Consider the following 144,179-nt stretch of genomic DNA (forward strand, 5'->3'; position numbering starts at 1 on the left):
GTCAGGACACTTGGAGCCAAAGTGGCGTGTGAGGTGAAGTCTTGAGCTCGGATAGAAGTGTGGCCCGAACTGCCTCTGGGTGGGCAGTTTGGGTCTTTGCCTTTTGTGCTTTTTGCAAGACTCAGGACCTCGAAGGGAGAGCTCGGGTTCCTCCTTGGGGAGCTCGGGAATCCTCAACTTGGAGTTCGGGTTGTAGGTTCCCCCTTTGGGGGAGCTCGAGACTCTTCAACTCGGAGCTCGGGATGTGGGCCCGCTGTCGTACCAAACTGGCGCTTCTGCCAAGTCACTCTTGGTTGCTTCCACATGTCGTATGGCCAAGGGGTCGGGTCAAATCTTCCTCCATCAATTGCCTCCCACTCCCTATGCTCGGGGTCTTGACCCGACGTGGGGAGTTCATAGGATGACAGGTGGATTTGCCTCGAGACACTTTGGCCTCGGTCTGGGACTTCTCTGGTCTGACCTGCTTGTGTTCTTGGCTCAACCGGGGTCGGCTTGGTTCAACCGGGGTCGACTTGGTTCGACCAAGGGTCAGTCCCGGGCTGTGTGTAGTTCACGCGCGTAAACGATTTCAAATTTTTAAACGTAAACAACGCGCGCCAAAATGTCTTTTCCTCGGGAAGTGCACAGCTGATTTCGTGGGGAGCCGTTGGATGGTTTCGATCTTGGCCGTTGATGTGCGGGTACAGTGGCTATAAATAATGGGGGGCCCCTTGTCACTTTCCTCCGTCATCCTTCAGCATTTGTTCCTTGAGCTCGCGTCCAAGCCTGTCAGCTCGCATCACTTGTTCGTAGTCCGATAGCTTTTCCTGGTGAGTCCTCAAGCCCTCTTTTGTTTCGATGTCTAGCTCGGGTAGTTTAGGTAGTCTCTTGGGGGATCCGATGCTGGTTCTACGAACCGAGCTGCTGCTCCCGACAGCCTTAGTGAGTCCGAGGCGGGGCCCGAGGTAGAGCTCGAGGAAGAGCTCGAGTTCGAGCCCGTATGCCGAGTCACCTCGGGTAGTTTGGCATCCACCTCCCGCCGAGGTCGGGTGCCAGATAAGTTCGGACCTTCCACTATGACGTCCGAAAGGCTTTGGTCCCTTATCGTCCAGAACAACCTGCCCGGGAAGTATACTTACTTTGTACCCCCGAGCGACTTTCCTTGGGAGCACGGTCCGAATGAGATCGTGATATTCCGGGAGTAGCTCGTTGCCGGGCTGCGCCTTCCCTTTCATCCTCTTATTGTCGAAGTCATGAACCACTTCGGCGTTACTATAGGTCAGTTTCACCCGAACTCTGTTCGTAACCTTGTTGGGACTATCTCCCTGCAATATCTTACTAACATAGTAGATGGGTCGTTGGACCCGATTTGCTTCCTTTATCAGTACCGAACTGACCACTTCGTCGGTTGTCAAGAGGTACAGTTCTAAAACATCGCCCTCTTCAGGCCTTGCCAACACCGGGATGCTGGCGAGGTATTTCTTGAGCTCGTCAAATGCGAGCTGGCAATTCGGGTTCCACTCGAACCCTTTGCCTTTTATTGCCTTGAAGAAGGGCAGGCAACAGTCTGCTGACTTAGACACGAAACGACTCAAGGCGGCTATCCTGCCGTTTAGCCTCTGAACCTCCTTAACTTTTCGGGGTGGTCTCATATCTAGGATGGCCTTTATTTTGTCCGGGTTGGCCTCAATACCGCGCCGGTTGACGATGTATCCTAGGAACTTGCCCGAGGTGACACCAAAGACACACTTGTTTGGGTTTAGTTTCATGCTAAATTGACGCAGAATTTGAAAGACGGAATGCAAGTCTTGTATTAATTTATGCGAAAATTGTCTTGACGACCATGTCGTCTACATAACATTCTATCTTCGTGCCAATTAAGGGCTGAAACAGCTTATTCACGAGCCTTTGAAAGGTCGCCCTAGCATTTTTTCAGTTCGAATGGCATAACCTTGTAGCAGTACAGGCCAAACTCGGTTATGAAGGTGGTTTTTTGCTCGTCGGACGGGTCCATCCTGATTTGGTTGTAGCCCGAGTAGGCATCCAGGAAGCTTAGCAACTCGTGTCCTGAGGTCGCGTCCACTAGGCGGTCGATCCTGGGGAGGGGGAAGCAATCTCTCTAGCAAGCTCAGTTCAGGTCGGTGTAATCGACGCACATGCGCCACTTGCAACTAGCCTGACTCTATAGTATTTAGCAGTTTACATTGAACACCAATCATACTCATTTCCAATGTTGCAATTACCAATTCCACGAAGACAAATAAGAGGCAAATGAAAATTGGTTGAGGCACTTGGTAGCAACACTGCTTGGTAACATAAAGAAACCTTTTATATAAACTAATGGATGAATCTATTGAAGGGACACTGATTCAACCATATGGTGGGTATTGATGATTGACGCATATCAGTCTTGGATGCATTCATAAACTAAATAGGATCAATCAATTCCAGATTCAATTCTAAATCTGTTCTCCAATGACAAAGTTGAGCCAGGAAGAAGTGAAATTGTTCATAAACATGCATGATCCAAAACACAAACACAAAAAATACAATTTGAGTCACCTATGGCTATATGTACGAACCAAAAGAACAACTATAGATTTAAATCAAAAGCAGGGAAGGTACTTACCTTCTTTATATCACCTCGGGATTTGATGTTGTGGCAAGAAGACCAAGCCAATGGGGGCAAGCAACAGCAATTGAAGACTTTGGTGAGCTTATTGCGTTCAGAAAAAAAAATATCTACAAGAAATAAGGAGACAAAATCAAACTACTGGCGGTAATTGGCCGATTGGGAGGTAACAAGATGAGAAGGGAGATGGAATCAACAACCAGGGGTAGAAAGTATGAGAAGGGAGAGGAAATAATTGCCAGTTGAAGAAGAAGAAGAAGAAGAAGAATATACATGTGGAGAGTGAGAAATGATTAATCAACTGAATACTGATCGAATGCATTGTACATTGACTCTGTTGATTTAAACTGGACTCTGAGACGGAGAAGTTTGGCTAGAAGAGGAGACCAGAAGAAGATGAGTGCGAGTAACGGATGAATCGGCTTAATGAATAGGTTAAAACATCTATTTAGTTTTTTGGATATTTTAAAATTTATTTATAATATAAAATAAATAGTTACCAGTTACTAAAGCAAATCCGACAATTATTGTAAACATTGCATTACCAAGGATTTTGAAAAGGATATGATTTTCGATATCATAGTCGGACCTAAAACATTTTAGTTTGAAAAATTTTACTTTCCTTTTAGGCCAAAAAATGCAACCCATGGACCAATTGGCCCTAGAGCTCGATGATCACAACAGTTGCAGAGGCAACTTGTTCACTGAACCAATTGGCCCTCGCCCAACTATCAGCCTATTCTTGCCCCTGAGCCCGACCCTAATATAAAGCCCAAAGTATCATGTATGTTATGAAATATTTTAGTTTTATATTTTAAGTTCATACTTTCTTTCTCCCATTTCAACACACATTTTGCACATAAAAAATATTGTCACATTGAGATCACAATTATACACCCAAGTTCAAAGAAAAAAAAAGACAAAAATACAAAACACACAATATCCAAATCCAACACAAAAAATGGAAAATGAGAAGGGAATAAATTGAAAAGATTAGGGTTGGACGATATAAGTCGTTACCTAATGCCCAATTATCGGGTTCAGGCTTTGCTAGACTTATTTAAAAAGTAGCCCAACTCAAAAAAATAATCGGGTCTAATACTTATAGCCCATTCCGTGGGTTTTAAAATATGCTTGTATTTGAACCCTCGGACAAACTCGGTGGTGGGGTGAGTATTCTGTTATTCGATTAAAAACTAAATCGAATAAATCAAAATTTTAAAAACTGAAATAAAAAATAAAATCGAATTGGAATTGAATTATAAGAAAATCAAAATTTTTGATTCAGTTTTTGGTTAAAATCGAATTTTATTAAGATACATAAAATATTATATATTATAATGTATAATATATTATGAAACTAAATTTCATTATAATATATTAATATATAAATACATAGTATATTATATATTATATATTACATATTATATAATGAATTTTGACTAATTCCATTCTTTCAATTAACGAAAATTTTAATTCTGAAACCGAAATTTATAAAAACTAAATTAATTAAACTAAAATTTTCAAAAATTAAATTAACCAAATAAAACAGAAACTAAAATTTTCAGTTCGATTTTAACCGAATAATGCTTACCCCCTATCCGCATTCCACACGGGCCTAAAGCCTCAGCGCCCCGAGGCCCATATCGTGATATCAACCTTGATTTAATGCAGTGGCCCCATCAAAGGGTCACTTCATCTAATTCAAGTGATAGCATATCAAAAGGCTCTTGTTTACTAGTTTCAGCGCAGGGCTAGGATACTATCGTAGCAAATGTGGGTTGATCAACTTTTCGTGTATTTCAATTTACACGTGTGAGATGATTGTGTGGACACACGCCAGCTTCAAACATGTGTATCTTACCGTCAAGCTTGCGTGGCGTATCCTAATAGATCCAACAGCATCTGAAAACCGTCGAGTATTCGAATTCCCGTGAGTGAAAGGATACAACAGAAATGCCACGGGTGACACCTGAAACCCGTGCCCTCCATCACCAAAAGCGGATAGAAAGCCGTTGATTTCAACCGCCATGCTCGCCTCGCTTTACCCAAAACCGAAAGGCCCAAGCTCGGGATAAAATGACCATCTTATCCACACAATCACTTGAATCGTGATCATTTTTATCAAAGTTAATGTACTATTATTAATTGCCTAATCTTCAATTTTTTAATTCATACAACCGAATATACGGTCTCCAGTCTCGAGACTCTCCACTGGCTTACTCGACTGTTGCTGCAGCCTGCAGAGACTGCCTTCGTCTCCTTCGAACATCGAAATCGGTCAGCTGTGGAAAATCCATTAATCCATCTTCTCTGCAACTCTGTTTTCTCTTCAATGTCTTTGATCTCATCTTCTCTTCTCACCTTCTATCCGCACCATACAGAGCTCTCCTCTTCGGCTTCCCTTCTTCTGGTCTCCTCATTTTCTGGCTCATCAAAGCCATGCTCGTCTTTTCCTCTTCTCCGTAACTCTTCTCGTCAAATCAAGCCTCTTCGAGCTTCCAGTGAGACGATAACCGAGACTTCGAGCATAAGCGTCGATAACAATGAGTCCGACGACTCGACGGCCTTCCAGATCAAAGCTCGCAATAGGATCGGTCTTCTTCAGGTCATTACTAGAGTTTTCAAGGTACTCGGGTTGAAAATCGAGAAGGCCATTGTTGAATTTGAGGGCGAATTCTTCGTTAAGAAGTTCTTCGTGACTGATTCACATGGGAGGAAGATTGTCGACCATGGCAGCTTGGATAAGATCAAGAATGCTTTGATGGAGGCTATTGATGACGGTGATGGAGTTTTTTCGGTGTCCTCGTCAGTGCCTTCGAGAGGGATTGTTGTGCGAAGAGCTGGGTTGTTAATGGAGTCCGGGGAGCGGAGGGCCAAGGCAGAGAGGATGTTTGGATTGATGGATGGCTTTCTTAAAAATGATCCGCTTAGCCTTCAGAAGGACATCTTACATCACGTCGAGTATACGGTGGCAAGATCGCGATTTAGTTTCGATGATTTTGAGGCTTACCAGGTAATGCAGTTTGTTTCTACTTGAAATTTATTAGAGAGAATGAACTTTATACCGGTATTGATTTGAACTATCATTTGTAGCGGTCTTCTAGCATTAGTAAATGACGGTGATAACTGAAATCTAACCTGATTTTTGGCGTTCAAATAAAAAGGGAAGAGGATTCATAAAACTAATTACATGGACAACTTTGACACTTCCGTTGAGAAGATTCTAATATCTGATTCCAGAAAGGTGGTCATTTTTAGTGAAGATAACGAGGTAAAATCAGTAAAGTTAGTTTTGAAACAAAAAGTGGCTATTTTCTTGAGGAAGTAAAGCCTTCCAAGAGAGTGAGGACCTCTGCTTTGAAAGGGTTGCTTGTTTTGCTATCTGGAAACCCGTTAAAAGAACAAGGATCTTAGCTTTAACATAGTCCACTCCTCCATTAGGGGCATTACTAGTCGAGAACAGCCCATCGTTAGGTTTGTAGAACTTCTAATCACCAAATATTTATCATGCAGAGAGAATTATTAGTGCATCCAAGGCTATATTATTAGTGTGATGTAGAAACAGTTATTGAGGTGGAAAGGTGAGACAAGGCAATAGGGTACTTCTTGTCACCTAAGCGCTTGAGTGTGATTGCCTTAGTTCTAGTTGGGTGGTGGTTTTTTGACAAATAAAACCTTTATTTAAGTAGTATGATCCATGTTGACATGTTCCCTATTTTCAATTTCTTATTATTTTGTATTGGAAAAAATACTAAAAGAAAGTCAATAATAAAGAAATTTTGCATATATAAACACATTAAACCATCTAATTTTTTAAGGCAATTTTACCCTTTAATCATAAATTGAAATAGTCCATACAGTATAAGTTCAGTTGATAAAGCAGTAAGGAATATTTGAAATCATTAATTTTATTACAGGAACAATAACTTAGTGGATTCAAGAAAATGACATAAAAAGCACGATGGACATATAGTAAGGAATGCACTATACGTTCATGCAATAGTAAGGCGTATTTGAAATCAAGTCAGTAGAACGATGAGAAAAAAGGCATGAGTCAATGGATTCAAGAAAATGAGCATTACAGAACAAAGGATCCAACAAAAGGAACATTGAATCAAGAATCCAAGCAAATGAAATAATTAATCATATTTATTTTATAGCATAAATAAAATGCAATATAGTGTACAACATATGATAAGGGTGTTTGGCTTGCCCTTTTCCTTGGCTAAGAGGCCACCTGACATGCGTGTAAATATGGCATGAGATAAAGGTGCCCCCCAATAGATGTCCTGTTTCCTATACATTACCTTGATAGGTATGGATGCAAATGGATCAATCCCCAGCATTCAAGTATGCTATCCAGTAAATTTGGGTTGATTCACCAACTCCTTGGTGTTTCCCATGATGGTATCTTATTTACCTTCATAGAGGAGATCAGGAGATTTGGAGGAATTTCGTTAAGATATCAAAATTGGAAGGTCTGTTTATCTGTATGCAGAAAATAAATCATGAAAATTTTCGAGTAAAATGCCTCTGAAAAGGAACATATCCTGTCATTCACTTGGTTGAATACCAATTATTTTAGTGGTTTCTGAAGTTAATTTACAGATTATTGTTAAAAAAAGTGTTAATTGAACCAATTTGGGATAACATTTTCCAACTTTCAAATTATATGCTCTTGGCGCAATGATTAATTTTAACATCAAATAATCTACTTCTCCATGCAATTGGATTCTACTGTAAAAAAAGTGTTTCACACCTATCTTTTATTTTTATTTTATTTTTTGATCAAAACACCTATCTTTTATTTGTTTCAGAGAAACATTTATTGTTCTATTCATGCATACTGTGTTTTGGATTTACCTTGAAAACAAGTTTCAACAATGATTAATAATTCAAGATACAGTTACGTTTTACTTTAGTATTTTCTGTTGTCATATTTTTGAGATTTCATTCCATAAGTTGGTTTTGATATTATGGTATCTGTAGGCATTATCACATAGTGTAAGAGACCGGTTGATTGAACGTTGGCATGATACCCATCAATACTTCAAGAGGAAAGATCCAAAGCGCTTATATTTCCTCTCTCTTGAGTATCTTATGGGTATTTTTACTACTCTTTGAGTGTCTTACCTTTTCTTCACTATTATTTAGGAGCACTACTAATTGATAAAGATGTTAAATATCAATAATCTCTCTCCCTCTCTCTCTCTCTGCTTATCTATATCAATTTCAGTAAATTTTGGGATAAATTACATGTCTGTAGAAATTCTTGGTTACCTCATGTTATCATCTTTTCAATAGTAAGATCTTCAAAGTAGAGTGTATTGTCAGCGTTTTCTGTCTTTGTTTTCTTTTTTTTTTTTTTTTGGGGGGGGGGGTGGGGTTAGATGAATTCTATAATCTCCTATCAACCTATTACTGCATTTCTCCAAAATAAATAATTTATTGTGTCTTTGTTTTTGTAGTTTGAATATATTATCTGGTTTACTGCACAAATACACTTGCTTATTTCAGTATTATGTTCTTATATTTATAGCATGAAAAGTTACCTGGTTTATTTTCCTCAAATAAGTTTGTCTTTAGGTTAGATATAGTTATAATTTGCAAGTCTAATTAAAATGTTGTGGAAGTCATAATTATTATTATTGTAGATCGTAGACATTAATCATGTAGTAATAAATGATTTAAGCACTAATAATTTAACAGTGGATATGGCTTAAATAGAATGGATTGGCGAAATAGGATTCATGTAGCCAACCCCATATAGTTGGGATAAGGCATGGATGATTATGGTGAGGCATGAATCATGTATATCCTGCAAGTAATGCTATTCTCCTCACAATTGCACTATGTTTTGAAACACTCAATATGAAAGAAGGAAGGTCATACTGCCATGTAAGGATTTTGTTGGATTTCTCATATAAAGATAATTGGTAGGAACATGAAGATAAGTGAAAGACTAGGAGAAATGTTGATGGGTCCTTCCTAAAGTTGGAGGAAAGGAACCATTAGCAGTACAAACTTTCTCATGGTTGGAAAAATCACTGTAAGACAAAAGTAGGGCTGATTTAACTATCGTATAATGGACTATGTTACCTTGATATGGCCAGAAATATGGCTGGATATGGTATCAGATAAGAAATTTGCACTGAAAATTGAATTATCTGACACAATACAGACCCTTGTACAGGTATCTGGGTATCATTTATTATGGGTCTAACCTCTGGCATTTTTTGTGCGATGTGTTCCAATCTCACACTTGAAAACACGTTCTTATCATGTCAGCCCAAAGTTTTATCATTGCACCAAGCAATTGCTTCTTACTTCATTGATATTTATAATTCATGTCATTCTATTTTATTAGCTTTGCTCTATATACTTTAATGACATTAACATGAAGTTTTGTTATGTCACTAGAAGCCTTTCTTTTATTGGTAATTCATGTTTTTGGCTTGATTTAGCTTGCTAAATGATGTAATGAGTATAATTTTTCCTTGTTTGCTTAACAAATTCTTCCATTTCATTATCACTTGTTCTTTCAGGTCGCTCTTTATCAAATAGCGTCATAAATTTAGGTATCAAGGACCAATGTGCAGATGCTTTGCGCCAGCTTGGTTTTGAGTTTGAGGTCTTAGCTGAGCAGGTTAGAAGTTTTTTATTAAATTTTTAGTATCTTTCTAACATGCTAATTTTTTAAAATTGTGTAAATAATTTCCTTATTTGTTTCTTCTCATCTCTGGATGTCCAACCATATTTATCTTTTATGCCTTAAGTTTTTTATTATGATCTTCAAGGAAGGGGATGCTGCACTTGGTAATGGTGGCCTAGCTCGTCTATCAGCATGCCAAATGGATTCTTTAGCCACACTGGATTTTCCTGCTTGGGGGTATGTTCTACACAAAATCTTTTCCACTATACAGTTATATTCAAGGCAACTTCAAAATATTCATTACTATTTAAATTATATCTCCATGTCTGAGTGTTTTTCTTTTTCTTTTGGTTTGAAACAAACTTCTTTGGTATTAAACAATAAAAATTTAATGAAACCCTTTTCTTCATCTTTTCTTAGAAGTTGATGCAAGAAGTGGCATTAGAAATTGCTATATTAAGATGTTCAAGCAAATCTCCATTGCACAGTAAAAAGAAATGAAGTGGGCATGGTGAGTGTCTAACATATCTGACAGTGAGGGGATTGTAGCCCTTCTGGAAGCTAACTATAACCCTGAATAGTATGCTGGAGACCTTGTTTTTATTAGGAAGTTTCAAATTTTCTTTGAGCGGTCTTATATACTTCCCAATATAAAATTTTCTACCTTATATTGAGTTGGGATTATTAGCCAAACTGGAATCTGCAGTAACTATGTGTGTCTATGCACATCCTAAGAGGTATAAGCTCAGATTTATATATTTTTGTAGTGGGATTTCCGAGGAAAACATTATGATTCATGTTAGAAGAAAGAGAATGGGATAGGAACCCCTAGTTATGACAAAAGATGTGATTCTAAATAATACGCTTTTTTGTAGCAACTCTACAAATAGATAATGGATTGCCTCCTTGATGAGTGGAAAATACTTTTTCAATTCAAATTTCTCAAATATTTCATGTTTGGCTTTAACTTGAATTTGACTGCCAATTGTTTCTGTTCTTCACCATATTTCCTCACTTTTTAAAATGGAAACAGCTTATTGTTAAGAAGATACTGACTCTGGTAGGATTGCATATTCATTTTTGCAGTTATGGTTTAAGGTATCAGTATGGATTGTTCCGTCAGGTAATATTGGATGGGCTTCAACATGAGCAACCTGATTATTGGTTGAACTTCGGAAACCCTTGGGAAATAGAGCGTGTTCATGTCTCATATGCAGTGAAGGTGTGCAAGTTAATACCTTGAACCGATTTTTCTCAGTGAACCGTTTTCTTAAGTTGTCTTGCTTTCACATTAATACTTTCATAACTTTGTTCGGTCCTTTTTTTTGGTAGAAAAAACCTTCTTCTATGATACTTATTCTAAGTCTTTTTGTGTGAGCTAGTTCTATGGAACTGTTGAGGAGGAGACTTTGAATGGAGAAAAATATAAAGTTTGGGTCCCTGGTGAAATGGTAAGATTGTCTAATATTTTGTGCAGGAATGGTTGTTCTGGAAGTAAATATTTTCCATATATTCAAGTGATCAAATAAAATAGCCCAATTATGCCAAATGGCTTGCACTTGTTACAGCATACTGATTACTCCCATTTTAGGTTGAGGCAGTTGCTTATGACAACCCAATACCTGGTTATGGAACGAGGAATACAATCAATCTTCGTCTGTGGGCGGCTAAGCCAAGTGGCCAGTATGATATGGTAATGTTGAAGTTGGTTTCGTTTTATTCATGTCTTGCATTTTCTTTTTCTTATACATAACTCATAGTGTTAATTTGTGAAATAAAGTGTCAAGGCCTTATTTATAGCTACAAAGCAAATCTTGCCAGAAAAAATTCTTTGAAATCAGATTTGCACATGTGAAATAAGAAAGTAAAATGAAAAGGGGAAGGAGCAATCTGGAGATTAAAAAATGAATTCGAGCGCTTTAAGCAGGTTTCTAAAGATATGGAAATTCACATAAGATGGGTTAGGAGATCAGTTAACAACTTAGCTGGTAGTCTAGCTAAGCAAGGTGTCCAAAGGCAAGCTATTTTCTGGGCTATATTATAGATGGTGGATCCTTTGGGTCCTTTGGGGCTTGTCTGTAACTAAAGAATTTCTTTGTTGGGTTGAGCTTGGGTCTGTATTGTAATTTGTGGGATTTATGTGTACTCTCTGTCTACCCACAACTTCTTATTGTACACATTTTGTTAATTTAATTTAATGAATCTTTTTAGTGTTGCCGATTGTTAAGTTGTTGGGCTGGGACGCCCCTATCATCTTATGAAACATTCAGACAAGGGTTCATAGGCAGGGTCAGTCCCAACAAGAAGGCAAACACACGTTGCTGAGAAACCAGCTTCCTATAGGCCTTAGCATCGTCATCATGTTTTCACTCTATAGCCTGATAACAATCCAATTCTTTCCACACGGAAGTAAGGGCTGAATATTAGGAAGACAAACTACGATTTCCCTGTTTACAGGTTGAGGATTCAGCTTGCAACTGGTAAACCTTGGCATAATGCCTTTGCTCAGAATAAGTAGTTTTGGCTTGTTCCCAAATCTCACTAGCGGTGTCTGCCCACATAAAGTTCTTCTTCACATCAGGTTCCCTGGCTGCAAGGAGCCAAGACATCACCATACTGTTTTCTTGGTCCCAACTATCATGTTCAGCTGTCTCACTCTTGGGTTCTTTCACCCTTCCATTTATGTAACCAGCTTTTCCCCTTGCCATTACATAAAGTTTTACACTTTTAACCCACTCCAGGTAGTTTAGACCATTTAAAGGGGTAATGGGCATGGGAAACATCATGTTTTCACTTCCCATACCAGCTGTGCTGCGGGTCGGTGTAACCCCCGATGAAGTTGAATCATAGTTTGCCATAGAGTACTGCTGAATCAGACCAAATCCCACACAACTACACAACAGTCACAATCAGAATACCAACCCTCAAGGAATTTACTTCTGGAATGTGGAAAAAAAAACTACTGAAATCAACTCAGTGATGGTTCGGTCATTAAAACAGCCCAGTAATCAGTCCAACACCAGCCGTTAGAATAGTATACTAGCAGTCCGACTACAACCCATGCAATCTAACAATCCAACATCCAAACGAAGGTATAACCAAGAAACAAGGCCTTCACACCATCGGCCATAAAAAAAAACAAGAACACATACCCTGTCCAGCACCTGTACGAAGGCGCCAACCAAAAACTAACTTCACAGCATCGAACAGATAAGAAAGGGAGTCTTTTTCTGCATCGCCCTTCTTCTACGAGGGTCTCCTTGATATTACGACCAAGGAAGAACCCAAAGGAAGAGCCGCAAGTAGTCTGTTAGGGTTTCTCTGTCTTCCACGTCCAAGAAATCAAAGAAGAAAAGAGAACGAAGCAGGTTCAAATGGGAGAAACCGATTTTTTTATAGCCCAGAACCTTGCTCTGATACCATGTAATCATTCATGGAGAGAGAGAGACGAGAGAGAGAAAGGGAAGAAGAGGACTGAGAGACAAAAAAACCAACTACTTCTGGTTGCCGCCAGTTTAGTTATTTATATTAACTTAATATAAAAGGAATGGGAGATTACAAGTATGCCCCTGGTGGCACTCCCTAGAAACAAACTAATAAGAAAGAAAGAAACTAACCGACTGGCTGCATCTTAATCTGACAACCCACTAACAGCAACTATAAAATAACAATTAAATAATCCTCACAGCAGTCAATATATATTTAAATTTATACAAAACTGAATTAAATATTGTACAATTGTATTGTATTTGTATTGGTTTTACGTTTTTAGTTTTTATCATAAATAATCATTTTTTTTTTCAAAGTTCAAACATAACACAAATAAAATATATCAACATTTAACATATAATTTTGAAAAACCCACCAACTCGGGTTGGGTCGGGCCATTTTGACATTTAATGTGAACACCCCTAAACAAAAAGCTCTAAAAGAATAAATCTATATTAATTAATTTATTGGGACACATTCTCCCTCCTTTAACCACTTGGAGTGGGGGGACACATCACCCTAGGGGAGAGAGTTACTTTCTCTCCTCTAACCACTTTAAGTGGGGGGAGGGGGGGGGACACATGTCACCCTAGGAAGAAGGATTTATTTTCTCTCCTTTAACCACTTGAAGTGGGGGGTCACATGTAATCCTAGGAAGAAGGATTTATTTTCCCTCCTTTAATCACTTGAAGTGGGAGGACACATGTCACCCTAGGGGAGAGAGTTATTTTCCCTCCTTTAACCACTTTAAGTGGGGGGACACATGTCATCCTAGGGAAGAGAGTTTTCTTCTCCCTCCTTAACCCACTTTAAGTGGGGGGACACTTGCCACCTTAGGAAGGAAGAGTTTTCTTTTCCCTCCTTAACCCATTTTAAGTGGGGAAGTGGGGTGACACTTGGGCACTCTAAGAAGAGAGGAGTGAGGAGTTACTTAACCACCTTCCTCCTCTATGTAAACCCCTCTCCTACAAGGAGAAGGGGCTAATGCCTTTTTGTTGGCTAATACTAATTTATCTGCAGGATTTCTAGCACTAAGAAACAAGTGGGAAGAGAAAAGAGAAGAAGATTGGTGTGGAGAGCATAAAAAAAAGGAAGAAGAAGGTAGGGAATCTTGTTTTCTTCCTACACCCCTTCAATATGATACTCCTTGTGCTTCCACATGAGATGGAAGACCATATTCTATCTATTCCTCTCACTCCTTTCTTTCTTCCTTGTTTCATATTGAAATGCATGTAAGGAGATAACCATCTATAACCTTGTCTATGAAACTTGGATAATAATGGTTCCTTACTTCATTTTGACCCTGGAAATCATTACTTTATGTGAGGGAGACAACCATCTACAACCATCTTCATGTAACTTGGCTGATTATGGTTCCTCACAGCATGATAATGCACATAACCATCTACTTCATTTTGACCCTGAAAATCATTACTTTATGTGAGGGTGACAACCATCTACAACCATGTTCATGTAACTTGGCTGATTATGGTTCCTCACAGCATGATAATGCACATAACCACAATTTAAAGGCCATTTGTAGCCTTATTGATGAAACATGACTTTTTATGATACCTATTTACTTGTTATGTATAAAAAGTTTGTTTATTTATTTGTTGGTTTTCTCTCAAACAAAGAGGGAATATATACCAGAATTTTCAAAGGAAAATTCTGTAGAAAAACGATACTTAGTTTTGTCTATTCATTTGTACTTCTGAATCAGAATCAAAAGGTTTTCTTTGCTCCTAGCAGAGATGTAATTAAGGGAATATCTACGTGATTTCTTGAATGGGGCTTACCCAAATAACAAAAAAACCCAGTTATTAGTCTAATTGGGTTAATTATGTTATGTGAGAAATTATACTAAAAAAAATTTTCACTAACACCGATAAAAAAAAAAAGAAATTAAAATGGAAAGATCGGTTGAAGGTCTTAGCTTTCTGATGAAATGGGTTAATTATCTAATGCTAATCAATTTATTAGCTTCAAGAAAATTCCCCAGAAGAATTTGCCTTAAGTAGAAGAGTGATTTGATTAGAGTTTGCCTCCAGTCGCTCACTTCACAATATTTCTGTTTTGGGTAGTAATCAGGTTGGTTCCAACTACATCTGAGTCCTATTTGATTATTAAAAAATCACATCCAAATCTGACCCTAAACCAAATGGATTTAGGGACCACAGATTTGGATTTGGATCTTATTGGGCTTTTTTATTGGACTGGGCTGTAGTATGCTGGACACTTTGGGAAGAAAGAAATTCCAGGATATTCTCAGAAGCTGAGAGAGGGGCAGCAGATTTGAGGGCTATCATACATATTAGGGCTGTACAGTGGCTGAAATCTTTGGAGTTATTCACAGATTACATTGTGGATGACATGTTGAGGAAGTGGGGTGAAATTGCAACTTGCACATAGGCCAAGTCAGTAATGAGTGTGTCTTGGACCCCTTCACCTATTGGATTCTTGAAATTAAACTTTGATGGGTGTAGTAGGGGAAATTTGGGACAATCGGGGATTGGGGGTGTTTTTAGGGATGAGAATGGGGTCATTTCTGCCATGTTCTCAGGCCCAATTGGAGTGGGTGACTCCCTTAGAGCTGAGATCTTTGCAGTTATGGAAGGAGTCCAGAAAGCTAAGGAGTTGAACATCAGGAAACTCATAATTGAAGGGGACTCAGAGGTGGTGATAGGGTGGCTGAATAAAGATAACAATGGCTTATGGAAGTACAGTAATGAGAGGAGGAAATTTAAGTGGCTGGTGTGGGAGATGAAAGTTAAGATATGCTGGGTTAAAAGATCGGCTAATTCCCTAGCTGATGGTTTAGCTCAACAAGGGGCAAAAGGGATTCACTGTTTTGGGTTAAGCTGTAACTTTAGTGTTTTTTCCTTTTCTTTTTCCTTTTCTCGAGGTCCTTTGTTGCTCTTGGAAGATAAGTGTGTTTGTCTTCCTCTTGTAAATCTTCTATTGATGATTTAATGAAAGTGTTATTGATAAAAAAAAATAAAAAATAAAAAATAAAAACAATGTAAATAAAGTAATCACTCTTTAACTTATTCATATAAAATAATTTTATAAATATATGAAATAATTAAATCATAAATTTACATAAGCATATACGTTTAATTAGATTTGAACCTTAATCAGTTCAAATGGGGTTAGGTCTGCAGCCAATTCAATTAATAAATGGATGCAATGTTCAAAATCTGAATCTGTTCCATTTATAGGTTGGATTTTGGAACGGGTCTCAGACTTTATACAGCCCTATTTCTGTAATAAAGTCGGAGAATTCAACTTGCTGTTGCATGCTATAGGTAGTTATTAGATGGTTTAACTTTTTTTTTCTTTAATTTTAAGCCTTTTCTTTGCATAATGTGTCATCATTAAATTCATTGACAGGAATCCTATAATACTGGAGACTATATCAACGCTGTTGTTAACAGACAGAGGGCTGAGACGATAAGTAGTGTCTTATACCCTGATGATCGTTCTTATCAGGTATGATGGTACTTTGTTTAATATGGCATAAGAAACTTTAAGATAGATGTCCCTGGGTTAATGACACAAGCGATTTTTCTAAATTAAATAAAATAGATAGTTCTGTGTGAAGGCTCTATGAAGGTCAGAAAAAAGATTATTGAAGTTTTGCATATGTGCTTGTGTATAAATTTCATTGTTCTTTAAAGAATTTGAGATTTTTTAAACCTTCTGTCTTCAAGAATCCCCATTTTTGTAAGTTTGGTAGCTTAACAAACATAGATTCTGTCTTCAAGAATCCCCATTTTCATAAACTAGGCATGTCCCAAATAAAATACAAAAGATACTACTATTATAATGATATAAGTTTATATACTGGGAAACTTTTGTATGTGTTTGGTATAGCTTCTGTTTATTCATTAAACTTTTGTACTTGATTTGTTTGCAAAACTGAAAAAAGTAATAATGAAACCGTTTATTGACAATTAGGCACCACATCAGCATAACAGTGAATAAACGCCCACCGTTGGGGGAAGCATTAAAATGAAGCTTCCCCCAATGGTAGGCATGCACATAAATCAAGGCCACCTTTTGCGAGTATTGAAAAAACGCCCGCGGTTCCAAACACACGGTTTATCTTTCTAAATAATTCTGATTAGGGGTTCTCCTGATTGTTTATAAAAAATAGGCTGTTCCCCAATAGGGCAATAAAAATTTAGTGGCTGGATCACATTTGTCCAGGAAAAAAATTTAAAAAAAGAGCATTCGCTCGCTTTTCTTTACAGATGTGCTTTACAGCCTTCATTCCTGCAAATTATTGTATAATTCTTTAGCAGCTATCAATTACAAGATCATGTTTTAGTTTCCTGCTGCCCTCTTTATATTTATCTGTTTATTCTTTATGGAAATTTTGTTTGATCAACTTAGAGATTCCTCTTATTCTACTTGATGCAGTCACTTCTCTTTCCTAAATTAAAGTAGTAGAAATTTATAAGGTAGGATATCTCTAAGACTTTGAAGCAAATACTTAGAGCAGAAAAGTAGAAAAGTTGAAAAAGTTTCCTGCATAATTTTATTTCTTATACAACTATTGTTTTTCTTTTCTTTCGTGATCATTATTGTGGTATTTATTTTCCATTTTAAACTGTTGATCTTTAGTTTTTGTTTTATTTATCAGGGGAAGGAGCTGCGGTTGAAACAACAGTATTTCTTTGTCTCAGCATCATTGCAAGACATCATCCGTAGATTCAAAGAAACACACAATGACTTTGACAATTTTCCTGATAAGGTTATGCCAATGCTTACAATTTGTATGTTGCAAGATAAGCATACCAAATATTATACACCTCAAGTTCTAAAAGATATTCTTGACACTGCAGCACTACTTTTACAAATGGAAGGCTTTGGGCCTCAATCTATTGGTTAGACGTCTTGTTATTGATTGAAAAGATGGGGAAAAAGAAGAGATTGGGTGGTAATGGATGTGATGGGATTCTTCTCACCTCGGGTTTCTTTGAGGGAACCCTTACCTCCTACTGAGAACATGGTGGGAAGGGGGGGGGGGTCCTGACTGCCCAAATCTTATTCAAACTGCTTTTTATATGGTTATATGGTTCTTACATCAGTAGACACGTGTTACATGCATGTTAACTTAACTAACTTGGCCTGTGTGTCTTACCTTGTATATACAAACCTGATAGGTGGCTGTGGCTGCTTAGTAAGCAACTGCACCTATCCTCTCCTTGATGCAGAAAGCCCAAAAGTATTTAGGAGAGAACTTTTGCCAAGCTCTCTTTGTTAAGGAAGACTTCCTATAAGGTTGCAACTTCAAGTAAACCCCATCTCCCTCCTGATATTCAGTATCAACTCCCTGGAATTTCAAAGGGTCAAGATCACATGGAATCCATTACCATGAACCTTTAGTTCTATGTCCCTATATAGGTTGTTGCATACTTGCATATAATTTGGTTTCAATTAGCTACTTGCACTGGAAAAGTCTCCATTTGTTGTACCTTAAGCCCAAGTTGGCAAGCCAATAGCTCAGTGATGAAATTAAGTGTGCTCCTGCCATCCATTGGACAGCTCTTGGTTTCACTTTCAAATCTCATTGTCTAAGGGGAGTTTAAACTAGTGGGTGCCTGTAATGATATCTATGATAATTCTTCTCTTTCCTTATCACTATAATCAAGGTTCAAAATTTTGACACTATACGCCTTGTGTCGAGTGTATCATATCATACTGGCAGGTCTCTGAATCCCCAAATAGGGGTTGTTTCAGATTTTGAGTGGTTTCATGGGGTAGACATGCCTAAAAATCGACCCCTGAAGCAATTTTGAAAAAGAAAAACTGAAAAAAAGTTACTAAGCATCGAACCTTGACTATACTACACCCCCCTGTAGAAAACTCTTGGAGATATTCTTTAAACTCTTCAGTTTGTAGTGTAAATGGTGAAGTCTAGCTGCAGGGGTATTTCTATCTTTTCCTTTATTTCTAATCTATTTGGTGTATGTAACTTATGGAGGGCATTTCTGTAACTTTTGTTTTTATTAGAAGTCTAATAGATTTGGTCAACAAGAGTGAAAAAAATTCTGTTCAAATCTTCTCTCTTGGAATTTCTCTTAGGCTATGTTTGGTTTGAAGGAAAAGGCAGGGAAAGCTATACAAGGTTTGTAAAGGTTTCCCTACCTTTCCTACTTTTTCCTTCAAACCAAACATAGCATTACTAATCTTCTCCCCTCTTTTAGGTTCGCATATGGTATCAGAGATGTAGAGTTCGCGGTTACTGTTCACGCCCTTTTCTGTGCCCTAAGAATAGAGGGCACTCTTGATTCACTACAGAAAGGACAAAGGCACTAAAAGGACTGGTCGTCCTTTAGACAAGTAGGCTTTAACACCTCTAGTGGTGACTGTTATGCCGTTTTGGGTGGTTTCCTAAGTTCCCTCTTTGCCATAGCCCTAAGAAGAGATGATAATGGTGTGGCAGGTTTGTGACAATGTTTAGCATGGTGACAGCCCTACTACAACTGTGCGAAGTAGTTGGTGCTCCAAATAAGTGATTTTGTGGTTCCTGTTTTGTTCCAGTGTTTAAATCTAGAGCAGTAGGTTGGTGCTCTTTTTGTGGGTGATTGCAATTTTATTTACCTAGTTGGTCGTGTTCTTTCTCCATGGCTTCTTTCACTAGTAGCTCTAAATTGGCTGTGGTAGTGCAAATAGATTTAATGAATACCTAGTTGATCATTGTAAAGCTCAATGACATGAACTATGTACCATGGGCCGAATCTGTGGAAGTTTCCTTAATTGGATGGGGCAAAATGAAATATATCAGGGAAGAACAACCAAAGAGTGGGTCTGAAATGTATAATGAATAGGTGCAAGAAAATGCCCAAATTATGACTTTGTTGTGGAATAGCATGGAAAACTATATAAGTGTTAATCTTATGTTTCTAGATGTTGCAAAGGAAATCTTGGAACATGCTAGGCAACTGTATTTAGGACAATACAATGTAAAAAAAATTCATCAATACCAGGATTACTTTACTCTTCAACAGGGAGATAAGAGTGTGGAGGAATACTATGCTGTCTTGAAAAGTTGGAGAAATGAACTTAATGTTTATCATCCCCTTTCTACAGATCTGAAGGTGCAACAAGAACAAAGGGAATGATTGAATGTTGCTAGATTTCTATTAGGATTGGGATCTTAATTTGAGCCAATAAGAGCTCAAATTTTGGGGAATAGTAACCCTTCACTTTCTGATATATTCTGTGGTCGTGAAGTGGGCAGAGAAGAAAGAGATGGTGGTAAACACAGTAGCGGACATGGCCACATTTGATAGTGTTCCCATTGTGGTCGTGAACCATACAATTAACTTCTTCTATGACTTGCATGGCCCTCCCTCCTCTTGAGCCAATCATGTCTTGGTAGAGGATGACACTTAAAACAATGTTCCTACTAATAAATCACCTACTACAGGAGTTAGTAAGGATAACGAGTTGGTTTCCATCACCCATGAGGAGTATGAAAGACTTCACCAATCCTCCTCTTCCAGTACTACTATTACTCTTGCTCATTCGGGTATCACTTTTCTTGCTTCTAGTTCAAAAACCACATCCTAGATAATTGATTCTAGAGTTTTAGATCATATGACTAGAAATTCAGACTTTCTTATGTCTTTATCCCCTCCTTCCACTTCTTAAATTGTGACCTTAGTTGATGGAACTTCCTCCTCTATTACGGGTACTGGTAAATGTGTCTCTTAGTTCAGACTTCAGTGCTCCATTTAATTTGGTGTTTTATGTAGTTTTTTATCTGTAGGTAAGTTGACTCAATCTCTTAATTGTTTTGTAGCCTTCTTGTTAGACAATGTATGCTCTTAGCTCCAATCAAATTGATGTGTATTGAGATTTATGAATTAATAAAATCAGTTCATTATTGTTTCATGTTTTGTGATTGGTGTATTTATATGAATTACCCCTTAAATTGGATATTTATGAGACTTATGTTAGTTTAGAAAGTTCTCAACCATTGGACTTGGGGAATTTATCTTGACAAGGTTGATACTGATGTATTGCTGAAATGGTGGAGCAACTTGTCTCAGTTACTAGGTTTAGACCCTAAGTACATTCGGTGGGTGTTTGTAAGAAATACTGAACACAGACCAATTTCTAGTTATGCCTTGGACCTTGGAGATAGATGGGCAAGACTGGAGAGTTGCACTTAATCCTAGACTTGATAATGATACTGCACTAGGTTTTGGACTAGGCTACTTTTGATATGCCAACCAATGAGATCTTGTTAGGATCAAATACATGGATCAAATACTACATGAGTGGGTGATCATTATGATAGGGTCAACCCTTTTGTCAAATGTAGAGAACACTAATGTGGTCCCCACTGTGTTCGTATGACTGTAGTTAGTAGTTAGTTATGTTAGTTGGTAGTTTATTTCAGCTTATTGTTATTAGTTTTCTTTTATTATTTTGCCATGTAAGCAGTAAGGGTAATTCAGCCCTTTTACTTCCATTCGAATATTAATATAAATTGTAAGAGTGGGGCGGCTGTTGCATGTCACTCTCTCTTTTCTGAATTCTCACCTTTGAATTCTTCTTCTCCTCTTCTCTTCTTCTCTTCTCTTATCCTCTTTTTTCAATCTTTGTTAATTTCTCATTAAATCTAGGACAGATTGTAGTCTTATTCAACTACTTGGTATTAGAGCCAACCTAGAAGTTCTTATGCTAGTCTAATCAGGCCAACTACATGAGAGCTTCCTAGGTTTGGAAGTTTTTAGTAGAAAAAAGGGAATCGGCTGATTCTTGGAGGTTGCTGGCAGTGTGTGGCTGCTACTAAAGAGATTGTAGAGCCTTGGAGAGATCCAGTGATCGGAAGAATCAGAAGAAGGTTCAAATCCTCAAGATTAGGGTTCAGACATCAGTTAGAAGGTGGCAGCCAGAGTTTTTTCATGAAGTAAGTTGTTTTCTTTGAGAGCGATCTAAAAAAAGATTAGCTTTGTTTATTTTGAGAGGTGCAGCTGGGAAATCTCCTCTCTTTTGAGTTTTTTAGGGTTTTAAGAGAAAATCCTAAAATTCAATACTGTTATTAATTCTGGGGCAGTAGTTGGACCTGTTTTCGTTCAGCCTGAGTTTTTTTTGTTCTCTGGAGATCTAGTAGAGCTGTTCAGTATTTTTGGGTAGTTGCCGAACCTAATTAATCCTCCTATGTTGGCTGTTATCAATTTTTGGATGCGGTTTCTCTTAACACAGTGATAAAAAGGTGTTTTTTTATTAACATCTTAACCAAAGGTGGAGTTTAATAACCAAGGGGAAGGTGTTTTTGAAGGAATGAGAGATCCATCGTATGAACGCCCAAAACTTGCGGAATAAAGGGGCGAATTTCAAAAATTTTTCTCTCCCTTTCAAGAGCTCACCACTGTAATCCCCGAGTTTATGATTGAGTTCCATAGGTGTGTCAGCAGGTTTATCTCCTAGCTTTCATGTATCCTTTAGGAGATCTAAGGTGTGCTTCCTTTGGGAGAGCGAGCAACTTCAATTCCAAGGAAGTAGTGCAAAGGCCCTAGATCCTTTACTTCAAATTGTGTAGCCAAAAATTTCTTTAATCTCTGAATCTCTGAGATCCAATCTCCAGTGATAACAATATCATCTACATAGACAACCAAGGCTATTGTTTTTTTCTCATTCCCTCTTTACAAAGAGTGTGCGATCAGTTTAACACTGCTTAAAACCCATCTGTTGTACTGTTTGGTGAAACTTGCTAAACTAAGTTCTTGGAGATTGCTTCAGACCATACAAAGATTTCTTCAATTTGTATATTTTCAATTCATTGCCCTTAGCACAAAAACCAAGAGATTGAATTATGTAAACTTCCTCTTCCAAATCACCATTTAGGAAGGAATTTTTTATGTCAAGTTATGAAGTTCCCAGTCAAGATTTGCAGCTAAAGATAGAAGAACCCGAATAGAGTTAATTTTTGCAACAAGAGCAAAGGTCTTAGCATAATCAACCCCATACACATGTTTGAAGGCTTTTGCAATTAGCTGAGCCTTGTACCTTTCCACAGTACCGTTTGCCTTATATTTTACAAAGAACACCCATTTTCAGCCCACAAGCTCCTTTCCCTTAGGAAGATCTACCAACTCCCATGTGCCATTCTTGTGAAGAGCATTGATCTCTTCCTTCATTGTATATGTCCACTTTGGAACAAGTAAGGCCTCTATAACACTCTTGGGAAGTGGAGCACTATCGATGGCAGATAAAAAGGCACGAAAAGAAGATGAGATATTCTCATAGGACAAGAAATTAGACATGGGGTGGTGTGGTGCATGATCTAACACTCTTCCTTTTTGCAATAGGGAGATTTAGATCACAACTTGAAGTGCAATATCAATAAGTTTAGGAACATCAGCTAGAACAATTGTACCTAGGTGAGATGGAGGAAGATTCTGATGGCATTGGTAGGCATAGTTTCTGGTGGCTCTATGGCAATTGAACTCTGTTGGCCTTGATTTTTGCAGCATTGTCTCCGAAAGACACGGAATGGAGGAGGATCAGGAAGAGAAGGCAATAAAACTTGTGTCTGACTTTGTTTCTCCTCAATTGTATTCTCCCCATGAGGAGAAACAGGAAAATAGGGAACATATTCAAAGAAAGAAACATCCATAGAGACAAAATATTTTTTGGACACAAGGTCAAAGTAATGATAGCCTTTCTGAGAAAGAGGATAACTAAGAAAAATGCACACAATAGCTTTTGGATCAAGTTTACCATGAGTAAGTGAGAGATTATGAACAAAAAGCTTACATCCAAAGACACACATAGGTATAGGAAACATTGGTGCTTTGGGGAAGAGGAGATGATGAGGAGACCTATATTCCAATACCTGAGATGGTGTCCTATTGATGACATAGGCATCGGTCAGAACAACATCCACCCATAATCTTTTTTTGACATTCATCAGTAACATCAATCCCTGAGCAACTTCTAGGAGATGCCGATTTTTCCTCTCTGCAACCGCATTTTATTGAAGGGTTCTGGCACATGAGCTCCTATGATGGGAGCCGTAGGATGCAAAGAAATCTGTGAGGTCCCCATAGAAGTACTCCTTGGCATTATCTGATTAAAAAATTTGGATTTCTAATTGGAATTAGGTGTAGACCATACGCTAAAAATCTTTTACAGGTTTAGGAACTTCCTTTTGTGAATGCATAGGATAAACCCAAGTGTGTCGGGAGAAGTCATCAATAACAGAGATGAAATATTTGTAACCATTCTCAGTTGGAATATTAACAGGTCTCAAACATCTAAATACACAATATGAAAAGGAAATTCTAATCTTTTATTACATAAAGGAAATGAGGTTCTATAATGTTTACTCAGTTGACACACTTGACATTGAAATTCACTAATAGATAGACTAAAACAAATCTGGAAACAAATATTTCAAAGACTCAGAAGACATATGGCCCAAACGGTAGTGCAACAAAAATAACTTGACTCTTACTCAACGGACTCAAAGACTCTGAAAATGTAAGACCAACTTTGTTATCCAACACATAGGGACCATTCACCATGTTCCCTCTACCAATCATCCTCCCAGAGCCCAAATCCTGAAAAAACACAAGAATGTGGAAGACAGATTACCGAGCAATTAAAGGCATGAGTAATACTATTAATGGACAACAAGTTAATGGGTAACTTTGGAACATGTAGAACATTAGATTAGGAAAGGCCAAAAGGCAAAGATATAGATCCTCGACCAGCAATGAAGGAGAAGTATCCATCAACTAACCTCACTTTATCTTTGCAAGAGAGAAGACATTATATGTTTGGAACAAGGTTGACTTATGAATCATATGGTTGGATGCACCAGAATCAATAATCCATGGGGATTCTGAGTTATCAATAGACACATGGAAAGTAAAGGCTGAATTACCTAAAGAGAAAGCAAATGAAGTAGAAGGTGTGGGTCTAGAATCAACATTGCGGAGGGCCCTACCGTATTGAAATGGTCACTGAAGGAATTGATAATATCTTCCTTAGGGTCAAAACAAGGGGGCAATCCTGAGAAGAACTCTAATGCTCATGAGATGCTAAGTTTGTTGAGGTGAACTTCTTCTGATATGGCTTCTTGCTCAGTTCCTGTGTCCACTTTGGTTTCCCATTCATTTCCCAACAGGCCTCATGGGTACGCCTAGATTTTTGATAGTGAGTACACAATTTGTCTTTATCATCTATCTTTTTCTGATTTCCCCCCTTTCTTGTTGCCCTAGTGTTGCCCCTTACAGCCAGAGCAATAGTCTCCCCCTCGGGAGGATTCATAGCAGACTTCCTATTCTCTTCAGACTGGACAAGTGCATATACCTATTGGACAGACAGAAGATCTTTGTTGCCAAAATCTGAACACGAATAGGTTCATACATGGGATTCAAACCTAGAAGGAAAGCAAACACCCTTTGATGTGAGACTAGTTGTTTATAGGCCTTGGCATCTTTTTCACTTTCCCATTCAATACTTTGATAGTAGTCTAATTCTTTCCAAATTGAAGTGAGGGCAGAATAATAGGCTGATAAGCTCCTTTCTCCTTTCTTACATGTTGAAGATTCTGCTTGTAGCTGATAAATTCTAGCATAGTGCCTTTGCTTTGAGTATGTTGCCTTCGCTTATTCCTATGTTTCTTTTGCTTTATCAGCCCACATAAAATTCTGCTTGACAGATGGTAACATAAATGTCAAGAGTCAGGACATAATCATGCAGTTCTCATGGCCCCACTTATCATATTCAGCAGTACCAGCTCTAGGTTCCTTTATTTTCCCGTTAATATATCCTGCCTTGCCCCTGGCTGTGATATACAGCCACATCTCCTTAGACCATGCCATGTAATTCCTACCATCCAAAGGGGTAATTAATAGTCATTGGGAAATTCATGGAGTCATGACCACTGCTAATTCCACCCTGATTTGTGGTGGTTCCTGAGGTTGCAGAATCTTTAGTATTCATGAGTGACCCTTCTAAGAAAACAACAGTCCTCCACTTCAGTCCACACACACAAAAGGACTACACAGCCCTCACTCTTGGGGTTCTGACAGAACACTATTACAGCACTGTTGTAACACACTTTCACAAGTCAAATAGACCTCCAAGGTTAATATTAAGCCACAAACATTAGTATTCTGCTGATGTACCAGCCACCTGAACACTCTCACAGGTGTAACAGACTCTCCAAGGCTAATAATATAAGCCACAAACATCAGTACACTGCTGCTGTACCAGTCAGCCAAACCAGGTCACTCATGACCTACAAATAATTTCACAAGTGGACAGGTTTCTGGATCATCCGACCCACAAAAAAGGGGATTAAACTTCCCTTATATCATTTGGTCAAGGGCAAACCTTAATCTGTTCTTGGTATCAGCACCAAGAACCAGAAAAAAAGGGTTTAAAAAATTGTTCCTGTTCAGTCCCAGAGGATCCTGGTTTTCCAGTCCAAGACAGAAGAAAACAAGAGAAAGGAATAGATGACCTCTTTAGAAAGATTCAACCAATCATCAACAAATTTCTAAAATCACTTCAGTTGAGTTTCAGACCAGAACAGATGAGAGAGATGCAGCCGAACAGTTCTCAGGTCCAGACTAGTTGAGACACCTATGGATCCTAATGTGAAGATGATTGATAGTCAGGGGGAGCTATTAAGTGACCTGACCCTTAAAGGTACAGGAGGCTAGTTGGCAAGCTGATTTACCTCACTATTACCTTTCTTGATATCTCCTTCAATGAAGGTGTGCTCAGCTAGGCAACTTCCTTTGTAACAGATTTTTGTTTGGAGGGTGCACCTGTCTCTGTCATAGTGGCACCTTTTTTTGAGTTTTGTTCTTCTTTACTTTTGATCCTTGCCTATGTGTCTTCCTTGTGCATACAAACTTGATAGATGGGCTTGGGCCTTGGGCAAAGTTTGATATTCTCTGACTGAGTGTGAGTATCAGAGTATGCTGTGGGTTCTGGGTCTGTGGCTGTGGCTGCTTAGTGGGGCAGGTTCTATTAGGATGGATCTAGCTGTCAGAGTTTGCAGGTGTTATTGATAGAGTGTGAGAGCTTGGCTACACATTGTATCACAGTAGAATTGTGAATTGGATAGTGTAGGATTATGAGACGAAAGAATTGTGCTTTTCTGATGTAGGAAATGCCAAAGGAATTGTGAAATCATGCAAAATTAGGGAATAACTCAGGGAGGCTAATAATAATAAGAAGAAGAATAGTTAGGTAGAGAAAATAATGGGAAAGCAAAGGAAGGTTTTTGGGGTTTGAAAGAATTGCAGCATATTTTTAGGGCTACAAACATATTATCTCATGAACTCTTGAGGCTCAAGTTTAAAATATATATGGCATATATTCCAAATTAACAAAATTCATTGTTAAAATAATCCAGGTGCCCAAATTCAATATTTTGAAGATCCATACGATCAAGAAACTGTTTATTTTATTTGAACAATTAGTTTGTTAAAATCCATAAGGATTTCCAAAAACATAGCATATATCCAAAACTTACAAAATTAATTTATCATATGGGTTTTCAAAAAGAGCATGTATCTCTCTCATGTTGGCCTAGTGTTGGGTCAAAGAGTGTATGGAGTTATTTCCTACCATTTTTTTTCTTGTTGAAGGTTTTCAATTCCATTTATTTGCTAAAATCTGTTTATGTATTGTCTCATCTAGGTGGCTCTACAGCTTAATGATACTCTTCCATCACTTGCGATAGCTGAGGTCATGAGGGTTCTTGTTGACGAAGAACGTTTGAGTTGGGAAAAAGCATGGGGCATTGTATGCAAACTTTTTTCTTTTACAACTCACACAGCACAACCTGAAGGGCTAGAGAAAATCCCAGTTGACCTAATAGGCAGTCTTCTTCCACGACATTTACAAGTGCGTTTTAGATGATTTCTATAACTTCATTGATTTCCTGTGCATGTCTATTTTTGGCAATAATGTTTCAACGATAAGCAGACAATTGGTAGGCAATTGAAACTAATAAATTTACTCCTTTCCTTGTACCCTTATAAAATGTTGTTCTTGCCATAAGCATGTTAAAAGACATTGATCTTCCCAAATATTCTGTTCTTAGTTTCATCTGTTTATCTCACTATCTAATACTTATTTTTTCAGTGACATTTTACAATGTCTATTTTTCAGGTCATATATGACATAAACTTTATGTTCATGGAAGAGTTGAAAAGGCTGATAGGTCTTGATTACAGTCGACTCTCTCGGATGTCAATTGTTGAGGAAGGTGCTGTTAAGGTATTTGAATTTTGAAAAATTCTCTCTGCTCTTTGATATTGTACTATAATGCTTTATGATAACATAACTAGATTTAACAGGGATAACAAAAATAACAGGTTCCATCTCTCTTGGGGTTCTAGCTTTTATAGGGGCTTTTGGGAGTTCAAGATCTGGGATGCAACATCTTTTATTAAATTCCAAATTTTAGGTAAATTTATCATGGGGATCAGAACTGGTGTGTGGTTCTTAGAACCCTCCTTCCCCTCTTTCAGTTAAATTGTCTTTTGAGGTTCTTTGTTAAACAAATCAAAGTCATGGGTCCTTCCCACTAAGTTCATTCCAAACTCTTTGTATCCTTTTCTCAAAAAATAAAGGCCTGTGGTTAATAGTTTAATACTGATTAAATGATTCAAAGCTGGCATAAAGAAATGCAGGGTTCTAACAATCAAATAAGAAAGGCAGGATTCTCTTTACATGTAATAACGATGGACTTTCGATGATGCTTTGGGAATTATTTAGGAGATTATGTATCATATGATTCTCTTTAAAGTTTACACCTGTAAGAAATGGGAAAATGTTCATTATATTTGCAATGTTCCACTGGTATTTTGAAACAGGGAGACCTTTAAACTGGCATGGAGTAATATAGGGAGAATATCATAGATACGAAGGCAAACTTGCATTTTTCTAATCCGCCTAGATTTCATCTTTGCCCTTTGAACTTGGGAAATATTGATTGAATATTACAATATTTGGATAGTTTGTACTATGCTGCTTACCTTCTCATCCTTTTCAGAGAAACTTTCCTGTGTATATGATCATGTGCAAATAGCGAACTTCTGGTTGTTATCAACCACATATAAACATGTGCAAACTGTCCTTGTATCCATTCTTGACAGTATTTTATTCAATTATCTTTTATGCTCGTTTACAGGTTAGCAAGCATACTTGAATGATGAATTTGCTTACACAAACTAGTCTCTAAAACTTGTTCAAGCATTTTGATGTTATGTTATTAAGGATTTGGCTTTTTTTTTTTCTTTTTTCTTCTATGCTTTGTTTGAAATTAATTACATAAATGTTTGAAAATAGTCTGATATATATTTTTTATTTACTTTTGCAGCATATCCGAATGGCAAACTTATCAATTGTCTGTTGCCATACTGTAAATGGTGTATCACGGGTTCACTTGGAAATATTGAAAACGAGAGTATTCAAGGTTTTCCTTCTATTCTCATGCAATTAACTATTAATGTTCAACATTGTTTTCTTTTTCTCTTTTGTCATGCATCCATGTTGAATGGAAATTTCCATTTTTTTCTTTACTGAGTTGTGTTTATATCATATCTTTATTCATGAGCTCTATTTATTCTTTATCGGGGAGTGTAGGAACTAAGATCTTATTCACACTCCTTGAATGTTTTTTCCCTAGATGTTTCTTCAAATGGTGGAATTTCAGTACATTGATTGAATAAATAAGCAACTTACTTTAGTGAAACAGAAAATTCTGATACATATTGCAATTATTTATAACCTAAATTGTCATCATTGATACACTTTTGTTACTGATAAAAAAATGATGATATCTAAAATAACACTAATGTCCCTGTTTCGTTGTAAACAATTCAAACTTCTCCTTGGATAAGTTTATCCTCTTGTCATTTTTGAAAACTCTAATAACTGAACATTTTCCATATTTAAGCAAATCTGTGGGTAGGACAAGAATGGGTTATTATTTTGTTCTTCCTGTCTAGAAACTACATTGCGGAATCTCTTTTTTTATTTCCTCCTTTTTTTCCTTTTCATATAGACTGGTGGAATCCATTGATGAATCACAGGAGGCTAACATTTATCTTGTTCACCAATGCATCGATTGTTAAAGGCACTATAGACTTCTTTCACTGGTGATATAAATTGTATTAGAAGTCAAAATTGTACATATAGAGCTAGTTAAGAAAGCCTTGGAACTATAAATTGAGTGTCTGATGCAGCTCAAGCCCTTAAGTATGACTCCCCTGCACAAGGTACACTTTTACTCAGAAAGAATACGTCTTTTGAATTTTATTTTTGACATGTGGTGATTCCAAAAGTTTCCTTCCTCAACATACTCAGGTGTCTTGTTCTTCAAAAGAGTCTAATAACAGATTTGCTTTTACAGAACCTTAAAGTTATAATCTTCAAACCTGATTGTATTGATTTTACAATGGTAGTCTCATATACAAATAACAATTTTGGTAATGGTGAAAGTTCCTGAGACATTGTATGAACACAAATTTGGTCAGATGCAGAGCTTGCCATTATTGCTTTATTATGTAAGCATGTGATTTGATCTAATATGTGAAAGGATTCAGAGACAATATATTTTAGTTTATTTCTTGCTTATTGCATGTGGAAGGATATTTTTATACTCGTTAATATAAAAGAAAATATATTAGGGTGTGAGAGAAGACTTGAATCTCACCTCCATTCATTCGAAACACTCTTCTTCCTTCTCTTTCATCTTCTTCTCTCTTGAACTGCATTTTTTCCCTTGCAACTTGGTATTAGAGCAACTTCGGGATCAAGAAAAGCTTCCGTATGGTTGGTGGAAACCCTATGTGAACTCTGTACAGGTTGGTGCACCCTTTTTTTAGAAGGATTTTGGTATACAGGACTTAACTGTTGGAGATTTGGGTATTTTTCGGGATTTTCTACATCAAAATTGTTGGAAATTCCAGATTTGAAATCCATGGCTTGTCCAATTGGTTGAGGTTTCTAGTCAATGTGACAAACTAGTTTTAATTTATTTTATATTTTTGGAACTATGGGAAGTGGTCTTGTAATTTTTTGAGCCCTGGAGAATTTTGAAGATTGCTTTCTCTACCTATTTTACTGCCAATCCTTGCTTTCTCCTCTTTTTGCTGCTAATCTGAGTGTGAACCCAAGTGATTGTGGGTTGTCAGTTGGTGTTTGTGTGTTGTTGGGCTAGTGAGAAGGTTTCTGGAAGTTTTTTTTTTTTTGTGACCTATGGGTTCTCCTAAAGAGTGTCTTCCCTAGGAGGCAATGATGGTTCCAATGGTCAGGTAACTATTGTCAAACTGGGCAGGACCAAGTTTCTGGAGTGGTCTCAATCTACCAAGGTTTCCATTGGAGGAAGAGTCAATCTTGGGTTTCTCACTGGTAGAGAAGCAAGCCAAAGCTTGAAGACCCTAACAGCCTAACTATGGAAAATGGGAGAATGGTGATGTCTTAGCTTGTGTGCTCTATGCAGCCACATATAGCTCATAATTATATGTTTCTTTCTATTGCCAACGACGTTTTGGATAGAGTGACAACTACTTATTTGTAGGCTAAGAACACAACTAGAATCTATCAACTGAAAAGAGAGGCTCGTAATATGCATCAGGGGGAGAAGATGATAGCCATGTACATCTTTGGAGGCCTTGAAATGGAAGGGTGTTGAGCAATACTTAAAATACATTGAAAAGAATAGGGTCTTTGACTTTCTTGTTGGGTTAAATGCACAATTTGATTTCTAGGCAGAATATTCTTAGTGCTGATGTTCCATTCTTCCCAATGTCATATTCTCTAATGCAAGGTGAGGAGAGTAGAAGGGCTAGCATGATGCAGTTCTCTATAAGATAACACTTCTGTCTTAGTGTCTGCTAATCCTAAGATAGGTATGGGTAAACATGTGGTGAATGAGAAGGCTGAAGAGATAGTTTATGAATATTGCAAGAAGCCAAAACATAGTAAAGATTGGTGCTGGAAGTTGAATCCCCATTTGAAGCTTGAGAAATTTAAAACTGGAAAGAAGTGTAGTGTAGTGCACATGTGTCTACTGCTAGTTGCGATTTCCGACTTCTGCTCCTTAGACATCTATCTACTCGTATCTGATGTGATGGATAAGCTGAGAAATATTTTGATTCATCTAAAAAAGAATGGGTTGTCAACATCTGTTGGTTCTGGTACTCCTTCCAGTGCTTTTGCAAAATCAAGTATTGTACTTGCCTATAACACTTTATCCCTTAGCTCTTGGAATGTTGATTTTGGAGCCAGTGATCACATGACTGCTATGCCTTCCTATTTTACTTCTTAGGGAAAGGTAAAATTTCAGTTGTTAATGGATCTCAAACTCCAATCTTGCGATTGGGTGAAGTTGAACTCACTAATAACCTTTCTCTTAGTTCTGTCCTTCATGTTCAACAATTGCATAAGAACCTCTTATCTGTTAATTCCTTTACTAATAATTAGCCATTTGAATCACCTCAATCCGAGTTGTAGGCAGAAAGTTATGGCCAAAATACGGGAACTATATCAAAACAGGAAATTTCCCGATTTTTGTGCATACATATCAAAATCCGATTTCAATGGATTCTCTCCTTCATGGCTACATCATGGAGCATCATTGCTGCATGGTCCTTCCTCTATGATTATCTTGATCAATTAAATCGAACTCCTCCTTAAAATTGCACAATTAAGCTCCAAATCATCTTGCAAGACAATTTCATCATAATTAGTGCAATACCATGCTAATTCCAAAAACATTATTACCAAAATCATCAAGTTAGAGGTATGAAAATATGTACAAATATAGGCTTATCAAATACCCCCAAACTTAGCTTTTGATCGTCCTCGATCAAAATATGAATAAAATCATGCTTAAGCTCATGAATTGATCATGCTTTGCTTATCTTGATTTTCCAAAGTATATGCCTCAAAGATTGTATAAGGTATATAACTTAGAAAGCATTCAAAATACCATCCAAGAATTATCATGAATATTATGCTAACAAAATCTCATCATGAAAATTGAAGTGTGTGTGTGTGTGTGTGTGTTTTGCCAATTTTCGAGTGTCCTGCATGCTTCTTAGCTCAAATTATGCAAACCAATGAATCTTTGAAATTTTTGGATATTTCATAGGCTTGCTCTTTATAGTCCTTCTCCACTAATGTAGACAATCATAAAACTTTAGATCAATAGGTCTTTATTAAGCTTGTAGTGTGAGGCCTAGGTAGGGGCTAACAAAGAAAGGATAAGGAATTACAAAGCAAGAGAGCATAGAAGGGTATGCACATGTAAATGTACTCTCCAGATATCCCCATATTCTTTATTTTTCACATGTATTACAACCCCCAAACTTATTTCTTTTGATCTTCTTGGGTAGTGAATAAACTTTTCAGCACATAATTTTAGGCTCATGATATATTTTTGAAGCCTCTTTTCTTTCTTTCTCAACACTTTTTTTTTTCATCTTCCTTCATCTCCCTTTCTTTCATTCATCAACATCATTGTGCAAAGTTAAACTCTCTTGAAGGGTAAGTCATGGTTTTTCGGGTTTGACAGGTCAAGTACAATGAGTGTTAAAGAAAAGAATTCGAATGGTGGCTAATCATATGCTTTGCATATGCCATTCTTTTGAAAAAGGCTCAAAAGGGTAACTAAGGATTGAAATATATCAAGGTTGGCTTGAAAATGCTCAAATGATCCAAAGATGGCCTAAATCATCTCCAAAGTAATATGTTGTCTAGGATTTCGCCTCAAAGGCTAATCAAACAAGTTCTAGAATATCACATAATGATCATATTGTTCCATATAGCTCACATAATCATTCACCAAGTTACACACAATTCACAAGATCATGACATAATGTGTTCAAGAATTTCAACTTTCATGATACAATAGAGTTAACACGAGAATCAATCAATCCTCAGGATTAGCATTTATCTTCCATTTCTAAGTCATATTCGATTTCACTCAAGAATTTATCATAGGCTTTTAGTCATCAAGAAAAATTCAGCAATCACAAACTTAAGCTAAAGCATATTTTGAAAATAAAACTTTGGTGCAATCATACCATGCTCTTGGGTTCACAAAAATTTTCAAAAAAATTGCAATCTTCTCTCCCCCCCAAACTTAAATTTAACATTGTCCTCAATATTAAGTAAATTAAAGAGCGAAAAGAAGGAAAAGAAACTTCCTTTCGAGTTGGTCTTAGTTTCAGCTATACATGCTGAAATTTCCTATCCATAGACTCCAAAATTGCAACCTACCTTTCATCAATCAAAAGAGAAGAAATAAACAACAATAACAAGAGAAAGCAAAAATTAAAAAAAAAACTTAAAAGGTGTTGGATTGAAGTCTTTGTATGTATGAGTATTCGGCTGATAAGAGTTCTTATTAGCCTATACTTAAGTTTAAGTTGTCCTGTACTGGGCCTTTGTTAATGGGCCTAATCCTGTTTAATGTTTTAAGTTGTCTGGGTGTCCCATCACTAATCAGGGGCATTCTAGTAACTTCCTGTATCATTGTACTACACCATAATATAAATAATAGTACTGTCGACTGAGTAGGAGAGTTCAACATTCCTGCATCTCTTCTTCTTCTTCTTCTCTTTTCTGCTATTTCGGCTATAGTAATTTAGCTTTCATGGTATCAGAGCATTAGCTTCTTCCTGGTTTCAGCCGGCACACACTCTCGTCTCTTGTTGTCTTTTCATCTTCTCTCTCCCTTTTCTGGGTTGCTGTAGTGAAGACCTAGGGGTGTAAGAGTAAAGCAAGTTCGAACCTAGGGTTTCTCTTGGTTGTAGGACTCAAGGGAAGTAAGACCCAGAAGTAGATGTCCTACTAGGTTATTTCCAGCAAATAGTAGCTATTTGGCTACTAAGAGAGGTCTGTGTAGGACAGACCTAGTTGAGGACTGATTTCAGCAGTCCTAGCACTAGCCGAAAGGGGCTTAGCTACTTCTACAGTTACAGCTTCGGTGCTCCAGCAAGACTCGCACAGACTTAGCTTCTTCTACAGAGCCCACTGTTCACTTGCTACTGTTGCAGCCTCGAACTGTTCACTCACTACTGTACCCGAACTGTTGCAGTTTTTGGTTCAGCCCAAGTGAAGTCTATCTAGTGTTCTACCAGCACTGTGAACACTTCTACCATCATAGCAATGTGGCAAACAACTCCAAGTTCAGGGTGGTTATCAGTCCGAAACCCCTCACCACTGCTGTGAGATTACCTAGGGAGCTGCTAGCTCCAGATTGTTCAGCACTGTGAACCCTAGTTGAGGACTGATGTCAGCAGTCCTAGTATTGGCCGCAAGGAAGGGCACTCTCTTTACAGTTGCAGTACTCAAAGTTCAAGTGGAATCTGCATAGCACAATAGTTGAGAACCCTTAGCTTCAGGTCGGTTACCAGCCCAGAACTCCTTGCTTGCTGTTGTAACTGAACTGTTTCAGAACTGTGACAGTCTCGGCAAGTCTGAAACTGTGTCGAGTGCTGTCAGAACCTGCTGTGATCATTTCAGCTAATCAGATCTGCTCCAGAACTGGTTCAGAACCTTCAGAACTGCTTCGGCTAGTCTCAATCAGTGTCACCTACACAGTGGCTGCAGTCAAGATGTCTTCAATACCCAGAGATGTTTCTTCTAGAGATAACAGGCCTGCGGCAAGTGGGAATTTCGTCGCCAGCAACAATGATGACAACTCACAAAATACACCAACAGTGTCTTCTTCTCCTATGGGACAGGTTGTTGATTCCTTTGGAACTGGTACATTGGGCTTCTCTGCTAGTGAGGTTGAGATCCTTAGTAGGGCATTAGCCCGTCTAAGAAATAATTCTTTTGCTTCTACATCTCTTGCTAGATCAGATACAGCCTCTGCCTTCAGTGCCACTGGCTCTATTGACTCTACTTCTTGGGTTATTGATTCCGGTGCTACTGACCATATGACACATATGTCTTCCCTATTCTCTTCATATCATTTGTTGTCTGGTCAGGATAAGATGAGAGTTGCTGACGGGTCTTTCTCCACTATCTCTGGAAAGGGAATTGTTGACCTAAGCAAGGACCTCTCTCTTAAATCAGTTTTACATGTTCCCAGTCTTACCTCAAATCTCTTGTCTGTTTCAAAACTTACCAAAAATTTGAACTGTAGTATAACCTTTTTTCCTACTCATTGTGTCTTCCAGGACAGATTGACAAGGAGAACGATTGGGTGCGGTCATGAGTATGGAGGCCTCTACTACCTTGATGCAGACATCGGCTTAGCCTTACAAGCATCTGCTGCTAGTAATCCGGAAAGTGTGGAGTCAATAGCTAAGCTGCATCTTTGGCATGCTAGGCTAGGTCATGTGTCTTTCTCCTCATTAGAAATGTTGTTTCCCGAATTGTTTAAGGGCATTCCAAGTCAGAGTCTAACCTGTGAAGTATGTCAAATGTCAAAACAATGTAGAACTGTGTATCCAATTTCCAGCAATGAAATTTGTGCTCCTTTTGATTTGGTTCATTCTGATGTCTGGGGCCCTTCACCCATTGTTTCCTTTGATGGTTTCCGGTACTTTATCAGTTTTATTGACTACTACTCTCGTTGTACATGGATCTACCTGTTAAAAGGACGGGATGAAGTACCACGGATAACCATGGCATTTTGCAAGATGATTGAAACACAGTTTAATAAGAAGATTAAGCAATTCAGGTCAGACAATGCTGCTGAATACTTTGAAAAATCCTTGAACTTATTCCTGGAAGATGCTGGCATACTACATCAGTCATCCTGTGCTTATACTCCTCAGCAGAATGGAGTTGCTGAGCGCAAGAATAGACATCTATTGGAGACAGCTCGAGCCTTACTATTCCAACACAAAGTCCCCAAGCAATATTGGTCTCAAGCTGTACTTTCTGCATCATATCTGATAAACCGGATGCCGTCTAAGGTGTTGGGTATGAAAACCCCTTTCTCTGTTTTGTGCCCCACTCTTCCAGACTTTCCCCTTCCTCCTCGGGTCTTTGGCTGTATATGTTTCATACATGTGAAGGATCCAAAGAAGACTAAGCTAGATCCTAAGGCTACAAAGGGAATATTCTTGGGGTACTCTCCTACACAAAAGGGTTACAAGTGTTATGACCCTGTCTCCAAGAGAAAGTATGTCACCAGAGATGTGGTGTTCTTTGAGTCTCAACCCTATTTTCAGTCTTCTCAGAATCCTCTTCAGGGGGAGACTAGTGGGATGGAAGAGGATTCTCATTCTCCCTCCTTTTTTGTTCCCCTATCTACCTCGGGTCTTCCATCCTCTCCTCTTACTCCTTGTTGTGACATTCCGGGTCAACCCAGTGAGGCTCCCACTGTGCCGGTTACCTCTCCTGATGCTGCAGATGTTCTTGAAGGCTCCAGTAGGCAACAAAAAGAGATACTTACATACAACAGAAGGAAAAGGGGTCCTCAACCTCATGACAGCAACCAGTTGAACTCGGATCAATCTGTCTCTACAATCCAAGGTAATTTCAACTCTCATACTTCTGATTTGGATCTTCCTATTGCTCTCCGTAAGCCTATCCGCTCTTGCACCACCCGGCACCCCATTGCTGATTTTGTTTCTTACTTACATTTATCTCCTGCCTATCACTCCTTTGTGTCGGCTCTTTCCTTTGTGCGTGTTCCTTCTAGGTACTCAGAGGCTGTGTCTGATCCAAGGTGGAAAGAAGCTATGAATGAAGAGATGAAAGCCCTAATGAAAGCAAGAACTTGGGAATTAGTGGATCTGCCAGAGGGGAAGACCACTGTTGGGTGCAAGTGGGTGTTTACTGTAAAGCACAGGGAGGACGGGTTCATTGAAAGGTACAAGGCCAGACTTGTGGCAAAGGGGTTTACTCAGAAAGAAGGGATTGACTACAAAGAAACCTTTGCCCCGGTAGCAAAGCTCAACACAATTCGGGTTCTATTGTCACTAGCAGCAAATTTTTCATGGGAACTTCATCAGCTGGATGTGAAGAATGCCTTCTTAAATGGTGACCTTCATGAAGAGGTATTTATGGAACCTCCACCAGGCTATGACTTTAGTAGAAAGGTGTGCAAACTGAGGAAAGCATTATATGGGTTGAAGCAATCTCCCCGTGCATGGTTTGAGAGGCTCTGTGGGGCCATGAAGAAAGCGGGGTACACTCAGAGTGGTGCAGACCATACCTTGTTCATAAGGAGACAGGATAGCAAACTTACTGCACTCATTGTTTATGTGGATGATATGGTAATTACTGGGAGTGACTTGGAAGAGATAAAAAGACTGAAGGAGTTTCTAGCTTCTGAATTTGAGATCAAAGACTTGGGTCATTTGAGATATTTTCTTGGGATTGAAGTTGCCAGGTCAAGAGAGGGAATCTACATATGTCAGCGGAAGTATGTTCTTGACCTCCTAGAGGAAACAGGCATGATGGGGTGTAGGCCAACAGATACTCCAATGGAACAGAACCATGGCCTGCAGGAATCAGTAGGGGAGGACTACTATGATAAAGAGAGATACCAAAAATTGGTAGGGAAGCTGATATACTTATCCCTCACTCGGCCAGATATTGCTTATGTTGTGCATGTTGTCAGTCAATTTATGCACTCTCCAAAGATTCCTCATATGAAAGCAGTTGAAAGGATTCTCAGGTACTTGAAGACTTGCCCAGGGAAGGGAATTCTCTTCAGGAAAAACAATAGAATTGAAATTGAAGCCTACACTGATGCAGATTGGGCTGGGTCTGTTGGAGACAGGAAGTCAACCTCGGGTTACTGTACATTTGTGGGAGGAAACTTGGTCACATGGCGCAGTAAGAAGCAGAATGTAGTGGCTAGATCAAGTGCAGAAGCAGAGTATCGAGCTATGGCCCACGGGGTTGCTGAACTCTTATGGTTCAAAACTCTTCTTAATGAACTTGGCATTAAAGCTGAAGGTCCTCTCAGGCTGTATTGTGACAATAAAGCTGCCATCAACATTGCCAACAATCCCGTGCAGCATGACAGGACAAAACATATTGAGATTGATCGGCACTTTGTTAGAGAAAGAATTGTCTCGGGTGAACTCTGTGTGCCTTATACTCCATCTGAGATGCAAATTGCGGATGTACTGACTAAAGGGCTGGCAGCAGCAAAGTTTAGGGACATGCTTGGCAAGCTAAACATGATTGATATCCATGCTTAGCTTGAGGGGGAGTGTTGGATTGAAGTCTTTGTATGTATGAGTATTCGGCTGATAAGAGTTCTTATTAGCCTATACTTAAGTTTAAGTTGTCCTGTACTGGGCCTTTGTTAATGGGCCTAATCCTGTTTAATGTTTTAAGTTGTCTGGGTGTCCCATCACTAATCAGGGGCATTCTAGTAACTTCCTGTATCATTGTACTACACCATAATATAAATAATAGTACTGTTGACTGAGTAGGAGAGTTCGACATTCCTGCATCTCTTCTTCTTCTTCTTCTTCTTCTCTTTTCTGCTATTTCGGCTACAATAATTTAGCTTTCAAAAGGAAATAAAGAAACATGAAACAACTAGAAATCCTGAAGTGCATAAATGAAAAATATAGTTCTAAGTTATAATCGTTAGCTTGACTTTGTTTACATTTTCATGGATCCTTCAAGTGAATGGTGGACTTGAAGAAAGGATTATGTCCACCATCAATGTAAGGCTTCAATCTTTGCCCATTGACTTTGAAAGTCCCCTTAGTTTCATTAGATACTTCAATTGCATTATGAGGAAAAGCTCTAGTTACTATGTACGGACCACTCCATCTTGACTTTAGTTTGCTAGGAAAAAGCTTCAATCTAGAATTATAAATAAGAACCTTGTCTCCAACTGTGAACTCTTTCTTTTTAATGTGTGCATCATGCCATGCCTTGGTTCTTTCTTTATAAATTCTAGAATTCTCATAAGCTTGGTGCCGCCATTCTTCAACTTCATTCAATTGCATCTTTCTTTGTTCACTTGCAACTTGCAAATCAAAGTTGAACAGTTTCATTGCCCAATATGCTTTATGCTCTAATTCAACAGGGAGGTGACAAGCCTTACCAAACACCAACCTATAAGGAGACATTCCAATGGGTGTTTTGAAAGCTGTCCTATAGGCCCAAAGTGCATCATCCAATTTCATTGACCAATCCTTCCTAGATAAGCCCACAGTCTTTTCCAAAATACCTTTCAATTCCCTATTTGGAATTTCTACTTGTCCACTAGTTTGGGGATGATAGGGGTAGCAATCTTATGGGTAACTGAAAGAATGGTAGGATCCATCTAATGGACGCCACAAAGGTTGCGGAATGGGTGGGCGAATTTCAAAAATTTTCCTACCTTCTCCCAATTGGGAATCACATTCCCTAAATTTAGAATACAATATTCAAGGATCCTACTTGAACCATAATCGAACCAGATTTGAACCAAAAAGAAAAAGGGAGGATTATACCTGATCCGGAGAAGCAGTGTCTCCCAAAGTTGGTGTTCACGCCCAAAGAATACACCAAGATCCGTTCCTGTTGAAGATGACACAGCTGTGGGTGGAACGGAACCAGTAGGGTGCGTCCTACACACTGGATCCTTCGCAAGAACCCTCTGGAAACTCTAAACACTGAATCTTTTTCAGTCTTTCTTGCAAGACTGATGTCAAGAACTGATTTCTTGACTTCCTGTTGCTGCAAAGATCAAATCTTGCAAGAGGGAATGGCGGCGGCTGGAGGAGAACTCCAGGGATTAATATGGCTGAACTGCTTCTCTTCTCTCTGGAGTCTGTATGAGATATGATCTCTATTCGCAGATGTATCCTTGCACACCTAAACCCTTGTTCGTAATCTGATGTATTTTTCTTAGGGTTTCTCCTCTTTTCTTCTTGATTAAGAAACCTCCTAATCAGGAATTATCCCAATCCAAATCAGTATTTGGATAGGGGATTATCTTAATCCTATCTACAGATTAAGTTAGCTTACTCTTGATCTTATCAGGAGGTTACCAGATTCAAATCTAATTTGAATTTGGTCTCCTAGAGTGGATAAGGTTAAAGGCCCAATCCTTTTACTAACATTAATCTCAGATTCGCCCCATAGGTGGGTGATCATATCAGCCCAGCTCGAAATGGGCTTTTGGCCCATTAAGTGTTCAGTGTTTAATTAGTTTCCAATCTGCTGCCCAGTTGGGCTTCTTTGTATGGCGTGGGACCCAAGCATTGATCTACACCAGCCACATGGGTTCGGCCTAGCCTTTATTACAAGGCCCAGCCGAATTCACTGAAAAACTCAGTAAACCCTTGAGCCCATCATATGGACCCTATGGGCTCAACAGTTACATTAAGTGGTCCCTGGGCCAAGCCATCTTATAAAAACGCAGGGACTGTGGGCAGGTGCAAGATTAGCCCATCAGGTACTATCCTAAATGGTCTTACACTTAACCTCTCAGCCCTTAATGATCAAGCACTGCCTGATAAGAGAGGACCTCTCCCTCGGCTGCAAGGAACAGTGCCGCACTCTCTACTCACATGGATCCCGGGAATTAAAACCATTTGCAAACATTTCGAAACCGTACATATACATATATATATATATTAATTTTGCAAAAACAAAATTCCAACGATTGAAATCAACTGCCGGCAGTTTAGTTTCCATCAGAGAGAGTGCCTTTCCCGATCATTACCTTTGTCTGACAAAGGGGCTGATCTTGTCACTATGATCACCCACTCAGATGAATTCTCAAACTGTCCCAACATACCCAAGTTTTGATCCCCGCGAAGGATCCCACTGATTGGCATATCAAAGACGGCCCGATCCGACACCTAGTGAAGTGTCACAATCGAGTCTAGGGGTCAGGTGTAACTTTCCAGTTTTGCCCATCTGTCTCCAAGGTCCAGGGCAATACTGGAAATCTGGTCCGGTTCAAGGATTCAAGTAATCCCATACTGCATGTGCCTTGGGTCTTACCCTGGTGGCCGAGACAAGCCATCCCAACACTTGGTGGCACACCAGTATCAGCCTTGGCAGGATAAATCTCCCCAGACTTATCCAATGGCTGTGAACATTTAAAACTAACACGAGTCTCTTTAAGTGTCTAGTTTTAGGGTCTTACATAGAATCATACCAAACAACATGAATCAAACTTGCACTTTAATTATTTCCACTAAATAACAAAAGTACATCAAATCGGATTGAAGCTAAGGGCATAAAGAACTGTCTAACAGCTCCCACTTGCACTTAGGTCCAATCTGGTACAAGCCGGAGTCCCATACTTTCCATGTGTTTTTCAAACACCTTCTGTGTCAGTGGCTTAGTCAATGGGTCTGCCACATTATCCGCTGATGCTACCTTCTGAATTAGGATGTCCCCTCTACCAACGATCTCCCGTAGTACATGGTACTTCCTCTCGATGTACTTTGACTTCGAGTGAGCCCGAGGCTCTTTAGCCTGGGCGATCGCTCCATTGTTGTCACACAACAACGGGATGGGTGATGTGCTGGACGGAATCACTCCCAATTCGTGTATGAATTTCTTCATCCACACGACTTCCTTGACAGCTTCACTTGCGGCAATGTACTCGGCCTCGGTTGTGGAGTCTGCAATGGACCCCTGTTTGCTGCTTTTTCAGCAAACAACACACGATCCTATCGTGAAAACATACCCAAATGTAGACTTTCTATCATCTGGATCTGACTGGAAATCGGCATTGGTATACCCTAGAACTTGTAGTGAACTACCGTCGAATACCAGACAAAACTCTTTTGTCCTTCGAAGGTATTTAAGTATGTTCTTCACAGCAGTCCAATGCTCCTGCCCTGGGTTGGCCTGGAATCTACTTACCACACTCACCGCCTGAGCTATGTCCGAGCGAGTGCACAGCATGGCATACATGACGCTCCCTACGGCTGAGGCATAGGGAACGTCTCTCATGCCCTCAATCTCCTCAGAAGTCTTAGGAGACATCTTCTTGGAGAGAGTGACTCCATGTCTGAATGGAACGTTTCCATTCTTGGAGTTATCCATGCTGTATCTTTTGACAATTTTGTCAATGTAAGCAGCATGGGATAATCCAATTATCTGCTTCGATCTATCTCTATAGAGTCAAAGACTTAGTATGTATGAAGCTTCTCCAAGATCTTTCATGGAGAACTGCTGTGATAGCCATACCTTGACCGAAGTCAACATTCCTACATCATTCCCAATGAGTAGGATATCGTCCACGTACAACACCAAAAAGGTGATCTTATCCGCACTGGATTTCCTGTAAACACCGGGCTCATCCGGATTCTGCTCAAAGTCAAACGTTTTGGCTGCAGAATCAAAACGGATGTTCCAACTCCTAGAAGCCTACTTAAGTCCATATATGGATCTATTAAGTTTACATACCATGTGTTCCTGACCAGCAGCAATGAAACCTTGCGGCTGCTGCATATAGATATCTTCATTAAGATCTCCATTCAGGAACGCAGTTTTGACATCCATTTGCCAAATCTCGTAATCATGGTATGCTGCTACAGCTAGCAGGATCCTAATGGATTTGAGCATGGCCACGGGCGAAAAGGTTTCCTCATAATCGATGCCTTCTTTCTGAGTATACCCTTTCGCCACCAAGCGAGCTTTGTAGGTCTCAATCCTGCCATCGGGGCCCTTCTTCCTCTTGTAGATCCATTTGCAACCAATTGCCTTTACCCCGGAGGGCGGATCTACTAGAGTCTAGACTCCATTGGTCTCCATCGAGTCCATCTCAGCTCTCATGGCCTCCACCCACTTCTGGGAATCTATGTCTAACATAGCTTCCGCATAAGTTCTGGGATCCTCTTCACTAGTCAAGGCTTCCACCAGGTAACTATCCTGGTCATAACCATATCGGACTGGTGGTCTGGATACCCGGGTGGACCTTCTAGGTTGGTCACTACTTGGAACTTGTGGGACATCTCCCACTACTCCTGAGCTCTTCTCATCAAGACTTATTTCCTGACGATGGGTGTCCAGGATGTATTCGGATTCTAAGAATTGGGCGTTTCGACTGCAGAACACTTTCTGCTCACTTGGGTCATAGAATAGATAACCCACCAAATCTTTTGGGTAGCCTATAAATAGGCAACGACTGGTTTTGGACTCCAACTTGTCCGCACTTGTTCTTTTAACGTGTGCAGGACAACCCCAAATCTTCAAGTGTCTTACACTTGGCTTCCTTCCGGTCCATAGTTCATATGGAGTTTTCGGAACTGATTTGGTCGGAACCCGGTTCAGCATGTAGATAGCAGTCTCTAATGCGTATCCCCAAAAGGATGTGGGTAATTCTGAGCGTACGAGAAGTGATCGGACCATGTCTAGCAAGGTCCTATTCCTCCTCTCTGAAACACCATTGAGTTGAGGTCTAGCAGGAGGAGTTAATTGTGACACTATCCCGTTGACCTTTAAGTAGTCCCTGAATTTGTCAGAGAGATACTCGCCACCTCGATCTGATCGAAGGGCCTTAATTTCTCTCCCTAACTGTTTCTCGACTTCTTATCTGAACTCTTTGAACTTTTCAAAGGATTCAGACTTGTCTCATTAGGTACACGTAACCATATCGTGAAAAATCATTTGTAAAGGTGATGAAATACATGTGTTGATTCCGGGTCCTAACACTCAGGGGACCACATACATCAGTATAAATTAGGTCAAGTGTGCCTCCAGATCTTTCAGGCTTACCGTAAAATGGCCGCTTAGTCATCTTACCTTGAAGGCAAGGCTCACAAGTCGGTAATGCCAGCCTTGTGATTCGGTCAATACCGATATGGCCAAGTCGGTAATGCCAGAGGCACATGGGATTTACTGTATCACGATTCCTTTTCTTGGGATTTTCGACCGACGTAGTTTCGGTCAGGTTAGTTTCTAGAGAAGGATGTAGAACATAGAGACCGTTCTCCAGTTCCCCGCATGCGATGAATTTGTTATTCTGTTTAACAGTAATCATATTACTAAAATAAACAGTATATCCATCAACACACAGTTTAGAAACAAAAATTAAATTTCTTCTCAAGTTCTGTACATAAAGACAATCTTTAAGTACAAGGACTCCTCTAAAAACTAATTCTACGGTTCCTATTGCCGCAGCTGCAACACTTGTAGTCGTTCCCAAAAAATAGTGTCACTTCGCCTTCACTCAATCTTCTGCTAACTTTGAACCCCTGCAGTGAGTTACACACGCATGAGTTGAAGCCCCGAAGTCAACACACCAGGATACAGAAGCAACTAACATATTAGTTTCTATGACACAAGTTTCGATGTTACCTTTCTTAGATTCCAGGTAGGTAGGACAGTTCTTCTAGTGGTCGGTTTGCTTGCAGAAGTGACAGACATCAGATGACTTGTTCTTCTTCTACTTCTTGGGTTTGGCAGCTTTCTTCTGGGGCTTCTTTGCCTTTTTCTTTTTCTTGCACGATTTGTTAGCTTCAACAAGCATAACCATAGGCTCATCCTTCTTGAGTAGATCCTCGACCCTCTACAACATATTGCTGAGTTCCTGGACGCTGACATTCAGCTTATTCATGTTATAGTTCATTGTGAACGCATTGAAGGAAGAGGGCAAAGAATTCAGGATGGCATCCACTTGCGTGCCCAAATCTAACCTGGATCCAAGAGCTTCGAGTTCGTTAATGTAACCCATCATCCGAAGACAATGGTCATGAACTTTCTGCCCTTTGGACATCTGCGCGGTCATGAACAATTTCAGGACCTTCTGTCGAGTAGAACGGTTATGCTCTTCATAAATTGTTCTTAGACTGTCCAATATGTCCTTGGCTAGTTCGATCTGATCGAACTGCCTCTGTATTGAGTTGTCTAATGAGGCAATGACAAAGCAGCGGGCTAGGGAGTTCTTATCCTCCCAATCTTGGTAGTCCCTTCTACGGGCCTCAGAAGCTCTATCACCCGGACGCTCCGGGGCAGGATTTTTTACCACCTTGTCTAACTTTTCGGAAGTTAGGACCAGCATAAGATTTCTATACCAGTCGGCATAGTTTGGGCCCTTAAGCTTGTTATCGTCTAGAAACTTTGCGAATTGACCGTTTGCCATTTTCTGATAAAACTGCAAAGACGTTAGTCCACAACCTTAGTTTGATTCATGTTACCTACATAGATATGGTTTTTAACCTATGTTCCATTCCCATTTGTTCATCTCTGAGTTTTCCCTCATTTCTCAGTGATGGAGACGACGAAATGTCTCTAGAAATGTGGGAAATCACATGGGGTGCGTGAAGCCAACTGTTTCAGCTGCATAACCCCACCACCTTCTTGTGACGGATCATATCCACTCATCAAGTGAGTTTCCCTTTGGCCTCTGTCAGACAAGGTTCAAAGCCGTTTTCAGGTAAACCTTTTTGTCCAGTGAGTGCTCACCCATCATATTTAGGTTACACCAAGGTACCGTGAGAGAGTTCCCATTTTCTGGTGAAGCCCCTCCCACATCGGTCTATAACGCCCCTATCATCTTATGAAACACTCTGACAGATCCAACAGCAAATGGATAGCCCAATTTTATGGTGCGTCTCCTCATTACTGAAGGACCCATCATTGTGGTAATGACGGAAGGCCTTTAGAGAGTCCATCATATGGATCTCCCTATCACATGCACTCATATTTGCTGGAGGGAACGAAATTACGCCCTAGTTCTAATTTAGGTCAAACCAAAGTGGCTCCCACTGACTTTCATAAAGTCAGATTTCTGGTGGGCCTTAATCGGCTAGGGGTTCCGTACGCATCTCTTTTCAGGGTTGTGGGGCCCACCAAGCAACGAGGGGTCATCCAATGACCTTAAGGGACACCATGGCAATGATGTGCATTCAGCCATGGTGTGCGCAAGAGCCACTAACGAGTCATCATGGGCCAAGTGCTTATGGCCCATGGTCGCAGACATCAAACATTCAAACATCACATGTAAAGGAGGAATTGATCCAATCAATTAACTACTGTAAAGCCCATCGAATAGCCCATTTAAAATCCAAATCATTAACAATTAATGTCTACTAGGTGTATGGGTTGAATCACAGTTAGCAGTTCGGCCCATACAGCTTTTCTCACAATAGTGGGCTTTTGCAGTTTTAACCATTTAAAACTGGGTTTTACAGGTGGGCCGAATTAATCCCTGTAATTGAACATCAGATTTGGAACAGCAAGTGTGAGAAATATGGACTGAAAAACAGCCCCCTTCGAACCCCAGATTCGGTCCAAACAGTTTTGATCCAATCTAGTCCGAAATGGTCCGAAACTGATTTTCAATTCAAGAATTAATTCATGAAAGATCTGAAATTAATAATCTTGATTTTAAACAAATACAAATCAACTATGGACTGTTCGCACCACCTGCAAAACAGAGGTTAATCACTATTGTTGCAGTTTCATAAACTGCAAATCGCAGGAAGCGATTTCTCCATCTGCAAATCTCCAGCGCCGCCATCATCTTCCTTCTTCTTTAATCAAGAAAATAAATAACAGAAATCCTATTTCTTTTAATTTATTACATTCTTGATCAAATCCTATACATTCAGTCTAGAAAATAAAAAATAAAAAAAATTATTTACAGACCGAATTGAATGAAATAAATGAAAAAAGGGTGCGCAAACCATCTGCGCCAAATCTGCACTGCGATCTCCAGGTTCGAACAGTCCATTAAATCAAAATAAATAAAGAACAATTCTAAATAAATTTTGGATTTAACAAAAATTAATTTCGGATCAATCACCCTTAACAAGAAACCATTTCTTGGAAAAAAAGAAAGCAATCTGCGCAAATCTTGGCAGAACATCTTCTGTCCATCTGTGCAGGGTCAAATCTGATTTTCTTTAGGTTCAACATTTGAACCTGTGGCTCTGATACCACTGAAAGAATGGTAGGATCCATCGAATGGACGCCATAAAGGTTGCGGAATGGATGGGCGAATTTCAAAAATTTTTCTACCTTCTCCCAACTGGGAATCACATTCCCTAAATTTAAAATACAATATTCAAGGATCCTACTTGAATCATAATCGAACCGGATCTGAACCAAAAAGAAAAAGGGAGGATTATACCTGATCCGGAGAAGTAGTATCTCCCAAAGTTGGTGTTCACGCCCAAAGAATACACCAAGATCCGTTCCTGCTGAAGATGACACAGCTGTGGGTGGAACGGAACCAGCAGGGTGCGTCCTACACACTGGATGTCAAGAACTGATTTCTTGACTTCCTGTTGCTGCAAAGATCAAATCTTGCAAGAGGGAATGGCGGCGGCTGGAGGAGAACTCCAGGGACGAAGATGGTTGAACTGCTTCTCTTCTCTCTGGAGTCTGTATGAGATCTGATCTCTATTCGCAGGATGTATCCTTGAACACCTAAACCCTTGTTCGTAATCTAATGTATTTTTCTTAGGGTTTCTCCTCTTTTCTTCTTGATTAAGAAACCTCCTAATCAGGAGTTATCCCAATCCAAATCAGTATTTGGATAGGGGATTATCTTAATCCTATCTACAGATTAAGTTAGCTTACTCCTGATCTTATCAGGAGGTTACCAGATTCAAATCTAATTTGAATTTGGTCTCCTAGAGTGGATAAGGTTAAAGGCCCAATCCTTTTACTAACATTAATCTCAGATTCGCCCCATAGGTGGGTGATCATATCAGCCCAGCTCGAAATGGGTTTTTTGCCCATTAAGTGTTCAGTGTTTAATTAGTTTCCAATCTGCTGCCCAGTTGGGCTTCTTTGTATGGCGTGGGACCCAAGCATTGATCTACACCAGCCACATGGGTTCGGCCTAGCCTTTATTACAAGGCCCAGCCGAATTCACTGAAAAACTCAGTAAACCCCTTAGCCCATCATATGGACTCTATGGGCTCAACACTTACATTAAGTGGTCCCTGGGCCAAGCCATCTTATAAAAACCCAGGGACTTTGGGAAGGTGCAAGATTAGCCCATCAGGTACTATCCTAAATGGTCTTACACTTAACCTCTCAGCCCTTAATGATCAAGCACTGCTCGACAAGAGAGGACCTCTCCCTCGGCTTTAAGGAACAATGTCGCACTCTCTGCTCACATGGATCCCAGGAATTAAAACCATTTGCAAATATTTCGAAACCGTACATATACATATATATATATTAATTTTGCAAAAACAAAATTCCAACGATTGAAATCATCTGCCGGCAGTTTGGTTTCCATTAGAGAGAGTGCCTTTCCCGATCATTACCTTTGTCCGACAAAGGGGTTGATCCTGTCACTATGATCACCCACTTAGATGAATTCTCAGACTGTCCCAACATACCCCGGTTTTGATCCCCGCTAAGGATCTCACTGATTGGCATATCAAAGACAGCCCGATCCGACACCTAGTGAAGTGTCACAATCGAGTCTAGGGGTCAGGTGTAACTTTCCAGTTTTGCCCATCTGTCTCCAAGGTCCAGGGCAATACTGGAAATCTGGTCCGGTTCAAGGATTCAAGTAATCCCATACTGCATGTGCCTTGGGTCTTACCCTGGTGGCTGAAACAAGCCATCCCAACACTTGGTGGCACACTAGTATCAGCCTTGGTAGGATAAATCTCCCTAGACTTATCCAATGGCTGTGAACATTTAAAACTAACACGAGTCTCTATAAGTGTCCAGTTTTAGGGTCTTACACAGAATCATACCAAACAACATGAATCAGACATGCACTTTAATTATTTCCACTAAATAACAAAAGTACATCAAATCGGATTGAAGCTAAGGGCATACAGAACTGTCTAACAGTAACACCATATTTAATTAATAAATTATCAAACTGTTTATTGCAAAAGTGTTTACCTCCATCACTAATGATATCCCTTGGTGTACCAAATCTAGTAAAAATATTTCTTTTCAAGAATTTGATTATAACCTTAGCATCATTAATGGGACATGCAATTGCTTCCTCCCATTTACTCACATAATCAACAGCAACAAGTATATACTAATTATTGAAGGATTTTGGAAAAGGACCCATGAAATCAATGCCCCAAACATAAAAAATATCACAAATAAGAATATTGTTTAGGGCCATCTCATTTTTCCTTGATATATTACCTGTCCGTTGGCATCGGTCACATGAACTTACATAGGCATAAGCATCTTTGAATAATGTAGGCCAATAAAATCCACTTTGTAAAACTAAGTATACTCTGCACTTCTTCCTTTGTTATGCATCTTCTCACCATACCATCTACACAAATCTTTTATAGATATGGTTCTTCCCAAAGATAGTGCCTTACATCAGATAAAAATTTTTTCTTTTGATGAAAAGAAATGTTAGGGGGCAACTTGTCACCTACAAGAAAATTAGTAAAATCAGCATACCACGGTTCATCATTATCATGCACAAAACATAATTTCTCATAAGGAAATTCATCATGCAAAGGGTGTTCATCCATGCTTTCCACATACTCCCCGTCCAATCTAGACAAGTGATCAGCTACCATGTTTTCGATGCCTTTCTTGTCTTTGATTTGTAGGTCAAATTCTTGCAACAATAAAATCCATTTTATCAACCTAGGTTTTGCATCTTTTTTAGCAAGTAAATACTTCAATGCAGAATGATCAGTATAGACAATCACTTTAGACAAGATCAAATAGGGTCTAAATTTTTCAATAGCAAATATTACAGCAAATAGTTCATTTTCAGTTGTTGTATAATTTCTTTGTGCCTCATTCATGGTTCTACTTGCATAATAAATGGTATGAAATTTCCTATCTATTCTTTGTCCTAAAACTGCACCTAAAGTATCATCACTTGCATCACTCATGATCTCAAAAGGAAAATTCCAAATGGGGGCCGAAACTGTGGGAGTTTGGATCAATTTTTCTTTTAAACAATTAAATGCATGCAAACAAGCACTATCAATCACAAATAGTGTGTCATTCACTAAAAGATTAGTTAGAGGCCTAGCAATTTTAGAAAAGTCCTTAATGAACCTTCTATAAAAACCTGCATGTCCCAAAAAACCTTTAACTTCTTTTAACGATTTTGGAGGGGGAAGTTTTTCAATTAATTCAATTTTAGCTCTATCCACTTCAATGCCTTAAGAAGATACTTTGTGGCCTAAAACAATTCCTTCCTTATCCATAAAATGACATTTTTCCAATTAAGAACAAGGTTAGATTCCTCACATTTTTTAAGCACCAAAGACAAACTATGCAAGCATGCATCGAATGAAGATCCAAAAACAGAGAACTCATCCATAAATATCTCCATAAAATCATCAATGAAATCCGAAAATAGAGACATCATGCATCTTTGAAAAGTAGCAGGGGTATTGCACAAACCAAAAGGCATTCTCTTAAATGCAAATGATCCATAAGGGCATGTAAAGGTAGTTTTCTCTTGATCTTCAGGATCAATAGGAATTTGGTGATAACCAGAATAACTATCAAGAAAACAATAAAATTCCTGACCATCAAGTTTTTCAATCGTTTGATCAATAAAGGGAAGGGGGAAATGATCTTTTCTTGTAGCATCATTCGATTTCCTATAATCGATACATACTCTCCAACCTGTTACTGTCCTTGTAGGGATTAATTCATTATTTTCATTTTTGACTACAGTGGTCCCACCCTTTTTTGGCACAACTTGCATAGGACTTACCCAAGAAGAATCAGAGATAGGAAAAGTGATACTTGAATCAAGCCATTTTATCACCTCTTTCATATTAGGATTTAACCTCCTTTGGGGCTGCACCATAGGCTTGAATCATTTTTCCATCATGATTTTGTCTATGCAAATTGATGGACTTATTCCTTGAATGTCGCCAATGCTTCATCCAATCGCCCTTTTGTGTTCCCTAAGCACCCTTATCAACTTTTCTCCTTCAAGACCTGCCAAGTAAGAAGAAATAATCACAGGTAAGGTAGATGAATTCCCCAAATAAACATATTTTAAATGTGAAGGGAGAGGTTTAAGTTCAAGAGTAAGAGGCTTCTCGATTGATGGCTTGGCTTTTGAAGAAGATGAAGAAATATCCAAAGGAAAATTTTTTTCTCTTTTTGTCACGAATCCTCTTTGCTTTTCTCCCAAATAGCCTACGGCCTCCTTATGTCTTTCATCTAAAATTTGTTCCTTCACATTAAAAGAGTTAGCAATGCAATTTTCTATAGGATCATCTAACCTAAATGCATAAAATTTTCTTTCTACCAAATCATCAATGCAATCCATCATTAAGACTTTTTTTTCATCATTGGAATGCTTCATAGCCTTAAAACATTAAAAATAGCTTCCTCATCATTAATCCTAAGGCTAAGTTTTCCTTGTTGGACATCAATTAAAGCTCTTCTTGTGGCAAGAAAAGGTCTCCCTAATCCTCCCTACCAATTGAAGGCGTGTGACCACCACCTCCTCCCTACCAATCCTCCAACCTCTTATCAAATTGTTAGCATCAGCCCTCGAAATCATGGCACTCAACACATCAACTACTAGGGTAAAGAGGAATTGGGATAATGGATCTCCTTGCCTAATACCCCTCTTTGCAGGAAAGAAACCCCTAGCTACACCATTCACCAATATTGAGAAATGACATGAAGAAATGCATCCCTTTACCACAAAAAGATGACATGAAACAAGATTACTTTCTGTCCTAAGCAAGACAGAGTGTGTTATGAGTAATAGGAAAATAATTATGTTTGTAATAGAGGAGATCCTATTGCAAGACAGAGTGTCCTAAGCAAGACAGAGTGTGTTATGAGTACTAGGCTTGTGATGAAGAAATTGCTGCCTAAGAGATCCATGGAGTTCGTGCAGGCAGGTCAGTGGAGGAGATCCTTGAAGATAGAAGCAAAAAATCTCATGTTCGAAGAGATGAGAATCAAGGGGAAGGTAAGCCTGAAGGTAAGGGAAGCGAAAAAGGGTACAATGTTGCTGGAAGGATTAGAAGTGATCGAGTGGCTAAGAGAGTTCATAGCTGGAGCCTGTTCAAAAGGTAAGCAGATAAACTGGCAGGGTTTTAGTACATTAGAAGGGAGAAGATATGTTGTTGAATGTAAGAGGAATAGAAAAGGTTTCTTCATAGCTTTGGCTGAGTTTTTTGGTAAGGGACAAAGGCAACTGGTGTGTCTATCAGCAGGAAAACATAACCAAGGTTGGGGGGAAGTTGACTGGTTGCTCAAAGAGTTCTTAGTCCAAAGAGTAGTAAATGATAAAAAAGCCTCCATAAGGGAGGAGAAGGCATATCTCAGCAACAGAAGGGTAGAACAAGGGCTAGTGGTCATGGCAAAAACAAAAGGCCAATGCAGAATGGTGGGAGGTCTAGAGAGAGAGGAGTGGAATAGTTAGTTTGTGATACAAGCCAAGGAAAAGGTTAATGATTGGAGGAGGGTAGCTGATTTACTGGCAACCAGGTTGAAGCTGAAGAGTGTCTTCATAGTAACCCCCTTCGATAGCTGTAAAGCCATCCTAGATCCAATAGAGAATGATTTGGAAATTTCAGCTATCAATGTTCAGGCTGATTTCGGATCATTCACAGTCTTTAAATGGAATCCAACATCCAACTCCAAGGATTTTTTTGTCGAAGATGGTGTGGTGGTGCGTGTAATAGGCTTGCCATTTCATTCATGGAAACAAGAAATAGCAAAGTCTATAGCTGTATTGTGTGGAGGAATCTTGAAAGGAGCTTTCTGGGGTGATCTTTACTCAGTAGCAATCCTGCTAAGTGGTGTGAAGCCAGAAGACATTCCATGAAAGATAGAGGTACGAACAGAGGGGAGCTTTGTCTCTGTGTGGTTAGCTTCCTCCATTGAAGCAGGGCTGTGGAAGGAGGCTTGTATGGTAGGAGAGGAGGAGGAAGAAGAAGCACTACATGGACCTGTGAGATTGGTTAATTCAAATGGGAAGGAATGTTTCACTAAAAAGGGCCAACAAGTTCTGGGAAGCCAAAAAGTTTTGGGGCAGTTGGAAGGTCAAACATGGAGAAAGCAAGATAAGGATATGACAAATGACAAATCCTTTGTGTAGGTGGTTGAAGGGATGAGAGATCCATCGTATAGACGCCCAGATCTTGCGGAATAAGGGGGGCGAATTTCAAAAATTTTTCTCTCCCTTCAACTAGGAATTGCATTCCCTATTTAGAAAACATATTTTTCAAGGATCAATCTTGAACCATGAACCAAGCCAGATCTGAACCAAAAGGAGTAGGAGAGGATTATACTTGATATGGAGAAACAGTATCTCCCAATGGAGGTGTTCACGCCCAAGGAAGGATCCAAAATCTGCTCCCACTAAAAATGGCGCAGTGCAAGATGGAGCAGAATCAGCAATGTTCTTCCAAAAGAACTTGACCCTTCGCAAGAATCAACTGGATGGCTTGTGAGTACAGCTCCAATCTATCTTTTCCCAAAAGATTGGTATCAAGATCAGATCTTGATTTCTCCCAAGAACTAGAGATCGAACTGAAGGTAATGGCGGCGGCAGTAAGGAGGCGGCAAGAGAGTATTCGCAGGGTGCAGAATTCTCTCTTCTTTTGATTTCAGCACTCAAGAGGATCTGAATGTGTGTCTTCTTTAGGCTGCCGCCCCCTTCTTTTGTTAATCCTAAAGGATCAGCTCCTAATCCCATTAGAAGCTGCTTATCCAAATCATATTTGGATCAGCCTTCTCTTCAGGTGATAAGGATAAACCCTTATCTTATCTGTAGATTAGATTAGCTTTCTCCGAATCTCATTAGGAGGTTTCTAGATCTGAATCACATTCAGATCTGGACTCTCTGAGTGGATAGGATGAAGACCCTATCCTATCTGCTAATCTATCTCAGAATTCGTCCCATAATTAACTAATTAAATAGCCCAGTTCGAAATGGGCTTTAGGCCCATTAAGCTTATGTACTCACTTAACCTTCCTAACTGCTGCCCAGTTGGGCTTCCTTGTATGGCGTGGGACCCAAGCATTGATCTACACTGTTATGGACAGTGCACCCCCTAAAACCCATCTTATGGGCTCTATGGGCCCAATACTTACCCTAAGTGGTCCCTGGGCCAAGCCACCTTGTAACACCCAGGGACTGTGGGCAGATGCAAGATTAGCCCATCAGGTATTATCCTCAACGGTCTTACACTTAACCTCTCAGCCCATAATGATCATACACTGCCCGACAAGAGAGGACCTCTCCCTTGACTGCAAGGAACAGTGTTGCACTCTCTACTTATATGGATCCCGGGAATTAAAACCTTCTTGCAAACATTTTAGAAACCATAATATATATACTTTTATATCTCATATAAAATATACTTTGCAAAACAAATCTCAACGATTGAAATCGGCTGCCGGCAGTCTTGGTTTCCATCAGTGAGAGTGCATCCCCGATCATTACCTTTGTCCGACAAAGGGGCTGATCCTGTCACAATGATCAACCACTCAGATGAATTCTCAAACTGTCCCAACATACCCAGGTTTTGACCCCCGCTAAGGATCTCACTGATTGGCACATCAAAGACAACCCAATCCGACACCTAGTGCAGTATCATAATCGAGTCTAGGGGTCGGGTGTAACTTTCCAGTTTTGCCCATCAATCTCCAAGGTCCAGGGCAATACTGGAAATCTGGTCCAGTTCATAGATTCAATTAATCCTACACTGTATGTGCCTAGGATCTCACCCTGGCAGCTGAGACAGGCCAACCCAACCGACTTGGTGGCACCACAGTGTCAGCCTTGTCAGGATAGGTCTCCCCAGACTGACCCACTGGTTGTGAACATTCTAAACTAACATGAGTCTCATTAAGTGTCCAGTTTAAGGGTATTACACAGAAACATACCAAGGGAACATGAATCAAATATGCCCTTTTATTCATTTACAATAAACTCATAAAGTACATCAGTCTGATTGAAGCTAAGGGCATATAAAATTGTCTAACAGTGGTGTCAGGGGAAACAGACAAAAACTTACCATTGGCGAAAGGGAGAGGACTGAACAAGCAACCTCAAACAGGTAAGGTTGCTGGCTCGACCATTAAGAGGTCACGTGGGACGAAAAGAATTAGAAAATGGGCCCAATTGAGTGGATCCCTTTTGTGGTGGGCCGGAGAAGGCAACTCAAGTAAAGGTCTTAGAGTTGGGTTCCTATAGTCTTGAGCCCAAGGCCCATTACAAGAAAGTTGGGCCGAGGGACACTTTAAGTAAGCACGTGACTGGGAGGAGGGATGAGCTGATAGACAAGACTAAGCGTCTATCTTCTTCTACCCCGAATCCCTCCTTTCGATCGAACAGATCAGGCGCAAAATCTCAAGACTCTCAATCTCGTGGCTCTCTACAGTGGGTTCCATCCAATTTGGCGAACCGTCTTTCACCAGATAGGCGCAACCCGAGATACCTGAAGCCTAGTAATTTGAACAGAACAGGGTCTGAAGATTGGTTGTGTGAACAAAACAGCAGTGACGATTCTGATAGAGACGAAACGTTAAGTTTGGGAAGTCTGTCTCCGAAAAGCAACAATGAGTTACTTGAAATAGAAAGTCTGCATACAGAGCTGTTGTTTTTAGAGGAAGAGACTGAAGAGGTAGGTGCCAGGAAGATTAGAAATGGTGAAGAAAATGGTTTTAAAGTTGTGAAAACTCCTCCTACCTCTTGGTGGAGAGGGACAAGAATCGGCCGTGAGGATGGATGTGGGTATTCCAGTGTCGGAAACACAGAGAAATGTTTTCCAAGTGGGTAGGTCGTCCGGAAGTGATTCTTTCACTATGTTTACTTCACAACCTTGTCCAAAAAAGGGAAAGGCCTTAAAACCATTTGCCGCCTGTCAGCACTTCAATTCCAGTGTTTCTAGTCCTACCCCCGTCCTACCAGGTATGGGTGTCAATTCTTTTATAGGTACTGACTTGTTTGCTATGCCTGTAACAGATATCCCAGCTTCCCATCCAGGAGGTACTGATGCAAGAGAGAGGGTGATAGTGGAAGAAGGAGAGAGGGTGTTGGAAGGAAGTAGTAAGGGGGAGGCAGACAAAATTTGGGAGCTGATTTGTACAATGGAGGAAAAAAAACAGGAAGGACTCTTAGAAAGATGTTGTAGCCAAAGGATGATTGTTGTATTAGGAAGGGGGGGGGAACGGAACAAATAAGAAAAAAAGATCTGAAGTGGAAAGGCTAATTTCAGACATTTAGGGGGATTTAGAATTTAGTGGTAGAGGGGATAGGAGGAAGGGCCTAATATGAGGAGACTATGGCCTTTTCATGGGTTTTTTGCTATTTTGTCTCGATGAAAATTATTAGTTGGAATGTAAGAGGGTTAGGGAGTGCAAGAAAGAGAAGGGTGATCAAAGACCTACTTCGAAGGGAAAATCCCGATATTGTGCTGTTACAAGAATCCAAAATGATGGAATTAGATGGGAGATGGGTGAGGAGTTTTTGGAGATCTAGAGGTTTAGGTTGGAGCTTGTCTCCTTCTTGGGGAGCCTCGGGGGGGGGGGGGGATCGTAACACTGTGGAGGGAGGATGTTGTGGAAGTAGTGGAAGAATTGATAGGCAGATTCTTAGTTTCCATTAAGTGTAAGAATGTAGAGAGTGGGTGTGTATGGGTCTTAACCAATGTTTATGGCCCTAATTCCTATAGAGAGGAATGAGATGTGGGAGGAACTATATGCAATCAAGGGGCTATAGGATGGTCCTTGGTGCCTAGGCGGGGATTTTAATGTCATTAGATTCTCTGATGAAACCAGTAATCCCCAACAGGTAATTTCAACAAGCATGAGGAAATTTAATGGTATTATTGAAGAATGTGAACTGAAGGAAATACCTCTGCTGCAAGCCAGTTACACTTGGTTCAACCTTTAGGAAACCCCTTTGTGTTCGAACCTGGACAGATTCTTATTTAACCTTGCCTGGGAGAATAGTTTAGAAAACTTGGTTCCTAGAGCGTTACCCAAGGTCACCTCCGATCACTGTCCTATCCAAATAGGTACTGAGTCATTTTCTATAGGACCCAAACCTTTTAGATTCGAAAATATGTGGCTCACCCATCCATATTTTGTGAAAAAAGTGAAGGAATGGTGGGGTGAGGAGGAGAGGGGGGTAAGATGGAAGGGGATCAAGTTCCATAAGAAATTAAAAAGGCTGAGAGCCAAAATAAAAGAGTGGAATAGAGATCAGTTTGGCAGAATTGAGGAGCAAAAACTGTGCCTAATTTCTCGCATAGAGAACTTGGATGTAAAGGAATCTCAAAATGGGCTGACCGAGGAGGACAGAGTGTTAAGGGGACAACTGAAAAAGGATTTGGAAGAGGTGTTATTGAGGGAAGAAATCAGGTGGAGACAAAAAATCTAGACACAAGTGGATTAAGGAAGGCGATGGGAACACTAGATTCTTCCATGATTTGGCAAATGGGAGACGAAGAAAGAATCTTGTGACCAAGCTAGAGATAGGAGAGGAGGTAATTACCAACCAGGATGACATAGCCAGAAAATTTGTGGACCACTTCAAATAGATTTATAGAAGACCTTTGAGTAGAGAGCAGTCATGGAAAGGGTGGATTGGCCAAGAATTGATGATGGAGTGGCAAGGTGGCTGGAAAGGGATTTCAAGGAAGAAGAGATTAAGAAAGTTGTCTTTCTAATGGATTGATCCAAGGCTCCGGGTCCAGCTGGCTTTACAATGGGCTTTTATCAAGACTGTTGGGAGGTGGTGAAAGAGGATTTAGTTGAATTCTTTAAGGAATTTGCAGACAATCACACTATAAGCCCTGGAATTAATGCCACTTTTTTGGCCCTGATACCTAAGAAAATTGATGCCAACCACCCAAAAGATTTTAGGCCTATTAGTCTGGTGACAAACATCTATAAAATTCTGGCTAAAGTGCTCTCATTGAGGATCAAAATAGTCCTCCCTTCTATCATTAGTGAAACACAGGGGGCTTTCATTCAAGGGCGACAAATAACATATCAGATCTTAATTGCAAATGAGTGTGTGGAGGAAATGAAAATGTCTAGTAAGAGAGGATTCATTTGTAAATTGGATCTTGACAAGGCCTATGATCTGGTGGACTGGAAGTTTCTATTAGAGGTTATGCAAAACTGTGGGTTTGGGGACAAGTGGTGTAATTGGATCTTTGGGTGTATCAGTACTTGTCACTACTCTATTCTGGTAAATGGTATGGTGAGGGACTTTTTTCCAGCTTGCAGGGGTGTCAGGCAAGGGGATCCACTCTCACCATTCCTTTTTACCTTAGTAGCTGATGTGATTAGTAGGATCATTACTAAGACTGACAGAGAAGATGCCATTAGGGATTGGAGAATAGGGAGACACCAAGTTCCTGTCACCCACCTTCAGTTTGCAGATGACCTAATGATCTTTTGTGAAGGTCTTAGCGAAAAGGTAGCAAACCTAAAGGAGCTAATAAAAGGTTTTGAAAGTATCTCTAATTTGAGAATAAATCTAGAAAAGAGCTGCATAGCGGGTATAAATTTGGAGGTAGGGGAGGTCGAGGCTATTGCGGAGTGTCTTGAGTGTTCCACTTCTGCTTGGCCTATGCCATATTTAGGGCTTCCTTTAGGGGCAAATCCTAGGGAGAGTATATTTTGGACCCCAGTGATAGAAAAGTTTGAGAAGAGATTAGCCTCATGGAAAAGGAATTATATCTCTTTAGGAGGGAGAATTACCCTAATAAGAGCTACCTTGGCTAACTTACCTACCTATTATTTGTCTGTTTTTAGGATACCAATTAGGGAAGCTAGGAAACTAGAGAAGTTGATGAGAGATTTCTTATGGGAACCGGGACAAGAAAAAAAGGATCACTTAGTTAATTGGGAAATTGTGTGCAAAACTAAAGAAGAGGGGGGTTTGGGACTTGGGAGGGTAACTAGAAAAAATCAAACTCTGTTAGGGAAATGGTTATGGCGATGGCCTTTGGAAAGAGAGAGATTGTGGCATGAGGTGGTGGGAAGCATTCATGGGAGGTTAGAGAATGGATGGGATGCTGGTGTATCGAGGCAAGCTAACCTAGCAACACCTTGGAAGGCTATTCACAACACCCTTCCTCAATTCCTTAATTTTATTAGGTATGAAGTTTGTTCTGGCAACTCTGTCCATTTTTGGGAGGATATTTGGGTAGGAGACACACCGTAAAAGGATTTGTTCCCTTCGCTATTTTTTATTTCTTTGTACAAAAAAGTGGTGGTCTCAAAATTTGTCTCACCTTTGGGAACACCCTTAGATCCTACTTGGGATTTCGGGTTTCGTAGAGGTCTTAGGGATGATGAAATTGATTCTCTTTCTGCTTTGCTTGGTTGTCTTAATCAGGTTTGTTTGGATCTCTCCAAGCCAGATAAGAGGGTTTGGACTCCTAGACCCAATGGAACCTTCACTTGTGCTTCTTTCTTCAAGTCCATCTCTCAACTTTCTACTCACCAACCCTTTCCGTCAAAAGAAATTTGGTGTAGGCCAGTTAAAAATTATGGCATTTTATTGGGAAGTATTCCATGGAAAAGTACACACTTTAGATAACCTACAAAAGAGAAGACCTTTCCTCTGTATTTCTCCTAATTGGTGTATCCTCTGTAGAGCTCACGGTGAGGATTGTTACCATCTATTAATATCTTATCCCTTTTCTGCAGACCTTTGGGCTTGGCTACTTTTGTTGTTTGGGGATAGTTGGAGTCTACTTGCAGAAGTTCACATGCTCTTCAACCATTCTACCTTTTATTGGCCTACAAAAATAGGGAGAATTGTATGGAGATGTGCTCGTGCTGCTTTGATTTGGACTCTTTGGGAAGAAAGAAACCTTAGAATCTTTCAAGAAATGGAAAGGAGCAGCTAGGATTTGAAAGACTGTGTTGAATAGGGCAATACATTGGCTGAAGACCTTGGAAATCTTTCATCAACCACTCTACCATTCTACCTTTTATTGGCCTACAAAAATAGGGAGAATTATGTGGAGTTGTGCTCGTGCTGCTTTGATTTGGACTCTTTGGGAAGAAAGAAATCTTAGAATCTTTCAAGAAAAGGAAAGGAGCAGCCAGGATTTGAAAGACTGTGTGTTGAATAGGGCAATACATTGGCTGAAGACCTTGGAAATCTTTCATCAATTCTCCTTTAATGACCTTTGGAGAAATTGGTCAGCAGTAGCGAGGTGTTCATCTCTTAAGGACAAATCAATTACAAGCTGGTCTTCTCCATCCGAATGCTCACTAAAGTTGAACTTTGATGGAAGTAGCATGGGTAATCCAGGTTTATCCGGAATGGGGGGTGCTTTGAGAAATGCGAAGGGAGAGATTTTGTTGCTTTACTCAGGTCCCTTGGGATTTGGGAACTTCATTAGGGCAGAACTTTTAACTGTTGTACAAGGGGTGCAATTTGCAAACCAGCTGGGGGTACAACAACTAATAATTGAGGGGGACTCCAAAGTGGTGGTGGGTTGGTTGAAAAATTCTGAAGAGGCTATGTGGCGATACAAGAATGAAATGAAGAAATTCAGTTGGTTGATAAGGAATATGTTGGTCACTGTACAGTGGGTGGGGAGATCAGCAAATACTTTGTCAGATATGTTAGCTAAGCAAGGGGTAAATAGGGAAGAATTATTTTGGGCTTAGTTGTGATTCTTGTTTTTCTTTCCTAGTTTACTTGTAAGATTCAAGGAGGGACTGCAGCTCGCGCCTCTCGCTGGGATGATGTATGAATTCACTCTAAATTTGCTTCTGAATCAATAAATTTATTATTATTCATCAAAAAAGAAAAAAAAATTAGGGGCATATCATAATCTTCTTCCATGTCCAAAACGATGAAGTCAACAGGAAAAATAAATTTATCTACTTTTACTAAAACATCTTCCACTACTCCCCTTGGATATTTGATACTTCTGTCAGCCAATCGTAGAGAAACAGTGGTTGGTGTTGGCTCCTTCAACCCAAGTTTCCTAAAGACAGAAAAAGGTATCAAATTAATGCTTGCACCAAGATCACATAAATCCTTATCAAAATTAATTTCGCCAATGGTGCACGAAATAGAGAAGCTCCCTAGATCCTTGAGTTTTGGAGGTAATTTATTTTGTAGGATTGTTGAGCATTCCTCATTAAGTTTTACCATCTCAAACTCCTCCAACATTCTTTTGTTTGAAATTATTTCCTTAAAAAGTTTGGCATAACTTGGCATCTGAGAAATAGCATCAAGAAGAAGAATATTAATATGCAACTTTTGAAACACCTCTAGAAATGTAGCAAATTGCTTATCCAAGTTAGCCTTAAGAAATCTTTTAGGAAAAGGAAGAGGGGGTTTGTAGGATTTTAAATTAAGAGTAGAAGAACTTCCCTTTTTCTCCGTTGATGACTTGTAGTTTCCTTCTTTGGCTTCAAGGTTTCGGCTTTCTTCCTCTTTTACCTGCTCATTATCTTTTTCTTCTTTTCTAAGTTCTTTTCCACTTCGCAGAGTGACGACCTTTACTTATTCCCTGGGATTTTTCTCGGTATTGCTAGGTAATCCTCCTTGTAGTTTTGCTGAAATTGCTTGAGCAAGTTGTCCAATTTGAGTTTCCAACCCTTGAATTCTTGCCTCCATACTGTTGATAAATTTTGCCATCATATCCTCTAAATTTGGCTTCTTCTCTTGTGGATTTTGTTATTGTTGCTGCTGAAAACCGGGAGGTGCTCTTTGTTGGTTATTACTCCAAGAAAAATTTGGATGGCTTCTCCATCCTGGATTGTAAGTGTTGGAGTAGGGATTGAAATTGGACATGTTGTCACCTTAAGAAACAAAATTAGCTTGTTCAGAAGAAGAAGAAAATGGATTTCCTACTTGACAGTCTACACTAGTGTGTCCCCCTTGCCCACAAAGCTCACAAGAAGGGAATGGAACAGAAGAAATACTCATAGCTGAAACCCCCAAATTTTCCAATTTCTTATTTAATGTAGCAAGTTGAATTGATAATGTAGTGATAGAATCGACATTATAAATTCCAACTCCCTTTTTATTTGCTCTCTCATTGCCCCATTGATAGCTATTGGCCGCCATCTCCTCCAAAAGTTCATACGCTTCTTCGAGAGTTTTTCTCATAAGGGTACCACCTGCAGCTGCATCTAACATTGAACGATTAGATTGATTAATGCCACTATGAAAAGTTTGCACTTGCATCCAAACAGGTAGACCATGGTGAGGACAGTTCCTAAGCAGTTCCTTAAATCTCTCCCACGACTCATATAAGGTTTCATTATCAAATTGAGAAAAAATTGTTGTCATTCCTTAATTTAGCCGTTTTAGCAGGTGGAAAATACTTCGATAAAAACTTTTGTGCCAAGTCATCCAATGTAGTAAGCGAATCTGCAGGAAGAGAGTTAAGCCAATCTTTTGCTTTGTCCCTTAAGGAGAAAGGAAATAACCTAAGTCTAATGGCATCATCACTAACTCCATTATGCTTAAAAGTATCACATATTTCAAGAAAATTAGCAATATGAGAGTTAGGGTCATCATTGAGGCCAGAAAATTGCACACTCATCTGGATCATCTGAATAATTGCAGGCTTAATCTCAAAACTGTTTGCTTGCACATTCGACCTCCTAGTGCTTGATGTAGTACCATCCAGAGTAGGTATAGCATAGGAGATCAATGTCCTTGGATTATTTTGGTCTTGAGCCATCTTGTTCTTTCTCCCTTGTTCGCTTTGTCAAAGTCCTTTCGATTTCTTGATCAAGGGGTATTAATTCTCCACCCCTTGTGCATGTCATGCACCACGAACCTTCAAAGAAAAGAGAAAAAAAATTTTAAATTTCCTAAAAAATTTTATAAAGCTGAACCCAATAGAAAAGAAAATTTTAAATCCGAAAATAAAACAAATAGATGTTCAATCTAAGGCTAATTCAGGTAGTTTTGATATGCAATAAACTAGTCCCCGACAATGGCGCCAAAAACTTGTTGTGTAATTTATGCACAGTTAATTCAGGCAAGTGTACCTTAGTCAAATGTGTGTATAATGATGAGAAAAGTGTCGATCCCATAGAGACTAGATCACAGTACTAAATCAATTTTAAACTAACCTAAGTTGAACTCGTAAATCAATTGAAGGAAAAAACTAAAAGAATTAATGCAAATCCAAGAACTTAATTAAAAACTGAATTGATGGATGAGTGCAGTTAGGGTTTAGATTTCATTAAATCAAGGTTATATAATTACCTATTTAATCCAACCCAAGACCGAAATTACCCTAAGGTATATTAAAGTTATTTGCATGTGATGGTGGATTTCCCTAAATTAATTAATAAGCTTTCTCAAGTCATATTAATCCTTTATTAATCAAATTCTACCATCAAATTTCTAAGTGGTTGTCAAAAGGAAAAATAAGCATTGATTTCTTTGGAAACCTCTAATCGTAGAAGGGGATTTGACTCACTAAGATTCATTGATTCCCACACATGAGCTAATCATTTTTTGATATCATAGTCTATCATGCGATTTTTATTCCTATTGATCTAATTCATAACAATCCTTTGGTCAGTGATGCATAAATCATCAAATCATTAAAAGATTGGCCAATTCTTTTAAAGCATTAAGCATAACAATAAAAATTCCTCATGCAAATAATAAAGGTCTTGAATTGAATTAAACAAATAACTATATAATCTTAATTAGCTGTTTGAATCACCTCAATCCAAGTTGTAGGCAGAAAGTTATGCCCAAAATACGGGAACAATATCAAAACAGGAAATTTCCTGATTTTTGTGCATACGTATCAAATCCGATTTCAATGGATTCTCTCCTTCATGGCTACATCATGGAGCATCATTGGTGCATGGTCCTTCCTCTATGATTATCTTGATCAATTAAATCGAAGTCCTCCTTAAAATTGCACAATTAAGCTCCAAATCATCTTGCAAGACAATTTCATCATAATTAGTGCAATACCATGCTAATTCTAAAAACATTATTACCAAAATCATCAAGTTAGAGGTATGAAAATATGTACAAATATAGGCTTATCAACTAAGACCCATAATTCCTCTGTAATCTTCTTTTGTATAAAACTTTCATTTGGTATTGTCATCTTGGCCATGTGTCTTCATTTGTATAAAACTTTTGTTTCCTAGTTTGTTTTAGTTTGGTTCTAGTCCGCAATGTGATGTTTGTCATCTTTCAAAACATTGTAAAACATTATATTTTGCAAGTAATAAAAGGAGTAATGTTGCTTTTCATTTGATACATACTGATATTTGGGGTCCATACTCTATTTCTTGCATGGGTGGATGTATGTATATTCTCTTCCTTGATGATTATTTATTTATTTATTTTGAAGAATCGAGAAAAAGATTTCATTAAAAGAAATAAGAGTTACATCCTAACATCCTCGGTTGTCTAGTTGACACACCACATACATTCTGAAAACTTCAAATTGAAAATGATTCTACATTACAAGGCTATAATTCTAGGGTATTCCGAAAATTTTCCATCAAATCGTCCTTGGAGACTTGGTTGAAAGCTGGATGTCTGAGAACCCATTCTGAAATCAGATTGGTCACTGCAGCTACCATATATTCAATGTTGTTTGACCTATTCTAAAAAACTCTTCTGTTTCTCTCCCTCCAGATAGACCAACTTACTGCAAAAGGGACAGAACTGAAGTTGATGGATCGAATCCACTCACCCCAAATAGAAAGGAAAAGAACTTCCATATGAAGCTTGCTATACTGCATTAAGTATACTTTGGCTATACTTGATGAAGAGTATAGATGAAGTACCTTCAATTGTTAAGAATTTCTTCAACATGATGGAAACACAATTTGAGAAAAAATAATAAAATAAGATTTGACAATTCAAAGTATTTTGAGAAACATCTACAAATATTCCTTGAATGAAAGGGTGTAATTCATTAAATATCACATTCAAATACACCCTAATAGAATGAGGTATTAGAAAGGAAAAATAGGCATGTGGTTAAAGTTGCTAGAAAAGCTTGTTATTGCAGATGCATGTTCCAACTCGCTTTTTGAGGAGATGCAGTCCAAACAACTATGTACCCATAAATAGACTTGTGGACCCTTCATCTTCATTCTCCTCCTCATCTCTTATTTCTTGATGAGCCAGCCTTCAATCTTCCTCTCAAGGTTTTTGGTTGTGTTTTCTTTGTTCGTTATATAAATCCTGCTCTTCTAAAGTTTGATCCAAAGTTTATCAAGTGTGTTTTCCTTGGGTACTCTCTTGTCTAGAAAGGTTATAGATGTCTTAATCATCAGTCTAGTAAGAGAAGTATGTATCCAAGGATGCCACCTTCTTGAGTCAATTCCTTTGTATCAATCATCTCATCATTCTCTTTAGGGGAGAGTTAGTGATGATCAGACTCCATTTGGTCTTCGTGTTCCTACTCTAGTTAGTACTTCTGATCCTTTTTTTCTCCTTCTTCTATTTGCATTGATAACCCTATTTTGTCTTCTCATGCTCCTGTGCGGCCATCATCATCGTTGTAGTAGTTTTGCATTAGGTGAAAGAAGAAGGTTTCTCTTGAGACTGAACATCCACCACAATCTAACCCCTTGGATTCAAGTAATCCAGGTAACCAACTTATTGAACTTGAGCCTCTCATTGATTTTGATCCTCTTGTTGATTTTGATCCCAAGTCTTCTTCCTCTACCTCCATTTGTGTCATTATGTCTTTTTTGTCCACTATTCCAGTCTTTGTATTAGACGAATATGAAGAATGTGTTTCTTAATGGTGATCTTTAGGAAGAAGTGTATATGGAATTGCCCCTAGGAGTGAATATCCTAGGTGGTGAAGGGAAGGTATGCTGCTTGAAGAAATCTCTCTATGGCCCCAAGCTATCACTCGAAGCTTGGTTTGATAGATTTAGAAAGCTGTCTTGAATATTCAATTCAAGAAATCTCAATCTAATCACACCTTATTCATAAGGAGAGTTTGTGGGTATGTAACTATGTTGATAGTGTATGTTGATGACATTGCCACCATATGGGATGATATGCCTGACATTGTTGAATTGAAGGTTTTCCTTTCTTCTGAATTTAAGATCAAGGATCTTGGAAACCTGGATACTTCCTTTGGATTATGGTGTCAAGGTTGAAGAGAGGAATTTGTATTTCACAAGCAATATATGTTCTTGATATGCTTCAACAAGTGGGGAATTGGGATACAAGCCAAATGGAACTCCTATGAATTCCAATCATAAGTTAGGGGCTGATGATGGATATATTCTTCTAGATAAGGATGCCTACCATAGATTAGTTGGCCCCCTTCTTTATCTTTGTTTGACCAGGCTTGATATATCATATGATGCGAGTATTGTAAGTCAATATATGCGCAGGCCTACAACATCTCATGTGTAGGAAGTGAACTGGATCCTTTAATATTTAAAGGGATGTCCAAGTAAAGGGATACTATATTCTAACCATAGACATCTTAAAGTTGAAGCATATGCAGATGCAATTGGTAGGTTCTGTTGATGATAGACATTCTACTTTTGGGTATTGTACTGTGGTTAGTGGTAATGTTGTATCATGGAGAAGTAAAAAGTAGTCTGTTGTGGTCCAATCTAGTGCAGAGGCAAAATACAGAGTGATGGCTCAAGGAATTTCAGAACTGTTGTGGATAAAGAATTTGTCGACAAAGATGGAGATACAGGCTAATATCCCAATGAGAGTGTATTGTGACAACTAAGCAGCCATAAATATAGTTCATAGACTTGTCCAACATGGTCATGCAAAACACATTGAAGTGGACTAGAACTTCATTAGGGAGAGGATTTCTAGCGGAGGGATTTGCTTGCCCTTTGTGAAATTTGGAGATTAGTTGGCTGATTGCCTCACAAGGGTGTTACCAAGCTGAAGCTTGACGACAACTTATGCAAGCTGAGCATGATAGTATTTTTTGTGTTTGTATTTACATTTGCAATGAGGTGTGTAATGGAGGTTATTTTTATAATTATTCTCATTAATATTTATACTATATATAAAAGTGTGAATGCAATGTGAAACTTATTTTGGACTAAAATTACCCTCTACTTCTTTGTTTAATGCTAGCTTTAATGGATACTAAAATGCCTATGTTTGTGTATTTAATCCATCTCTAATTGTAAGGGTTGAAAATGTAACTTCAATTATTACTTTCCACCACATTTAATCCCCTCTCATTAAGTCTTATACTTAAGGTATTAAATCCTATATTTTTAAGTTATTTTCACTAAAATGCTTCTAATTAGATCTCTGTCCATATTTTTGATAATATAAAACCATATATTTTAAAACTGACTCAAACGCAAAACCAATTTTTATCAAAGTGGTGGCTAAGTAATTCAACCATCTGAATCAAATTGATCAACCTACGAAGTCCTAGTTAGGTATTAAAATTTTAAAAATAGAAAATTACAAAAATGCAGAAAAAAAATTAGTCACATTTGTAATATTTTTTTAATCAAATTAAAAAAATAAGTGTAATAAAAAGAATTATTTTTATTATATAATAATGAAAATGAAATGCATAATTTAAAACTAACCAAAAATGAAATATAAAAAGTAATAATAAATAGTCCAACTTTTGGTTAAATGTGTTAACCTTTAATGTCATAAATAATTAATAAAAACTAATAAAATATAAAAATACAAAAATGAAAAAATACGTAAATTTTGCATAAAAAAAGCATTTAGGTATAGGAATGGCAACGGGTTGAGGAAGTTAGGTCCCCGTCAGGGATGGGGAAATTTGCCATCCCTATTTAGGCACATGTATAATATCACATATTGATCATATTAAATAAAAAGTAAGTGTGATATATTAGAATTATTTTTACACACAAAAATACAAAAAATTGTAGAGAAAATTGAACACATCTATAATTCTATATTTACACTACTATTAAAAATATGAATAAGATTGTGGAACTTTTTTTATTAAAATACTCATTTTTCAATTTAGTCCCTATTTAATTGTAAGGTTTAAATTTCATTTTTTTTAATACTTAAGACAACACACACTATTCAATAGTGGTAACAACAGGATTTAAATCCACATCTCTATTGGTCTACTACTTTTCATCTCATTCAATTCCCTCTATTTAAATCTTACATTTTTTTGATAAATGAACAAAAAAAAGAAGATACACCCAAAAGAGAAAACACTACGAAAAGAAGAGTTTAGCCAACCTGTCAATGATACTTGAACCCAATCTTTTTTTTTTTTTGATGAATACTTGAACCCTCGAAAAGACTTGAACCCAATCTTTTCGAACCACCGTTGACCCGGATGGTTAGCCTATCGGCCCAGGAACTGTCCAGGCAACCAGTTCCATTTTTCCCCAAACCTGGTCCCTGGCAAAAGGCTATTGAATTGGTCAACGACCCATTGACCCAAGCGGTCGAACCGTTGACCCGTTCATGTTTTTTGGTCATTTTTTATTTTAATTATTTTTAATTTTGTTGTCAGAACAGGGCGTCCATTCGAATCGAATGGTTAAACTGTTGACCCAAAAACCAGTTTCCTGAATGGTTCCAGTTTTGGGTTGTTTTTTAAAACATTGCTTGAAACTTCACAACTCTAACCGAGTATCACATATTTGGATGAGGTTCTTATATAATCAGATTTGGATTTTGCAATCTGCATCTGATTAATAAAAATAAAGCAAACAAATATAAAAATGAAAAAAAGAAAATACATAAAATTTACAGAAAATTTTGGATATAATAATATTATCATTATCATCGTCTAGAATTGCCATGTGCAAAGCACGTGCATGCTTACTAGTAAAAGAAAATAGATTAGGGTATGCGAGGTGATTTTGAATCTCACCCCCATTCATTTGAAAGTCTCTTCTTCTTCTCTTAATTGCACCTACTCTCTTGCAACTGTTGTGATAAAGACCATGCTCTATTTGTCTTTTGTGGCATGCCTAAAGTTATCCTTGTCTCTTAGTTGCTTTACATCCTTTGAATTCATGTCTTTCTAGTATGCAATTTAGTGAAGTTGTTTAACATTATGGTGGTATTGTTTTTACAGGATTTTTATGACTTGTGGCCTCAGAAATTTCAGTACAAGACAAATGGTGTTACACAGGTACATAACAACGTATTTTTAACGGTGTTGTAAGTCAATATTTGAACTTCTTGTCCTTAAACAAAATATCAATGCGCCAATGTGGTTGTTCCTTCTTTTCTTTTTTTCTTTTTTTTTTTGGGGGGGGGGGTCTCTTGGAGCTTCAAAAAGTGACATGATTACAAGCAGGATAGTTATGACAAAATAACATCCATATATGATTGTACCTTAGCAATATGAGAACCCCTTTGCAAGTTCTTCCATCTAAATCTCAATAATTCTTCCTTAGGTAATTCAGGGCCTTCAGGAATTAGAAGGTTATTCATAAACAGTAAAATGAGGTTAATCATTCTAAATGGCCTTCTGTGGCAGCTAGATGCATGTATTTTTCTCTCACCTTTTACCATCAAGTATGCTCTTTAGTTATTTTGGAATGAGGGGGGTAAAATTGTGGCATTATCTTCGGGTCCAATCAATTTTGGAGGCTCCCAAAGGGCTGAACTCTATACTGTATTGGAAGGGGTGAAATAGCCAAAAGATATGAATGTGGATAAATTGATTATAGAGGGAGACTCGGTAGTGGTGATTAGGTGGCTGAAGAATGTTGGCATGGTTTGGGCTTATAAGGAAGAAATAAAAGATTTAAATGGATAACAAGGAATACGTCTATTAAAGTTCAATGGGTGCAAAGATCGGCAAATGGCTATGATAAACTAGCCAAACAGGGGGTCATTACAGAACAATTTTGTTGGGCTTAAGTATAATTTGTAATTTATGTGAGTGGAGAGGTTAGCAAGTAGTTATTTTGAAAAATGAGTGCTCCTTTTAGCATGCTCAGGACCAGTTAACAGATTCGAAAGTGCTATATTTCTATAATTAATAAAGGACTCAGCTAAGTAAAGCATTTCTGGGTAAGTGGATATTGAGGAGGCTAATTAGAATCAAATATGAAAGCTCCAATCCGAATAGTGAGACAAACCCAACCACAGGATCCTTTGGGTCAAGTGTGTGGAAAATGGAAAGGCATTATGAAGTCAAGAAACTTAGTTGCAGATCTGTCAACCTTTAAATTGGGTGACTGGAAGAAGATCTGATTGTGGAAGGACACTGGTGTGTTTCATCCCTTCTCTGCACATCCTATCCACACATCTTTGAGATAGTGCATGATCGGGATGCCACCATAAATGAATGCTATGAAATTGTGAGAGACCAAATCATTTGGCTCCCTCCTTCAAGTAGACATCTTTTATTGGAATACTGATCAGCTGGATGCTCTCCTCGAGTAGCTTAGTCATTATCATCCATGTCCAAGCAATAAAGACTGAAGGTAGTGGAATGCTATAAAAAGATGTAATCTTATCTGTTAAGTGATTCTACAATAAGCTGGAGGAGGGGTGATCTGATGTTCCATGGAAACTTAGCTCAAATTTCAAATTGTATTCAAAAAGTGGGCCACCCTTCTAACAGGCCCCACAAGCTGAAGGACTTAAAATCTTCACAAGACTTGGGCCGAAGCCGTCCAAAAGCCCATTCGATGGATCTGAAAGTAGACCCCCACAGCCCAAGCCCACCTGAGACTCCAAATTTCCTAACTGAACCAATTCCAGAAACACCTCCCAGCTCAGGAAGACAAAGCAGGAAAATCTACAGGCCTCCCTCTTCACCAGAAAATTCAAGTTCTTCCTCTCCCTTCGAGACAGATGGAACTGACACAGATGAAGAACCGAGCTCTTACACGACGGAGACCGAACCAGACCCCAAAGAGGTGGCTCTCTTGAGGGCCAAGGATCTGTTCACTTGGAAGGAAGCTTGGGGAAGTGTAGAAATTCTCGAGCACACTCATCTTGTAAACCCTGAGTACGGGATTGACTGTGAGCCTTCAAGCTTAGAAAGAGATCGAGGACGAGAACCACACACCTACCCTAGAGTTTCCCTTTCCCTTTCCTCTTATTTGCCTGAGTTATTTTCTGCTTCATCTTCCACTCTTGAATCTCACCAAAATTCTCCTCACTGTCTTTCAGGTTTGGACGGAAAGCACTCCCAACCGAGTTTTAACCCACACTATCAAGAAGAGATGATCAATGGGCAAAACAATGCGGACAAACACAAAAGGGATGCTAACCTGAGAAAAGATGTTATTGAGACAGCTGAAAAGTTGGGATTAACTGAAGAAAAGGGAACCTTATACATACAGGATCCGAAAAAGGGGAAAATCGGACCTCAGAAAGTAGAGTTCGTGAAGTGTGGCAAGCAGATTCCTAAACGGGAGCTAAATAGACTTCAATGGGGGATTCGTGGAAAGAAATGGGTTGTTCTTCCTGCTGTAGGCACTTCAGGGGGAATTATCATTGCTTGGAATGAAGAGGAGGTCTCGGGCACTGAAATTGACAAAGGAGAGTTCTCAATCTGAGTTCTTTTCACCAATAACAATGATGGCTTTAACTGGATTTTGACTGGAGTATATGAACCAAACGCTCCCGCAGATAGGCAAAGACTCTGGGAAGAGTTGGATGCTCTACATGAATTTGAGGATATCCCTTGGGTAGTAGGAGGAGACTTTAATGTCACAAGATTCTCTAAAGAAAACTCCAACAGAAGAAAAGTAACTAGAAGCATGAGGGACTTATCCAGTTTTATCTCAAGATATAACCTTTGTGATCTTTCCCTCCACAATGGCCAGTTCACTTGGTCAAATCTGCAAGAAAACCCAACAAGCTGCAGACTAGACAGGTTTCTGGTAACTTCAGATTGGATGGAAAAATTCCCAAATCTCCTCCAAGAAATCAGACCTCGCTGCATCTCAGATCATTGACCTCTAGTCCTGAGAACAGATACGGTCAAGAAAGGTAAACCCCCTTTAGATTGGAGAAAATGTGGACGTTACATAAAGACTTTCACAAAATGTAGAGCTGAAGGCTGGGCTGGGCATAGATTGCTGCAAAAATTGAAATTCCTGAAAAGAAAACTGAAAGCTTGGGGGAAAAAAGAATTTAAATCATTTGCAGAGGAAAAAAGTGCCATCCTTTTGGAGTTGGAAGATCTGGATAACAGGGAACAATCAGGAGTTCTGGACGAAGATAGAAGGAGGAGACATTATTTAAGGAATCTTTGGGAAAAGGTAATCAGAAAAGAAGAAATCTTCTGGAGGCAAAGGTCAAGAGTCAAATGGTTAAAGGAAGGTGATAATAACACAAAATTCTTCCACAGCTATGCGATGGGAAGGCATAGAAAGAACCTTATCTCAAAAATCAAGGTGGACCAGAGGGAAGTGGAAGATGCTGAAGAAATCACAGAAGCATTTCTTAATCACTTAAAAAATCTCTACTCCAAGGGAAGTAGTAGGAAGTTATATTTAAGAGATTGGGAAGGACCAACTCGAAAGGGATTTTGAGGAGCAAGAAATAAGAGAAGCAGTTTTCGAGATGGATGGAGATAGAGCCCCCGGGCCCGATGACTTCCCCATCTTCTTTTTTCAGATATGCTGGGAAATCGTAAGAGTGGATCTTTTGGAGGTCTTTAAGGAAATTCCACTCCACGGAAGTTATAAACAAAGGAAATAACTCTACATTTATCTGCCTAATCCCAAAGAAAAATGGTGTCATGGAAGTGAAAGACTTCAGACCAATAAGTCTAGTAGGGAGTGTGTACAAAATCCTGGCAAAGGTCCTAGCAAAAAGATTTAGAGAGGTCCTAAAAGAGCTGGTCTCTCCAAATCAGTTTGCATTCGTGAAAGGAAGACAAATTGTAGACAGCATCCTAATTGCAAATGAAGTTGTTGAAGATAGAAGAAGGAGTGGAAGGAAGGGCCTTCTTGTGAAGCTAGATTTGGAAAAAGCTTACGAAAAAGTAGATTGGGACTGCCTCCTCCAAATTCTGAAACTGAGGGATTTTGGAACAAAGTGGCTGCAGTGGATGAAAGGCTGTATAAGTTCAACCTGATTCTTGATCTTGATCAATGGAGAGCGCAAAGGTTACTTTAAAGCAAGTAGGGGTCGAGATGCCACAAATATCTCCCACCTCCTATTTGCAGATGATGTCATTCTGTTCCTAGAAGCAGATTTGAAGAACATCAGAAGTATGAAAAGAGTGCTTCAATGCTTTGAATTAGTCTCTGGGTTGACGATTAATTACTCAAAGAGCAGCCTAGCAACTATAAACCAAATTGAAGATTCTCTTCTGGGAAGTTTCAAGGAAACACTGAATTGGCGAGTGGAAAACTTTCCCCTTTCTTATTTGGGATTGCCCCTTGGTGGGAATCCAAAAAGTCCAAACTTTTGGGAGCCAGTGGTGGAAAAATGTGAAAAGAAATTAGCTACTTGGAAACGTTGCTATCTCTCAAAAGGAGGCAGACTTACCCTTGTAAAGGCTTCTCTTGCAAACATGCCTGTCTATTTCCTTTCAGTATTTCAGATCCCAACCAAAATCAGATCACACGAGAAGCTCCAAAGAGACTTCCTATGGGAAGATGGAAATGATAAAAAAAGGCATCTAGTAAATTGGAGTCAGGTTTGCAAGCCAAAAGAGGCTGGAGGGTTGGGAATCGGACACCTAAAAGAGAAGAGCAATGCCCTACTCGGAAAATGACTGTGGAGATTCCCCATTGAATCGAACTCCCTATGGGTAGTTATCATCACTAGAAAGTATGGGTTAAATGCCAATGTTTGGGACTGCAATCTCCGCTCAAACCGGTTAATCTCCTCAGCCCCTTGGAAAGGTATCACCTCCATTCATAACCTCTTCTTTTCTTTCACAAGATTTAGGGTGGGTAATGGAAATAGAATAAAATTCTGGACTGATCTGTGGTGGAGTGATTCCACCTTGGCAGATTCCTATCCTAGGATTTATAGTCTTACCCTAAACAAAGATGCAACCATTTCTCAGTGCCTCCCTTATTCCTCCAATGAAAACAACATTAACTTGTGCCTCAGAAGACCTTTAAGGGAACCGGAGATAAGCGAGTTAGCTGACCTTCTCCTCTCCCTCAAAGAAGTTTACATTTCCCCAAACTCCCAAGATTCCCGAATCTGGAAACCACACCCAGGAGGTGAGTTCTCGTCTAAGACTTTTTTCGAAGCTCAGGTATCAGAAAACCGAGACTGTGGTTTCCCCTTTAAGAAAATATGGTGCAAGCTTGTCCCCTAAAGAGTGAGTTTCTTCGTATGGGAGGCGTGTCTGAATCGAGTTAATACTTGCGAGTTACTTCAGAAGAAGAACCTTGGAAGGCTTTATGTCTCCCCCCATGTTTGTATCCTCTGTCTTTGTGAGGGTGAGACAGCTGATCACCTCTTCATACACTGCCAGGTAACCAGAAACATCTGGAACTACTTCCTTCACCTAGCTGGGCATAGTTGGGTGGCTCCCAATCACCTTCAGGATTGTATTTCTCAATGGCATGGAAGAGGCATGAGCAAGAGAGGGAAGGCTTACTGGTTGATAGTGCTTCAAGCAGTACTCTGGGGAATCTGGGAGGAAAGGAACAATCGTCTGTTTGAAAATAAGGCAAAATCTAAAGGTGAGCTGCTCAATCACATTGTTTATCACTGTAATCAGTGGGCTTCCAGCTCAAAAGAGTTCAAGGAGTCGATATCAACGACCTCAACAGGAATGTGGTCCACTTTCTGCACTCCTCCCCATACACTCCTCACACCCCTAGAGTCCCCTCAACAAGAAGGGCAAGAACTTGGACTCTAAATTTTGATGGCAGTGCCCTGGGTAACCCTGGAGTTGCCGGTATAGGAGGAATCTTAAGAGATGAAAATGGGCTCGTTTGCTGGGTTTACAATGGACCAATTGGATTAGCTGACTCTACAAAGGCCGAAGCATTAGCAGCCCTTACAAGGATTCGCGTAGTCAGCAAACTGGGTATTCAGAACTTATCCATCGAAGGCGACTCAGAAAACACCGTAAAATGGTTAGGACAACAGGAAGCTGGACCGTGGAGACTTAGCCACTTCTTCAGAGGCAAGAGATCTATTGGCTCTTATGAATTCTTCTCTGTACTGGATTCCAAGGGTGCTAAATGCTACTGCAGATGGTTTAGCAAAACTAGGTGCCAATCTGGAGTCCTTGTATTGTGACAAATTTCCTCCTGTATAACTCTCAGGGGTCTGTCCCCTGTTATGTATCTGTACACCTCCTTGTGTACCTCTTTCTCTTTTTTATGAAACCAGTTAATTTTTCTCAAAAAAAAAATGGATTTGGATTGCAAGGGGGCATTGAAGGTGATCTTCTTGATTTCTCTGATTTCTGTTCTCTGCGCACTCAATCTAGGGTTTTCTCTTGATTTCTCTGCCATCGATTGGAGATAAGGGAAAGGGTTGGAAAGGAGTGGTCGCCCTCTTCCCTTGGAGGTTTCTATGCCTCTAGTTGTGTTTTGTGTGGTCGGTTGTTGTGGTTTCTAAGAAGCCCTCCCCTAATCGATGAAGAGAAGAGGGTTGATTCGTGTGGTGCAGTAGGTGTCTTGTGTGGACTGATTTTCTTCTCGTGGGGTTTGTCTTTCAAGTGATGAGGTAAGAGATTTCTATGCATATTTTCTGTTATGAATCAAATAGGAATTATGTTTCAGATCATATGATGGATTTCAGACTGTAGTGTGCTAGAGTTTATGCTGTTTTTTTTGTGTGATTCGAAGGAGTGGTGCTCATATAGTGGTGAGATTTCCGGTAGTCGTAGGTAGGGTTTGTGGTGTAAAGAGTGCAGTCTTCAGCAATAACAAGTGCTGAAACCAGTGTGATCAGTGTGATCAAACAGTGTGCAGTGTGCCAAATTTAGTGATAACAGAATTCAGCAATGGGAGATAACAGTGATAGCAAATCTAAAGTGATGATACCTACTAACTACCGAAATGTTCAAATGACCTCCATTAAACTGAATGGAGAGAATTATGTACCTTGGGCTAAATCTGTAGAAGTTTTTCTGAAGGCAAAGAAGAAGGTGAAACACATAAGGGAGGAGAAACCTTCCACTGATTCTCATGAGTATGAAGACTGGGAACAAGAGGATGCACAGATTATCACATGGTTATGGAATAGTATGGAACCCAAGATTAGTGTAAATTTCATGTTTCTTGACACTGCCAAAGATGTGTGGGACCATGCTAAGAAGTTGTATTCCGGTCAAGACAATACAACCAGAGTATATCAGCTGTATCAGGAATACTTTAATCTGCAACAGGGCAATTAGAGTCTTGAGGAGTACTATGCTAGTATGAGAAATATCCGTAATGAGTTGAATGTTTATCACCCCCTCACTTCTGATGTCAAAATTCAGCAACAACAGAGAGAACAACTTGACGTGACTTGATTTTTGGTGGGGCTGAAATCTGAGTATGAACCAATACGGGCTCAGATACTAGGAGGGTCAGCTCTCCCTTCTTTAGAAGAGGTGTTTGCTTGACTTCGGAGGACTTCTATTGGATCTAATGTCTCAGATAGAGAAGCCTTTGCAGTGGCAAGGGGTTGTGGTGTTAGAGGTGGAGCTTGAGGAGCTCAGTCTAGCCGTGGTGGTAGCAGTGGTCTGGTATATGGCCGGAGTGGTGGTGGTGGACCTACATATAACCGTGGGGGTGGTCGTACTGGAGGTAGAGATTCGGGGGGAGCCCGAGGTAGAGGACGTGGCTCAGGTCCGAGGAGGTGTACTCATTGTGGTATGGATGGACATACCATTAATTATTGCTATGACTTGCATGGTCCACCCTCAACCTGGGCCAATCATGCCATGACTAGTGACACCAGTTCCCTTTGTTCCAGCTGTGACCAAGTCCTTGCCTCCAGTGCCACCACCTATTGAACGCCCACCTATCCGTCAAGTGTATACACATCGCCCACGTGTACCGGCTACTACTCCGGCTCCATCACCGTCGACAGATCCGACAATTGTCTCCACACTAGCCCCGAACCCAGTATCTGATCTTGATCTTCTCATTGCCTTGCGGAAAGGTAAACGCACTTGCACCCTTCATCCTATTTCTAATCATGTTTCACTCACTCACCTTTCTGCTTCCCATCGCCAGTTTATTTCTTTGTTATCCTCAGTTGTTGTTCTTAAGGATGTCCAGGAAGCCCTTGCCTCTCCAAGGTGGTGCCGTGCAATGGAAGAAGAGCTCTCAGCTCTACTTCATAATCATACTTGGGACCTCATCGCTCTTCCTCCTGGGAAGAAGGCTGTCGGTTGTAATTGGGTTTATACTGGTAAGTATTTGCCTGATGGTAGTGTTGAGCGGATGAAAGCTCGATTGGTTGCAAAAGGGTACTCCCAAACCTATGGTATTGACTACATAGAGACCTTCTCCCCAGTTGCTAAGATAGGGTCGGTTCGTGTTGTAATCTCTCTTGCAGCTATGTATGATTGGCCTATATCAGCTTGATATCAAGAAGGCTTTTTTGCATGGTGATTTGCTCGTGGAGGTCTACATGGAGCAACCACCAGGGTTTGTTGCTCAGGGGGAGGATGGTAAGGTATGCAGACTCAAGAAGGCTATATATGGGCTTAAACAGTCTCCTCGAGCATGGTTTGGTAGGTTCAGTGAGGTGGTAAAGAAGTTTGGTATGAAACAGTGCCAAGTTGATCATTCCGTCTTCAGTCATGACTCTCCGGCAGGAAAAATACTATTGGTGGTGTATGTAGATGATATTGTTATTATCGGAAATGATAAAATGGGCATTGACAGGTTGAAGACTTTTCTACAGGAACATTTTCAAACAAAGGACCTTGGTAAATTGAAATATTTCTTGGGGATAAGTAGCAAGGTCTAAGCACGGTATTAATTTGTGTCAGAGGAAATATGTGCTTGATTTGCTGGAGGAAACAAGTTTGTTAGGCACTAAACCAGCTGAAACACCTATGGAAACAAATACTAAGCTGAGCAGTGATATGGGTGAAGTGTTTGAAGACCCTGGCAGATACCGACGACTTGTAGGTAAACTAAACTACCTAACCATTACTCGGCCAGACATTTCATTTGCGGTTAGTGTGGTAAGTCAGTTCATGCAGAAACCTTTGGTTCCTCGTTGCAATGCGGTCTAAGAATTGTGAGGTATTTGAAAGGGGCCCTTGGTCGTGGTTTGATATACAAAAGTGGTGGAACACTTGAAATAGAAGGGTATACTAATGCTGACTGGGCTGATTCTATGTCTGATAGGCGGTCTACCATAGGTTATTGCACTTTTCTGGGGGGTAATCTGGTGACATAGAAAAGTAAGAAGCAGATAGTCGTGGCAAGAAGCAGTGCAGAGGTAGAATATAGAGCTATGGCACATACTGCTTGTGAATTAGTGTTGCTAAGGAACCTTCTACAGGAGATAGGATACAACATTAATACTCCAATGAAGCTCTATTGTGACAATCATATCTCTTCTAATCCGGTGTTTCATGAAAGAACCAAGCACATAGAGGTTGATTGTCACTTTGTGAGAGAGAAGGTGCTGAATGGAGTGATAGACACTGCATACGTTAATACAGGGAACCAGTGGGCAGACTTATTTACAAAAGGGTTGAGTCAGGGAAGAGTGGACTACATATGTAACAAGCTGGGATTATATGATATATACTCACCAGCTTGAGGGGGAGTGTTAGTGAAGGGGTATTTCTGTCTTTATACTTATGTTGAGGTTGCTGATCTGTAATATTATATTAGAACTAGTGCGAACTAGTGTCCCTCACTTAAATAAGGGCACATGTGTCTTTTCCATTCTATTAATAATATAAAAACATGTTTGGCCGAATGGGAGACACTTTTTTACCCTAATCCGAACCAGACTTCTCTTCTCTCTTTTTCTCCTCCTTTCTCTCTCTCTTTCTTCCCTCTTTCTTCCTCTTTCTTCTTGATTGTTATCAGACTAACAGAATTCAAAGGCAGGCCGAATTATAACAACATGGATGGACAGAAATAGGTGTATTTCTGAACAAGAGGGATCCAGTTTTGAAACTATAGTGGGCGAGTAGAAAGGGATATGGTCAGATGGGTGTGCCTTCAAAAAGAATTTTCAGATATTAAATGACAAGATTTCAGCAATAGGTGGAGTCAAATCATTTGGATGTATGTAAAGGCTCGGTTCTCCCTATGGGGTGTAGTACTTTTACCTCTTTTTTTTGAGTTTCACCCTCTATTCTAATACAAAATTACTTTTACCTCTCTCTCAAAAAAAAAAAAAAAGAAAAGCAAAGAGAAAGAAAGAAAGAAAGAGCTTATAAGCATCCACGGGGTATCACCAAATGATTATTTGAGGGGGAAGTCTTTGGCATCCAATTTTTTTTTTTTTTTTTTTTATAAATATCTTTGGCATCCATTGCTAACCTCTCATTCCTTTAGGTTTCAATTGTCAAACTCAACAATAGAATGATGGTGACAATCTAAGACAAAAAATTCCTCTCCTTTAAACACCTTGACGTGGAGATCTGTCCCTTGATGTCCATTTTTAGCAAATTGGATGTTTCCTTCAGTATTCTTCTCCAAAGTAAAAACCACAATGTATCTATCATTTCCAAAAAACTACATTATGATGTTTTTCTCATTGAAAAAATAAAATCTAAAAGAAAACATTCCTCTCCTTCATAGTTTTCAAGGCGCCAAGGTGAGGCTGGGCGTTAGGGGGGCGCCTTGTCGCCTAGTCGCCTAGGCGATGGATTTTTTTATATAGAAAACATAGATCCTAGGGTAGTTCCCTAGGTACCATAGCCATATTTCCTTAATAATTATTCATAATTTTTATAAGAAAAGTATAGAGTTCATGTTAAAGTATAGAAAATGTGTTGATTAGAGACAAAATTTTAAGTTCTTCCTTACTTATTGGTTCACGTTTTAAAGTCTTTGAGGGTTCAATACAGCATTTAGCAATGTTTGTATTGATTAAATCCTAACAAATAAGAAAATAATAAAAACAAATTAGTATATAAACACACAAAATGAATATTTTAGTTTAATAGTGCCTATTTTATAATTATAATGTCAAAAAATAAAGAATAAAAAAGTATTTTACAATACATAGTACAAAACTGCTTGGCGATTAGGCAAGGCGAGCCTCAAAGGGCGCCTTGTCGCCTAGGCGTCACCTTGACAACTATGCTTTCCTTCAAACACATGAAGTGATCTGTCCCTTGATGTCCAGATCTAACAAACAGGACATTTCATTCAGTCTTTTTCTCTAAAGTAAAAAAACCACAATGTATCCATGGTTTCCCAAAGAGCTGCATTATGATTTTGTTCTCATTAAAAAACTGCATTGGAGTCAACCTCGATGATTTTTTTAATCATTTCAACCTCAATAAATCCTCTGAAGGTGTTGCCGGTGGCCTCAAAAGATGCTGAAAACCAATCATACTATGTGATCCAAATATTATAACTCACCATCTCATGTAACAAATGGGGATATAAATAGCTCCCTGCATGGAGTACAGGATCCTACGAGATGTTCATCTCATCAAATTGCATCATTTCCCCTTTAAGGATGTGTAGTTTCAGACTAAGAAGAGAATATGAACACAGAAAACCTTCCAATGAACTCAGAAATAAAACCCATTTAATTACCAACCCCTAACTGGGATTAAATCTGTAGATCTGCTGAAAGGGCATCGGTAAACTAGGATTTCTCTTTCTCCGATCCCCGAATCCCTGACTTTAACAACTCTTGGTCTACCCTTCATGGGTCTCATATACTAATCTTATTACAACAAATCTTTACTCTTGTCCTGTTGCCATTATTTCTATTATAGAAATCTCAGCATGTTTTTATTTCAAAAAAAAAAAAAAACTATAAACAAGCTACAGTTGTCAATTAACCGACCTGGTTTGGATTGAAGAAATAACTCAACTTTGATTGTAAAAGTAGTTTTCAGTGGGAGAAGGAGAATAGAGTAGAGAGGTGGACAGAATTCAGGCCAGAGAATCAAATGCAGGATGAAAGGTGTGCTCTGTGCAACAAAAGCACGGAAACCTCTAATCACCTTCTGATCCACTGTGGACTTACCCACTGGATTTGGGGAAAATTCTGGACTTGTTTGGGGTGAAGGTGTGCTTTCCAGCTGATGTGAAGAGTTTCCTGTTTGCTTGGTGGCAAAAGGTCTAAGTAAGGCTGGAAGAGTTGCTTGGAACACTATTCCTGCAGCTGTGTTCTGGGCAGTTTGGCATGAAAGGAACCAGAGAATCTTTGAAGGGCATCAAAATTCAAAAGAGGATGTTCTTAAAAATATTATGGGCATGTTGTGTTCATGTTTGGATAATCACTCGCTATTTGAACCTAGACATACAAGTTCTTTTTTCAACAAAGAGCTTATTTTTGGATAGTTTTTTTTTTTTTGTCTGTAAATGCTTGCTGGCTCAGTTTTTGCTTTTTGGGTTTCTGGGCTTTCCTTTAGTACAGTTTCTCATTGTACAGGGACTTGGGCTGATTGTATATCTTCATACATTTTGCAGATTAATACATTACATTACCTTTTAAAAAAGTAGAGTAGGAGAGGTGGAGAGAAGGAAGAGGAGAAGTTGGAATGAAAAGAACAGATTGTGGGGCTCAATTGAGACCTCATGTCTTTTTATACTTTAGTAATAAATGGTAAAGTTACAGGTCTGTCCCTACTCCCTAGTAATGTGGCAGCAGTTATAACACTTATGACAATTAAAAAGAGGCCCAGCCCATAATAACAGGTGCATAACTAAAGAATAAACAGAACAAAGAAATAAAAACAGCCCACCAGCACCCACTTACAAACATAAATATGCTAAAACAGAAAATTGTTCTCTTTCCTGTTGTTAATGCTAATTAAACTGACATGTTTATGATACTCTGAAGCAACTGTTCTTAATGGTATAAAGTGATTAATTACATATTTACATATAAGTCGGAATGCTATGCACCTGTAAAACTTGTGTAACTTTTAAAATATTCAATATTTCAGCGCCGCTGGATCGTGGTGAGCAATCCTAGTTTATGTGCTCTTATCTCAAAATGGCTTGGAACCGAAGCTTGGATCCGTGATGTTGACCTCTTAATGGGTTTACGAGAATATGCAACTGATGTTAATCTACATCAAGAATGGAAGATGGTATCTCTTTTATCTTCATGTCTATGCAGTTGTATTGGATCTAAAAATGTATTTGTTTGCCTCTTGTGCATGGAGTAAATTGGTCTTGTTGCAATAAATGCCTTGCCTAGGTCAGAAGGGTAAACAAAATGAGGCTTGCTGAGTACATTGAAGCAATGAGTGGTGTGAAGGTATGATGAAAGTCAACTTTAGGGATTTGAATGTTTTGGTTCATTATATTCCAACCTTTTGGGTTCAATATAATCCTTTGGATAGATTTACTTTATTGTTTTAATAAGTTGTAAGTGACAAGGTTATTGGAAGATTATTTCATCCCCATGAGTGTCCTGTTCTCAATTGCAGATTAGTGTAGATGCAATGTTTGATGTGCAAATCAAGAGAATACACGAGTACAAAAGGCAACTTCTTAACATACTTGGTATTATCCATCGGTATGACTGTATAAAGGTAGGTGGCATTTATTTCTTTTTGTCAAAGAATTTATAACGTTGTCTTAAAAATGTGAAGATGAAACAATCAAGGATTTTTTTCTACTTTGTGGTTATATTTTAAATTTCCACTCACATGGAAGTAATGCTTCTAATTGACATGGTAGACAGTTTGCCATGATTTTAGTGGATTCAGTATTTATCTCAACGTATCTGTCAATGTTGCATTTGGAGGCTATATAGAACATATATTAACTTCTGCTTTGCTTTATGTCCAATAATTTATTGCAGAACATGGAGAAGAGTGATAGGAGGAATGTTGTACCTCGTGTATGCATTGTTGGAGGAAAAGCTGCACCTGGTTATGACATTGCAAAAAAGATAATTAAACTCTGTCATGCTGTCGCAGAAAAGATCAATAATGATCCTGATATTGGAGATCTTCTAAAATTGGTATAGAAAGAAACTTAATGGATCTCATGGTTGATTCATATGTTTGTGCATGCAGATGCATTATATGAAGTTCTGCTTATTGTACCTTTACCATTTATAATATCTTTCCATAAGCATTTTAAAAGGTGCACCAGCACAGGGGAGGATCATTCTGTTAGGTGTGTGTTATCTGAATCCAGGTGCACTTTGCCTAGCTTGTTTCCATGTTTTAATGAACTAAACTTAAATCTGATGTTGAATAGGTAATTTACTAAATTGTAGGTTGTACATATGATGTTTAGAGTTAGAACTATTTAGCCAATGTTGGACTTGAACATACAAGATTTACAAGCACTATGTTATAACACAATGCTCTAATCAATTGAATTATTTGATTTTTGAAATATTTTACTAAAGTGGTTCTTTTGATTTTTTTTTTTTTTTTTTTTTTTTGTGAAAGAGACACCTCACTTTGTATAGGTGTGCACTTAGGAACCTCTTGCACTTCAGTTGGATTTTTTTACAACATTTTTATATGTAAAATCATGTGCTCTTGACAAAGTTCTGGTGGTTGGGAGAAACCAGTGTTTTGAACATTGAAAACTGAATTGGATGCCAAACTGCTGGGATTGGAAGTTTGTGGTTCAACTGGTCTGGTTTGCACCACTCAAAATTGTGAATAAAGAATGTAAAGTGGAAAAAAATTAATATCTAGGGAAAAGGGAAATTTGGAAATAAACATAAATTTCATCAATGTTTTGAAAAGAAAACTGACAGTCAAGATGCCACAGGCCACAGCTGGCGATTCACTGTTCAATAATTCAGAAGTCCAGTTAGACAGTTTAAAGATGTTACACGATCTTGATGTCATGTTCTGTATTTTCAAACAATTGATAATTTGATACAGAGATGCTAGCCTTTTCCCCCCCTTCAAGTTCTTAGTGTTCCAAAAGTCAAAATCAGAGGTCCATAGAGGCTCTTGCTCAATAAGCTTTTTTCCTTATCTAGTCTCTAATAGGGATCATAGTGGATTTTACTGCATTTTTCAGATCTCTATAGGTTTATGAATAAAGGAAATTCTTCATTTTTTTTTTGGGAGGGGGGAGGGTGGGCTTATGATTAACAGGAAAGGTGAATGAGTAAAAACCATGAGATCCAGTTTAAACCTACCTTTTCATTGTTGGTTTTATCCCTCTTACCCTCCCCCTTCCCTCTGTTCACTGTAGGTCCAGGTTTCAATCTAGATCTAACAACAGATCCAGGGTTCTATTTGATTCGCTTACTTCCCCCTTCAAGTCTAGTTCCTACACTTCACCACCATTTGATCAATTAACAGAAAATTTAGTCGAGATGAAAGAAGAAATAGTCCACTTCCTCCATCCACAAGGTAGTAACACTAACTGACAAATTGAATCGATGTTACCATGAAAATTTTAAGAAATTCTCATGCAAGAAAGCACATTCAGGGAATCATATAGATTGTTCCCCTTAATTACATTTATACAAGAAAGCACAGAACACCTTTTGATTCTGACTTAGAGTAATGAAGGTATAAAAGAAAAAAAAATGAATAGTAGAGTTCTTGAAAAGAAATTTTCATTGCATTTCTTTACACACTTCAAGTGTACAAGAGTGAGAAACAAAAAGATACAATCGAGACAGCTTTATAACAACACATTTCTCTCTTCCCTTTCTTTTTGATACAAATTAAATTTCTTTCTCCTTTCTTCACGATAAGTTGTAGTCAATCAGACAAAATTCTGACAAGACTGTAGAAGGTTTTTATCACTCTGTTCTTCATCTTCTTTTGAAGGGAACCATAATCATCCTTTGGAAATAAGACTGTAGAAGGTTTAATCTCTAACCTGTCTTGATGGAGGGACCATAATCAACCATGTAAAAACACGTGGTTGTAGATAGTTTTTTTCCCTCTATTTCCTTTGTTTGAAGTAAAAAAAAAAAAAGAGAGAAGAAGGATGCATATTATGAAAGCAGAAGACACATATAGGAGGTATTTACAGATAGGACTTCTCTTCATGTACCTATATTAGTGAGATTTTCTTTTCTCTTCCCTATCTTTCCCTTCCTTTCTTATAAGACCTCTTTTCTTCTCTCTTTACTTGGGTCTTTCTTAAGAATTTCCAAGAGTGGTATGCTCTGAGATGGAATTTTCTCTGAAGAGACTTCCAATTTATCTCTAAGGATCTTAAATAGGGAATTGGGTAGTTATGCAACTACCCCTCCCCCTAGGTGAATGACACCTGGCCTTCCCACTTAAAGAGAGGGAACTCCTGTACAAGACACATTATTTAGTTTTGATGATTTAGCTAGCACACCATCCAACCTACTTATTTGGGTTATAACCTATTTTAAGTTTATTAAAAAAATCCTGCAACAATCATTTAACTCTCTGATTGGGTTTTAAATAAAAATATTTGAAATTCAATAGAAAATAAATAATTTCTACATTTTTTTCTTGAAGTAGATTGATTGTATGTAAAATGGAGATTCAATTTTTCAATTGGGTTTGGTTGAGTACCCATTTGTGGTTTTCTGTAATGTATTTGACTATTTAGGTCCAGCTGATGCTCAGAATGTTTTAATCAGTATTGTTAGCACTCCATCAAATTGATTCTTTGTGGATGACTGAGCTTGACTTCTTTAAGCTACTATGATAATAAAGTTTTACAACATTATGGTTTTTATTTGAAACACAGTCCTTCCAAATTAATTGAATGCCATGCCTTTTGTCCAGCACTATTGTATATGTGAAGTATAGTTTTTCTGATCTACACAATGAAGAGCATGATAATCAGTTTTTTTTTCTGCACCTATTTTTTCATTTAATTCATCTGACAATGAATTAATTTTATCTTTCAGGTCTTTATTCCTGATTACAACGTATCTGTTGCTGAGTTGGTGATACCAGGAAGCGACTTGTCACAACATATAAGGTTTGAGAAAAGTACAATGTGCAAATTGCTAGTAGTCCATACCAACCTTAATTTTGGTTTGAACGCTTCCTTTTCTCTATTTGGCTTACTCTAAACTTGGAAAAAACTGATATTCAGCTGGTATTTTCCATTGGAATGTATTTCATCGAAGTTTGCTGGATATAGTTGCTATTGAGTCTCATTGATTGGACTAGTTTACATTTTGCAGTCTTCTATTCGCTTGTCCTTGATACAGGCCTTCAAAATACAAAAAAGCATGTAACATTGAAGTTTCAATATTAAGCTGAAATCACTTGAGGCTTAAATATTCATATTCCTCTTTGATTTCATTTTCAGTTGGTTCATCGCACAGATTATGGAATCCTCTCACTGTTAAACTGATAATGCGCTAGCCCATTTTGTTGCTAAAATTGGTGTAGAAAAACTTATTTTTTACATGGGTGTGGTTATACCCATATTATTTACACTTTAGTTGTTAAATAGCAATATGAGGGTGGGCCTTGGTGCAAATGTTGGATTGCTCAATTTGGACCTAGGTGACCAGGGTTCAAATCTTGGAAACAGCCTCTCTGTATGTGCCAGGGGTAAGGCTGCTTACATCTGTCTCTCCCGAGACCCTGCATTGGTGGGAGCCTTGTGCACTGAGTGGCCCTTTTTTTGTTAGTAAAACATTATGCATGGAGGTGAAAGTTTGATGATTGACGGCTTAGGTTTATGCATAAATTCTACAAATCAAATTGCAAGACTAGTTATTTAGGATTGAATCACTAACTAATAAATAATTTTATATGAAATACTGTAAACTTTCTACTTATTTTACCCTTCTGACAACACTTAGAACAGACCTTGCAAGAAATAGCAGGTTGATTTCACACTAAGTTGCTAATTTTGGAAGTCTAAAACTTGTTTTAATTAGATTAAAAGAACTATACTCAAGTAGTGGAGAGGGTCTAGTTCACTCCATTACCTAAGATAGCTAGGCACAACATTGGGTTTGTTTTTTTTTTGAGGGGGGGGGGGGGGTGGGGGTGGGGGTTGGAGGGTGGGTGTTGGTGGCCAAGTCATATAGAAATAACTCACATGGGGCCTACTTTCCAGTCTGTGGAGTAAGAAATGGTGCATGATTATTGTGAAAATAGGTGCTATTGATCTTTTTGAGAAACACAGTGCCTAGTTTCTACCTGAAACATTTCAACAACGTTCTATTTTATGTCTTACCACATAAGAAACACTACTGGCAACCAAAATGGGTTCTAACACAAAAAATGAAGTTATTGAAACATTAAATCAGACATCAGACAAATGAATGGAAAAGAACCTAAAAACATTTAAGAGAGATAAAGAGAGGAGAAAATAGGCTGATATGCCTGTTTGTACGACTAGGGAAAAGGAAAGAAATATCTATTTTTATTGGAAATTACTTTTCACATTAGTGTTTGTATATGTATGAACATACATTTAAATGACAAACTCACTAAATTCCTTCCTGCCTTTTTTTGGTTCATGGAGCTACACAATTAAGTATCACAAGATACTTATGCACCCCCTGTTTTGCAAAGAAATCATCCACCCCGTTAGCTGACCACCTTTCCCATTGGACTGAAAATGTCATATCTCTAACCAGCCACTTAAATCTTTTCGTATATTCTTTGTATTTCCAAATTACAATTTCAGGTTCCTTCAACCACCTTACTACCAGATTAGAGTCACCTTCAATTAACAATCTATCATAATTTAAATCTCTAGCAATCTTTACTCCTTGCAGGACAGCTTGGAACTCTGCAAAAAACCGAGTCCCCTACTCCAACTGGACCTGAGAACGCAGCAACATGACCTTTACAGCTTCTAAGAACTCCCCCTATACCAGCCAGGCCTGGGTTCCCTGTGCTGCTACCATCGAAGATCAGTTTGATGAATCATTCATCCGGTGGTTTCCAGCCCACTACAGGTTTAACCCTTGTAGCAGAACTTCTAGCTACAGCTTCCAAATTTCTCCACATATCAAAGGCATTAAAGCTCTATACAAGATGCAACCCAGAACTGCTTCCTTATTTCTTTCGTTATCATTGAACACTCTGCCATTCCTTTCCTCCCACACTGTCCAAATCAATGCAGCCCTGATACATCTCCACAGCATCTCCACAGAATTTTCCCCCTTCTGTTAGGCCAACTGAAGGTCATTGGTTCAAAGAGACTTCTAATTTGAGTAGGCAAGCTCCACCTGTGACCAAGAAGTTCAAAAATCTGTTCCCAGAGACTAGGAACAAAAGGGCAGCTTAACCCGGTCAACTCAGATAGGGAAACAAAGTGAGAGATAGGTTCATTTTTAAACAAAGAAAGAGAATACAAAGAGGGGAACAGATTTTTAAGGGTTGAATTACCAATCCAAAGGTCCTCCCAAAAAAGAACCTTATCTCCAGAGAAAAAATCATTCCTGATTTGGCTTAGGAACTGAGGAAGCATTCCACAAATAGATTTCCGAGGAGAAGCCAAAGTAGCCTTCGACGATACCCCAACATCCCAACCATTGCCTGTAGAACCATGGATACTATCAATCACCTCTTGCCACAATCTTCCCCTCTCCTGTGTCCACCTCCAAAGCCATTTACCTAGTAGAGAGGAATTTTTCTTTTTTAATTTTCCTGTGCCTAAACCCCCTTGATCTTTAACTTTTACACACTACATCCCATTTGATCAAATGATCCTTTCTACCTTCCTCTGGCTCCCACAAAAAATCTTTTATCAACTTTTCTAGCTTCATCACTTCTCTCCATGGCATTCTAAACACCGATAAATAATAGACTGGAAAATTTGCTAATTTGGATTTTATCAATGTAATTCTACCTCCCATCGAAATATAATTTCACTTCCAGGCAGCCGATCTTTTAGAGTACCTTTCCACAATTGGGTTCCAAAACCTGCTTTCTTTCGGATTGTCTCCTAGTGGCATCCCAAGGTATTTCAAGGGCCAAACAGTTATCGGTCAAGCTAAAGACTCTGTTACTTCCTCTAGCTCCTCCTTCTCCAAATTTATTCTTGCCACACCACTCTTCTCAAAATTTATTTTCAACTTAGAAATATGTTTAAACAACATGATCAACTCCTTCAACTGCCTTGCTTTTAATGGATCCCCACCCTCACAGAAGATAATTGTATCGTCTGCAAACTGTAAATGTGTCACCACTGTATTAAGCCTGCCTACTCTCTAACCTTAGAGAGGTCCTTCAAATCTATTCTTAGGAGGAGTCTACTAAACACATCCACTATTAGGGTAAAAAGGAAGGGGGACAAGGGATTCCCTTGTCTTAATCCCCTAGTAGCCAGGAAGAAATCCCTCACCACGCCATTTACCAATACTGAGTAATGGCAAGTTTTCAAACAACCTTCAACCCATCCACACAATCTTTCCCCAAAACCATAGCATTTCAATACTTCCAACAGGAAAATCCAATCCATCACGTCATTGGCCTTCTCCAAGTCTAATTTATACATGAAACCTTTTCTCCTCCCCCTCTTATACTCCTCCACAGATTCATTGGCTATTAGAATTTGATCAGTAATTTTTCTACCTTGAACAAAAGCTCCTTGAGATTGTGTAACCAAACTAGGGAGGGCCTCTTCAACCTTAACGGCAGGACTTTAGCCAGAATTTTATACATGCTTGTCACCAAGTTGATAGTTATAAAACCTCTAGGACTAATGGCATCATCCTTCTTAGGTATCAAGGCCAAGAAAGTGGAATTGATCCCAGGGCTAAGGAAATGTTCCTCAGCAAATTCCTCAAAAACTGCTAGCAAATCAAATTTAATTATCTCCCAATAGTCTTGGTAAAAAGCCATTGTAAAGCCATCCAGTCCTGGAGCTTTAGATCTATCCATTGAGAAAACTTCTTTTCTAATATCTTCCAACTCAAAATCCTTTTCCAACACCCTTGCCACTTCTGTGTCCAACCTTGGCCAATTAATCTTTCCACCATCACTCCTACATCAGTCACATTCTTATATACTCTCTTAAAATGCTCAACAAAACAATTTGCAATTTCCTCTTGGCTCCTCTAGATTTCACCATTTATTTCCAATTTATCCACAAAATTTTTCCTTCTTTTTCCATTGGCTATTGCATGAAACAACTTAGTATTGCCATCACCCTCCTCAATCCACTTATGTCTTGACTTCTGCCTCCAACAGATCTCCTCTCTAAGTAAAATCTCCTCTAACTCCTTTTTTAAGGTCCATCTTAAGATTCTTTCCTCCTCAATCAACTTTTGACTTTCCTTTTGATCCAACTATTCAATTCTAGAGGTCACATTCAATTTTCTTTCCTCAACTCTTCCAAAAACATCTCTATTCCACTCCTTCATCTTGCCTTTTAAATGTTGCATCTATCTGTGAAACCTTACTCCCTTCCAATCAAAAGCCCCCACCTCTTCATTCCACCAATCTTCCACTCTCCTAGTAAATTCAGGATGGGTGAGCCACATATTTTCAAATCTAAAAGGAGTAGGACTTGTCAAAAAATCTTTTGTGCCTATTCTAATTGGATAGTGATCTGAGGTAACCCTAGGCAAAGCCCTCACCACCAGCCCTCCCCAGTACTCCTCCCAAGCCACATTGAACACAAATCTGTCCAGGTTTGAACAAATGGGGGAGGCTTGAAAATTGGACCAAGTGGAGCGGGTCTGCTGAATTGGTATTTCTTTTAGTTCACTATCCTCAATAAACTCATTGAAACTTCTCATGCTTGTGTAAATCACCTGATTGGGGTTGTTTGTCTCATTTGTAAATCTTATCACATTAAAATCACCTCCTAGGCACCAAGGCCCCTCCCAAAGACGTCTGATATCATAAAGCTCCTCCCACAATTGGCCTCTTTCGCATACCTAACTGGCCCATATATATTTGATTGCACCCAGGTGAAACCATCCCTCACATTTTTGAATTTTATAGACATTGAAAATTGGCCAATTACCTTCTCTAGAGATTCCAGATCTTCATTTCTCCACATTGTTAGTAAGCCACCAGAAGCTCCCCAAGACGGCATTGCCACCCAACTTATCCCTCTAGAACTCCACACACTTATAACCCACCTCCTATCCATATCTGCTACTTTTGTTTCCTACAACATCATTGTATCTGGCTTTTTCTTTTGAAGCAAGTCTTTAATAACCCTTCTCTTCCTAGCGCTCCCCAACCCTCTTGCATTCCAACTTATTATTTTCATTTACCACTATTTTAAAACCCCCAAAAACTTTTCCTTCCTCTAATTCTGCCCTTTCCTTCTTTCCCCTCTTGCACTAAATCAATGTTGCCTTCTACGTCAAACCTCAAATCTCTCCACCTCCGACATCTTTTTCTTCCTATTATTTCCTTTCTTCCCTTTCTTTTTGGTATAGACACTAACATTCCTAACCTCCTTTAGTGGCACTCCCATCTGCTCTGCCACTCCACTACCCCTCTCTCTCTTGCCTTCTACCTTCCTCCTCTCATGCTCGCTACCATCCTGTTCACCCACCTCCCCAAGATCATTAATTGAATCTTCAACATAGCCTTCTAGGATCTTAAGTTCATTTAGAAAACCACACACCAACTTCCAAATTCTCTCCCTTTGCTCCATGCTATTCACCCCCCTCACACTATCCTTCTCTTTGTCTTTCCCTTCTCTCAACTTCCCACTTGGCTCAACAACAGGCAATGGTTGGCAATCTGTGGTATCTGCAAACACAGGGAGAGCATCAGTATCCTTAACCAAATTGATGAATTTACCTGGGGAGATAGGTTTCTCAACAGAGAAGGGGACAAGACCCTTTGGACTGGAACGCAATCCCTGTAGATCATTTTCGGCTGGAGAGCACTGCAAATGGACTTCACTGGTAATACCAGATGGACGGTGATCAAGGATGTCTACTACAGTACCCTCGTTTTACTCGGGAGAAAAACTGTTTACTCCCCCTAGATATCTCACACTAGTTGATTCTCTGAGTTTGGTCTTGGACCTACTAGCCTCAGGTTTTGTTCCCTACTGATGGAACTCTCTTCTCCCCTTTGAACTACCAGTTCAGCTTCAGAGTTTAAAGGAACAGGCATGGGAAACATTGCGACAGCATCTTCTTCCTCCAAAAACAGTAGTTTTGGTGTTAAAGCTCTTCTTGTTGTAAGGAGCTCTTCCCCAGAGAGACACTACCAATACTTGAAGTTTTAATTCGAAATCACTTTCCAACTGGTTTTCCACCTTATCCGGCATCAATCTTTTGCTCCTAGAGTTCTGGCGCTCTAGTGACATATGATCAGCCATGGACATCTGGCACTGTACACTACTCAGACTCCTTTCCGCCCATGAAACTTGGAACAGGTAGGAACTCTAGATGGGGATGATGATGGACCTAATTTTCCATCTATTGTCGCCCCTCTTAAGACCCTCACGTGACTTTTAAAGAAGTCACATGACACATGTTTTTGTTCTAAGAAGTCCAGCCCATTTCGTTGGCCCACCCCATTCTTATCTACCATTACTTCTTTTGCCTTGGAAAAACCAAGGCCCACTCCTTCACTGGTCACTTGGGCCCTATTCTTTTTCTCACCAGGCCTACTTTGCCCCTTTAGCCCAACACGACTTATACTCCCCTAGATTGGCCATTTAATCGCGCCCCTTCCTCACTAGTGCCCACATGTTCTTTCTGAAGGGATGAGAGATCCATCATATGGATGGCCGAACCCTGCAGGAAGGTTGGGCGAAATTTCAAATTTTTCTCTCTCACGTGGGAATCACATTCCCTATTTTAGAAAACTGCATTTTCAATGATCAATCTTGAACCTAAAGTAGACAAGATCTGAAACCAAAAGGGAGTGGAGGGTTATACCTAATACGAAGTAACAATAACCTCCAATGAAGGTGTTCACGCACAAGGATAGATCCAAAGACTGCTAACACCGAAGATGACACGGTGCAGGATGAAGCAGAATCAGCAGGATGGCTCTTCAGCAAGAACCTGATTATTCAGCAAGAATCTGATGGAGGGCTAGTGAGCACGACTTCAAATTACCTTTTCTGCAAAAAGGTAATATCAACAACTCTTCTTGATCGCTCCCACAGGTGGAGATCGAACTGGTATGGCGGCAGGAATAGGAGAGAGCAAGAGCAGTAGACAGAAACAGTCAAACTGTATGCTGTCCTCTCTCTTAAATCAGTAGACTGATGGATGATCTGGAGGTCCGCCCTACTCCTCTATTTATAGCCTTAAAGAGAGGTTCTCCTAATCCCATTAGGAGTCTCCTAATCCAAATCTTGTATTTGGATCTAGACTCTCTTTAAGAGATAAGGATAATCCCTTATCTTATCTGCAGATAAAGATCAGCCCCCCTAATCTAATTAGGAGTTTCCTGATCCAAATCTCTATTTGGATCTGGACTCTCTAAGTGGATAGGGACAATCCCTTATCCTATCTTCTGATCTAAATCCCAGAAGCGACCCTCTTTAATTAATCTCATTAAGCTAGTTCGAATTGGGCTTTAGGCCCATTAAGTCTATGTGCTCACTTATCCTCCAAACTACTACCCAGTTGGTCATCCTTGTATGGCGTGGGACCCAAGCATTGATCTACACATCAGCCACATGGGTTCAGCCTAGCCTCTGTTACAAGGCCTGGCCGAATTCACTGTAGGAGACGGTGAACCCCTGAGTCCATCACCATGGGCTCTTAATGGGCCCAACATTTACACTAAATGGTCCTTGGGTCAAGCCACCTTATAAAAACCCAAGGACTGTGGGCAAATGCAAGATTAGCCCATCAGGTATTACCCTCAATGGTCTTACACTTAACCTCTCAGCCCATAATGATCAAACACTGCCTGACAATAGAGGACCTCTCCCTCGGCTGCAAGGCACAGTGCTGCACTCTCTACTCACATGGATCCCGGGAATTAAAACCTTTTGCAAACATTTTGAAACCATAATATATATATGTATATCTCTATATAAATATATTTTGCAAAACAAATTTCAACGGTTGAAATCAACTGCTGGCAGTTTAGGTTTCCATCAGAGAGAGTGCATCCCTGATCATTCACTTTGTCTGACAAAGGGGCTGATCCTGTCACTATGATCACCCACTCAGATGAATTCTCGGACTATCCCAACATACCTAGGTTTTGACCCCCTCTAAGGATCTCACTGATTGGCATATCAAAGACAGCCCAATCCGACACCTAGTGTAGTATCATAATCGAGTCTAGGGATCAGGTGTAACATTCCAGTTTTGCCCATCTATCTCCAAGGTCCAGGGCAATACCGAAATTATGGTCCGGTTCAGGGTTTGAAGAAAACCCACACTACATGTACCTCAGGTCTCACCCTGGCAGCTGAGACAGGCCACCCCAACCAACTTGGCAGCACATCAGTGTCAGCCTTGGCAGGATAAATCTCCCCAAATCTATCCAACGGCTGTGAAGATTCTAAACTAACACGAGCCTCATATGTGTCCTGTTTAAGTGTATTACACAGAAACACACCATAATAACATGAATCAAATATGTACTTTATTCATTTACATTAAATGTCATAATGTACATCATTCTGATTGAAGCTAAGGGCATACACTGTCTAACAGCTCCCACTTGCACTTAGGTCCAATCTGGTATAAGTCGGAGTCCTGTGCTTTCCACGTGTTTCTGAAACACTTTCTGTGTCAATGGCTTAGTCAATGGGTCTGCTACATTTTCCGTTGATGCTACCTTTTAACATCAATCTCCCGTAGATCCAGTGTTGTCACACAACAGTGGAATGGGTGATGTGTTGAGTTCCAAATTCCAGAATGAACACCTTCATTCATTAGGTAGCCTCACTTATGGCAATGTGTTCGGCTTGGGTTGTGGACTGTTATTCTTACTACTTAGGACCCCTGTTTGCTGCTCTTCCAGCTAACAACACACGATCCTATCGTGTAGATACAGCCAGATGTAGACTTTCTATCATCTGGATCTGATTGGAAATCGGCATTAGTATACCCCTAGATCTGTAGTGAACTACCATCGAATACCAGACAAAACTCTTTTGTCCTTTGAAGTTATTTTAGTATGTTTTTCACAGCATTCCAATGCTCCTGCCCTAGGTTTGACTGGAACCTGCTTACCCCACTCACTGCCTGAGAGATATCAGGACGAGTGCACAGCATGGCATACATGATGCTCTCTACGGCTAAAGCATAGAGAACGTCCTTCATGCCCTCAATCTCTTCGGGAGTCTTGGGAGACATACCCTTAGAGAGAGTGACTCCATGCCTGAAATTAACATTTCCTTTCTTGGAGTTCTCCATGCTGTATCTCTTGAATACTCAATGTAAGCAGATTGGGATAATCCTTTTATCCTCTTCGATCTATCTCTATAGAGCCGAAGACCCAGTATGTAGGAGGCTTCTCCAAGATCTTTCATGGAGAATTGCTATGAAAGTCATACTTTCACCGTAGCCAACATTCCTACATCATTCCCAATGAGTAGAATGTCATCTACATACAGAACCAAGAACGTAACCTTATCCCCACTGGATTTCCTGTAAACACAGGGTTCATCCGGATTTTGCTCAAAGTCAAACTTTTTGACGGTAGAGTCAAACCGAATGTTCCAACTCCTAGAAGCTTGCTTAAGATCATATATGGATTGTTTTAATTTACATACCATGTGTTCCTGACCTATAGCTATGAAACCTTGCGGTTGCTGCATATAGGTATATTCACTAAGATCTCCATTCAAGAACGCAATTTTGACATCCATTTGCCAAATTTCGTAATCATGGCACGCTGCTACAGCTAGCAGGATCATAATGGATTTAAGCATGGCCACCGGCGAAAAGGTCTCCTCATAATCGATTCCTTCTTTCTGAGTGTACCCTTTTGCCACAAGTCGAGCTTTGTAGGTCTCAACCTTACCATCGGGGCCCTTCTTCCTCTTATAGATCCATTTGCAACCAATTGCTTTTACCCCGGAGGTGGATCTACTAGAGTCCAGACTCCATTGGTCTCCATTGAGTCCATCTCAGCTCTCATGGCATTTACCCACTTCAAGGAGTTTATGTCCAACATAGCTTCCATATAAGTCACGGGATCCTCTTCACTAGTCATGGCTTCCACCAAGTAACTGTCCTGGTCATAGCCAAAACGAACTGGAGACCTGGAAACCCAGGTAGATCTTCTAGGTTGGTCATTAACTGGAGTTTGTGGGACATCTTTCCACTACCCCTGAGCTCTCCTCATCAAGAACAACTTCTTGACGATGATTGTTCAGGATGTAATCACCTTCCAAGAAATGGGCATTTCGACTACAGAACACCTTCTGTTCTCCTAGGTCATAGAATAAGTAACCCACAGAACCTTTGGGGGAGCCTATGAATAGGCAACGGCTGGTCTTGGATTCCAATTTGTCCGCACTCGTTCTTTTAACATGTGCTGGACAACCCCAAATCTTTAAGTGTCTCACACTTGGTTTCTTACCCGTCTAAAGCTCATAGGGAGTCTTCGGAACTGATTTGGTTGGAACCCGATTCAGCACGTATATCGCGGTCTCTAATGCGTAACCCCCAAAAGGATGTGGGTAACTCTGAGTGTACGAGAAGTGATCGGACCATATCCAATAAAGTCTGGTTCCTCCTCTCTAGCACACCATTTAGCTGTGGTGTAGCTGGAGGAGCTAGTTGTGATACTATCCCATTGTCCTTTAAGTAGTCCCTGAATTTGCCAGAGAGATACTCGCCACCTCGATCCGATCGAAGGGTCTTAATTTCTCTCCCTAACTGCTTCTTGACCTCTTGTCTGAACTCTCTGAACTTTTCAAAGGATTCAGACTTATGTCTCATTAGGTACACGTAACCATACCGTGAGTGATCATCGGTAAATGTTATGAAATAAACGTGGTGGTTACATGTCCTAACACTCATGGGACCACATGCATCAGTATGTATAAGGTCAAGCGTGCCTGTACATCTTTCAGGCTTGCCGTTAAATGGTCGTTTCGTCAGTTAGAAAATCCAAAGGACCATCCTTTACAAACCTTGTGATACGATCTATGTTGATGTGGCCAAGTCGGTAATGCCACAGGCACATGGGATTAACTGTATCATGAGTTCTTTTCTTGGAGATATCATTCGACGTAGTTTCGGTTACGTTAGTTTCCAGAGAATGATGGAGAACGTAGAGACCATTCTCAAGTTCTCCATATGCAAGGAATTTGTTATTCCTTTTGATAGTAATCACATTACTAAAGAGACCAAAATAACCATCCGCACATTGTTTTGAAACAGAAATCAAATTTCTTCTCAAATTAGCTACATAAAGACAATCTTTTAATGTAATTATTCATTTTCTGAAATACAATTCTACAGTCCCTATGGTTGTAGTTGCAACGCTTGCAGAAGTCCCCAAATAAAGAATCACTTCACCGTCACTCAATCTTCTGCTTGTCCTGAACCCCTGCAGTGAGTTACACGCATGAGTTGAAGCCCCAGAGTCAATACACCAAGAAGCAGAAGTTACCAACAAATTGGTTTCTATGACAAAGGATTTGAAATTACCTTGTTTCTTGAACTCCAGATATTGAGGACAGTTCCTCTTCCAGTGGTCGGCCTGCTTGCAGAAGTGACAAGCATCTGGTGCTTTGTTCTTCCTCTGCCTTTTGGACTTAGTAGCTTTCTTCTGAGGCTTTTTCTTTGCCTACCTCTTCTTCTTGCCCGATTTACCAGCTTCAACAAGCATGGCAATGGGCTCATCCTTCTTGATCAGTTCCTCGGCCCTCTGCAACATATTGTTGAGTTCCTGGATGCTAACATTTAGCTTATTCGTGTTGTAGTTCATGATGAACTGATTGAAAGGAGGCAAAGAATTTAGGATGGCGTTAACCTTGGTGACAAGATCAAGCCCAGATCCAAGAGCCTCAAGTTCATTGATGTATCCCATCATCTTAAGACAATGGTCATGAACTTGCTGGTTCTTGGACATCTGCGCGGTCATGAACTGTTTCAAGACCTTCTGACGAGTAGAACGATTCTGCTCCTCATACATCGTCCTCAGACTATCCAAGATATCCTTGGACAATTCGATCTGATCGAACTGTCGTTGAATCAGATTATCTAAGGAGGTTATGATGTAGCAGCAGGCAAGAAAATTTTTCTCTTCCCATTCTTGATAGTCCCTCCTACGGGCCTCAGAAGCCCTATCACCCAGACGATCCAGAGCAGGGTTTTTAGCTACTTTGCCCAATTCTTCAGACGTCAGGACCAGCATAAGGTTACGATACCAGTCTTTTTAGCTTGGGCCCTTAAGTTTGTTGTCGTCCAACAATTTAGCGAATTGTCCGTTTGCAATTTCTAATAAAAAGCAAATATTAGTCCACAACCTTATTTGATTCATGTTATCTACATAGATATGGCTTTTAATCTATGTTCCATTTCCATTTATTCATCTCCGAGATTTCGCTCCTATCTCAGTGACGGAGACTGCCAATTATGTCTCTGGAAATGAGAGAAATCATATAGGATGCATGGAGCCAACTGTTTCAGCTGCATAACCCCACCACCTTTCTATGAAAGATCATATCCACTCATCTTATGAGCTTTCCCTTTGGCCTCTTTCAGACAAGGTTCATTGCCATTTTATGTTAAACCTTTCTGTCCAGTGAGTGCTCACCCATCATATTCGTGAACGCCAAGGTACCGTGAGAGAGTTCCATTTTAGGATAGGCCCCTCCCACATCGGTCTATGACGCCCCTATCATCTTATGAAACAATCCAACAGATCCAACAGTAAATGGATAGCCCAATTTTATGGTGTGTTTCCTCATTACTGAATGACTCATCTTCATGCTAATGATGGAAGGCCTTTAGAGAGTTCATCATTTGAATCTCCCTATCACATGCACTCATATTTCAGTGGAGGGAACAAAATATTACGCCCTAGTTTAATTTAGGTCAAACCAAAGTGGCTCCCACTGACTTTCATAAAGCCAGATTTAGGTGAGCCCTAAACGGCTAGGGTTCCGCACGGTTCCTCTTGGGGAGGTGTGGGGCCCACCACGAAGGGAGATCATCCAATGATCTTTAGGGACACCATGGCAATGATGTGCATTCAGCCATGGTGTGCGCAAGAGCCACTATCGTTTGAGCATGGGCCAAGCACTTATGGCCCATGAACGTTGCACATCACACATCCATACATCACATGCAAGAACAACATAATTGATCAAATCAATTAATAACTGTAAAACCCATAATTATCAATAATATCACTGATTAATATTATCTAGGTGTATGGGCTGAATTGCAAAGAACAGTTCGGCCCATATACTTTTATGCTGAAAATGGGCTAAAGCAGTTTAACACATTAAAACTGGGTTTTACAGGTGTGGGCTGAATTGCATCTTGCAATTAACCATCAACTCCTGGACCCATGAGTGAAAAAATAGGGCTGAGAACAGCTCCCACCGAACCACAGATTCGGTTCAACCAGTTTGGTCCAATCTGGTTCGAATGGGTCTAGGGTTTGATTTTTAACATGATCTGAAATTAAATTACTGAAACAAGACATTCAAGAATCAGTAGGAGGGCTGTTCGTAGGACTGCTACCCTGGAAAAGTTAGATCGCAGCATGCAGTTTCCAAAACTGCAAATCGCAGATGAACGAACCCTAATCTGCGAAAATCTCCTCCTTGCGTTTTCTGCTTCAATTTCGAATGGAATAAAATAGAAAACCTAATTTTTATTAATATTACATCAAATTGAATTCCTATACATTTTGTCTAAAATATAAAAAAAAATTATTTACAGACCAAGAATGTAAAAGAACAGCAAAAACGCAGATTTCTTGCGCCATTAACGATTTCGATCTCCACTGTACGAACAGCCCAAAAATCAAGAAAAATATGCAGAACAATTCTAAATATAATTCAGATTTATAAATATTTAATTTCAGATCAGTCGCCCAAAATCTGGGAACCGATTTCCCAGAAAATCGTTAATCTACGCAAATCGGGTAAAATGCCTTCTGCCCATTTGTGCAGTTCCAAATCAGGTTAATTTTGGTTCAAGATTTGAACCTGGCTCTGATACCAGTGAAGGGATGAGAGATCCATCATATGGATGGCCGAACCCTATAGGAAGGTTGGGCGAAATTTCAAAAATTTCTCTCTCCCACGTGGGAATCACATGCCCTATTTTAGAAAACTGCATTTTCAAGGATCAATCTTGAACCAAAACCATGCCAGATCTAAAACCAAAAGGGAGTGGATGGTTATACCTGATACGAAGTAACAATAACCTCCAATGAAGGTGTTCACGCCCAAGGATAGATCCAAAGACTACTTCCACCGAAGATGACACGGTGTATGATGAAGCAGAATCAGCAGGATGGCTCTTCAGCAAGAACGTGATGGAGGGCTAGTGAGCACGACTTCAGATTACCTTTTCTGCAAAAAGGTAATATCAAGAACTCTTCTTGATCGCTCCCACAGGTGGAAATCGAATTGGTATGGCGGCAGGAACAGGAGAGAGCAAGAGCAGAAGACAGAAGCAGTCAAACTGTATGCTATCCTCTCTCTTAAATCAGTAGACTGATGGATGATCTGGAGGTTCGCTCTGCTCCTCTATTTATAGCCTTAAAGAGAGGTTCTCCTAATCACATTAGGAGTTTCCTAATCCAAATCTTGTATTTGGATCTGGAATCTCTTTAAGAGATAAGGATAATCCCTCATCTTATCCGCAGATAAAGGTCAGCCCTCCTAATCTAATTAGGAGTTTCCTTGTCCAAATCTCTATTTGGTTCAGCCCAACCTCTGTTACAAGGCCTGGCCGAATTCACTGTAGGAGACAATGAACCCCTGAGTCCATCACCATGGGCTCTTAATGGGCCCAACATTTACACTAAATGGTCCTTGGGTCAAGCCACCTTATAAAAACCCAAGGACTGTGGGCAGATGCAAGATTAGCCCATCAGGTATTACCCTCAATGGTCTTACACTTAACCTCTCAGCCCATAATGATCAAACACTGCCCGACAAGAGAGGACCTCTCCCTCGGCTGCAAGGCACAGTGTTGCATTCTCTACTCACATGGATCCCGGGAATTAAAACCTTTTGCAAACATTTTGAAACCATAATATATATATATATATATATATATATATTTATGTGTGTGTGTGTATAGCTCTATATAAATATATTTTGCAAAACAAATTTCAATGGTTGAAATCAAATGCCGGCAGTTTAGGTTTCCATCAGAGAGAGTGCATCCCCGATCATTCACTTCGTCCGATAAGGGGGTTGATCCTATCACTATGATCACCAACTCAGATGAATTCTCGGACTGTCCCAACATACCCAGGTTTTGACCCCCTCTAAGGATCTCACTGATTGGCATATCAAAGACAGCCCAATCCGACACCTAGTGTAGTATCATAATCGAGTCTAGGGGTTAGGTGTAACATTCCAGTTTTGCCCATCTATCTCCAAGGTCCAGGGCAATACTGGAATTCTGGTCCGGTTCAGAATTTCAAGAAAACCCATACTGCATTTACCTCAGGTCTCACCCTGGCAGCTGAGACGGACCACCCCAACCAACTTGGCGACACATCAGTGTCAACCTTGGCAGGATAAATCTCCCCTGGTCTATCCAACGGCTGTGAAGATTCTAAACTAACACGAGTCTCATATGTGTCCAGTTTAAGGGTATTACATAGAAACACACCAAAATAACATGAATCAAATATGTACTTTATTAATTTACATTAAATGTCATAATGTACATCATTCTGATTGGAGCTAAGGGCATACACTATCTAACACTTTCATTTTAAATTTTGAACCATCAAGTTCCAGCTGTCCTGATCTATTGACAAGGGGCCTGATTTCCTCCTTTTCCTTATTAGACTTACCCTTTAGGGGGTGTTCTTTTTCTGGATTTTGAGAGGGGGGAAAGTTGGTCAATGGGATTTTGATTTCCATTGACCAAAAACCCATGTTCTTTTTTCAGATTTATGTGGAGTTTATTTTCCTGGGTATCACTTACCTGGCAGCTAAATAACTTTCCCATCTTGGGGGAAAGTTGCCAACACTTGAAAGGAACAAAAATGTCCCTTGTAATAATGGATTTTTATGGATAAAATGGTCAATGTCTTATTTACATGGGAAATAAAATAACATGGGTAAATGCACTTACCCGGGTAAATCTTTCCTAGGAAACAATTACCTGGTAAGTGCATTTACCCGGGTAAGTAACTTACCGAAATGCGAACAGGGCCTTAAGGTAACCAACTACAGGCCTCTATTCTGCTCCTTATTTCCTTCAATGCCTCAGCATAGGACCTACCACCAACCTGTGTATATCCTGTACCTTGTTACTTTTCTTTCAAGGTTTCCTTCTCAAGGAATTCCTCTTGCGTGAAAGTTTCTAAGGAGTCAGGAGCCTTCCCCTGTTTGCCACGTAGCCAGTCTCTTTCTACCCATTTGTCTTCCCTTCTTCGAGCTTCAACCCAGAGAGCAGCTTGAATGGCTGCCATTAGCCATACTGAGAAAAACACACCACCATCGGCCACTCTAATCTTCTTGGGAATTTCTTCAGGGCAAATGCAACTGAGACTTGTAGCTGCAGAATGTAGATCCTTGACAAAGAATCCATCTAAGTGTGCCTTGCACAGGACAGCAATTGATTCAAACACTTCATCCCTCCAAAGATGAAAAGGCAGACCCAACAGACGAACCATAATTGAGTCTTCTACAAAAATTTCCTTTGCATTAGCCGAAGGAGACCAGCTATAAACTGTAACTGCACCACACTCTATCTGGAAACAGATTGCCTCAATCTCTAGCTCAACATCTGATACCTCCAACAGTGCTTTACAACTCTCAAATGGAGTTAAAATAGCTGTACTTCTCACTCTCAAATTTTTTACCACCTCCTCTGCTATCCTTTTCCAATCCCATGGTGGCCTACTTATTTTCACAACTAGCCACTTTTCCCAATCCTCCGTTGAAGCATTGACCACCATCCTCCTTTCGCAGTAACCTCCCCCTACTGCCAGGTTCCCTGTTGCCTCCTTTGTATTCAGTAGATGCTTCTCTTCTGACTTCAGCACTGCTGGAGCTTGTGAACCACTTGCCAATGTTCGGAATTCTTTTAGGGTGTCTGAAATCTCCTTCCACCCCTCACCTTTCCTTCCGGGAAGCACACCATCTGCTTCTTCCCTGAGCCAAAATATTCCACCAACGCTAGGAATCTGCCTTTGATATTTGTTCTCCTTTCTGCCACATACCTCCTGTTTCCTTCTACTATAGAATCTTTACAATCTTCCATTGTTTCTTCATTGCTTTGTCCAGAAACTCCCCAAGCCAACCCAACACTTCCTCACCTACCAGAAAGACCATAGTAAACATCATTCCTCTGATTATCAGAGCTGTTTTCCCCTGCACCTTACAGCTCTCAAACAAAAACTGCTTTGCCTCAGCTTTGATTACTCTTCTCCACTTTGCTTCGTTCACAAAACTACTCTTCTCCATTCTGCCTCGTCATTGGTCCTAAGCTACTTGAAGAAGAACAAAAAATTGAACTTAATTTTACACAAAGTAATCCATGTGAAGCCTAATAGGGCCATATAAAACAAAATAGCACAAGTTAGAGAACATGACAAATAAACAATAAAAGTTAGCTTAATGTCAAACAACACTTAGAAGCCCAGAAACTGCTACAAACTCAATGAGTTTGAACTATAACATGGTTAGGTTTGGGCAATAGATCCCCTAAAAACTGAAGAAAACCAAGCCAAGTTTGACCAGCTTTCTGTCTTTCTGAAACTAGCTTCAGCAATCTTCCCCAAAGGATCCTTTCCCACCATCCAGTCAAATTGATTTTGTGATATTAGTACTCTTTGATCTCTCCTCTGACTAACTTTTGTCCTGATCAGATGGTTAAGAACTATTCAGTTATTGTACAGATGGATTGGCTGCTAGCATGTGTGTTTATTTTTAGAATCTGACCTTCTTTGAATTTTGAGGAGGATTTTGTTTTTCGTTTTTCTCTTATTTTATTCCTCAAAGCATTGGTGTCTTGATTTACATCAACGAGGACAACTAAATTAGCAGAAAATAGTTATTTTGGCTAAGCAAACATCTGTGATTTGTATTTTGGCCATTACTTTCTCAAGCATTTGTTAATCATGTGATCTTGAGCTCATTGTCTAGTTAATTCAAAATTCTATCTCAACCAAATCAAGAAGGTTAAACACTTCTTAATGTGGAGTAACTAAATCGACCTTTAGACTTCAGCATTTTAATGAAAATAGCTAATGCACATGCTTCTGTTAAATTAAATTCTTGCTTGATGTCTGATGGGTTTAATTCTTGTGCAGTACTGCTGGTCATGAGGCATCAGGGACTGGGAGCATGAAGTTTTTGATGAATGGGTGTTTACTTTTGGCTACAGCAGATGGCTCTACAGTTGAAATTATTGAGGAAATAGGGGAAGATAACATGGTAAGCTCCATATCATCTAAAATATTCAAGGTCTTCAATAAATTGGTAATTGATCATCCTCTAAATAGATCTTTTGAATTTTCCATCCTTCATTTGTTTCCTACATGTCTTATTGAAGTATTATCTGCAAGTTAGTGCTTCATGAAAATCAGTCCAGGAAGATGTACTAATCCATTTTTGTATGAGAATATGTCATTTTGATACAAGTCATGCAATTTTGTCCCATTAACAAAATTCAGCATTTTTAAAGGGTAAATTACTGGGACCCCCACTGTACTTTGCGCTTGAGGATGAGAAACTTAACCCCCTATACTTTTTTTTTTTTGTGACACTTGCCTATTGTACTTTCATATCATGAAAAAAAAAAAGCCCTTTCATCACAATGATTTTGGACCATTGAACTCATGCCTTGAGATAAGACTAATTTAGGCTATGAAAATGGCAATATATAGTAGATTTGCTTTAATCTCAATCATCCAAATTATGTACTAAGATACAACTAATCTTGGTGATCCAAGAAATTATACGAAATCAAAACAAAAAATCTAGGCTATCAAAAATGGTTTCCTAGAAAATAAATAATTTTGTCCATCCAAACAATGTACCAAGATTGCAACTAATCTCATTCAAGTAAAGGTCCAAATTTTCTAAAAAAAAATCTAAGACAAATAAAGTGATGTACGAAATAACACCTAAAATCTGGGCCATCAGAATAACCTCCTAAGATCATTCAATTCATTCAAACCATCCAAATGGTTTGTCGATATTTCTTTTAACCCATTGATCTTAGGAGACCACTTTAGAGGCTTAGACCTGTTAATTTGGTACCTCTTTTGGATGGGCTAAGTTAGTTAGAATCTTTGTACATGATTTACATGATTTGGGTGGCCGAGATTAATGACTGATCATAGGAGTCCATTTTGATGGTCCAAATCTTTGGCACATTTTGCACATCACTTTATTTAACATAGATTTTTTACAAATTTTGGTGTTTTAATTGACTGAGGTTAGTTGAAATCTTTGTACACTGCTTGGATGGCCAAGATTAATGGATCTAAGCCACTAAAGTGGTCTCCTAACATCATGGGATTAATCTCAACCATCCAAGTGATACCAGGATTTTGATCAAACTAGACCATCCAAATATTGTACCAAGTCAGCCCAAAAATCAAGGCCATCCCAGGTGATGTGCCAAAATTAAACTAAAGATTTGGTTTGTCAAAGTGGTATCCATAAATAAATCAATAGATCTGATCCATCTAAGTGATGTGTGATAGTTTTCATATGGTAGAATATATCATCTCTACCATCAACCAACGTTAGACATCATCAAGTCTCCATTTTTGCTTGAAAAGCATGAAATAACATATTGGCAATTAGGTAATCTTTCCTTCACTGTTAACACTGTCAGGGGGTTCAACATGATATGAAAGTACAAGGTGCTAAGTGGTGCAAAAAGTAGTACCGAGGTCCAAGTGTCACACACCCCAAAGTCCCAGTTATCTGGGGACTTGGGAGGCTTGGGAGGCATAGACTGGGTATGGTCTTAACATTTGGCATTTTTCTGCACAAAGTGGATGCCCTCCAACTTGAACCTGGGTTCTCACACTTGCCAGCCCGGGATTGCACTATTACACCAAGTAATGCCTTAAAAAAGCAAGGTAGATTCTAAATTATGTACTCTTGGAAATGCGTGAGTTAATTCCACTGATTTCTATGACTGATGATTCTCATCAATCTTCTGGATATATGTCCTAGGAAAAATGACTTTGACTAACTTATTCAACATAATTTCCTCCCATTACATTACTGGTCCCACAATTTTCTAGTTAATTCTTATTGTTTCAGATTATCTGTATTTTCACTGCACCAAAATATCTAGTCTAATTGTCTAAAACCATTCTGAAGCTAGCAATTCACCTAGTATTTCTTTGTTTCCTATTTTTATTGCTTACGATTTTTATGATTTTTTTGGTTCAAAAGTTCTTGTGATTATATTTTATCTCTTAGGAATAAATAATGATAATTTCTTTTTCTTTGTTTAGTTTATATTTGGTGCAAAAGTGCATGAAGTGTCAGCTTTACGTGAAAAAGGACATGCCGATAAGGTACCTCTTCAATTTGCACGTGTTGTCAGGTAAGTTTTTTTTTATGTATTTTCCTTGTTCGTTCTTTCATTCCAGTGTATATATACCATTCATTGCCAGATATAAATTTTAAATTTGTCTTCTTTTTTTTTTATAAGTAAAAATAAAAATTTTTATTAAAGAGAAAAAGAAGTTACAGCAGGAGGTGACAAGACATCACCCGAATACAAAGACCAAAATTCAGATTAGAGAACATTCTCCACAATACATATCTAAAAATCCAGGAATTCTCCTAATCTAATGACGAAGTCTTCTCTTTCTGCTTGGCTGAACTCTGGAAGAATCAGCAACCAATCTACCACTGATCTGCCCACAGCAGCAACGATCTTGTCCATGTTGAAAGCTTTATCTTCGAATATCCTTCTGTTCATCTCCTTCCAAATGTTCCAACAGATTGCAAATAGGATACATCTCCATAGCAAATTTACCTTCTTGCTCCCACTCAGCCTGGGCCAAGTAGAAAAGATTTCTGCTGTTAAAGTTGGGTGAAAGTCTGAAGCCCCAAACATGGATCTGAATACTTTCCATAAGAAGCTTGAGAACTTTACAAGATATGAATAGGTGAGTAGCACCCTCTTCCTGCCCCTCACACAGACAACATCTATTAGCCATGCTAAAACCTCTAGATTTCAGATGATCAACTGTCAATACACTGTCCATGGCTACCAGCCAGGCCAAAGCCTCAACTCTTGGGGGGACTGGGTTTTCCCAAATGCCTTTAATATGACTTGAGGCTGAGAGCCATATAGCATGGCTTAACTGCATAGTTGTCAAGGCATTGCCTAGGCGACTAGGCGCCCTTGGTTGGGCGCCTCGCCCAAATGCCTTAACTTTTAGCAACTAGGTGCCCACCTAGGCGACAAAAATGACAAGGCGGGCACCTTTTATAATATCATTTATATTGTTGCATCTTATTAATGTATGTGTTAGTACATTTTATTATATGCTATATATATCAATTATATTTTGTTTTAGTGTTTTACTATTGAAATTTAAAAGATCAAAGGGTTTTGAGAAGAGAAAAAGAAAGAGAAAGAAATGAAATGAAAGGAGAAAGTAACAATAGAATAATAAGTTCTTTTTTCTATTCTCTCTCTAATTAAATAAAACAGAAACTCAATCCTTGTTTTTTTTTCTATTTTACTTTCCATCTTGAATATTTATCATATAAAGTTAATAACCTTCTTTAGCTGCTAATTAATATGAAATTGCTCTGTTAAATACTTATTATAGTAGTATTATTTTTGAAAATAATGAAATTAATATATGTAAAAGATTTTAATCTTTTAGGTGTGATGATTTGCCACATGTTTAGAGGAAATTTAATGTTCTTAATAAAGAGAATTGCTATTTTTCAATTAACATACATGCTGAATGGTATATAAAACTAGGAAGCTAGCCAAAAGTTAGTTTTTCATATTATAAAATTTTTATCACCTAGGCGACCAGGCGACTAGGCGCCTGGTCTGAGACCAAAAGAGAGTGAGGAATATACCTGATACAAAGTAACAGTAACTCCCAACATAGGTGTTCACGCCCAAAGAGAAGACCAAAACCCGCTTCCACTGAAGATGACACAGTGTAGTGAAGCAGGATCAGTAGGATGGTTCCTCAGCAAGAACTTGAATTCTTCAGCAAGAATCGAGCAAGGGCTGGTGAGCACGACTTCATATTGTTTCTTCTACCAAGAAACAATATCAAGAACCTTTCTTGATCAGATCCACAAGTGGAGATCGAATTGGGTAGGGGCGGCAAGAATTGGGGAAGAATTTTGCAATTTGTTGTTGTGAAAATCTGAGGAATTCGCCCCCTATTTATAGCCTTCTTGGATCAGCCTCCTAATCTAATTAGGAGAGAGTTTCCTAATCCAAATCTTATATTTGGATCTGGACTCTTAAATGGATACAACTTATCTTATCCTTTAGCTAATCCTAATCAGTTTAAAAACTAAATTCGCCCCCCTTTAATTAACTAACTTAAGCCCAGTTCGAATTGGGCCTTAGGCCCATTAAGCTTATGTGCTCACTTACTCCTTAACCTGCTGCCCAGTTGGCTCTCTTTGTATGGCATGGGACCCTAACATTGATCTACACATCAGCCACATGGGTTCAGCCTAGCCTCTGTTACAAGGCCTGGCCGAATTCACTATAGGACATAGTGAACCCCTGAGTCCATCACCATGGGCTCTTAATGGGCCCAACATTTACACTAAATGGTCATTGGGTCCAGCTATCTTATAAAGGCCCAAAGACTGTGGGAAGATGTAAGATTAGCCCATCAGGTATTACCCTCAATGGTCTTACACTTAACCTCTCAACCCTTAATGATCAAACACTACCCGACAAGAGAGGACCTCTCCCTCGGCTGTAAGGTACAGTGCTGCACCCTCTACTCACATGGATCCCGAGAATTAAAACCTTTTGCAAACATTTTGAAACCATATCATGTGATGTGTGGATGTTTGATGTGCTGCAACCATGGGCCATAAGCACTTGGCCCATGATGTTTCGTTAGTGGCTCTTGCGTACACCATGGTTGAATGCACATCATTGCCATGGTGTCCCCTAAGGTCATTGGATGACCCCTCCTTGCATGGTGGGCCCCTCAACCCTGAAAAAGGGATGCATGCGGAAACCCTAGCTGATTTAGGCCCACCAAAAATCTAACTTTATGAAAGTCAGTGGGAGCCACTTTGGTTTGACCTAAATTAGAACTAGGGCATAATTTGTTCCCTCCGGTAATATGAGTGCATGTGATAGGGTGATCCATATGATGGACTATCTAAAGGCCTTCCGTCATTAGCACGATGAAGGGTTCTTCAGTAATGAGGAAACGCACCATAAAATTGGGCTATCCATTTGCTGTTGGATCTGTTAGAGTGTTTCATAAGATGATAGGAGCGTCATAGACCGATGAGGGAGGGGCTTCACCAGAAAATGGGAACTCTCTCACGGTACCTTGGCGTAACCTGAATATGATGGGTGAGCACTCACTGGACAGAAAGGTTTACTTGAAAATGACTTTGAACCTTGTCTGACAAAGGCCAAAGGGAAACTCATATGATGAGTGGATGTGATCTGTCACAGAAAGGTGGTGGGGTTATGCAGCTAAAACAGTTGGCTCCATGCACCCTATGTGATTTCCCACATTTCCAGAGACATTTCGCCGTCTCCATCATTGAGATAGGAGGGAAATCTCAAAGATGAACAAATGGAAATGGAACATAGATTAAAAGCCATATCTATACAGGTAACATGAATCAAACTAAGGTTGTGGACTAACGTTTGGCTGTTTTACCAAAAAATGGCAAACAGACAATTTGCTAAGTTGCTTGACGACAACAAGCTTAAGGGCCCAAACTATGCCGACTGGTACAGAAACCTTATGCTGGTCCTGACTTCAGAAAAACTAGATAAGGTGGCAAAGAATCTTGCATCGGATCATCCGGGAGACAGGGCTTCAGAAGCCCACAGGAGGGAATACCAAGAATGGGAGGAGAAAAATTCCTTAGCCCATTGCTATATCATAGCCTCTTTGGATAATCCGAAACAGAGGTAGTTCGATCAGATCGAACTCGCCAATGACATATTGGATAGTCTAAAGACTGTACGAAGAGCAGAACCGTTCTACTCGACAAAAGGTCCTGAAGCAATTCATGACCGCGCAAATGACCAAGGGGCAGCAAGTTCATGACCATTGTCTCCGGATGATGGGTTACATTAACGAGCTGGAGGCCCTTGGGTCCGGGCTGGATCTGGTCACACAGATAATTGTCATTCTTAACTCCTTGTCTCCGTCCTTCAATCCGTTCATAATGAATTACAATATGAACAAGCTAAATGTCAGCGTTCAAGAGCTCAGCAACATGTTGCAATGGGCCGAGGAACTGATTAGAAAGGATGAGCTGATAGCCATGCTTGTTGAAACTGGCAAATCTGGCAAGAAGAGGAGGGCAAAGAGGAAACCCTAGAAAAAGGCCACTAAGTCTAAGAAACAAAAGAAAGACAAGGCATCCGATGCCTGTCACTGGAAGAGAATTGTCCTGCCTACCTGGAACCTAAGAAAGGTACTTTCGAAACTTGTGTCATGGAAACTAATTTATTAGTGACTTCTGTGTCCTAGTGTGTTGACTCTGGGGCTTCAACTCATGCGTGTAACTCACTGCAGGGGTTCAAAGTAAGCAGAAGGCTGAGTGAAGGAGAGGTGACACTTTACTTGGGGACTTTTGTAAATGTTGCAGCTACGGCGATAGGAACCGTAGAATTAAGTTTTAGAGAAGGGATTCTTGTACTGAAAGAATGTCTTTTACAAAATCTAAGAAGAAATTTGATTTCTGTTTCTAAACTGTGTGTGGATGGATATACTGTCTCTTTTAGTAATGTGATTACTATCAAAAGGAACAAAAAATTCATCGCATGCGGGGAACTGGAGAACGGTCTCTATGTTCTACATCCTTTTCTAGAAACTAACTTAACCGAAACTACGTCGGTCGAAATCCCCAAGAAAATGACTCGTGACATAGTCAGTCCTACGTGCCTACGGCATTACCAACTTGGCCACATCGGTATTGACCGAATCACAAGATTGGTAAAGGATGGTCCTTTGGGTTTTCTAACCGTAGAAAACCTTCCCACTTGTGAGTCTTGCCTTAGAGGCAAGATGACAAAGCGGCCATTTAACGGTAAGCCTGAAAGATGTACAGGCACACTTGACCTTATACATACTGATGTATGTGGTCCCCTGAGTGTCAGAACACGTAACCAACACGTGTACTTCATCACTTTTACCGATGATTTCTCACGATATGGTTACGTGTACCTGATGAGACATAAATCCGAATCCTTTGAAAAGTTCAAAGAGTTCAGACAAGAGGTCGAGAAATAGTTACGGAGAGAAATTAAGGCCCTTAGATCAGATCGAGGTGGAAAGTATCTCTCTGACGAATTCAGGGACTACTTGAAAGCCAATGGGATTATCTCACATTTATCTCCTCCCGCAACACCCCAGCTTAACGGTGTTTTAGAGAGGAGGAATAGGACATTGCTAGACATGGTCCGGTCACTTTTCACATGCTCGGAATTGGCCACATCCTTTTGGGGATATGCCTTAGAGACCGCAATTTACGTGTTGAATCGGGTTCCAACCAAATCGGTTCCGAAAACTCCATACGAACTATGGACCGGAAAGAAACCAAGTGTCAGATACTTGAAGATTTGGGGTTGTCCTTCGCACGTTAAAAGAACGAGTGTGGACAAGTTGGAATCCAATACCAGTCGTTGCCTATTTGTAGGTTACCCAAAGGACTCAGTGGGTTATCTTTTCTATGACCCAAGTGAGCAGAAAGTGTTCTGCAGTCGAAATGCCCTGTTCTTAGAGACGGATTATGTCTTGGACACTCATCGTCAGGAAATAGTTCTTGATGAGGAGAGCTCAGGACCAATGGAAGATGTCCCGCAGGTTCCAGGTAGTGACCAACCTAGAAGATCCACCCGGGTATCCAGGCCACCAATCCGTTATGGTTATGACCAGGATAGTTACTTGGTGGAAGCCTTGACTAGTGAGGAGCATCTCGTGACTTACGCGGAATCTATGTTGAACATAGATTCCCAGAAGTGGGTGGAGGCCATGAGAGCTGAGATGGACTCGATGGAGGCCAATGGAGTCTGGACTCTAGTAGATCCGCCCTCCGAGGTAGAAGCAATTGGTTGCAAATGGATCTATAAGAGGAAGAAGGGCCCCAATGGCAAGATTGAGACCTACAAAGCTCATTTGGTGGCGAAAGGGTATACTCAGAAAGAAGGCATCAACTATGAGGAAACCTTTTCGCCCGTGGCCATGCTTAAATCCATTAGGATCTTGCTAGCTGTAGCAGCATACCATGACTACGAGATTTGGAAAATGGATGTCAAAACCGCGTTCCTGAATGGAGATCTTAGTGAAGATATCTACATGCAGCAACCGCAAGGCTTCATTGCTACTAGTCAGGAACACATGGTATGTAAACTTAATAGATCCATATATGGATTTAAGCAAGCTTCTAGGAATTGGAACATCCGTTTTGACTCTGTCGTCAAATCGTTTGACTTTGAGCAGAATCTGGTTGAGCCTTGTGTTTACAGGAAGTCCAGTGGGGATAAGGTTGAAGGGATGAGAGATCCATCCCATAGACGCCCAAAGATTGCGGAATAAGGGGCGAATTTCAAAAAAAAAAATTCTCTCCCTTCAATTGGGAATCATATTCCCTATTTAGAAAATCATATTTTCAAGGATCATTCTTGAACCTTAAACTGAACCAGATCTGAAACAAAAGGAGTAGGAGAGAATTATACCTGATACGGAGAAGTAGTATCTCCCAATGGAGGTGTTCACGCCCAAGGAAGGATCCAAAGACTGCTCCCACTGAAGATGGCGCAGTGCAGGATGGAGCAGAATCAGCAGTGTTCTTCTCCAAAAATTCTGTCCTTCGCAAGAATCAGCAGGATGGCATGTGAGCACAGCTTCCTATCAGGGTAACAAGAACAGGGAGGCGGCAAGAGAGTATTCGCAGGGTGCAGAATTCTCTCTTCTTGATTTCAGCACTAAGAAAATCTGATGTCTCTCTCTTAGGCTGCCGCCCCCTTCTTCTTTTGTTAACCTAAAAGATCAGATCCAAATCCCATTAGGAGTTGCTTATCCAAATCATATTTGGATCAGCCTTCTCTTCAGGTGATAAGGATAAACCCTCATCTTATCTACAGATTAGATTAGTTTTCTCCTAATCTCATTAGGAGGCTTCTAGATCTGAATCACATTCAGATCTGGACTCTCTGAGTGGATAGAGTCAAGACTCTATCCTACCTGCTAATCTATCTCAGAATTCGCCCCATTATTAACTAAATAAATAGCCCAGTTCGAAATGGGCTTCAGGCCCATTAAGCTTATGTACTCACTTAACCTTCCTAACTGCTGCCCAGTTGGGCTTCCTTGTATGGCGTGGGACCCAAGCATTGATCTACACATCAGCCACATGGGTGATGCAAGATTAGCCATCAAATAGGCTCTATGGGCCCAACACTTACCCTAAGTGGTCCCTGGGCCAAGCCACCTTGTAACACCCAGGGACTGTGGGCAGATGCAAGATTAGCCCATCAGGTATTATCCTCAATGGTCTTACACTTAACCTCTCAGCCCTTAATGATCATACATTGCCCGACAAGAGAGGACCTCTGCCTCGGCTGCAAGGAACAGTGTTGCACTCTCTACTTATATGGATCCCGGGAATTAAAACCTTTTGCAAACATTTTAGAAACCATAATATATATACTTTTATATCTCATATAAAATACACTTTTCAAAACAAATCTCAACGGTTGAAATCGGCTGCCGGTAGTCTTGGTTTCCATCAGTGAGAGTGCAACCTCGATCATTACCTTTGTCCGATAAAGAGCTGATCCTGTCACTATAATCACCCACTCAGATGAATTCTCGGATTGTCCCAACATACCCAGGTTTTGACCCCCGCTAAGGATCTCACTGATTGGTACATCAAAGACAGCCCAATCCGACACCTAGTGCAGTATCATAATCGAGTCTAGGGGTCGGGTGTAACTTTCCAGTTTTGCCCATCAATCTCCAAGGTCCAGGGCAATACTGGAAATCTGGTCCAGTTCATAGATTCAATTAATCCTACACTGTATGTGCCTAGGGTCTCACCCCGGTAGCTGAGACACGCCACCCCAACCGACTTGGTGGCACTACAGTGTCAGCCTTGTCAGGATAGGTCTCCCCAGACTGATCCACTGGCTGTGAACATTCTAAACTAACACGAGTCTCATTAAGTGTCTAGTTTAAGGGTATTACACAGAAACATACCAAGGGAACATGAATCAAATATGCACTTTTATTCATTTACAATAAACTCATAAAGTACATCATTCTGATTGAAGCTAAGGGCATACAAAACTGTCTAACACTCAGGGGGTTCACTGAGAATTCATCTGAGTGGGTGATCATAGTGACGGGATCAGCCCCTTTGTCGGACAAAGGTAATGATCGGGGATGCACTCTCTCTGATGGAAACCAAACTGCCGGCAGTTGATTTCAATCGTTGGAATTTTGTTTTGCAAAATTTATATATATGATATATACTTATATATGGTTTCAAAATGTTTACAAATGGTTTTAATTCCCGGGATCCATGTAAGTAGAGAGTGCAGCACTGTTCCTTGCAGCTGAGGGAGAGGTCCTCTCTTGTCGGGCAGTGCTTGATCATTATGGGCTGAGAGGTTGAGTGTACGGCCATTTAGGCTAATACCTAATGGGCTAATCTTGCATCTGCCCACAGTCCCTGGGTTTTTATAAGATGGCTTGGCCCAAGGACCACTTAGTGTAAGTGTTGGGCCCATAGGGTCCATGTGATGGGCTCAGTGAAGGGATGAGAGATCCATCGTATGGACGCCCAAATCTTGCGGAATAAAGGGGCGAATTTCAAAAATTTTTCTCTCCCTTCAACTGGGAATCGCATTCTCTATTTAGAAAATCATATTTTCAACGATCAATCTTGAACCATAAATTGAACCAGATCTGAACCAAAAAGAGTAGGAGAGGGTTATACCTGATACGGAGAAATAATATCTCCCAACAAAGGTGTTCACGCCCAAGGAAGGATCCAAAGACTACTCCTACTGAAGATGGCGCAGTGTAGGATGGAGCAGAATCAGCAGTGTTCTTCTCCAAGAACTCTGTCCTTCTCAAGAAACAACAGGATGGCACGTGAGCACAGCTTCCAATCAATTCTTTCACAAAGAACTGATGTCAAGATCGAATCTTGACTTCTCCCACAGAGTTGGAGATCGAACTGAATGTCTGGCGGCTACAGGAAGGAGGCGGCAAGAAAGATTTTTGTAGGGATTGCAGAAATCTTTCTTCTGTGATTTCAGCTCTGAAGAGGATGTGAGTATTTCTTCGATAAAGGCTGCCGCCCCCTTCTTCTTTTGTTAACCTAAAGGATCAGCTCCTAATCCAATTAGGAGTTGCTGATCCAAATAAGATTTGGATCAAAACATCTCTTTAGGTGATAAGGATAAACCTTTATCTTGTATGCAGATTGGATCAACCTTTTCCTAATCTTATTAGGAGGTTTCCAGATCCAAATCACATTTAGATCTAGACTCTCTGAGTGGATAGGGTTAAGGCTCTATCCTATCTGCTGATCCATCTCAGAATTCGCCCATATTTAACTTATTAAATAAGTCCAGTTCGAAATGGTCTTTAGGCCCATTAAGCTTATGAGCTCACTTACCCTTCCTAAGTGCTGCCCAGTTGGGCTTCCTTGTATGGCATGGGACCCAAGCATCGATCTACACATCAGCCACATGGGTTCGGCCTAGCCTTTGTTACAAGGCCTGGCCGAATACACTGCTATGGACAGTGCACCCTTGAAACCCATCAAATGGGCTCTATGGGCCCAACACTTACCCTAAGTGGTCCCTGGGCCAAGCCACCTTGTAACACCCAAGGACTGTGGGTAGGTGCAAGATTAGCCCATCAAGGCATTACCCTCAATGGTCTTACACTTAACCTCTCAGCCCATAATGATCAAACACTGCCCGACAAGAGAGGACCTCTCCCTCGGCTGCAAGGAACAGTGTTGCACTCTCTACTTATATGGATCCCGGGAATTAAAACCTTTTGCAAACATTTTAGAAACCATAATATATATACTTTTATATCTCATATAAAATATACTTTGCAAAACAAATCTTAACGATTGAAATCGGCTACCGGCAGTCTTGGTTTCCATCAGAGAGAGTGCATCCCCGATCATTACCTTTGTCCAACAAAGGCGCTGATCCTGTCACTATGATCACCTACTCAGATGAATTCTCAGACTGTCCCAACATACCCAGGTTTTGACCCCCGCTAAGGATCTCACTGATTGGTACATCAAAGACAGCCCAATCCGACACCTAGTGCAGTATCATAATCAAGTCTAGGGGTCAGGTGTAACTTTCCAGTTTTGCCCATTATTCTCCAAGGTCCAGGGCAATACTGGAAATCTGGTCCAGTTCAAAGATTCAATTAATCCTACACTGCATGTGCCTAGGGTCTCACCTTGGCAGCTGAGACAGGCCACCCCAACCGACTTGGTGGCACAACAGTGTCAGCCTTAACAGGATAGGTCTCCCCAGACCGACCCACTGGCTGTGAACATTCTAAACTAACACGAGTCTCATTAAGTGTCCAGTTTAAGGGTATTACACAGAAACATACCAAGGGAACATTAATCAAATATGTACTTTTATTCATTTACAATAAACTCATAATGTACATCATTCTGATTGAAGCTAAGGGCATACAAAACTATCTAACACTCAGGGGGTTCACTAGGCTTCCCAGTGAATTCGGCTAGGCCTTGTAACAAAGGCTGGGCCGAACCCATGTGGGTGGTGTGTAGATCAATGCTTGGGTCCCACGCCATACAAAGAAGACCAACTGGGCAGCAGTTTGGAAGACTATTGAGCACTTATTACTTAATGGGCCTAAAGCCCATTTCGATCTGGGCTGATTTGATCAGTCACTTAAGGGGGCGGATCTAAGATTAGGATAAGCCCAAAAGATTATCTGATCTGCAGATAAGATTAAGAAGAGTCCTAGTCCAAATACAGATTTGGATAAGGGCAACTCCTGATATGATTAGGAGGTTTTCTTAATCATTAAGAAAGATGAGGAAAAACCCTAATTTCGAATTACTTGAATTCGAACCCTAGGTTTTTCCAAGAGACAACTCTGCATTCTTGAGATAGGATCTCAGAAACCCTTGAGAGGAAAATAGCAGCTCGCCATCTTCTTCTCTAGCATTCTCCTCCAACAGTAGCCGCCACCTTTTCTGCCAGATCGAGTTCTCAGTTTAAGAAAATCAAGAAAGGTTCTTGATTGTACGTGTGGTGCTCACAGTCTTCCATCGAGTTCTTCAAAAGAACCTGGTTCGTGGGACGAACACTACTGGTTTGGCTCCATCATCACTGTGTCATCTTCAGTGGGAGCTGATCTTGGTGTCTTCTTTGGGCGTGAACACCAACTTTGGGAGATATTGCTTCTCTGGATCAGGTATAATCCCTCCCTTGTCTTTTGGTTCAAATCTGGTTTGGTTTGGTTCAAGTAGGATCCTTGAATTTTGATTCTAAAATCAGGGAATACGATTCCCAGTTGGAAGGAAGGTAGAAATTTTTTTAAATTCGCCCACCCATTCTGCAACAGTTTTGGCGTCCATACGATGGATCCTACCATCCCTTTCAAAAGGAACTCCTAATTTGATTAGGAAGGCTGATCTTTATCTGCAAATAAGATAAGGGGTTATCCTTATCACTTAGAGTCCAAATCCAAATAAAAGATTTGGATTAGGAAACTCCTAATGAGATTAGGAAGTTATCTCTTTAAGGCTATAAATAAGAGAGCAGGGCGAACCTCCAAAGATACATTCGCTGAATACAAAGAGAAGATAACACAGTTAGACTGCTCTTGCCTTCTGCTCTTTTTCTTCCTGCTCTTGCCGCCCCACCTTGTTCGATCTCCAGTTCTTGGATTGGATCAAGATTCGATCTTGAAATTGTTTCTTGCCAGAAGAAACAATTTAGAAGATGTGCTCACTGTCCTATTCGATTCTTGCTGAAGAATCACTAGTTCTCGGTGAAGAACTACCTGCTGATCCTGCCTCATCATAAGCTATGTCATCTTTAGTGGAGGGAGGATTTGGTACACTCTTTGGGCGTGAACACCTACGTTGGGAGGAGCATTCTTGCGTGGATTCCGTATCAGGTATATCTCTCCCTTGTTTTGTTCCAGATTTGGTCCGGTTTGGTTACAAGAACGAATCTTGAAAATGCAGTTTTCTAAATTGGGAATAGGATTCCCGGATAGGAGTAAAGAAATTTTTGAAATTTCGCCCAACCTTCCTGCAGGGTTCGACCATCCATATGATGGATCTCCCGTCCCTTCAATGATAGTTTTAGGATGATCAAATCTCTCACAAAACAGAAAAATTAAGAGAATAGGACAATAGGAGATGGAGGAATGTCACCTCTCCTGAATTAAGCATGGAATAACATTAAAATTAATACTAGGCCTTCAATGTAGTTGCAACACAAGCAAATTCTTGAGTCACACCCAAGACAAATAGTTAAGAAAAGATTCATTTAAATTTTAATAATAAACTATCTCATATTTATAAGATCATATATAGAATCCCTTTCATTAATCTTTAAGAAATTGAAATTAGAAACTAACCATAATTTGGATTTTCTCATTCCTGAAGAACTAAAAAAATTTCTATAAATACAGTCCAATCCTTTACAAGTTTGGCATGAAACTATAAAAGGAAAAGTAGAAAACAACTTACATGAATCAATATGTATCAAAGTAATACCATACATTTGAACAATAAGACCAGAGAGCATGTTACTCATAGGAAAGAAAAATGGATTTATGGATTGAATCAAATATGAAGTCAGTTATAACAAAAGCATATGGTTATTGAGGAACAATCAGTGTACTTTAGTCATAATATCAAATTTTCTAAAAGTTGAGAGGCAGAGAATCATATTACCACTTCATTAACTGTCCATAAATCAGTCAAAAACTCTTTTTGACTTTGAATTGCATAGACTTTAACTTGTTAACTAGATAATGAATAACCAATGTGATGGCACCAAAATATTAGCTTCTGTATGTTCTGTATCATCTAGACTAATTCACGACATGTTTTTTCTTGTTGCATTAATTAACATCTTCAATAATGTCCATTTATCATCTTGGTAAGTATGTATGCATTCCATTGTTCCTTTTCTTGGTTGAATCTGTCATGTGCTTTCTTTGATTCAGTTAAGGCCATGTCAGTGTTCATTCTCTTTCATATGAATTTCACCATTTAAGATCATTTTTATGTTTTAACATTATTCCTATCAAGGTTCAACCAAGATAGAATAGTTGCTTATAAATGCCAATTGGGGCCTTTAGGTAACTTTGGAAGTTTCATAGCTGCTTTCTCAAACCCAATTAGGGAAATTCTAGAATGGGACTTATATAATCAATTTACTAAATTCCCAAATGGTTTGATTATGCCTGAATACCTGTCACACCAATTGTGGTGGGGGGGAGTCTTGATCTGCACATCACATTCTCAAAATATACAATTGTAATGCCTAGTGGTTCATGGATTTTATCAAAGTCATAGGATATTGAGAGAAAATAATTACTAAGAAGGATGGAATAAGAGAAGGAATTTTATACCAATTTGTTGGTAACATGCGCACTCATTGGCCTGATTGCATGTGGGGATACTACATGCAACAACTGGTAACATGTATATAATTTAGCAGGTAGTTGAGATATTTAATTCACATTTCCAATTGATCCTTTTGCAAAATTCCCTCTAGGATGGTTCGGGAAGGTTATTTTGGCTTCAAAGATTACTTCCAATCATTATGTGACACAGTGGAGGGTGATGGTGATTTCTTTCTTCTTGGTGATGATTTTACAAGTTATCTGGAAGCACAGGTAGACTTTGTTTTCCTTTGGAACTCTCCATCCCATTAGTGTGTTTTCTCTTACCCAAAATGGATTGGAAGTTGAAATCTAACACAAGTCAACTGTAGGCTGCTGCTGACAGAGCGTTTGTTGATCAAGAGAGATGGACTCGGATGAGTATTCTCTGCACTGCTGGCTCTGGAAGATTTAGCAGTGATAGAACAATGGAAGAATATGCAGAGAAGACGTGGGACATTGAGCCATGTAAGTGTCCCATTTGATCACTAACTTTCCCACATTAGGAATATAAGAAGGGAAGCTAACGACTACTTTCTTAATCTGCTCCCTGCATCTCAATTCGCAAGTACCAATTTCTCTACCACTGTGAAATAGTCCTCCATCTGTCTGTCAAAGCTTAACAAAGTTCAATAAGCTCCTTAGCAGCATTGTAATGTTGATCGCCATTAATAAACGATGTCAAAGCTGCATATGTAAATATACTTAATTTATTTCCCCATGTTAATTTCTAGTCTGATACCAAGTACGAGCATCAAATTGGATGATATGTTGATATCCTCAAGTCCTTGACATATTTTTATATGGAACTTGACCAATGTATGACTAGAGGTTACTATACAATACTATAAGAGAGACTTAGTAGAGATGCAGTTGTCTTTGAACAATGATGGTACCTTTCAGGGATTAGAAGCTGTTGGATTTTGGGAGGGTTTTTATGGTAATTGTCGGAGGGATGAATAATATACTGTTTACGGTCAATTTTCTTTGTTATTCGCCTTGACTCAGCTGCAAAACCATGATTGAATGTCAGTCCAACCCAATCCAATCAGAAGGCAGGAGCATGTACTGTTTCAAATTTGCTGTCTATAACGGTTTCTTTGAGGTAGAAATTTTTCAATGAATCTATTCTCCAAGGGTTTGATCACATGCCTCTTAGTTTGGAGGGATGCATATACGAACTCTATCTGCCGATACGAACTGTATCGGGACCGTATCGGCCGATACAGATCCAAAACAGCCCGATACGGGCTCGTATCGGCCGACAGGTATGAAAAGAAACAGAACGAATGATTTATACATGTTCCACAATTCAAGTTGGGGGGGTTATGTCTAGTTTATTTGATCACAATTCAAGTTGCACTTCAGTGAGAGTGGCTAGATTAGTCTATATTATTTTTTGTATCTTAGTGCTAAACTTTTTATTAATTTTTATAATTTTATGGTTTTTAATTATTTCTGAATAAAGTTGGTTAAGAGTAAATTTGGTATAAAGAAAATTAATGCATTACATAAACATTTTCTATTTCAAATGCTAACGAAAGGAAAATATTTATACCTTTTTCAAAACAATATGATGGTTTTTGTTAAAGTCAGAACATATATATGAAAGGTTCATAGAATTGTTAGAAAACCCAAGGAGGTTTTTTATAATTTTCCCTATTTTTAAATAGAATTTAAGTAGTTGACATTAAATTAATTAAACTATATTTAATGTTAATAAATTTTTATTATTTTTTTATTAATCCTTATTAAATTTAATTAATTATATTAAACTTTTATTTTTAAGTGGAGTTTAAGTTTGTTAGTAAAAAATTAATTATAAAACTAATAATTGTTAGATAATTTTGTATTAGTTATATATTAATGTTAAAAGGATATTAGTTATAATTTATCTTATTACATTTTATGAATTTATTTGTTTTTATTATATTAATAAAAATATTTTTATCAATAATAATAATTATTAATTACTTTTATCTTATTTAAGTAATTTAATAAATTATTTTTACTATGGTTAAGTATTTTTTATTATTTTAAGTGGAATATAAATGGATTATAATTTTGTGATGTTTTATTCGATATTTTTAACTCATCATTAACTCAGATGGTTAAACCATTCGAACTTTCACTCGGCCTTATTTCTAATTTTGAATTTCTTAAAACCTACTATTTTGTCAAAAATTGTTGATTTGGTCAAAACTTGTTCAACCTAGGTGGTTGAATCATTGACCCTTTTGATCTAGTTGTTGTTTTTTGGGTAAATTTTGATCTAGTAATTGGGTCATGGGTTACAATATACATTATTTTGAAAACTTTTACAGGGCTTAACTTTGTGATCAATTGTCTGATTGGGGTGATCTTTTTTTTTTTTTGAGTAACTTTTCATGATCTTTACAACTCCACTTTATATATATATATATATAAAGAAAACTCATTTTATAGTCTCAAATTTTAATTCCTAGTTTTTATTTATAAAATAGTAAAAACTAAAATAAAAAGTACAAATTAAACCTAAAATAATATATAACACACAAAATGTAACTATATTATGTCATATAATGAGAAGGAGAGAGTTAATGGCATGAGTTATTGATGGAGAGGGTTAATGGCATAATTAATGGTAAGACAATTAAAGGGGTTAATGATAAAGATGATAGGGAATTGTTAATGAGAGGTGATAAAATTACTAAATCTTAGTTATTTTGTTCAATTTTAAAATGAGAAAATTAAAAAAAAAACTATAAAAAAAGATTTTTAATTCTCAAAAATAACCAAAAGTAAGAAAGTGCCAACGTGGCCATTCCTTTTTAATATATAAATATATGTAATACCATCTCTCTCTCTCTCTCTCTCTCATGGGGTGAATCAATTTGTTAGACAGTTTTATATGCCCTTAGCTTCAATCTGATTTGATGTACTTTTGTTATTTAGTGTAAATAAATAAAGTGCATGTTTGATTCATGTTGTTTGATATAATTCTGTGTAAGACCCTAAAACTGGACACTTATAGAGACTCGTGTTAGTTTTAAATGTTCACAGTCGATTGGATAAGTCTGGGGAGATTTATCCTGCCAATGCTGATATTGGTGTGCCACCAAGTGTTGGGATGGCATGTCTCGGCCACCAAGGCAAGACCCAAGGCACATGCAGTATGGGATTACTCGAATCCTTGAACCGGACTAGATTTCTAGTATTGCCCTAGACCTTGGAGACAGATAGGCAAAACTAGAAAGTTACACCTAACCCCTAGACTCGATTATGACACTTCACTAGGTGTCGGATTGGGTTGTCTTTGATATGCCAATCAGTGAAATCCTTAGCGGGGATCAAAACCTTGGTATGTTGGGACAGTCTGAGAATTCATCTGAGTGGGTGATCATAGTGATAGAATCAGCCCCTTTGTCGGACAAAGGTAATGATCGGGAATGCACTATCTCTGATGGAAACTAAACTGCCGGCAGTTGATTTCAATCGTTGGAATTTTGTTTTGCAAAATTAATATATACATATATATATATGTTATATATATATACATATACATATATATATATATATATTTGTACGGTTTCAAAATGTTGGCAAATGGTTTTAATTCCCGGGATCCATGTGAGTAGAGAGTGTGGCACTATTCCTTGCAACCGAGGGAAATGTCTTCTCTTGTCGGGCAGTGCTTGATCATTAAGGGCTGAGATGTTAAGTGTAAAACCATTTAGGATAGTACCTGATGGGCTAATCTTGCACTTGCCCATAGTCCTTGGGTTTTTATATCGGGTAGTGCTTGATCATTAAGGGCTGAGATGTTAAGTGTAAAACCATTTAGGATAGTACCTGATGGGCTAATCTTGCACCTGCCCACAGTCCCTGGGTTTTTATAAGATGGCTTGGCCTAGGGACCACTTAATGTAAGTGTTGGGCCCATAGGGTCCATGTGATGGGCTCAGGGGTTCACTGAGCTTTTTAGTGAATTCGGTTGGGCCTTGTAATAAAGGCTGGGCCGAACCCATGTGGCTGGTGTGTAGATCAATGCTTGGGTCCCACGCCATACAAAGAAGCCCAACTGGGCAGCAGATTGGAAACTAGTTAAGCACTGAACACTTAATGGGCCAAAAGCCATTTCGAACTGGGCTGATATGATCACCCATCTATGGGGCGGATCTGAGATTAATGTTAGCAAAAAAATTGGGCCTTAAACCTTATCCACTCTGGGAGACCAAGTTCAAATCAGATTTGAATCTAGTAACCTCCTGATAAGATCAGGAGTAAGCTAACTTAATCTGGAGATAGGATTAAGATAATCCCCTATCCAAATACTGATTTGGATTGGGATAACTCCTAATTAGGAGGTTTCTTAATCAAGAAGAAAAGAGGAGAAACCCAAAAAGAGAAACATATCAGATTTCGAACTAGGGGTTGTAAGCAAAAAGGCATCCTGCGAATTGAGATTAGATCTCATTCACACTCCAGAGAGAAGAGAAGCAATTCAGCCATCTCTGTCCCAAGAGTTCTTCTCCAGCCGCCGCCATTCCTTCTTGCAAGATTTGATCTTTACAGAAGAAAGAAATCAAGAAATCAATTCTTGACATCAGTCTTGTAGAAAAGACTGTAAAAGATTTGGTGCTTAGAGTTTCCAGAGGGTTCTTGAGAAGGATCCAATGTGTAGGACGCACTCTACTGGTTCCGTTCCACCTACAGCTGTGTCATCTTCAACAGGAGCGGATCTTGGTGTCCTATTTGGGCGTGAACACCAACTTTGGGAGATATTGCTTCTCCAGATCAGGTATAATCCTCCATTTTCCTTTTGGTTCAGATCTGGTTCGATTATGGTTCAAGTAGGATCCTTGAATATTGTATTCTAAATTTAGGGAATACGATTCCCAGTTGGGAGAAGGTAGGAAATTTTTGAAATTCGCCCACCCATTCCGTAATCTTTTTGGCGTCCATAAGATGGATCCTACCATTCTTTCACAATTTTCTTATATAAAGTCTAAAGAAACCAATTCTCCTTTTCCATGGGTTATTAGGTTTTTATTTACTTTTCATTATTTTAATGTAGATTTTTTCATGGATTCTCTTGGTTCAACAATTGCAATAAGAAAGCACTTAACATGAACCTTTGGTTATCTTCGTCAATTTAATTTTAAAATTGTTTTTAACTTGGTTATTCATCTTATATTAAGCACATTTTTTTTACTTTATAGCGCTACACCACTGGGGGTAGCCCAGTCCTTTATATATTATTGAATGCTAACCTGTCCAGAGGGTGGTTAAGAATTTAGCGAGTTATAAAGTATGAATTGAATGCTAACCTGTCCTTTATATATTATTTGGGATACTTGTGAGAGTGTGTATGTATCGGACAGGCGTAGGACACATGTCGTAGCTTAAGACACCTGGAGCTTGCTTTTTCTTGGTGGAGCTCAGGTACGATACCTGGGACTCTATCAAGACACTTGTTACTCGAGCTCGACCACATAGTGCTCGACTCGGACATCTATGGCCCGATTCAAGCTAGCTGGTATCTAGTTGAGACACTTGGAATCCGGCCTAGGAACCTGGAACCTAATCAGGGTTATCCATTAAGCCACCTATAGCATGCATTAGCCACCTAGTGCTTAGTTGTGACATGCTGTGGTAATCTATCCTCTATGTCTCTAATGTATAAAGAAGGCCCAAGATGAGTTACTTGGCAGGTTTACCTTACGTGTTGATGATCTTGTTTCATGTGCCACTAAGTGGTCACTTGAAGGACAAGTATCGGAGTATGGAGCTCTCCTGGAAGGGAGCTCACCATGCTAACAAGGAAGGAGTTCTCCTGGGTGGGAGCTCATCTCGACAGGGAGGTCTCTTCGGTGGTCGGTAAAGCCAATACGTACGAGTCGAGTCGAGAAGCCCGAGGTGTTCTTATAGTCACCGACGTGATTCTCATCCTTTGAGACGATGATCACTGAGTTGAAGGCAAGGTTGCGATTCCTCCCAAGCGTGTCACGTGTTCGGCAATTCGGAGATTGGCTTTACTCTCATCAATACGAACAAGGGTTCATCATACTAATTTCGTCTACTTATTATTATTAAAATGTATATTATATAATTTGTAAACGGAAAATAGAGAGGAGAGATGAGGATGATTTGATGAAGAGAGAGATAGAGAAAGAAGGGAATAGTTAGATTGACGTGATGATTAGATGTAAAGTTGCATGGTTGCATCTCAAAATCCGAGCAATGGCGCGTTAAAATCTGGGAATGTTAATATCTTTGATGGCGATGGATGGATGGACGGATGAATGGATGCATGTACGAGTGAAAATATAAACGGAAAAGTACGGGCAGTCCAATGCAGATTTTTTAATTCCGCTGCAAATCTATAAACATTCAAAATGTCAAAACCTCTTACTCTATACATCAATGTCTACACGTGAATTGGCATCAATTCTGAGTTGGCACCCACCCCTATTGTACATTGGGCCTAAAATTTCTAACCTTGGGCTGAACCCTCATTCTCAATGATTTTTTTCTTTAGGACAAGAAGGAGTGGAAAGAAAAGAAAAATTTTAACTAAATTTTCGATGGCTGGCTCTGAGAGGAAGAGAAGCTAGACATTTGATAATTTTTAACTTTTTTGTGTCTTTTCTTTAGTTTGGAACAAACCCATTAGGCTCAATTTGGAAAGAGTACAAATCCAAATATTTACATTGCAAATACATACAAAATAATATAAAATATAAGGCTTTGCACTCTACATATTTGCATTTGTACTCCTTCCAAACTAAGACTTAATTTACTTTTAAGGGAAATTTAAATAATAATTAATTATTTTGAGAGAAATAATAAAGGATTTGATTGCTTGTTTAAATTTTATTTCCGAATACAACATCATGTAGGTGTACTTGGCAGGCCTCAGATCACACCATATGGTATCGACCAGATGGAATCCTGGCCACACATCTCTGGCTGCCTCCAACCACACATCTCTACACTGACTCTCTTGCATTCAAAATCCCAAGAGAATTCTCCTTAGCTATTAAGGACTAATCTTTGAGCCCTCGTCTCAAGCCTGGTCCGACCCCTCTTTGGCACTTGGTTAACATGACCGTCGGAGTCTCACCCCTAGGATAACACCTAAGGCATCTGACATGTATTCTTCTCTTGCTTACAGGTCAGACCCGTTGGCCTTGGACACCAACGAAATTCCCTTGTTGCCTGCGGCCTCATCTTTGGCAACAACAAATAGCTTCGCATGTATGAATGTTGTTAGCACCTGATTTTTGCTCGGTCCGTCGCCTAAACCCCAATTCACTCCAAATTCTCGATCAGACCCTTCCAGTCTCTCCGAAACACCCCAAAACCCAAAAAACCTGAATTTCACCCCGAGAGCCCTCAAGTCCACCGTTAAACCTACCCGATACCTATCCGATGGCCCCAATCGACCCCTACTTACACCTCAACCACTAGTCTGGCACCACCATCAGACTCAAGACTTCTTAAAATACCTACCCATAAAATTTCAACTCAAGATTTGTCGGTTTACCCCTCTCATCAAATGAAGATTTTATTTCGATCTCTCTCGTTAACCTAAACACTCAGAACGTAGATTCCCTTGATCTTGACATATTCGAACCAATCAAACCACACCATTAAACTCCAGACACATCAAAGCACCTATCCATAAAGTTTCAATTCTAGATTCCCCCATTTGCCTATCCATCAAACAAAGATTTCATTCTATAGAATCCCGTTGACCCAAACTCCTACGACCTTGACCCTCTAAAGATCGACTAGACCTCACCATTAGATCTCTGACACCCCAAAGACCCCCATATGAAATTTCAGCCCAAAAGACCTCCATTTACCCTCAATCATCCCAAGATTTCATTTCAAGACTTTAGATTGACCGGATTCCAAATCCACTCGATCTAGGCCCAATTGGCCCAATTTAACCTTACCAATCACCTTAGATTACTCAAAAGTCCTACCTTGTGAATTTTCATAAAAATATGCCTTGTTTGCCCCTCGATCACATAAAGATTCCATTTTGATGCACCAAATTAATCGAATCAAACCCTTTTCAGATCTAATCAATCTGGGCCCAATTGGGCCAATCTGGGCCCAATTGGGCCAATCTGACCCCACCAATCAACTCAGAATGTCTGAAAACCCACCCGGTGAAATTTCAGCCAAAAACACCTTCATTTACCATTTCATATAAAAAGATTCCGTTTTGGCCAATCTCACTAGTTTACGGACACAAAACCCTTCTTTGTGGTTAGACCAATCTCAACCCTCCATTTTTTTTTGCCCAAAAATCCCCACCATTTGAACTAGAATCTCTCGTTTGATTACAAAAGTGCCCCTGAGTTTCCCAAAAATTATGAAACTGCCACTGCACCCTACCAGTTAACCAAACCTAACTGTCTCATTCAAAGGAATACACTGTTCATCTTCCTCCTCTCGACAGCAGCGGCGAACCCAGAGCCGATCTCCCACTTCCGACCACTCTCTGTCTTTCTCTCTCTATATCTATCTCTTCTTTTTCCTCTTCTTCTTCCCCATCTCCGGCTCTCTGTTCATTGTCTTCGTGACGACGAACAGGGAGCTACCACCGACGGCACTTCCCACATTCCCACTCATAACCGATCAACATTTCGTTAGTTCTCAATTTTTTTCTACTCATTTCCTCATCGTCTTTCTCCCCTTTTTCACCAGTTTTCAATTACCCCAACCATTCGTCACCCCTTGCTCATCGCATTCCACCATCGGGCGAACATAACCGACTGTAGCGGTTGCAACTTCGATCCCTCTCCTCCTAGTCTCAGACGAAGCGCCCACAGCAAGCAGTTATTTCTGAGTTATCCCGCCAGATTCTTATCGACAAGCATTGATTATTGAGGACGACCGAAGAGATCCCTGTGCATCTTCTGAATTCAGGCCAATACCCAGCCCAACTGACTTTACTATTCCTCTCGACCATTGAGCTTGCAGGTGATGAACGTAAATCATCTCAAAGTCGTACCGTCGGTAGGACGTGAAGTGCTGTTGTTTTCCAGATTTGTTGCGGCATAGCTTTAATAGAACGCATTACAACAACGGTCGTCTCCAGTGGGTTCAAGCTAGCACAATTCTGAGGTACATTCGCTCATGAGTTGGGCTGTTATGAATTGATCATGTTCCTTGCCTATCGTCATTGCATACTAATAATCGTGGTTTTTGGTTCCGTCATCGATGTTTGGAATCGGTTTATTTTGGCTCAGTTTGGAAGGAGTATAAATACAAATACAAATATGTACAAACTTTGTATTTTGTATTATTTCGTATGTATTTATACTGTACAAATTTGCATTTGCACTCCTTTCAAACTGAACCTTTGGAATTAATTCTGGTTTGGTTATGTCAGAACTTGTTCTAGTAATTAGACTAGTTTATGATCTCTATCATATTGATGGCAATCATCTATAATTTTACTGAACTCATATGGTAGCTGAGTTGCTTGATTTTACTTTATTTATTTATTTATTTTTGTTTGTCTTTTAAAATATATATATATATATATATATATATATATATATATATATAATAAAAATTCAAAAAAAATAAAAAAAAGTAAAAATAAAAAAATAAAATAATTCCATAAAGCTGTTAAAGTCAACTAGGGTTCCATAAGAAAATAATATAAATAATTGATTAAATAAATTCAAAACAATAGTGATAAAAAACATAAACAATATACAAAAAACAGAAAAGAAATAAAAATAATAAAAATAAGACAAATAAAAAACGAAAAATGAAAAATAAAAATAAAAATTTATAAAAAATAATAAAATAGATAAAAATAAATAGGGAAATTCTCTTGTGTTGTTTTATTCTTTTTTCCTTTTTGCTCTTAGTGATTTGAATAATTGTTTGTGCTTGTTTTGGATTCTCATATGGTCCCCACCTATTGGACCCGATACAGGAATGCCTAATCCCTTCTCTCTCTTATTCGAGTCTTACCTGGACTCATTTAGTCGGTGCCTCGGGCTATTGGAATCACTATTTGATAAGAACGATTTTGTGCTATTTTCAGGGGTCCCATCACATCCTTTTCATTTGCTTGATGGGTGGCAACTTTATTTCCAGCCCAAGTGAGCCATTTCTCGACACTCACAAACGTTTTCAAGACTTCCCTCTAAAAAAACTCAACTTAATTAATTAAGTATCCAACATGGCCGATAAGCAAGACCACACTCAGAATGCTCAAAACTTTGTTACTATGGATCAATTCAAGTTGGTCCTCGACAGGCTAGATAGCATACCCCAAAAAATGGACGAGGTGGGGCATCTGGCTAGAGGTCGCCCGCATGGTGGCCATTCCATCGGAAGCCAGAGGCAATACAGTGGATGCTCCATTCATGTGCTGTCGGGCCAGTGCCTAATCAGCCCCGAGAAAGCCAACCCTTCAACGTCAACAACAACAGTCAACGGGACAGCAAACCCCCATCAAAGACCTCTTGGCTCCCCAGCCGAAGAGGTGATCCGGTGTGATCTCACGACAACCGTCGGGACCACAACCTCCACCGTCGCCATGCAAAGATCAACCGGGACGATGATGGGCGCTCTGGCCACTATAACCCTCTTCCAAGGGCTGGATTTGACCCGCCCAACCCATTAAAATTGTTTCTATTGGTTTGATCCACCCGCTAAGAACTTAGGACTAAAAAATAGACCCAACCTGCTAATAAATGGGTGGCTTGGGCTTGTTGGATTGAAAATTGCAATCGCATAGTGTTTAATAAGCTCTGTTAGAAGTTTAATTAACAAGTCGTATTGCGTTCATTGCTTGGCTTAAGAAGTAAAAAAATCCACTAAAATTTTGAACCAATTAAGTGATCTAAAAGCTTATTGGTCGTGATTGCAATCACTCAGGGTTGGTAATAGATTAATGGTAATATGGTACAGACACACAGCTTCAACAGTTCTGATCATGGGAATGAGATTGGTTGATTGCTCCCCAGAGATAAATTATATATCAAAATCATAAATTAATGAAACCATCAACTCAACTTTGTTCTTTGAAAGATGGACTATATAAGAGTCAAGAAATTGGACAGAGAAAGAAAAACCTTATATTTTATATTATTTTGTATGTATTTGTACTGTATATTTTGTTTTAAATTAAAGAAAAGACAAAAAATTAAAATTTATCAAGTGTCCATCTGCACTTCCTCTCAAAGGCCAGCCATCCAAAATTTAGTTAAATTTTTTCTTTTTCTTTTCTGTCCTTTTTGTCCCAAGGAAAAATAATTAATATTTCCACTCATACATGCATCCATCCATCCATCGCCATCAAAGAGATTGACGTTCCCAGATTTTAACACGCCATTGCTCGGATTTTGAGATGCAACCATGCAGCTTTACATGCATGGTTGTAAATCATCTCCTCAATATGCATGCTGCCACTCTCCTCTTTCTCTATCTCTCTTCATCAAATCATCATCATTTCATCTCTATGTTTTTCTGTATTTACAATTTAATAAAGGTAAATTTTTTAAATTACGTTTATAATTTAGATAATTGACTAATTATACCTTTACTATTTATATATTGTCTTAAAGTATTTTTACTGTTTCTAATAATTGGCATTTATGATAAGTATTAATAGAAAAAAAAAACAAAATGTTGAATTTGCCCTCTACTATTTTTCAAATTTTCAAAACAAATAAATCCAATTAATGAAAATTTTGCCCTCTCCTATTCCCTTCCATCTTCCTTTTGCACCATAGCATCTCTGTTCACCGTCTTCTATAATGAGAACAAAGGAATTGTAGCAGCAATGCACCTGTCTTGTTCTCATCGAATCATGGCTCTAGTACATGGCCAACTTTTATTAGTGAGTTTGTTTACTGATCTACAGTCTGTGAGCTTTTTGGGGTTTAATATCGATAAAAGTAATATATTTAAAAAAAAATTAAAAATATATAACTTTTTAAAAATAACATAATAAAGGACAAAAACTCTGTTCATTTTCTTCTTTTTGCCATTTGTTCACTAGATCCGTCGTCCACCGCCGCCCGCCGCCGCCTTCACCTACGTTGCCGGAGGTAGCGGCGGCGGCGCTGGTGGTTTCTTTGTTCAATGCCGCCACCTTCACCTCTGCCTCCAGCAGCGTTGCCGGAGACAAGTGGAGACAAAGGTGATGACGGCGGCGGGCAGAGGAATGACCACCAGTGCCGCCGCCACCACTTCTGCCTTCGGCCACCTGCGGCAACGTTGCCAGAGGTGGGTGGCGGACGGCGGTGGCGGGCGGCGGCGGTGGATAAATGGTAAGAAGAGATGATGAACAGTATTTTTGCTTTTTATTGATATTATTTTTAAAAAGTTAACCTATTTTTTAAATATATCTTTTATTGATATTAAACGTCAAAAGTTACTCTTATATGCTAAAATCCCTTTTCTGTTTCACGACGGAAATAAAGAGGTTTTGGTTTTTCTTTTTTGGCAGAGCGAAGGTAAAAGAGTGGAAGCAGTCTAGGTGAGATTTTTGGTTGCAAGCTCTTTATTTCAAAGCTTGGCAACCCTGTAGTCTGGTAAACGGATTGGCCCGGGCCAGTGTTGGATTAGATTCTGATCTGTATTCTGTTCACCTAGTGTAATTTGTAGGGAGTATTGTTGGAACTCTTAGAAAAGCACAGAGACAAGACAAAACTTCCCACTAGCGTAGGAATGGCTGGGGTGGGCAACTACAACTCTACAAGTGCTTAATGCACTTAATCAAAAGAAGACACAGTGGTACCATTTCACTGCAATCGTAATTGCGAGCATGGGTTTCTTTACGGATATGCTATGATCTGTCCTGCCTCTCACTCGTCACCAAATTGATTGGTCGGATATATACCATGTGGACGGGTCGACTAAGCTGGAAGCTTGCCTCCCAATGTATCGACCGTTGTCAATGGCGTTGTGTTCTATGGAAAACTCGTCGGCCAGCTTTTCTTCGGCTGGCTCGGTGATAAGATGGGTCGCGTAAGCGTGTCTATGGCATGACCCTCATGCTCATGGACATTTGTCCAATCGCTTTCGGGCTTTCATTTGGAAAAGATGCAAAAGCTGTAACGGCCACCCTCTGTTTCTTCCACTTCCGGCTCGGATTCGACATCGGTGGTGACTACCCACTTTCTGCCACAATCTTGTCTGAATACGCCAACAAGAAGACTCCTGTGGCATTCATCGCTTCCTTCTTTGTCCTGCAAGGCTTTGGAATTTTGGCCGATGGGATAGTGGCAATTATCATCTCTGCTGCATTCAAGGCCAAATTCCATGCCCAGCTTACAGGGTTGCTAACGAAGCTGGTCAAATTGAAGTAACTAAATTGGCCAGTCCCAGGAACCAAACAAGAGAGGCGATGCCGAGATGTGGAAATCTTCACCTAGGTTACGAAGCTCTTACGAAAAGGCATTTGCTTGGGTTGAGAAATCTGTACCCAGAACTCTTCTGAGAAGATGTCAAGATGCGGAGACCTAGAGGGTGAGATCTAACCGTAGATCTTGTTAATGGCATTCCGGAATTCTATCTTTTAGAATTTTGGCTCCGACGACTTGTGTCCAACTCCGACAACTTATGGTAGACAGGTATCGTATCATCTGGTGCTGTGCTTTCCAGATCTGCTGGCACAGTTGGTGAGCATCAAGAACAAGAGAGGTGTGCCGCTGTTGCAACTCCTCTGTTCTCGTCATAGAAGACAAGAACAAAGGCCCTATGGCGGAATAGATGGAGACCATGAGAGGACAGAGAGGAATCGGGAGAAGGGGTTCTTGTCACCGCCGCTCTCCTCTTCGTCTCAAGGTTAAGGACGATGAACAATTCACAGGAAGGGTATTTTAAGAGCTTTAGAAAAATTACAATGTAACATGCGAACGGAGTGTTGCAAAAATTTTAAAACAAGGGAGGTTTTAGATAATTTTCAAAAATAATAAGCATACTTTAAAAAAATATATAAACAGTAAAATCAATTAGCTAAACTAGCTAAACGGGGGTGTTTAAATTTGAGAGACTGAAAAAGATGAACGAAAATGAGACGGGTTACTAATGTTTATTTGATTACTCATAACCAACGGTCTCACAGTTGGTTTGAAATCGAATCTACTCCTCACTGAGCGCGCCTCATACCGATCTCACAGTACGTTTCAGCTTTGAGAACATTTCTCACGAATAAAAATTTAAAATTACGGAGATGTTTCATATGCACGACTGTATTGTGAAGTCGGTGTGAAGCGATCTGTGAGATTCAAACTCCATTAGTTCCGCATGCCACACGCACCCCACCGCACATCCCATCTCTCGAGACATCACTCTCGCTCTAATGTAGCCTTTGTATTGATGGTTCTTAAGATTCTTTGAGAGGAAATTCAGGATGCCCTTTCATCATCCAAGGAGCACAAGGGGATCAAATCATCTGCAAATTCAAAATTTCAAAATAAAACATTATTTTCAATAGATTAAAACCACTGTTATTTGAGAATATGCTCAACACCCATATAAGTCACCCAAGAGCATTCAACACCGCCGGCGGATGCTTATTCGGCGTCTCAAAATTGGGATCCATCTTCTTCCTTATTTTAATCAACTCATTTCAAATCGCAGTCCCCGTGAGTGCTTCTGCGAACCCAACTACAACAATCTTCCTGTTTATACCAGAGAAGATATACAAAAGAATCTCAAAATCTTAAAGGCGATAGAGAAGAGTTAAATCAATGGATCTATGCGTTGGATGTTCAAATATCTTGGCTTAACCGGCGATGTTTTGTCCAGAGAAACGATCAATTTGACCTCAATGGCATGCGTAACCGGCACCGGTGTTCAAGTGCCTAGAAACCCAGAAATACCTACCGGCACTGCAATCAGTCACCAAAAATCCACCAGCGGAGAGAGAGAGAGATTGGGTAGTGCAGGGTGCGCTGCACTCTGTTCATCAACAAAGTCGGCTTGCGTGGAATGGATAGCTTGATCACGATTGTTATATACACAGTAGCTAGTTGAATAAATGATCTTTGACCTGTTACGGACGGCAAGAGCCCTCACTTTGTGGCACGAAAACTGGGTTTAAAGCCCAAAAACTTTGGTTTCTCTTGTTTGAGAGCGTTGGATGGGTGAAGCCGGAAACTGAAGATAGCCCTTTTAAAACCTCTAGCTCGGTGACTCCAGTGAGGGCAAGGCGGGATCTGCTGGAAGAGTTTGAAGGGGTGGCAGACGGTGGAGGAATTTAGAGCTTGGCCTTGCGTGCATTGGAATGAGAGAGGCCGGTGGAGGGTTCCACTGGGCGGTGACGAAACAGGGGAGAGAGAACAGAAGGGATAAAAGAGAGAAAGAGAGAGAAGCGGGAGGTGGAGACAATGGAGGAATTCGTAATCGCAGTCCCACTTCACTCTGCCGCTGCCAAGAGGAAGAAGACGGTGAAGAAGGAAAAGGGAGAGGGAGAACGGTAAATGTGGGTTTTAAAAGCACATGTGTACGGATTTTGACTAAATATTAATGGAGGCTAACGGTAAGGAGTAAGGGTATAATTAGTCAATTGTTAAAAATAATAGAGGTAGCATTAGATAATAATCAAACAATACTGTATACTTAGTCAATTAGCTAAATCATAACGGTAGTTTAAGAAATTTACACTTTTAATCAATACTACCTACAAAAGAGCCCTTCTTTCTAGAATTTTCATAGGATGTCTTCTATCCCTCTTATCTAAACATACAATGGATATAAAGAGGACATATATGTCCTTTACTCTCATTTTAGAAACTGGCCACTTATAACTGTTAAAAATTTGTCCATAAATTATAAATAGTTGTATCTTAGAGATACTACCACATACAAATGCACGATAGTAATAGAGAAAAATAACATCTATCAATTTTCCTGTTTCAAGGTGAATGCACATACATGCAAAGGACAATAGCATCTATCAACTTTCCCGTTTCAAGGTGTTAGCTAGGTGTCAAGCTTCTTCCAAGTAAAGCCAAAAAATTGCCCCCATGATCTTCTCCCAAGTAAAAACTTTGGCTTCATGCAACACCTCTTTTTCACCTGCAGCGGCACCTACCGCCGGACTGGTCTGGTCAGACCAGCCAAATCCGATTAGGTGTAGTGTAGAGGTTGGAAACGTTGGAGTTGCAGTTCAACAGTTGAAGCGTTCGATTCTTTTGGTTTTGGGTTTGGCGAACCAGAGTATGGTTTACCTAGAACAGAAACCAAAAGGCAAAAACAACTTTTCGTTTTCATATCCTGATAGAAAGAAAATGTTTGTTAATGGAATTCTGAGAAAGAGGGGGAAGAGCTCAGCAACCAAGAGATTAGGGCTGGCAATTTTGACCCCAACCCACCCATTTGATAATCCACCCAAACCAATCCATTTGAATAGGGGGTCGAGATGGGTCAAATGACCCATAAGGGTAAAGAAAAAAGGGTTAGGGTCGATTGGGTAAAGGATTACCCATTGACCCTCTCTTTGGGTTGGATTTATTCTCCTAAAACCCTACCCCTCCCTCTCTTTCTCTTTCATGTCGCCGCCACTGGTCACCCCTCTCTTCCTCTCTATCATGTCACCAGTCACCCCTCCTTGGCCCCAAATCTCTGTGCGAAGTCGACCACCACACACACACACTCTCTCTCTCTCTCTCATGTCGCTGGTCACCCTTCTCTGCTTCTCTCATCTAGATCTTCAATTAAAGCCAATTGTCTCATCGATTTCTCATATCTATTCGCCCAGATCTCGATTAAAGTCGATTACTGCACTGATTTCTCAAATCTATTGAAGGTGGACGTCACACCATCGCTCTCTTAGTTCTTGAAGATGGTTGTTGCACCAATTCCTTAGATCTATGGAAGGTAGACGTCACACCAGGTACCACCCCTCTCTCTGTCTCATACGTTGAAGTTGGTCGCCACAACCACCACCACCACTCTCTCTTTACCACTCAAATCTCCAATTTGAATTAGCAAACACACCACCACTCTCTCTTCCTCACTCCTCCAAATTGAAGATTTGAATCATGGTGCCCAACTTTTGGAGTAATACACTGTGTTTCAGCCTAATATTGCCATTGTTTCGGGGTATTATGATAAAAAATCAATTACCAAAGTGGAAACAATGTAAAATTTTCATTTTACATGAAAAAAAATTTGATTTTTTACATTGACACAATCTAATATGAATATTATCCAATGACAAAATGCCATGAAGAAACTTATGATTTTTCTAATATGAATTTTTTGCAGTCTCTGATTTTTTACAAAATATTTTTTTTGAAAAATTTATCATTTTCTTGTTTTTTGCATTTCTTTTACTTTTTTGCTATAATATATAAATTTTTGAATATTCTATCATTTTATGTATTTTGTAGTTTCTGTTTTTATCCAAATTTTATATTTTTCTGGCTTTTTTTGTCTTTTCCAATTTACTTGTATTTTTTTTGCAATTTCTGATGTTTATCATTTTTCTATGTTTTTATGTATTTTATATTTGAAAATATTTTTGAAAATCTTATCTTTTTTCACATCATTTTATTTGAAATATATATGTGTGTGTATTTACATTTTTCTGTAATTTTTTGCAAATTTTTATATATATTTTTTATTTTTTATAATTTCCTGTAATTTTTTGCAATTTCTAGTGTTTTACATGAAATATATATTATTTACTATTTTCTGTGTTTTTATAGGTTTTTATTTTTTATTTGAAAAGTTGAAACCTTTTATATTCATTTATTCTGTGTTTTTATGCAATTAAAATAGAGAAAATAAAAAAAAAAAAACTACGTCAAATAGGTGGGTTAGGGTGGATGAGGGTCAGAGTGGGTCAAGGTCATAGACATGGGTGGTACTCATTGGGAGATGTTCCCAATATATGCGGGAATGTGCTGATGTGAACTCATTTTTCTGACACCTATTCCTTAAAATACCTTTAAAAGAAATTAATACTCACTTTTAACAATTTCAAAATATTTATCAAGAGTTCGTTTAACGAGTTTACTTTGTTGTGCCTATAAAGCCCCTACTGAAAATTTTGACAGTGCTCACCTCAACCTCTTCGTATAAATCTCCCCTCCCCCTCCTCTGTAGTAGGCCACTAGATTGGAATTTTCCTTGAATCGTTCGTCCACGTGTATTTCCAGTTCGAATCAAATACAACAAAAAGCATAAGGTATGAATTCATTTTACAGCTTAGGTGACTGTTTGATGATGGCTGAAACGAGCTGAATGACTTGTTTTGTCTTTTTGCGGTAAATTATGATAAACCACTATTCTGCCTTCACCAATCGATTACTTATTCACCAAAAGACAAAAAAAATGAGTGAATATAGAGCTGCCATTTTACTCACAAAAAAAAAAATCTAGAGCCGCATGTTTATAGGCCCAATTACAAGGTGGATACAAAATTTAAGTGGTCTGTTTGGTTTGAAAATCGGGGTCTGGAATTGGAATAGTTCGTTTTGATCGGAAAAAAAAATGGGATTATGATTCTCATTCAGTCATTCCTGGTGGGATGAAATTTCATTGGAATTGGAATAGTTCATTCTGATTGGAAAAAAAATTGGGATCATGATTCTCATTAAGTCATTCCTGGTGGGATGGAATTCCCCTTAGTTGAAAGTTTTAACTATGTACCGGGTTGTAGAATCAGAGTTAGGATCTTCTACCAACAAAATATGTTTCAACCCTCTACCAACTTAATGTAACACTGCACATCTCACTATGAAACTGGCACCCACCTTAAAGTTAAAAGTGGGACCCGCCATGTATGAAATGTACAGCGTGAGATTATATTGATAGAGGGTTGGAACATATTTTATTGGTAGGTGATCAGTATCATGGAATCAATGGTGATGTTTCAAATCTCCAATAAAATACATGGGCCTATATTGACGGGTTGAATGAATGTCTGCTGGTCTCATGTATTTTTATAAGGGGTGTGAAGCATTATTATTGGTTACATAGCCTGCTTAATAGCTATTGTGTTCAGCTAAACTTATCTCGGTGGAATAGCCTGCTGAATAGCTATTGTGTATTTGTGTTAAACTAAACCTATCTCTATGGAATGACATTCTTCCATTATTAGTGGGAGTGGTCATACCAACCTTCCATTAGGAATGAGAATCTCTTTTTCATTGATCACAAGATAAAAAACAAGTGATTTGAAATTCTTACAAACCCTATTTCTCTTTACCGAAGACCCATCTTCCATAAGAATTGCATATCTAAGTAGAATCCAATTCTAATTCCCATCTGAACCACATTAAGAGAGGAATAGGTAATTCTGATCATGAACCAAATAAACCCTTAAAACCTTAATCTAGTTAATTATTTATCTATGTCATTCAACAAAAAATAATATAAAAAATTATTATAATAATTACTAATTAATTAATAAAAAGTATTCATTATTAATAAATAATTTGTATTAATTAATAACTAATTATAATCATTATTAATATTTAATAAATTTTATTAATTATTAATTAAAATTTATTTTATAACTAATAATAATTACTATTATATTTAATTAATAATTAATACTTAACAACAACAACAATAATCGCACTTCCACTATGATGTCACGCACTCCCATGGTCATGTCCCGCACTCCAACTTTTATGTCCCCCATTTCCGTCAGTAGTTTCAGGTTCGCTTCCCCCAATTCTCTCTTCATGTCCCCCATTTGCGTCAGTAGTTTCAAGTTCGCTTCTCCCAATTTCCTCATTCTCGCGTTCATTGCCTCCAGCATTCTCGCGTTTTTCGTTAGCATTTTTCCCATTTCATTCGTCATTCTCTCCTTCATTTTGCTTATAATTTTTCTCGTCATTTCTCTCGTTTCCAAATTTAGTTCTCTCATCTCCCTCATCAATTCTGAATTTTCATAATTGATTTTCATTTCGATGTACTACATCTCTTGCATGGACGTTTTCCATGCAATATGTTCCTTTTTCTCAGCATCTTCCATTGCTCCAAGGATATCATTTCCCTTCTGTTCAACTGTATTCACAATAAGACGGGTTCCCTCTCCGTCTCCTTCTCCTGTCGTCGCCATGAAAATAAACGAAACAGAGTAAAGAGCAAAACAAAAAACTTAGAGGAAAGAAGATAAAATGCATAACCGCATAAAAAGACTCATTTTATAGAGGTGCACAACGACCTTACCTGGATGATTTCCGAACCGCCATTTTGACCATCTTCAACACTCCCACATTTCCATCCCTGTTAATTTCCTTCATTTCTCTATTCATTTTCATCAGTAATAATCCTGTGTTCATTTCTCTAATTTCCCTCGGTACTTCTACATTTCCATCCATGTTCTCATTTCTTTCAGCAATCATGTGTTTATATCATTTATTTTATTTTCAATGTACTGTATTTTTCGCATGAACGTTTTCCACGCAAGGTATTGTTTTTTCTCAGTTTCTTCCATTGTTTCTATAATTTCATCTTCATTTTCATCGATTTTTTTGGAAATACCATATCTTCTTTCTCTTTATCCAATTGTCGTGAAAGGTAAACGAAAAAGAGTAAGAAAAGAAAATTTTTAAATAAGATGAAAGAAGATAGAATAGGTATAAAGGGACTCATTTTACAGAGGAATTAAGAAAAAAAAAACATAAATATCGAAATACAATCGCTTTTCTCTCTTTACACAAGGAGCCTATAGCTTTTTCAAATTTATAAGGTTTTCAGGCTACAGCCCCCACAATTCAAATATATGGCTTTTTCAAATTTAGACACGGCATTTTCTGAGAAATTGTTGTTAAAGTCCACCCCCACTACTACCATTCAAACAAGTGGCATTCTCATTATCTAGAAAGCTAGACACGTGGTAATTTCTGAGAAATTTCTATTAAAGCTCATAACCCACCATCAAGCCAGACACATGGCCTTTTCAAATTTCTGTTAAAGTCCACAACCCTTCACCATTCAGACACATGGCCTTCTCATTTTTTTGGAAAATTAGACACGTGGCATTTTCTAAGAAGTTGTTGTTAAAGCTCACAATACACTACCACCATTTTCAATTCATTCCTAAAAATTGCAGAAAATGCAAAAGTGGTTATTATCAATCTCAATTAATCATTAATCCTCTATGTATCATACCAAAAGAAAATTATTCATATTTTAATAATTATTAAAAATCTATTTTTTGAAATAAATATTTCTTGAAATTTTAATAATAATTTAAAATATTAATAAATATAAATTTAACATTATTGATTCCATAATATAAATTTAACATTACTGATTCCCTGTACTTAGTATGGGGTCATTCACCAGTTTTATATATAAAAATTATAATTTTATATATCAACAATCTTTACTATAATTCTTATATATAAGAATTTTTATATAAAGTATATCGATAGTTTCAGTATAATGCTATATATTAAAACATAAAAAAACAACAAATAAAATAATATCAAAGTATATAGATAGTTTTACTATAATAATTATCATATGGCTTTTCATGCCTAACAATAGTATTCAATCAAAATGTTACTTGAATGTGACTAGAATAGAAACATTATAGTGATACAAAATAGAAATTAAAACAAACAGATCAATTTGGATTCACTCTTCGATTCTTCAAATTTCTTCTTCATCTCTTCAAATTTCCTCTCCAATTTCGTATTTCCCTCTTTAATCTTTTCTTCTATATACTCATTCAGCCATGAAAGATGAATAACGAAAACTAGAATAAGCAAAGAAAACCAGAGTAAGTGAACAAGGATTTGATCTGCTCCTTACCCCGAGTTAAAGAAAATTAAGTCGTTTTACAGAGTTTATCCCGAGCTAAAGTGTAAGGACAAAGAATGGATCCGCTCATCACATGAGGCGCCTCACAGGCACATCCCATATTCACAGGAGATGTTCCCAGTGCACGGTGGGATGTGCCTGTGAGGTCCGTATGAGGCGCCCCATGTAAGGAGCAAATCTCAATTCGTAAGGACACGACACGAGTTAGGCTCACAGGGCAATCGTTGTCATTCAAAAATAGACCGAAATATAAAAAAATAGGCAAATTCAAAAAGGAGGGGTACATTTATTAACTGATGTAACCGCTTTATTGGTTTAACAGCTTTTGAATAATCAGTGGTCCATAGAAGAACCTTACACGACTGCCACATGTTCTAGGTGGTGGTTATATTACATGACAAACAACCTACGTTCTGTGCACCCATGGGTTCACTAGACGCGTGAATCCACCAATGACAATCGACCACGTCATCAGGGGCAACATTCATAATGTTAACGGGTTAGCATGGGATAGCTGGTTCAACCGAATACAAAAAAGACAACAACTCTGATTCGCTTTCTTGGGCTGATGCTGCAACGATAGTCCATGTAGCAATAGGACAACAGGGTCAGATTGCTCTCGCTGGTGCAAAAACCAGAGAGGCAGAGATTCTAGTTTTTCTTCTCCTCATTTCACCTGTTCCCAGGAAATTCGGGTTTTTCTTCTCCTTCTTGTTTCACCTGTCCCTGTTGCCTCCTTTGTATTCTGTAGATGATTCTCTTCTGACTTCAGTAGTTCTGGAGCTTGTGAACCACTTGCCAATGTTAGGAATTCTTTTAGGGTGTCTGAAATCTCCTTCCACCCTTCACCTTTCCTTCCTTTCGGGAAGCACACCATCTACTTCTTCCCTAAGCCAAAATATTTCACCAACGCTAGGAATCTACCTTTGGCATTTCTTCACCCTTCTGCCACATACCTCCTATTTCCTTCTACTATAGAATCTTTACAATCTTCCTTCCATTGTTTCTTCATTGCTTTGTCCAGAAACTCCCCAAGCCAACCCAACACTTCCTCACCTACCAGAAACACCATAGCAAACTTCACTCCTCTGATTTTCAGAGTTGTTTTCCCCTACACCTCACAGCTCTCAAACAAAAACTGCTTTGCCTCAGCTTTGATTACTCTTCTCCACTTTGCTTCGTTTACAAAACTACTTTTCTCCATTCTACCTCCTCGTTGGTCCTAAGCTACTTGAACAAGAACGCAAAATTGAACTTAATTTTACACAAAGTAATCCATGTGAAGCCTAATAGGGCCATATAAAACAAAATAACACAAGTTAGAGAACATGACAAGTAAACAAGAAAAGTTAGCTTTGATGTCAAACAACACTTAGAAGCCCAGAAACTGCTACAAACTCAAATGAGTTTGAACTATAACATGGTTAGGTTTGGGCAATAGATCCCCTAAAAACAGAAGAAAATCAATCCAAGTTTGACCAGCATGCTGGCTTTCTGAAACTAGCTTCAGCAATCTTCCTCAAAGATCCTTTCCCACCATCCAGTCAACTGGATTTTGAGATATTAGTACTCTTTGATCTCTCCTCTAACTAACTTTTGTCCTGATCAGATGGTTGAGAACTATTCAGGTATTGTACAGATGGATTGGCTACTAGCATGTGTGTTTATTTTTAGAATTCTGACCTTCTCTTAATTTTGAGGAGGATTTTGTTTTTCGTTTTTCTCTTATTTTATTCCTCAAAGCATTGGTGTCTTGATTTACATCAACGAGGACAACTAAATTAGCAGAAAATAGTTATTTTGGCTAAGCAAGCATCTGTGATTTGTATTTTGGCCATTACTTTCTCAAGTATTTGCTAATCATGTGATCTTGAGCTCATTGTCTAGTTAATTCAAAATTCTAGCTCAACCAAATCAAGAAGGTTAAACACTTCTTAATGTGGAGTAA

General features: G+C 39.1%; 1 protein-coding gene, 1 non-coding gene and 1 pseudogene across 4 annotated transcripts; all 3 read left to right on the plus strand.

Annotated features, from left to right (window-relative positions):
- The first annotated feature begins 4,790 nt into the window (after positions 1 to 4,790).
- Positions 4,791 to 121,332, plus strand: LOC104589098 (uncharacterized). 3 transcript variants are annotated; one of them, XM_088894229.1, is made up of 22 exons: positions 4,791 to 5,627; positions 7,604 to 7,718; positions 9,160 to 9,260; positions 9,412 to 9,503; positions 10,353 to 10,488; positions 10,649 to 10,717; positions 10,858 to 10,959; positions 16,149 to 16,247; positions 17,404 to 17,514; positions 27,447 to 27,653; positions 27,921 to 28,028; positions 29,134 to 29,229; positions 69,641 to 69,697; positions 82,565 to 82,711; positions 82,822 to 82,881; positions 83,054 to 83,158; positions 83,431 to 83,592; positions 86,452 to 86,525; positions 104,897 to 105,020; positions 107,066 to 107,157; positions 120,580 to 120,700; positions 120,799 to 121,332. In XM_088894229.1, the coding sequence occupies exons 1-22, from the start codon at positions 4,947 to 4,949 to the stop codon at positions 120,949 to 120,951; spliced, it is 3,012 nt and encodes a 1,003-aa protein (XP_088750355.1). In that variant the 5' UTR covers positions 4,791 to 4,946; the 3' UTR covers positions 120,952 to 121,332. The 3 variants fall into 3 exon arrangements, with proteins under 3 accessions (XP_088750355.1, XP_088750356.1, XP_088750357.1); XM_088894230.1 differs by lacking the exon at positions 7,604 to 7,718 and having other exon boundaries at positions 5,488 to 5,627; positions 9,391 to 9,503; XM_088894231.1 differs by lacking the exon at positions 7,604 to 7,718 and having other exon boundaries at positions 5,488 to 5,627.
- Positions 62,798 to 62,902, plus strand: LOC148803828 (small nucleolar RNA R71). The gene has a single exon (XR_016081601.1). It is a non-coding gene; the product is annotated as a small nucleolar RNA R71 (small nucleolar RNA).
- An 11,242-nt stretch (positions 121,333 to 132,574) lies between the features above and the next one.
- On the plus strand, positions 132,575 to 135,908 carry LOC104608247 (low affinity inorganic phosphate transporter 1-like; annotated as a pseudogene).
- Positions 135,909 to 144,179: the final 8,271 nt, after the last annotated feature.

The sequence above is a fragment of the Nelumbo nucifera genome, chromosome 1 (assembly GCF_055504915.1).
Source record: "Nelumbo nucifera cultivar China Antique chromosome 1, China Antique-T2T, whole genome shotgun sequence".
Classification (NCBI taxonomy): domain Eukaryota; kingdom Viridiplantae; phylum Streptophyta; class Magnoliopsida; order Proteales; family Nelumbonaceae; genus Nelumbo; species Nelumbo nucifera.

Bases quoted from the DNA above. Each gene is read 5' to 3' on its own strand.
- LOC104589098 (XM_088894229.1), top strand. From the start codon at position 4,947: ATGTCTTTGATCTCATCTTCTCTTCTCACCTTCTATCCGCACCATACA. The intron at 10,960-16,148 runs GTAATGTTGAAG...ATTCATTGACAG, and splicing joins CAAGTGGCCAGTATGATATG to GAATCCTATAATACTGGAGA. The intron at 83,159-83,430 runs GTAGGTGGCATT...AATTTATTGCAG, and splicing joins ATCGGTATGACTGTATAAAG to AACATGGAGAAGAGTGATAG.